Source organism: Nyctereutes procyonoides, unplaced genomic scaffold (genome assembly GCF_905146905.1).
Source record: "Nyctereutes procyonoides isolate TBG_1078 unplaced genomic scaffold, NYPRO_anot_genome, whole genome shotgun sequence".
NCBI lineage: Eukaryota > Metazoa > Chordata > Mammalia > Carnivora > Canidae > Nyctereutes > Nyctereutes procyonoides.
Window position 1 is genome coordinate 2,991,972 of NW_026575045.1, and position 144,179 is coordinate 3,136,150.

The window sequence follows — 144,179 nt, forward strand, 5'->3', positions numbered from 1 at the left end:
GGCCAAGATCAGTGTTTAATGGTGATGGTTTTGACTTCAGTGAAAAATTCATAAGAGTCCTTGCCTCCTTCTCTACCTACCCCAGAGCTCTTCATCCCCCCAAAAGGGAGGTTCAGCTCTCTGATGAGCCAGCAGTTGGTCCAGACCAAGCCTGACTGCAACTTCTTAGCTACCCTGTGAACACGCCCCACGTTGCATGACCACACTGTCGCTGCCAGCCCATATTTAACGCTGTTGGCTCTTTGAATCACTTCCTCTTCACTATCAAAGGGGACAACACATGTCACTGGACCAAATATCTCTTCCTTCATGCAGCAAGATTCATCCTTAATGTGTGTTATCACTGTGGGAAGCATAAAGTATCCTCCTTGATTCTTGGCGGGGAGACTCAATGTATCCACCCCCTCACCACACAGAATTCGGGCCCCTTCCGAACGGGCTTTCTTGATGTAACTTCTGACCTGGGTGGGGGAAAAACCCTGATTAGCAACATTTAACCATTTGAATTGACACAAAGCAGCAGAAAATACAGTATTTTTGAATCATCTAGGAAAGGTCATTGCTGAGAAATATAAAGTTGATTATCTTATTGCTCAGCTGCTAACCCTGAGGACTGACCATCATTTGGGCATTCAGCCTTCAAACGTAAGAAGAGGGGACTAATTTATTTACTGTCTAAGTCCCAGACATGTACATAAATGCTTTTCATACATTCTCATTTAAGTCTCTCAAAACTCTATTACTTATGTGTTATTATCTCTTATTTACTGATGATAAAATTGAGCCTCAGAAAGGATAGATGGTTCATACAACTAATAAACAGGAAAGCTAGAATTCACACTCAGGTTTATTCAGTCATTAAATACACAAAAGAACAGTTACTCACTTGGGGTAAGAGGGAGCTTTGTCCATTGCAGAATATGGGAAGTTGAATGATGTATAGATTTTATGAAAAACCAAGATGCTCTTCAAAAGTTAGGCTTCCAGAACAAATAATCTCTAACTTCTGGTCTCATTTTTGATTATATTCTGAAAATACATCTAGGTAATATAGTATAGCTGACTATAATGGGAAATAAACTATGTAATAAGTAAACCCGGTGACTTGAAGACAATGGCAGATATTAATTAACAATGGTTGTAGGCAGCCCGGGTGGCTCAGCGGTTTAGCGCCACCTTTGGCCCAGGGCGTGATCCTGGAGACCTGGGATCAAGTCCCACATGGGGCTCCCTGCATGGAGCCTGCTTCTCTCTCTGCCTGTGTCTCTGCCTCTCTCTCTCCGTGTGTCTCTCATAAATAAATAAAATCTTTAAAAAAAAATGAAACATTCAGCTATGTTTATCTTTAAAAAAACACAATGGTTGTAGAAATGACTAATTATAAAATAATATGTAATGTTTACATACCGAAATTTCATTGCAGTCACAATGATACATTATCCTATCCCCGAGGGGTATTATAAACATGGGAAAAGTAGAAAAGTAATCCCCCAAATTAAAAGTATAGGACAACAGTTAAGCAGTACACCAAAGGCAGGGTAAACTTTTGAAGTCATACTTTGGATTCCTACTTATCACATATTTATCTGAGCATCCTGCTCCAGTGTTAGATTATTACTCTATTGTACAACTATATTCAGTGTAGAGCTATGTGTTTGCCATGTAAAAATTAAAAAGTAATGTTGTTTTATTATTAATTTTGCTCTAGTTTATAGAAGTTAATAAGCCATGAAGTCAAAGACTTTTAAAAAATAGAATACTTGGAACAGCTCTGTATTCCTCTCTGCTACCCATTTCCCCCCAACACACGCAATGACCTCAAACGTCTCCCAGAAAAGCCGTAGTTTAGTTTGTGGGTAGAGATGAAATTAGGTCTGGACTTCTCTTTCCCCAATTCTCTTGATCCTCTTGAAACAACCCACTCATATTAATTAAAAGAGAGATGCCAAAGGCAGCATAATGCGTAAACAGGGGAAGTCGAGGCAAAGACTCCAGGGGCACCTGCTGCACAGAGGACCAGAACTTATTTCCATGATTCAAACATGGAGCAGCTTTAGATCATCTCATCTACATAGAATTTCATAATCCTCTCTTAGAGGCTCTTGGATAATAAAATATGGAGGAAAGTATTAGTTTTCAAATTGTGAACTTTTCAAAATTTTTCATATATAAGATGATTCACACTAAAATTTATTTCCTGGAGAAAGTATCACTGGATGATAGAATGATATCTACACTAGTGGCTCAAGAACTGAGATTTTCAGGAAAATCTAAACAAAGAAAATGTTGTGACTGGTAATATGCCATAAAATGTCATAAATTATTATTATAAAACTTTTTTTTTGAGAGCATAAAGGAGTTAGCACTTGGTAGCTTTGCACATAAAATCAGAGGATGGAGTTCAGATGGATGGGCTGGGGAGTGCAAGTGTTCAAATCCCAGGGCCTCTTCTTTCCTGTTGAAGATTTTTAAATGCTCAGTTTCCCCTCTGAAAAATGGTATTAACGTCCCCACCTATTCATAAGATTAGATAAAATTTATGTAAAATATTTAGCATAATGCCTGGAATGCAGTAAGTCTTCTGAATGCCTGTCACTACTGGTGCTATTGGTGAAGGAGGTAATGGTATAATAAACCATAGATCTGATGCTTCCCAGCTAGGAGACTGCTCCTACCCTACACATCAAGGTTTTTTTTAAACTGACAAAAGAAGACAGCAAACTGCAAAAGTGAACCTTTGTTAGGCCTGAGGCCTGGCCCTATTGGGGAATGCACCTGTGAATTTCCCCATTGCTTCCGCCAGCCTCACTGTCCACACTCAAGATTTCCATCTCCAATTACCTGTGTCTTTGGGCAGGCTGGCATATAGCCAGATTCTCCAGACAGCAAGTGGAAAAAAAATGTGAGAGGGTAAAAATAAAAACAAGAATAAAACCAAAAAACAACCCTGTGAAACAGGGAGAGAGCCTTTTCTTCACTCCTTGAGGACAGTCGCCTACATCACTGGGAGGCAGACAAGTCACACATCCACTTAGGAGCATGCTGCATGTCCATGAGTTTCTGAGCGCTTTGCCATTACAGAACAGCTTCTACATATTCCAATTGGATTCTTCTGTTACTGCATCACTATCTATTGTGACAACCACACAGAAGTAAGATGGACACAGAGTAAGTAAGAAGTAGGATGGACTCTACAGGGCTAATTTGATTCAGAGAAGACATAGACAAATGGCAGAAGAGAAGTGGAATACAAAGATGGCAGCCAGACCCCCCTTGGTTCGCACCCCCAAAACTTTCTGTTTTAGGCAAGGAAAGATGACCACCAGTGGACCCTGTCCACTCCTTTGATCCCAGAGGGTTTGGCATACCAAACTGAAAAGAATTCCACTGAAAAGGCCACATTTGCACTTCCCTTGCTGCTTCCATTAGCTCTCTCTCAAGGGCAGAGACACCCCAGGCCTTCTCACAAGCATTGATCTGAAAGGCCCCCATTGTGGGTCCACCTGATGGGAGATGTTGCTGGGGGGAGCCGTGACTCCTTACATCTAGGCACACATGCTCAGGATGGAGCAATGAGGATGGCAGATGTTGAGGAACCCTTTGAACCTCAGCAGGATTACCCTGTGGCTTCACACAAGAGAGGAAACGGAAGTCTGCCTGAGAGGTACTCTATTCTATTCTAGGTAGGAGGGGTCCATATGTAGAACCAAAAACAAGAGAGCTCCATACATCACAGCAGATGTATCTGTGGTGAAGAAATGGGAATACCATTGTTAGTGCTCTTCCCTAGAAAACTAAAAATAAAATAAATTGGCCAATGATAGAAAACTATTTCTAAATGTTTAACTGTGTGTACAAAATCTTTCTTCTTAAAAGCAGTAGAGCCATGGAGCTTTCTGAGATGAGTGCAGAGTAATTAATTGTAATTTATTTTAATAAGGAAGTGGCTGAAAAGATTATTTTCTATAAGGATCAAGTAGAAAGTCACGAGAAGTTGATTGAAAAGTCTACAGTTTGGTTCATAGTAATGTGCTAATGTGGGTTTCTTACTGTGGACAATTGTATTGTGGACATGGAAGATGTTAACAAAAGGGAAAGCTGCATGAGTGGATATAGAAACTCTCTGCCTTTTCTTTGAGATTTTTCTATTCATCTTAAGTTATTCCAAAATAGAAATTTTATTTCTTTTCTTAGTTATTTGACTGAGATAGAAAACATATGATGGTAAAAATATATGGGAGTTTTAAAAACTTCTGTTTGGAAGATAAATATGGGCTTATGTTTGAATGTGGTCAGAAAAAAACTAGTAACTGTAAGCTTCATCCATTTCAGAATTATTCACGGCACCTAAGTATACTACACTGAAATGATATAGTAAGAAAACAAAGTCCAACCAATGTGTTAAATAAATGCTTGTCCTTCCAGCAAAATGTAGTTTCATAGAAGATGGCAGTTCTGGACTAAGATATGTGAGGGGGAGGTTGACACCAGGCCTAAAACTTCATCAATGATTCAACTCTTAAAAAAAAAAAGAAAGAAATATCATTTGTGTTTTAGATCTATTAGGATTCTTGGCTTTTGTCCACAGCTTCTGTGGCTACAATGCTAGAAATGTGAGAATCCCTCCCGATGTCCTACAGGACTGTTTCACACCCTCCCCTCCCTTCTGAACCCTCAGCATCTTCTCCCCTCCTCACCCTGCTTCCTAGTTCACTGAGAAAACAGAAGGAATAAGAAGAAACCATCAAGCTACTACTCCCACCGCTAAGAGCATCTATGTTCCACAATGTTGTAAAGGTCAAAGTTAAAATGTGCTAATCTGCTAAATGTGTGCAGTATCAATGATGTCTAGAGACTTTAGTCAAGGCTCTGTCCCTCACTGGCTGACTGGCAGGAGCATATTTTCCTTGGTGGTCTCAGTTACCACAGCTGAAGACAAGGTCCTCCAGCTCCAAAATCCTATGACTTATTTTGAGAGTCACATCAGGTGATATATTAAAATGACCTTAAAGACCTAATTTCCATAAATCACCCAGAGACCATCAACAACTTCTCCCATGTAGACTATCACTAGCCCCACCCACCTAAGGACCACATAATATAGATTATGCATCCTGGCATGTCCAGAATTCTAACTTCTGTAAGCCACGGGCAGAACCCTTTCCACTGGGAACCTTTATCTATGGAAATTCCTGCCACCTTGAGTTCACATCATTCTTATTAGCTGATCCTTATGTTTTGAAATTTATCTTCCTCACTCTCAATGGCATCTCCATGCTGACTTCTCAAATTCATTCATTCCATGTAGATGCTGTTTTAACCTGAACTACATTTGTGTATTCATATCGAACATTTGTAGACTCTGTATCCAGAGACCTATAGGTCAGAATTTTTTTAAGAATAGGGTCGTAATTCTTACAACCCAGAAACTGCACTACTGGGTATTTACCCCAAAGATACAGATGGCAGTGAAACGCCAGGACACCTGCACCCCAATGTTCATATCAGCAATATCCACAATAGCCAAACTGTGGAAGGAGCCTCGATGTCCTTCAACAGATGAATGGATAAAAAAGATGTGGTCTATATATACAATGGAATATTACTCAGTCATCAGAAAGGATGAATACCCACCATTTGCTTCAAGGTGGATGGAACTGAAGGGTATTATGCTGAGTGACGTAAGTCAATTGGAGAAGGACAAACATCATATGGTTTTGCTCATACGGGGAATATAAAAAATAGTGAAAGGGATTATAAGGAAAGAAGGGGAACTGAGTGGGAAAAATTAGAGAGGGAGACAACCATGAGAGACTCCTAACTCTGGGAAAGGAAAACAGGTTGCAGAAGGGGGGATGGGTGGGGGGATGGGGTGACTGGGTGATGGGCACTGAGAAGGGCACTTGATGCGATGAGCACTGGGTGTCATACTATATGTTGGCCAATCAAACTTCAATTAAAAAAAATAGGGTCATAATTAACAACATTTCAAAGCACAGAGTATGCTATGTTCTGCACTGAGCCTCTCCCCAGACTTCTATTGCAGAGATTTACTTACTTTCTCCAAATGAGCTTTACTTATCAGAGCTCCCATGCTGGCCAGTGGATCGGAGGGAATGCCAACTTTCCACCTTCTGGTAGCTTCTACAAACTTCTCCAAAAATTCCCTATAGATGCTCCTCTGAACAAAGATTCTGCTGGTACAGAGGCAGATTTCACCCTGCCAAACAAGAATGATACATGAGGACAATGACGAGACACAGTCCCTCATGGATAGGTCACTCTGCATTTCTGAGCACCTGCCAGTTACCAAGCTCCTGGCTAGGCAATGGGAGACACAGATAAACAAGACAAAGTCCCACCACAAGGAACACATAGTCCTGTGGGGAAGTCAGGCAATAGCATAAGTACATGAGCTCAATCGATAATATAATTTCAGGTCATGACCAAAGCAATAGAAGAAAAATGAAGCAGAGGATGAGAATAGATATCAATGGAAAAGTGCCACTTTTACTCCTTTTTAGTAAAAGGAGTCCTGGAAGGCTCTTGTGAAGAGGGGGTATTTGAATTGACACTCGATTGACGTGAAGGAGCTAGTTGGGCTAGACGTGGAGGAAGGCAGTTCTCAGCAGGCGGGGTAGAGGGGCTGCTTGCTGCAGGGGTGAGCCTGCAGTGGTGCAGTGTATGAGGCAAGGCAGGAGGCAAGCAGGGCTGAGGCCAGGAGTGGAGGCAGGAATGGTGGTAGGCAGTGTAGGAAATGAGGGCCGGGGGTGAGGAGCAAGGCAGTCCATGCCGAGTCCCAGAGGCTCACAAGGAGTTTGCATCTTGCTCCCAGTATCATGAAAAGACCACGGAAGGCTTCAAGCAGCTGGATGATAGGATGGGGTTTACATTGTTAAATGATCGCTCTGGCAGCTGTGTAGAGAGTAGAAAGGAGAGGAACAAGAGTGGGATCAGAGTAAAGAGAGTATTCCAGAAGTCCAGATAAGTGGAGGTAGCTTGGACCAGGGTGGGAACAACAGAGATGAACAACATGATAGGCATCTACTGACATCACCAGATTCGTAAAGGAACGTGTGACCCTAAGGTGCAAGAGAACTGGTATTGATGCTCTGTTAAAATTTGAGTTCCAGGATATATTTTAATAATTGAGCCAACAGGAGTGATTGATGGATTAGTGAGATATAAGGAAAAGGGAAGGTAAGAACAAGGGTGAGTCCCAAGTTTTTGATGGAGCCTCAGAGCAGGTGGCAGCCTTCTTCCCCAGAAAGGCAAGGCCAAGGCAGGGAGAGGAAAGGTATTGTACAGAAAGGAAAGGGAGAGAAATCAAGAGTTCTGCTTTGCACAGGTCAAGATTCAGATGCCTAATAGAGATATTGGATGTTCTGGGCAGAGGTGCTAACAGGTGCCTGAGTGAAAAATGATCTTCACTATCATTTGAATATAGCATGCCATCATTTACAAACCACAGTCTAGACATCTCAGAGCATTATGTATGTATGATAAGTATCTATCTGCATAAATAATATTTTTACCACATGAATATTTGATCTCCACAATAATCCTAAGGATAGAATATTTCTAATTATTTTGATAGTTGTGCAAAGGTGTATTGTCCAAATTAAATAGTCACTGTTCTGAAACAAAGAATTCTCTCTGCAACCAGGATCACCATTAGAATCATCAGCATATCTGGCTTGGGAAATCTGCAAACACAAGTGCCCTCTGCCATGTGGGGAGGGAGGGTGTGGTAAAGAGAGTTGAGGGGTTAACCAATCAGGGTTTTCCCGATTACTTAGTGCCAGGAAAACATAGGTAATACTAGGATCTCTAGTGGCATGACTTTAGAGGAAATGAGAAAAGGGAAATGTTGTTATTGAGTGCCTATTGTGTGCCAGGCACCATGAATTATTATGAGTTATCTTACAATATTATCTTATAACTCATAATAATTCTGTGGTGTATTACTTTTCCCAGTTTACAGTTAGAAAATGGAGCTTTGAATAAACATAAGCCCGAGGCCACCAGGCGTGAGAAGTTTCAACTTCAGTCTGAGTGATGTTGAAGTCCACATTCATTTCCTCTGTGTCGCTCAGCGTGTCTAAGTCTGTGTGTGCCCTGAGCCAAAGGAGACCACGCACGATAGAGATGTTTCAAAAGAGCCCGTTATATTCAACTGAGGAAGAAGAACTCACCATGTGGGACTCATCTCTGCATTAAGGAAAAAGAAAACAGCCCCTCTGTTTTGCCTAAAATCTGTGATCTTGAATTAGGCAGTAGGGCTCCACTGACATTTAAAATACCCCTCAAGAGGAAGGCTCTCAGCAATGTCGTGTTCTTGCACAATTCTGGCAGCCAAGAAGCTACAATCCATTTTGGCAATCAGAGTGCGTTTACTTTCATGCAGTTTTCATGTAATGCCCTCTCAGCTGTTTCTCAGTCCACAGCTTGTCCCTCCCCTTGTTATCACTAAGTCACCAAAATGCTTGGTTTAATTGTTTGTTTTGATACTTGTTTATTTTATTTTTTAAAGATTTTATTTATTTATTTGAGAGAGAGTACAAGCAGGGGAGGGGAGATGGGCAGAGGGAGAGGGAGAAGCAGGCTCCTCACTGAGCGGAGATCCCGAGGGACTCTGGGATCATGACCTGAGCCAAAGGCAGATGCTTAACTGACTGAGACACCTAGGAACCACAGATACTTGTTTATTTTAATGATTAAAATAGCTGTATCATAGAATTGCAAGTCTATTTTCTAAAATACAGAATGTAAGTCTATTGATCCAGAAGTATATAGAGGTATATAGAGAGATACAGAATGAAGCCACTTTCTCTAAGAATTACTGTGAGAGAAATAATTACAATTATAACGATCACGAAAATAACCACTGTCAAGAACGGTGTTCATTCTACACTCACAAAATTGCTACTGGAAGGCATCATTATCGCTTCCATGATTTTATAGGTAAAGAAATGAAAGTTCAAAAGGTTACAACAACTTAAGCAAGTTAAATAAAAATATCTCATTTCACTTATCTTTCTTTCTATAGCAATTCTAGCTCTTTAGTTAATTCTTTGTTCACTGCTAAAATTTTTAAAGAGCAGATCCTTTGGAGAAAATCATTCAGTGTTTGTGCACTCCTGCTCTACCCTAGGCCTAGTCCTGGTGTTGAAGGTCAAATGTGGCCCCAAAGCAGACACAGAGGGCCTCTTTGTGATGCTTACAGTCTGGTCTATCTGGGTCAGCATTCCTAAGCCTTTGGATGCCATGGCCTCCAAGAATCTGCTGAGTACTGTGGCCTCCAAAAAAATATCTACTACACAGTTTGAGGAGATGCAAAGTTGCCCATGACTCCAACATAAGAAACATGCCCTAGACTGGTTCAGGCATTTATTTCTAAGTGTGTGCTGCATTTGGGATGCTCCTGGGGGAACACAAGATTTATTGGAGATAAAACATTTAGACAGCAAGAAGAGAATGGGGGTAACTCTATGTGTAAAGGGATGAAAAAGCTTGGAGAAGCAAAAATTCAATCATTTTGCCCATGGCTGGTACCTGATAAAAGCTGTGTAACTCAAGAAGAGGAGCTTGCTGAACAGGAGCTGTGATTCTACAAGACCACAGATTGGCACTGAGATAAAACAGATAGTCAACAGAATAACACAACTTAATAATCTCCTTTCACTGAAATAGCACCTACTATTGACTACTAGTTGACCTACTAACTCCTGGCTTTGCACTGTGATGAAACAGATCCAGTCTGACAGGGTCACAGAGTTTAAAAATAAACTAAAAACAAAACAAGCAAACCCAAAGGACACACCTGGTTGGCAAAGCTGGACTTGACAGTCGTCGGAATACACTCCTCCAGGTTGGCGTCATCAAAGATGATGGCAGGGTTCTTGCCCCCCAGCTCCAGGGAGAGCTTCTTGCAGTGAGGAGCACTCAGATGTATGATCCGCTCAGCTGTGGGCTGACTCCCCGTGAAGGAAATGAGGGGTACCTCTGGATGGGCCACCAGGGCCTCGCCTACCCTGGGCCCCGTTCCAAACACAATATTCACCACACCTGGTGGAACACCTGGCCAGGAAACAGAACAGTATCCAGGTCTGTATCTGGTTAAGATACAGAAACAGTAACAGAAATTATAATAGTAATTCTCCGTGTGTTGAGAACTTCCGGTTACACACAGGTTCTCCTTGAAAATCCAGTAGCTTGCATGGGCGGGAGTAGACTTCTATGGCTGTCTCTAGTTGAATAGCAGAGCAAAGACTATAGCGCCACCTCCACCTACAATGCACCCTAGGTGGGATTTCTCCAGGTGCTTTGTCTTAGAAAAATTAAGAGGAGAATATTCTAATTAATCCATTCCATAATATTGACTAGGCATCAGGGGCTGAGGACACAGAGATATCCTCAGGCAAGTCAAGCCCCATAGGGTAGGAGGGCCCTGCCCTAAGTTGGTGTTCAGGAGTCACAATTCAGTGTGAAAAGGTTAAGTGGAGGGAAGAAGAGATTGACTGTCTTTCTTGGCCCAGGGAAGTGAGGGACGGCTTCCCCAGGAAGGTGAGCTTCAGTTAAGGGTCTTCTGTCCCATGATATGGATGTATCATTACACTCTAGGACTACCTTAAAGTATTAAGAACACCCAAAAACAGATGCTCCAGATTTTCTAGCACAAGACCCTACTGCCCTACATTTGTATTTTTTATTTTAATGTGTTTATGGCTGTACCTATTTATTGCCTAGCCATCACCGGGAGGTGCACCATCGCAGGGCAGAAATGTCCTGTCTGTGTTTTGCTCCTCACAGCCTTCCCTGTGCCATGGCCTAGTTTGCCAGACAGATTAATACCCATAAGAGCTTACATTCACTGTGGGACCATCTTTGCAGGAAGTGATTTAGATCTCCCAGCAACTGGATGAGGCAGGTCAGATTGATATCCTCATCTCAACCAAACCAAGGCAAAGTAAGGTTAAGTAGCAACCCCTAGGAAGCAAAACTGGGTGTAGATGGTTAACAAATACTTAGGTGAATGAATGAATGAATGAATGAATGAATGAATGAATGAGTGCTTCATGTACATTATCCAATTCAGAAATGGTCCTTGACTCTGGAAAGCTTTATAAGTACAGAAAGAAAATCTATGTGCAAATATGTTGTGTCCGGGAAGCTCTTAGGGTTTGTCTGGAGGTAGCTCAGTTTATTCTCCATGTTTCTTCAGCCTGGAAGTACAGAAGATGCAGAAAAGCTCCAATGTGGAAGGCTTCTGAACTGCTTCCCCGCCCCTCATATCTTTCCCTGTCCAGGTTAGACAGTCTCTCCTTAATAGAAACACACTCCGCTGGATTAAAACCATCTCTTCCAGAATATGCTTTTAAAATATAAATAAGAAGTTCTCCTTGAAGATCCATTACCACCCAGAACACCCTCCCACAGAACCAGAGCCTTAGCCTGATCACTTGAGGGGACAAACGAGATCCCATTCAGGTTAGCCTCAGAGACAGGTATGAAGAATCAATGGCTCCTGGTGGCAGAGCTTCACCTCTAGTGGCCCCACCTTTACACACAGGTGCACACTTACTGAATACACCCAACCCCAGCGTGGGCCGATCCTGGACCACGGGGTCACTGCCATGGAAGACACCCCCGGGGCCAGGCACCATGTGAGAGCAGCTGAGCCCTGTGTTGGGGCAAAGAGGAGGCTCAGGAGGGGGCCCCTCACAGCAGTTATGGGAGAGAAACAAGGACCAGTTTCTCAGCATTTGCAGGCTGGGGTCTTGCAAGTGGGCCTGTAAATACTTGCCTGATATTTTCAGATTGGGATTTGGGGGCAAGAGAAGGTGGACTACTGGGCTTTATAAATCCTGAAGGCAAAAATGGGTCAAATCATTTCTAATGTATACAACAGCACTTTAAAGAAGAGTGAAGAAAACTTAGAAACACCACACACTTATCACGCAGGAAAATGAGTTCATTTCACCAACTGCCTTCTACGACTGCATCAGCGCTTCACATTTCCTTGAACTTTGGTGTTAATATGTGTAGAGCTACCTACTGGCCATTATTTTCAGGACCACTTTGCAATTTGATCAAGACAGGAATGAAATTTTTCTAGAGATATCTGCCCCCTATTCTTAAGATGTACCGGTTATCAAAGAAAAAGAAGGCACTATATTGGCAAAGGGTAATTCATTACAACTCAGACTAGGTGGCCAATGGACAAAAAGGGCCATAACATTCCTCCAGCGCTAGGATGTGCCAGGGTGGCAACAAGCTTCAATGGGGCAGAACAAAAATAGGAGAGGCCAGAAATCTACTTTCAGTGGACACTCCAGGAAGGAGGGCAGACATTTGTTGCCCCTCAAGAAGAAATGAATATTCTAGAACGTTACAGACGTACTCACTATATACTTTTTTTAAATGATTCTACTTCACAGGAAGTCTGGATGCTCAGGACTCAAAGACTGGCCCTTTAAATACCCAGAATGCACCAACAAATCATTTTAGCTTTCTTTTTCTTACAATATTAAAAGAGTCTCTTACAGATTCTCATTCAAATGGAGAAACTGAGGGCTCGAGCCATCCACTCTCCATGTCGGCCAGAGGAAGAAAGTTTAGCAAAGCCAAGCAGAGGCAGGGAAGGAGAGAAGAACCGTCTTGACATAACAAGCTTATTCATTCACAAGAAATAAGATTAATGCTGTGCAAATACATGGAAACATAAAACTCTCACACAGATCAGGTTCTAGGTGTATGGAAGGGAAGAGTGCTTAGGGATGAGAAATCATCATAGGTCAAGAAGTGGTTGACTTCAAGAGAGAGTGGTTCTGGGAACACAGCTCTGTGGCACCACCCTACCTGTATGTGTGCCCTCCCCCAACGTGGATCACAGCTGAGCATCGGCCCCACTTATATCCACTCAAGGGAACCAACAGTCAACAGATAGGGAAGAAAGGCCCTGGAACTCTGTAGACATAAGGCACTTAATTTTGCAAAGAATGGCATTAGAACACTGGCCCTCGTTTAAGGAAGGAATGACATGTGGAGCATGGGAAAGGTAGGCACATTTCTACCATACACCCAACCCCCCAGAAGCCTACGGCATGCATAAATGTCATCCCAAAGACTGAAGCTGGGAGGCCTCATTCCTCTCAATATAATACAAGGGAAATGGGCAGCTAGACTAGATCATCAGGCCACACAGTTCAACCTGCCATCTAAATCCTGGAGTAAAGAACTGGCCCAACTTTCTTGGAAACCAATACGTATATGTTTTTGCTTAGAGAGATAAGGTATCCAGGAGAGGGAAGTACCACCTACTTTATGGATATGGGTGAGCTCAGCATTACCTTCTCCATGGGCTTGAAGGAGGTATGCACAAGCAGAGGCTGATAAGCAGGAAGACACCCAACAGGCTGTCCCACCACCACCTGTCATCCCACCCCAGGGTGTGTACAAGACCTGAGCTGAGGGACCTACTAATAGCGAGGGGCTTTCTTGTCCCAAGCTAGGGTCTTCTGACACCCTCAGGTCCTGGTGCAGTGGCCAGCTGTGCAGAGTTATACCCCAGAACGTAACTAGGAACATACCTTGAATGTGACCATCATGCTGCTGACACAAAGAGAACAAAGAGCCAGATCATATCAGCTTCCACAGGGTGGCTCCAAATGAAGGGAAATCTAAGGAAGGTGTATTCAACCCTCTTGAAAATGGTGATATCCAGTGAGTATTGTACAACCAAACAAACCAGAGAAGTACCTAACAGTAGTCTTGTTTTCATCAAGATTATCATGTGGTTCAAATATAAAATTGAAATTGACCATTGGAAAAAAAAAAGAAAGAAATTGACCATTGAAGACAATCTCTGGAGCAGGCTAGTGTCTGATTTGATTGGGTTCTTTAAACCTGCTGTCATTTCAAACTGTGCTATGAACAAACAAACAAACAAACAAACGACTGTGCTATGGTCTTACTGCCTGCCAACCACCCGCTGGGGGAGCTGCTCCTGCAGTAGACATACAGGGGTGAAGACAGGAAAAACTGTGAGCTAATCCTGTACATGAAGGGGATTTCTTAGAAAAGAATCAGCGAGAGGAAAACCAAAGATGTCAATGGAATCAATTTTGCTCTATGCAGATTCTATTCAAAACAAGATTTCAGTGACACCGAGGTGGCTAAAGCCCACAACACTTGCAGCCCCAAAGCCAATCCTGTGCCTCTCCAGACCCACAGCTAATTTACCTGCTTTCTCCAGGAGCTTGCACATCATCCACGCAGTCACCGAAGTCAGCTCGCTGGGTTTGGCTATCACGGTATTGCCAGCGGCGATGGCTGGTGCCACCTTCCAGGTCAGCAAGTAGAGTGGCAGGTTCCAGGGGCTGATCAGACCAGCTACAAGGGCAGGACAGAAACACTGCCACCAGTGGCATGCCTCCCAAACCTGACTGGCCAAAACTGGGTTTATTAATGTGGAATTCCTTCACCCTGCATAAAACTTAGGCTTACTCTTCTAAAGCCCCAAACTTGGGCAGCCCAGGGGGCTCAGCAGTTTAGTGCCGCCTTCGACCTAGGGCATGGTCCTGGAGACCTGGGATCGAGTCCTGCGTCGGGTCCCTGCATGGGGCCTGCTTCTCTCTCTGCCTCTCTCTCTCTCTCTCTCTCTCTCTCTCTCTCTCTCTCTGTGTGTGTGTGTGTGTGTGTCTGTCATGAATAAATAAATAAGATCTTAAAAAATAATAATAAAGCCCCAAACTTTGCTTACTTGTAGCCAACTGCAGGGAAATAACTCCAAAACGTATTGCAAGCAACTGTGCCTTTTAACACTATAAATCAATAGTTTACTCTGAGTTCTGAAATTTCTAGGCTTTTACCTTCTTTTTAAACTTCTCTCTCCTTCATCATCAAACTGTCTAGCTACTATTTCTTGTAAGTTCTTTTAAAAATCACTGTTTCTAATCCATTGTGGATTAAAACATAAAATCTCAAGTTTTTTAGAATTATTGGTAAAATAAGAGCAAATGGGTTCTGAGTCTGCCCTGTGGGGACCGTCCTGTTAGTAAAGCCAGTGAATTTTGATGTATGGACTACAAAATCCATTTTGGTTAGCCAGAGGATTTTTTTTTTTTAAAGATTGTATGTATTTATTTGAGAGAGAGACAGAGAGAATATGAGTAGGGGACAGAGAAAGAGGGAGAAACAGACTCCCTGCTGAGCAAGCAGCCCAGTGCAGGGCTCAGTCCCTGGACCCTGAGATCATGACCTGAGTGAAAGGCAGACACCTAACTGACTGAGCCACCCAGGTGTCCCTAGCCAGAGGGACTTTTTAATAAAGAATTCTCTCTAGGTTCTCACTTGTATCATGACCAGATAGGGTCGCTAAATAAGTAACAGAAACAGCATCTGGAGCTTGTCTCCATGCAATATTCCGAAACCATCCAGGTTTCCAACCATAACACACACACACACACACACACACACACAAAATCTACCTTATGAATAGGTAACTGGATTCATCTTATTATATACTCTTCCCTTAAACCTATGCTGTGAAAGTAAACATTTATTTTATATGATTGCATTTCTCACTAGAAAATCTTTTCTTTAGAGGATAAGAGGATATTTTTCAGCATTGCATATGACCATAGTTCTCAGAAGGAGGTCTGAGCTTTTCCTAATTCCTTCAAAATATTGTTTCCAAAGGATTCAAACGACCAAAGTGGTAATATGACCCGTTTTCTTTCCTTTTCATTTATTCTCTTCTATCCTGTCCTAAAACGTAACCAAGGAACATGGGTGTTTGGTGGTTGGAGGAACAGTGACATCTCGTGGTGTCTGGGTCATTGCTCCCGCCTCCAGAAGAAGCGGCAGGGAGCGAGTTCAGTCAAGACCAATCGACTGCTCTATTCAATCCACATCAAGATACATCAAGAATCTGACATCAGACTGTTCTCCCGGGCTTTCAGATAAGACTCCCGAAGAATACGAAGGAAGGTCAAGAAGCCGGCCCTGCGCATCCCCCAAAGCCGAGCTCAACTACCAGCCGCCGAGGTCCGCGGCGAGTTCACTTTCAGCCCGGGGGGGGGGGGGGGGGGGGGGGGCGTCCGCCGTCGGGCTCGGCGGGGCGGGCGCAGCGCCCCCGCGCGGCGGCCCGGGCCCGGCACCCACCGATGCCCACGGGCGCCCGCACGGTGTAGTGCACACAGCCCGCGGGGTCCGCCTGCGTGCACGCCGACGTGTGGTGCAGGACCGACGACGCGAAGAACCGGAAGTTCTGCACCGCCCGGGGGATGTCCACGCCTCTCGCCAGCGCGACGGTTTTCCCTGCAACGAGCCGGGGCGGGAGCCTGGTGAGCGCGCCCGCAGCGGCCGCGGCGGCCGGCAGTCGGCGACCACGCGGGCGGGCGGCGGAGCGCGCGTTCGTGGAACTGGGCGACACGCGCGCAGACGGCTACAAGACGGGGTGGGGGCGTTCAGATCGGGTGAGGCCATCTCTGCTTCGTAGACTGGACGATTGGCGCCACCGTGAATCGGCCAGACGCCAGCCCCGCTGCTCACAGCCGCTCGTGCGACCCCGATCGCCGAGCTTCGCGCACGCTCGGAGGCGCTGCCGCGACCGGGGCTGGGACAGCGACACCGCGCGGCCAGACCCGCGGCGCGCGCCGAATGTGCCCCCGCGCAGCGTGGAGCCCCTGAGGGCACCCTCGCTCCCCGCGTGCCCCATCCGAGTCCTGGCTCCTGGAATGAGCACAAAGAGAAACATGGCTTTCTGGACTGTTCCTTCGCTGCCTTTGGTGACCTAGGGCCCTCCCTGAGGCCAGCAGCACCAGCAGGAAACACCTTCTTCCTAAGGGCTTGGACTCAGGCTGCTTCCCGACTTTAAGCTGATTTACGACATCCATGTGATCCTAAAAGATCTCCGGTTTTCCTAACAGACATTACTGCGAGGACTTGTGGACATTTACCCCCTCACCCAGGCCTTTGGGAAGGAGTTAAGAATTGGGAAGTTGTGGGCTCCTGGGCGGATAAGTTGGTTAAGTATCTGCTTTCAGCTCGGGTCACGATCCTGGGGTCCTGGGGTGGAGCCCTGCCTCGGGCTTCCTGCCTCTGCTGCCCCCCCCCCCCCCCCCGCCTGTGTTCTCTCTCTCTTTCTCCCTCCCTCCCTCCCTCCCTCCCTCCCTCCCTCCCTCCCTCCCTCCCTCTCTCTCTCATATATATATATTTAGAAGTGGTGTTGGGAGTGCAATACTGACAAATTGGATTCTTTCTAAATAACCCGACTCTAACTGTTCTTCAGTTACTTTCGCTTTGAAATGGTCTACCTAGAATTGGTGGGGAATTGCATGCTCATCTCCCTTCTTCCTCTCTCCCCATATCCACGCCCTTTGCCAAAAGCCTTTGCAGTGCCTTCCACCAAATGGACAAAGCGTATTTATTGCCTTGGCCCCGGGAACTTGGGCTCAGCCATGCCTGCTCAGGCCATCAGAATGGGACAGAAGTGAGCCAATTGCAAGCCTCCTGGGTGTTTTTTCTGTCCACCTCCACCTCTTCCACGAGGGGCACAGGTGTGGGCTAGCCTGATGGGCCCAGGAGGGCCACTGTGGAAGTGCCCTGAGTCCCCAGCCATTGTGGTTAAGAGGCACCAGGTCACCCGACAACTGGAATGAGGGTATGAATCGCCAGCATCCGAGTAATCATACTGCACTTTCCATAAAGCACAGCCCTCACCTTGGTCTCTGGACTCCGCCTGGGCCAGCTCCTCCAGGGACTGCTCCAACAGGTCGGCCAGCCGGTACAGCACCTTCGAGCGCTCCTGGGGGCTCCGGGCAGACCAGCCAGGAAAGGCTGCCCGGGCAGCCTCCACCGCCGCTTCAATCTTTGAGGTTGCAAAAAGGAGAGGGTCGCCTTTAGACTATTGCTCCTGAGGTTGGACGAATCCAGAATCCACAGGTCCACACACACCTAATTTTTTTCTGCCACATTTCAAATATTCAATGCTTCCTAGCGCTGAGTTACCTGCAAAGTGGTATTTCCGTGATGATGCGGCAATCAGAACGAGGCTACTTGAATTCTAATAGATGCATGTTTTCAATCATGTCAAAATATAGAATTTTTTTTGGAATATCATATGAAAGAGAAAACTTCATCTAGGTGCGTGGAATTTCTAAGTCTTTTATCCAGCTACAACCTATCTGACAAAATCTAAAATTTCATTTGAAATCATATCCTCAGATCGTCATTTCCACTTGCAATGACTAATCATAATAGTCATTAACCTTTATAAATAAAAGAGTATGCTAAACATACAAATTATTTCAAGTAACCTGTTTTAAAATTCTGTACCATGACTATGGCTATGCCTATTTTGCAGATGAGGAAATCAAGGCACAGAGAACTGAAGTAATTTGGCAGAGGTCACACAGCTAACAAGTGGCAGCGTCAGGATTCAGACCCAGATCTCTGTGGCTCCCAAGGCCAGAGCTGGCTTGCTGTGGCATAGCCATGGTCCCTGCGCCCTGCCTGGCTCAGTCCAGTGAAAGATGCCTCTGTGGGAAGAGAGGGCAACTGTGTTTGGACAGATTGGAAACCTGGTTTTAGAGCAAATCCAAAAGGAAACAATATATGGAAAGGTTCGAGCAAGGCCAATTCTTTCAAGGCAAGATAAGTCTCTGGCGAAGTCTAAGGAACATCTTTACGAGAGATGGCAAATCCATAGCCTGTGTCTCAACCCTTTTGCCTCTCACATGCAGAACAAGACTTTATAATCACTCACGGCTTTCTCCCACCCCTGGGCCCAGGTCCAGCCTCACAGCCCTTTTCCACAGGCTTCTGGACCCTGAGCAGCTTTCTCGAATCACGTGATCTGACAATTCAGCCGTCCTCTCCCACAAAATCTGATCGACACTCCTCCTTTGTTTTCTTTGTAAACAGAATCACTTCCAGCTGAGCTGAATAAAGGATAAAATGATTCTCATCTTAATTATTAACTTCTGGAAAAGTGGTATTTTTGGTTCCAAAGATGGGTGTCTCTACTGCAGACTTGCAGACAGGATGAAGGAATAACATGGGCTGTGGTGCTCTTCCACCAGGAACTGCAGCCTCCTCGAGGCCTGCTGGCAGCCAACAAGAGCAGGGCTCTTTCCTACCAGGGTCGGTGTAAAATCTAATCTTCCTGATGTTGTCCATGTAAAATCTGAGCTTTTTGCTATACAGAAAAATCAAGTCTAGTCATATTTTGGAAGTTGCCCTATGTCTGTGTAATACAGAATACATGTTAATGTAACATGAGCAAAAGCTAATACCTAGAAAGCATTTACTAAATACTAAACACAAAGGGCTTTACATATATCACTCTGTTTAAGCCTCAGAATAACACTATAAGGTAGGTATTATTGTTATCCACATTTTACAGGTAAGGAGACTGAGGTGGAAGGAAATTCAGCTCTAAAGTCAAGACCATAGGTACTAAGTGGTGCAGTTTGTCTTTGAAGCCAGGCAGTCTGACTCTGGCCTGTGCTTATGACTGCGAAGCTACGATATAAATGCCACCACGAACGTGTGTGTGTCCATGTGTGTGTGTGTGTGTGCGCGCACGCGGGGTGTGTGTGGTGTGTGTGGCCACTGATATAAGCATCCGAGATGAGAATGTTAGCTCACTGTCGTCTGTGGAATAAGGATGATGATGGAGTTTTATTTGCAGGTTGTTACGATTCATATTAGAGGTGATCTGTGTTAGAAGGCTTAGTAATGTGGAGCACAGGGAAAAACCTGTTAGCAGCACCAGCAGCACTTTTTTTGAGAGACTTTCTGAAGAATTGGGCACATCGTTTGTATGTGGATGATATTTTTCAAGCCAGAAAAAAGTGGGACTTAGGGGATCATCAGAGAGGATATTTGCAAGTTGAATTGCTGGGAAATCCAAAATATTTATTCCTCTGCTAGCAGATGCATCCATCATTCTATCTTCTGAAAAGCCATGAACCATTAGCCGTAGAAAATATTTCAGGTGCATTCATCATATTTGTCATTTTTAACTTCAGTTTGTAAAACACTCTGAGACCAGGAGGGCTATTAAACAGAAAGATGGATTTCCCACATCCCTCCCCGACATTCGAAACAAAACTGAGTTACAGTGTAACCAACAGATTAGCCAATGTTTGCTTTTACCCACAAGTCTAAAGGTTTTTTTTTTTTAATGCAAGACAGGCTTAAATTATTAACAAAAGAGAAATAATAGCTTAGTATATATGAAGGCTTATTTATATATGAATATTTGTATATGAAGGCTACAATTATCTTTTAAATAATCTTGCTCTGTGTGCCTTAAAAAATAATATGTGGGGGTGACTGGGTGACACATTTACACTGTCAGTGCAATCATTGATAACTAATCACATATATCACCAACATTTTATAAAATTCTCAGATAAAATTAATTCCACATCACTTAAACAATTTTAATGTTTGTGCCATTAAGCACTTTGATTAAGAAAAAGGATGGGATGGTGTTAAGTTTAAAAGCAAATATATATGGGAATTTGATTTTGTATTTCATCATTCAAATGATCACTTTTACTTTACTAGATATTTTAAAGACATAAGGAATTATTAGAGGATAATCTAAAATAAACCCCTGGGTTTTTCACTTTTGCTTGTTTTAGTGAAGTAACAAGTTGTTGTTGTTGTTGTTTTAAAGAAATCCATGAATATAGTGTCAACGTTAGGTAACACTTGATAACGAAAAGAAAGCAGAAACACTGACCAGTCTTAACAAATAATACTTTTTACTAGACCCCCTAATAAGGAATGTCTGAGAAATGCATGGTGTGTCAGGCTGCCTAAATTAAATCACTTGCTTCTGCTCACAGCCATCTGGGTTTTGCCCCAGGTGTAAATATCAAAGTTCATGTGTGGCCACTTTGCTTTCACATCAGCACCTATTTTGCTAACAACAACAAAAATACAAAGAGGATTTTCACTTTTATGAAAAAAGCCATTACCACTCTTACGTACTTCTTTCCCAAAAGCAAGGTGGCATAACAGGAACTTTCTGAAAATGGAGGATACTCTTCACTTTATGCAAACACTCCCCCTTTGGATAATGAGGGGAAACCTGCATCCTAAAAGTCCCATTACAAAGCAAACCTTCCTAGAACTCAGATCTTCCTTCTGCTAGTGTTTAACAATTCTACACCTTTTCCCAACTCCCTTGCTCCCAGACAAGTAAGAGACGCGTAATTCATCAACACATGAAATACATTTCAGTCTTCCCTAAGTGGATATACTCACCTCTCTCTCTCTCTCTCTCTCTCTCTCTCTCTCTCCTCCCCCCTCTATTTTGAAAAGATTTATTTCATTGTGAGAAAGAGAGGGAGTGGGGGAGAAAGAGGCTTTGAGCATATTCGGCACTGAGCACAGCCCGCTGCGGGGCTCGAGCCATGACCCCGAGATCACACAGGACCTGAGCCGAAACCAAGGGGTGCTCAGCCGACTGCACCACCCAGGCGCTCCACTCACCTCTTCTTTTCCACTGTTTGGCACTCGGCAGTACACTTCTCCCGTAGACGGATCATAAGAATCAATGTATGAGTTACAAGGTACAAACTTCCCATTAATGAAGTTCTCCAGTGTCATAAGTGCATTTGTTCCCGCCATGGCGGAGGCCACTCCTGTCTTTCTCCTTGGCAGTTCTTCTGTTAGGTTCCCCCTGAACCCTTCTCCACCCTGAGTTAGCCCAACCTCACCTCCAGCCCCAACGTCCTCATTTGCCAGTCAGTGAAAGTGGGAGGTGGCCTGACACTCAGGAGTGCTCCAGTCTCCAAACGGTGAGGGAAGAGGATTCTGGAACATTTCACAGACTTCCAGTACAGGATCAGAAAGGGATAGTACTATGGTAAATTAATTCAGCTTATGTGTCTGTGGCCCTTTGAAATGTCAGAAGGCATCTGAGTTATCTCCTTTTGTTAGGTTCACACTATAAACTGTGTATTGCTCAAACAGACCCTGAAGCAAGTCCTTGACATGGGTTTACTCATTTATTCCTACACAACAATCCTATATAAAGTAAATGTCATTAAATCCTCTGTATTGTAGGAGAAACTGAGCCTCCAAGAAGTTAATTTGTCCAAAGTTGCAGTTAGTAAGGGATGAACATTAATCCGTTTATCTCCAAATCACGTGTTTTCCTCAACACATCACTGCCCTGACCCCACAGAGGGGATGAAGACTTACTCCCTCTTTCCATCTGTTGCCTCTTTCTCCTTATCGTGGCTGCCTTCTCTGTGAGCAGTCCTCCCTCCGGAAACCAGCAGCTCATCTCTCCCAGCTATGCCACAGCAGTAAGGGTACAAGCCACATTTATGCTTGCATACAAGTAATACACAGGGATTCATATCCATGATGCATGCGGGAATTTCTATAAACTAGAAAGGGAAATGAACAATCCAATTAAAAAAAATAAGCAAAGGCTATAAAAAAGCAATTCATAGCAAAAGGGATGCAGTTGGCTAATGAAAGTATGAAAGGTACTCTGCCTCACTGTTAATCAAGGGAGTGTGAAATACAAAGAGGTGCCCCGGTTCCCCAGCCAGACTAGAAGACACTTTAAAAGGCCTGTAATGCCTGCCCTGTGCGAGGATGCGGAAAAGCACGGACTCTCCTCCTCCACAGACACTGGTGAGGGCAATCTGGCAGTGTCAGCGTTTTAAGTGTGCCCACCTCGAGGCTAGTAATTCCCTTTCCCCAAATCTCTCCCATAGAATTTCTTGCTCAGGTACAAGTAGGTAAGGAACAGGGCATCGTTTTTATGGTAATTTCAAAATAGAAAATAAAAATGCCAACCAACTGGCAATGATTATAATGAGTTGTGTCACCCAGAACAAGGAATGTTATTTAGCCACTGAAAGGATGTACTGTTAAGTAAAAAAACAAAGCTAGTGTATAATATATGCAATAGGATCTCCTTGGATGCCTGCTTGAGGGGGATGTGCAGGGGGTGAGGGTTTCTTCCTCTTTTTGCTCCATATAGTTTTAGATTTCTTGAATATGTATGATGAACCTATATCAATATGCAATTTTGTAGTTAAAATTTAGTCAAATGTGAGATACCAATATTTTAAATTCATTGGTCATTTGGCATATTTGCAGGCTACACATGTCCTCAGGCCCTCTCTGCTCCTGCCTTAATTGGTCTTTCTCTAAGTAATCGCCAAAATTCTTGCTGATTACGGTTGCAAAGCAAGAGGCTCTCCATTCCCTGTGCAAACTAAACTTGAGGCCTTTCTGCAAATCTAAAACTGCCCTATGATGGTCTGCTGAACAAAGGACCAGCCCCCCTGGTCTTTTCTCCTTTGCAGCTCAAAGGCTCTGCAGAAACTTTGGAATTTTAACTCATTTTATTTAAATTAATTAATTTAATCCGCTAAATTCTTGAGACTACTTCTCCCTACCCAGTAAGAAGCTGGGAACAAGTTTAAAGACGAATTTTTTTTTTCTCAGCCTAAAACTCTTAACATTTCCTTTTCTTTTTCCTTTATCTGTGTTAATGATTTTGGGTCATTTTGATGTGTGTCTGTTGGATACCTGGTTACACATAAATAGGAATATATATACATGGACAAATACTACATACAGCCAGGGGCTGTTCCAGAACACAGAAACTATGTAGGCGTTTCCAAATGTAATAGGAGGAAACGGTTACACTGTGTTAGAGGGCTGAGAGAGGAGCCAGTCCTGTTGAGGTACCCGGACAATAGTAACATGTAGTACCATGGAAGAGAGGCCACCACGGCTGAGACTGGGGACAGGAGGGAGAGGCGGGTAGCAGGGGATGCGGCTGACCTGCAGTGTGGCTGCAGCTGGCAGAGCCGTGGGCCGGGAAGGCTGCGGTGGTAGCTGTTGGCCCTGGCTGCAGACATGCTGACAGGGACTGGAGACAGAAGGTAGCATCTTCTCCCTCCCCTTCCTCCCAGGCCTAGTCAGCGAAAGCCAGCTGGCAAGAGCCAAGAACCGTAAGCAACATGGTTTGCAGACACCAGCACTGGCCCCACACAACGAAGTAGCAAGGAGCCTAGGGCAGAGACACTAGGGGCAGGTGTGGGGGGTTACCCAGGCCAGATGGACACACTTTTCCTAGCCTGTGTCTCTGATTCTCCCACTCTCAGCTTCTAGTGTCTTCTTTGCTCATTTTTTTTAAAGATTTTACTCATTTGAGAGAGAGAGAGAGAGAGCACGCGTGAGCATGAGTGGTGGGGAGAGGCAGAGAGAGGAGGAGAAGCAGCCCCCCCACTGAGCAGGGAGCCTGACACAGGGCTCAGTCCCAGGACTCTGGGATCATCACCGCAGCCGAAGGGAGATGCTTAACTGACTGAGCCACCCAGGTGCCCCTTCTTTGCTCCTTCTGAACCTTCTAGAAGCCCACCCAAGCACTTCCTACTTGAAAATATGCATCACCCTCCCATTCCCTCACCCATTCAACTGAAATTTCTCTCACCCGAGCTATTGAGAAAAAAACAAAAAACAAAAAACAAAAAAGCAACAACAACAACAAAAAACCTGATTATGTGCCAGAAGCAACGGAGACTAACGTGGATCGATTAATCAGATTTTTTTTCTTTTTGTGTGGTTCATAATAATCCCAAAGAGGCCAACTAGAGGACTACCTAAGGGAGAGCTTTATAAAGAAAGGGACTTTCCAAGGACACCGCAGGGATGGAATTTTCTGCCACATAATAGCAGAATAATGTGCAAAACTGGACTCAGTACTTCTAAAAAGTGCTTAGTGCTTCTCAGAACTTCCCCACACAGAAAGAGGCCCAGCCTCTAGCAGACATGGGCACATGGGTACTACTCACAGTTGTGTCTTTGCACCACTTGCTGCCCAACTTGACCTGGTGCATTTGGCGTGATGCAATGGCCCTTCGCTGCCTTCTCCCTCCGTCCTACCAGCCCCTTTCTGCTCAGACTATAACCATTGATCCCTGCGTGCAGGTCAACCACATACCTAACTCTGGAACCAGAGCTTCCTGAGGACACGGCATCCGGCCTCACTTCAACCCAAGCCCTAACCTGCCTTCATGCCCTTCCCTCAAAAAGTGGGACCAGTCATCTCTTGCCAGGCTTCCCTTAAGACTTAAAATCCTATATCCAGGTCTAGGAATAGATCCCACTCCCTTGCAGTTCCACCTGCATCACTGTGCCCCTGGATGTGACCTGCTCCTGAATCCCCTGGACTGGTCCCCCTGCTCTTGAGTGTGTGTTCTGCTGAGCGCTGAGCCATTCAGATCATGCCCCTGGAGGAGCATTCAAGTGTATTCCCATTAGCAGAGACCAGATCTGCCCCCGCTGCAGCCCAGCGGATGATCAGTGCCAGGTCCTGCACAGTGAGAATACAAGACTCAAGACTGTCAGCTCAATGGACAAAAATTATAAACATGGTATATGGAGCATATTAATATTCTGAAGAATGGTTCTAGAATATTTCAGATGAGGATAAGGTGTTTTCACCTCATAGACAAAAGTTATTCCTTTTCAAAAGGATAGGTATTCCCTGATTTAGAGAGCTCTCAAGTGTTTTTGGAGCTCTGAATTACCCAGGTAGCTGCAGTACCAGGAAGTACTACAGGGTGTATTTGCCAGAAGCCATAGGGAGACATCTGGATACTTGGTGCTAGGGGAAGTCACCTTCAACCAGGGGAGACAGCGCTAAACAAGCCACAGTGTAATAGGATGTGGGCATCCCAGACGTATGCATTATGCTCAGCAGAAACCCAGGCAGGGGATGGAGAGCTCCCCTTTCAATAAAGGGACCAGAGGATGGAACTTGGAGATGGTAAGGAAGGATGGGGAGGACGTTAACAGGCAGACAGGAAGTAAGTGATGCCAGGCAGAGAAAGTTCCTATTCAGGACTCCACCTCCCTCTGTCTCCACAAGAACCTCGACCAGCAGACAGCTCTTTCCTGAGCCTTCGTTCTTCCCCCTCCTGCTTTTCCAGCCTTTCAGGGAGCTCAGGTCATCTCCACTGTAGCGTCATATCATGAGACCAGTGTGGGGAACACAGGAGCCTGGCAAAGTGAAAGTGTGCACCTTCCCCAGCAGGAGAACACTGCTCTGAGAATCACAAAATTAAGTCCAGGTAATGGGGTACTGAATTGATATTACAAAGGCCACAAGCTATTTGGTGTCCCTATATTTCGGTATAATTTAATTGACCTATTTATGTTGTTTTGCACTATTATTTCTACCTATTTAAGTGATTTCCATGTGAGGAAAAGTTGCTTCTGGGAGCTAAAAGCCAGCCTGGCCCTCGCATGTAGGCCATGGTGTTCTTCTATCAAACATTAACAATTCCTAATTCTCTGACATCACACAAGGTCACTCTGTGATCCCAATGAAGTGAGATCTGCTAATCACACATAGCGAAAATCCAAGTACTGTGCAAATCTTAAGAATGATTAAGCACCCCCCTCTTGTATTTAACTGGAGTGACTGCCACCACCTTACCTTCTTGCATCACCCCTACATCTTAGATAAAATTGGGTTCCCCAGATACAGAATTCTTCCCTCTCTGACAGCACCCAATCCAGAAGAAATCCTTGCTCACTTGAGCTTTCCTCAGAATTACCTACTTACATGTGCCAAATACTTTGACAAGCCCCCCCTTAAACCTGACTTCTGAGAAGGACCTCATCATCCTCTATGGTGTGTGGTCTCTGTTGCTACAGCAAGGATCAATGGAAATAATTCTGACTAGCTGTGCCCTGGTGATCTTTGACCAATGACATCCACAAATGATGGGCACCAACATATGCTTGCCGCAGAATATTCTATCATGACCTCCCTGATAAAGTTCTGAACTACCTCCATGATCTGAACATTTTACATCCTGCCTCCCCACTTCCTTCACCCCTCTTCCACAAGGACAACTTACCCTCACCTGTAAACACCACACAGCTGAATAATGAGTTAGTGGGTTGCAATCTCCCTAACTTGAAGTTTTATATGTTCAGCTCCTGTGTTGCTTTGACTTTTGAAATTTAATGCTACAGAAAAGACTGGGGTTAGTTACTATTTAATTTCTCTGAAGATGACTTTTTTGGGAGCTTTGCTTTGTTCCCAAGATTTTTAATTTTAGAAATGTAAAAGTTTTAACAGAAAAAATGTGGCTGTAATCCCTTTGTAATATTTTGCATAAAAACGGTATACTCTCTTCATGTGCGACCTTGGGGTCTGTTTATCGCTTTCATCTATCCATGTACTCTATACTCTAGGGGTGGTTTCCAAGGACAACTTCTAGATCATCAATTCCCTTTCTGTAATTAGTATCTATTTTACAGGCTTTGGTATTTGGATGTTGCTATTATGATTAGGTTCCCATGCCATCTCTTCTAACCTATCCTGATTGTCTTCTCAACCCACCAATCTTCATCTCACAGACACCATGAGGCAGTTAAAGAAAACTTTTGTTACCTACAACACACCAGAAAGGTTTTTGCCTCCACCTGCTCAGAACCCTACACATACTTCTGATTTTTCTGCAGGCCTGTTACTGTGCTTCATAATCATCTTTAGAAGAATCTTATCCAAGCCCAATGTTGGCAAGCTCAAATGCATCAAGTTCCCTCAGCCACCGGAATCCCTGGCAGCCAGGTGCCTTCTTGTCCTGATTCTGAGATACAAGCACATATGAATCTCCCAGGCTCACCTCAGCACAGGAGACTCCAAAGCAGGGCTGTGGCTTAACAGATAGACAGAAGCAGTGCTAAAGTTTGCTTCAGTAAGTTTTCTTTTTCCTTCACTATAAAAATAGCCCCTGTACACACAGCATTCAAATAGAAATAAAAGCTTGTGATTTTCAGACAACATAGACCTAAGGAAATTAAAATCATTCATATTGCTACCACCAGCGTGAATTATTTCAGTCATTTAACACTTGTATGTGCTAGGGTCTATACCAATAATTAAATAATAAACAGAAAAAGGTCTCTTTCCTCTTGAGACTTAATTTCAGTAGGAAAAAAAATAGTGAATTACATAAGTAAATATGAAATTCCAGCCATGAACGTATTCCAAGGAGAGGAACTAGGTCTTATGAAAGCCACAGTAACCCAGCTTCTGTTACTGGAAGCAGAGTCCAAGGTTCCCTGAGAAAGCGATGATGATACACAAGAGCTGAACCTCATGTTACACTTCCCATTCCAATTAATCTTTATCATGTAGTCTTCTACCTCATCTCAATCCTGTTTTGTTTTTTTTTTTTTTAAATCTTGACTAGGTTTGGCATTTTCAAAGAAACGGATTGTTCATTATACATCCATTCTACTTTTCATAAGCCCTTTGATACAGAAAGCCTTTCAATAGCTCAAACAAGGGTTACCATTGGGCTCATCCTGCCACTTGCATCTGTCCCTCACCTCAGTGTGAGATTCTGCTGGCTTGTGCCAGCTCTGGTCCTAATGTTAAGATTCTCATTGATGTGGCTCTTCTTACTGGAGGTGGATGAGTTCTAAAGAATGGTTTTCACTGTTGGTGGGATTTTAAATGTTGCTGTTTTGAAGACTGCCCTCTTGGATGATTTTGTCAAAGCAAAATGTGTGTCTCTCTCTCTACCTCCACTAATTTCTAAATTGGTGGGAGGGAGATTATGATTTACAGGCTAAATTACTTTGACTCATAAGAATCTTTTGTGTAAGTAAAATTTGACTTCAGCATTAATGGCTCCCCCTCCTTACTTAGACCTGTGTTGTCCTTAGGGTACATTCTTGCTGGATGCTTTCATACTGTTACTTCGCCTTTGTAGTATGTGGTACCTAGAGCACCCCCCCACCCCACCCCCCCGCCGCGCCTGGCTGAGCTGTCAGCCCAATGAAGACCTGCACTCCAGAACTCTCTCCTGTGCCTAGAGTATGGCAGGTGCCTGTTGAGAAAGGAAGGAATGTTTTTCCAATCATCTATCTCTATGAACATTTTAGAGGAAAACTAGAAAAGTGATGACCCAGTAATTTTTATCGGGTCATCTTCTGTAAGGGGTGTGTGTGTGTGTGTGTGTGTGTGTGTGTGTGTGTGTGTGTGTGGTGTGTTTCAGCTGCACAATCTTGATGAACTCCTACAGATCAGGAATGTTGCTAGGGACATTTAAATAATTTTGTATTTTCACATCATTTTTAAAAAGCTAATATATATATTTTTTGAAAAATATTGTTACATCACAAAATAAAAAGATCACAGAGAGGCTCCAATACTGTCATAAATAATGAACATGTGATGGGATCCCTGGGTGGCGCAGCGGTTTGGCGCCTGCCTTTGGCCCAGGGCGCGATCCTGGAGACCCGGGATCGAATCCCACATCGGGCTTCCGGTGCATGGAGCCTGCTTCTCCCTCTGCCTGTGTCTCTGCCTCTCTCTCTCTCTGTGACTATCATAAATAAAAAAAAAATTCTTAAAAATTAAAAAAAAAAATAATGAACATGTGAAAAAACAGTAACAAATCAAAACATGGATCTATGTTTTTTAAGCCTAGTTACTCCAGAGGCCAATTGAGCAGTAGAGACTCACAGAGTTGAGATCAGAGAACAAAGCCACTCCTGTGAAGAAACAGTAAAACCACATATAGGAATAAGAAACACAGTATGGGAAGCAAAGTAACCCCAATGAATATACTATGACTAGTATTCATAGAAGTTTCAGGGGGAGGATTTCCACCAAAGCCAACCTTGGGCATGCTTGCTGTATGTCTTGTCTCTTAACCCCAACTTTCCACTGTCGGCACATGTGTCCCACAGGTGGTCCCCTTAATGTCACCACTCCCTAAAGCAACAATCAGCTATAAACATAATGTAAATAAAAAGACTGCACTTGATCACAATTTAAGAAGGAAGAAATAAACTCATTTCTACTACTGCTACCATTTGTTTTAAATAAGAATAAATTCATCTTTACAGTTAATTCCATCATGTCCTTTTCTTTTTATTATTGATATTTATTTATTTATTTATTTATTTATTTATTTATTTATTTATTTATGATAGACAGAGAGAGAGAGAGAGAGAGGCAGAGACACAGGAGGAGGGAGAAGCAGGCTCCATGCTGGGAGCCTGACGTGGGACTCGATCCTGAGACTCCAGGATCGCGCCCTGGGCCAAAGGCAGGTGCCAAACTGCTAAGCAACCCAGGAATTCCCCATCATGGCCTTTTCTAACACAGCAGAATATGCTTCCTGTTCTTGTCCTTGGTCCTACCAGGTATGAATTCATTTCCCTCTCCTAAAAGCACCCTGAATTTCCTTCCAACCCTCCCATGAATCTCAGCTATGTGCTGTGGGTGATTAATTTCATACTCAAATACAAGGATGCCCCAAGCAAAGAAATTAAATGCAGTTATAGTCAATGATGAGATGTTTCTAGAAATTCTGGAAAACACATGCTCTTTAAACCTGCCCTTGGCCCTGATGAAGGCTTTGAAGATCTAGGTGTGGGATTTTTTTTTTTTTTTTATTCATGAGAGACACACAGAAAGAGGGGCAGAGACACAGGCAGAGGAGGAAGCAGGCTCCATGCAGGGAGCCTGACGTGGGACTTGATCCCAGGACTCCAGGATTACCCCTGAGCCAAAGGCAGACGTTCAACCCCTAAGCCACCCAAGGGTCCCAGGTATGGGATTATAGGGGGTTCTGTATGGAGTCTGAGGGCAAAACCCACACTGGAGAAGGCAGAGCATAAATGAGTCTTTGCTAACACTGGGAGCTGCTCGATCTGGGTGGAGTCAAATCAAGTCTACTGCTAGTCTTCTTTTTTGCTTAAGTCACTTTTAATTGTGTCAGATTTACCAGTTAAATTCCTGATTAGCATAATACATAAATAAGACATCTTCTTACCTTAGCAAGTAAACTCTGAAGTAACAAATATTCAAATACTTTTCAGGAAAGAAATGTATTATATGGGTGTGTTCACTATGTGATCATTCACCAAGAATTTATGCTTTGTGCATTTTAGCATATGGATGTCATTCTTCCATAGAATAAAAGAAATGCCCATGTATATGGTAAGTCATCAACATACAAGTCACACCATTTCCCAATAAAAAAAGCTTATCATATAATCCATCAGATCAGAGTCTGAGGCTCAGCTGAGCACAAATTCTCCTCTAAAGCAACTTATGCTCAGGAAGCCACTCAACAAATACTCAACTAAATATACATTGGAATTTGCCGTGAAAACTTCAAAGAAAAACATGACTTTTATTCACAGGGGACTTGCAGTCTATAAAATATGCAAGGTAAAGATGTGGTAGAGAATCTCATAAACAGAATCTAAGAAACAAAACACAGTCTGCAGGTATGCTCAAACTAAGACATTTTATTAGCTCACTTTACACCTTAAATAATATCTTGGTTATCAAAGGGACAGTTTCCACTAATTCCAAACTAAGCTTTCAAAAGTTCACTTGTTGGAAGAAGAATATTCTTATGTTCAACATAAAATACCTTTTCTATAACCTTCAGCAAATCTTTTCTTAGAGTTAACTAAAAAAAAAAAAAAAATTTGCTCAGGTTGAATATTAACTGCCTAAACAACCCAGTTTGGTTACTTTTCCTTAAAATGTGTGTGGTAGAGTCAAAAATCAAGAGAACACTGTAAATATTTTGAGGTTTGGCTGGAAGTAGAGTTAATTTCATGATGTCTTCTAATACATATTTCAGATAGTTCCCATAAACCTCAGCAAAGTAAATCCATTCACTAACATTTCAAGGGAAAATCTTTTTTCTTTTTTTTTAAATGAAAGTGCAATATTAGCCTTTCTTTGTCATTTGGCAACTTGAAATTTTTGCAGGAGCGATGATTAATACTTCTTTGCAGCTGATTATATCGTTTTAAGTTTCTCATTTAAAAAAAAATACCAATTACACATTGTTCCTTTAACTGAACAAATGAATTCTTTAAAAACAAAGCTTAGCTATTTCATTGCGCATTTGGAAACATGGTAGAAATTCTGACTCATCATTCTTTTATCTGTAAAAGAAAAAAAAAAGTGCTATAATTTAATCAATTGCATTTAAAGAACAACAGCAAAAGGAAAATGGCAACAATATAATCATTATATCAAGATGAAACTTTTCTTTTTTCATGCAACATTTCCCCTTCTCCAGTCATGCTATTTCTGAGATTTGCTACAATTTCTCCATTATTTTCTATAAGAAACTGTATCTTCTAGAATGCTCTTTTAGAAAGAATGCTTTGGCAGATTGTGATGTTGATGATAGGTAACATTTGCGGAATGCCAACGACTATGCCACATGCTTTGTGAGAGCCTTTCACTCATATCTCTGGGAGGTTGGTTATACTACCCTGTTTCTACAGGTAAATGAACTGAAGGAGAAAATGTGCTTGTGCTGCTATGAATCAGAGGGGCAGAAACAAACGTGGGCAGCTGAACTCTAAAGCCTTTTGCAGGATGCACGTATAACTGAATTTTGATGCAACATAAAACCCTACATTCAAAGTAGACATCCTATTAAATGAACTGAATAATTTTTATGCAGAAAACAATTATATGAAGTAACGAAGCCCCCTTTAAATATACAGTATTTCTAAGATTTATATTACTCATGATTATGTGAAAGAATGTTTAAATCACTGAAGTGCTGATTCACCTCTGGCTATTTTCTCCAAAATTCAACTGCACCTTACATGATACAATAGGTCCCTTTCAGAAACATTAATTGAACCTTCTGAATGAATCACTTCAAATGCACTCAGAACCAGTTCTTTAAAGAAAAAAAAAAAAGCAATGAAATTATTAAGAGAAATCACTTCCCCCAATTCATTTGACTCTTAAAGTATGCATTCTCTTAATCTGGGTTGCCTACTTACAAATCTCTTTTTCAATAAACTTAAATTTTGAGAAACATTATGCATGAAGAAGAGTTTGGAAGCCTCACTATGAAAAGTTCTAAAACCAAACATCTTCTTGCCATCTTTTAAAAATTTATTTTACTATAAATTTAAAAATCTTATTCTAATATCCTAACTGTGCTCCCCTTAAGCCATGAATGCTCAGCAATTATTCTTACAAAATAGGTAAAGACATGTAGACAAAGAAGCGACCACCCCCTTTGCAATACCTCCGTGACCACGCCTGCCGCAATCGTAGAACCACTGTAGCGCAGCATGAACCTCCCCAGCTCTTTGAAGTCTTTGTACAGCTCCAGAGCAACTGGCCTTTGTGTCTGCAGCTCCACCAAGGCATTCTGGCCTTTGGTCAATAATCTGTCAAGTAAAAAGTGGGTGAGGAACAGGGATATCCCATACAGGTAAAGAAAGGCAATAAACTGAAAAATAAAGATTTCACATTCACAAATCAACTTTCAAAAACTTAAGAAGAAAGAAGTTTTTAAAAATGAAAATATGTGCCTGAATTTTCTGGGTTAGTTGAAAGAAATGAGAGGAATAATTTTAGATATAATAAATATTAGCTGGTTCATTTTTTATATATATATATATATATATGAATAAATAGATAAATATATATTTTATATATTTCTAAACCAATCTTCCAAATACAACTCTTGAAGGACCCGATACTCTAAAATGCTCAAGGACCCTCTACCAAAGCCTTCCCTTTCATTCCTCATGCAATTGAAAGACTCAATAAAGTAAAGAATTTTCATTGTAAAAGAGGAATACAATGTAAAATTCTAACTGGTGGATTAATGCTGGGAAGTTATCTATGAAGAGGACAATCTCCTAGTGCCAACAGACTACTATAAATCTCTCTTTCCCTCCTTTCCCTCTCTTTTCTCACACAGGAATAGTGCATCTTTAACAGGGGTTCAGAATAAAATCACATACGATTTTTCCACAATATGGTGTTTGTAGAAAATGGGAGGGAGGCATGAGCCTGATTGTACAAAATCCTTGTACATGGGCTCACCCAAACTTACTGGAAGAGTAGAGACCAAAAGGGGGCACTTTGAAAAGGTTCTCTAATTTAATTTTGATGTGCTCTAGAAAGACAGAAGATAGCAAACCCTCCTTCTGAAAGATAAGTTCAGGGACAGACAAATTAGAATAAACTAAACAAGTTTCTAAAAAAGAATTCCAAAATTTCCAAATATTGGTTTTGGACAATTTCAATCCAAAGTCCTATTCCTAAGAAAGGAGATCATCTAATATATTCATTATTTGCACTTAATTTTGTTTCCAAAAAGCGCAATTCCATTCCATATAAAGCAATCGAGTCTACAATATACCTGAAGTGGAAATGAACAAGAAAGACCAAATGGTGTTGGTGCAAAATAAGAGAGAAGCTACAAATAAAGGGCCAAGGAAAATTAATATGAGAATATATTAAAACCTAGCATCATAGAGCAAGGACTTTGTAGCAGAAGCAGGGAGGGGAAAATTCAGGATTAGGTAAGTCAATTTTTAGATTGAGAATTCTCCAAGTCACTTGGGTGGGTCAAACAACCTGGCTCCTGCCAAAAATAATATAACTTATGTGAACCAACTGACTAGGTTAAAACCCTGACTCTGCCCCTTGCTAGCTCTGTGAACCTGAATATGTTATATCACCTCTCTAAACCTTAGTTTCCTTATCTGAAAAGTGGAGGAAACAGTGCAGCTTCATATAATTGCTGAGAATATAAGCCATGTGAAAATAGAGCCTAGGAAATAGTGGTCCCCAAGAAATTTTAGCCATTATATTTATTATATAATTATATTTCTCAGAACATAATGGCAGATACTAAAGTCATGCCAGAAGCTAAGGACTCAAGTTAAGAATGAAGAACTATCAATGACTACACCTACTGTGGTGAGCACTGAAAAATGCACATAACTGTCAAATCACCATGCTGCACACCTGAAACCAATAGAACATTGCCAATTATTTTCAATAAGTTTTAAAAATTTATCTTAAAAATAAAATAAAAAGAACTATTAAAGAACTATCTTTGAGAGATTAAGTAGCCCTTTCTTCCTAATGGGAGAAACAGACATAAATGGGTTCAGAGCAGTGTGAAGACTCTCTCTTCCACTCAGAGCCAACCTATTAACCCACTAACCACCTCTGGCCTCTTACACAGGTACAAATGAGGAGGAACACCCAAAGACTGAAAAAGGGGGGGATTCCCCATAGGGCTGACGTGAGGAAAACCCCAAAGCTGAAGCAGCCAAGCCAAACTATGGTTAGCCTTTATTGAATTAGGTAAGAAACTTAAGTTCTCAGGAAGCACGTCCTTTGAAAAATCCCAACCTTGTCCCAGCCAAAGGAAACTGTCCACTAAGGCCTGTATATTAATGGTAATCAGAGGGAAACAACATGGTGGTGATTGCCTCAGCTTAAAGCTCCAAGTGGATTCTAAACAGAAATAATTTCTGGGTGGGGAAAAAAAAACAGATGCCATAGAGTATATAATTCACTTTCTTCCTAGAGTGTTCTTAGCATAGAGAATGATTCTTATTAAGGAAGTGACAAGAACACTCAGCTGGAATTTGGGACTAGTGGCTTGGCCTAATTCAAATTCATTCTCTAAAATGCAGAACTGATTTTTTTTAGTGCCCATTACTTTTACAACATTAGTATCTAGAACTTGACACATATATGTAAATTTATACTTACATTTTTATACACAATTCACACCCCACTGCCAGCATTCAAAATAGAAATTATATCTACCATTCATACCTAGATAGGAGCTTAAATAAGCTTTTTGTTTCTTTTAATCTAGTCTTTGAGAAGGAAACAAAGATTTCTGAAGCAAGTAAAAACAGATTTCACTTATCACAAAGAGAAACACTATAAAAATGAATTAATCAGTAAAAAAAAAACCTACTAAATTGCTTGTGTTCACTATTTGTGCATTAAAATACTCACTTTGGCTTCTTCTTTGTCACTTCACCTGTGCTTTTGTTTAAGACACTAATCAATCGTTTAATAACAGCAGGTTCACTGACAGTCTGGTAGTGTAACAGCACCTAAAACAAAAACTTGTCACATCAAAAAACACTTTACCGTACATCTGTGGCTTTTGTTCTGACAGTCACATCTTGTCATATTATTATACCCAGCACTCCTGCCTGAACCTTCCAGGGTCTCCAGCTGCTTCCTCTAAACCCAGCACTGTGATCAGGGTGCTCCCTATTACTAAGGGAAACAGGTCACAGGAGCCAGTTCAAATTTCTCCTCCACCACCTTACTATCTGAACCTTAGCAGATCACGCAACCTTCCTTACAGGATCATGTAGAGAACTGAAGAGGATCAGGGACAGTGCCCAGTATAGTAGATGCTCAACAGATGTGAACTGTTTCATCATAAAAATGAGGGAAGGGGGAGCATATGAGATTTGCCAGTACTTAATGTATTCATTGTTGGATAATGAGAATAAAATATTATGTGGGAATTTAGACAGGCTTTGAAGTCAGGCCTGATTCTACATTTTCCAGGTGTATGATCTGGGCCAAGTTCTTTAAAAGCCCTTTTCCCCTAAACACCTGCAGCCTCAGGTTCCTTATCACCAAGGAAAATCAATGTTATTTTGAAGTGGTGCCTAGCACATGGTAAACATTCAGTTAATTGATGACCTTGGATATTAGCTATTATGTTCATGTTTTACATGTAAGGAAGTTTAATATCAAAAAGGTTAAGTAACTTACTGTGGCCACAGTGATGTTTCAGAGGTGAACTTTATGCTGAGGTCAACTGGAGTTATTTAGCAACCTGTCTACAGTGGGGTATAGTGGGAAGACCAGACACTAAGGACGCAGCAAAGCTAAAGTTTAACTGCTTAGAAGTACCATCTCATGCCTGAAGAAACACTGACACTTCTAAGATGAAACTTCCTGGCTGAAATAGTTCACACATTCAGAAAAGAGAAATACAAGGGGGACTTATGGATGCAAAATCCTGGACTCTGTAACTTTCTAAAAACAGAGTCTCTCAGGGAGTACTTTGTTAATTCTGTCTCCTCCTCTCTCCAGGACAATGCTGTCGTCAATCCAGGACCATCCTCTCTCATGAGAGTTAAAACGCACACTCCTCCCTGGTCTGTCTCTGCCACGCTTGTCCCTCTCTCATCCATTCTTCATTACGTCTACCAGACTGATTTTCTAAAAGACAAATTTAATGGTACATCTTTGCTTTTTAAAACCACAGAAGGCACTGAAGGTCTTCTCAACCTGACCCTCACTTATTTCTCCAGCCTAGCATCTCTCCATCTTCTCTCACCTTCTCCACTCCAGACGCACTAAGCTTCCACTCCCTACATGAACCAAGCCCTTTCTAACTTTCAGGTTTTCACATCTATCATGCCTTTGGCTGGAACACATCAGCTTCAGCTGGCTAACTCACTCATCCTACTGTACCACCTCTCTCAGAGAAAAGCATCACTTCTTGCAAGAAGCCTGAACCCCTAGTCTGAGCTAGATGCTTTCCTCTGTGTTCCATAATCCCATAACATAACATCTCATCTTTACTGTAACTGCTGTTTTAAGTGCCTGTCCTCCCATGTAAATATAAACTCACCGAGACTAGGAACTATGTACACCAGTGCCAGATATTTAATCAGCACTCAGTAAATATTTGTGAAATAAATATAAGAATGAAGGAATAAGAACACCTAAAACACATGGAGGAAATCAGTCATACGGTGTTTCTTTTTTTAAGGCACAACTGAACTTCCATTTCTCTGCAAAGGCAAATTAGTTTTGAGTTTTTTGGAGGTTTTTTCGTTTGTTTGTTTGTTTTGGAGGTTTTTTTTTTTTGTTTGTTTGTTTTTAATCAATGGCATTTGACCATTATAAACTAGAAACATTCTAGAAAAATTTAATGACCAATTCTTAGGGGGAAAAAAAGCCTTCCATAACGTGTGGTAAAGACACATTTGTGCATCCAATGGATTCAGGGGTCAAAGAGCACCAATGAATAACATAAATATGGGTCTACATATCTAAGAAACATTTCTTTTGCAACAAACAGGTAAACAAGCAGAAATCACCTTACTTGGCTCAGGTGTGACTATGAAATCGGTACTGGTCTCCAACCATGGCTTACCAAATTTGAAAAAGTAGAGGCATATGAACCTAGTTAAGTTTCTTCTAACCTATTTGTGAGCTATATGTGGTGGGTTCCATCCAATGAGGTGGATGAAGAACAGGTTGTGGCAGTATGGGGGTAAGTTTAATTTGTTTTTTTATCTCCATACCACCTTCCAAATACTACCTCAAAAACAAAACAAACAAGCAAAAAAAAAAAAAAAAAAAAAAAAAAACCCTTATGGAACACATAAGTGAAAAAAATCTATATGCCAATAAGTGGAAAATAATTATATGTTAACATTTAACTCATATTCTATATAATCAAAGTCATCTATAATTCAAAGCAGTCTGAAGCATAATGTAAAAGAAAAAGAAAGTACTGCACTTCAAAGTGAAAAGTGCTGAGAATGAGTCCTGGCTTAATCACTTATTATTCAGATAGTCACCACTCCCAAGTCTCCAATTCCTCATTCTTAAAGTGCAGACAACACTAACATAAGTCCACAATCTTATCTGTAATTCCAAAATCTGAAAGACTGAAAACCTAATTTTTTTCCTAATTCTGCTATAAACTCATTTAAGTAGCAAACAGCATTTGAAGTAAGGCAATTTCCAGTCCTTACTTATTTTACTTAGCATTAATATTAATAAGTTGTGGTAGAGAATGATTACTATGTTTAATTACAGGATGTTGCCCTGTTCTTTGTTAAGGGTTTTATGGAAAATGCATGCATCACATCATCTTTCTATAATCTGAATATTTCTGCATTCTAAAACACACTAGCTTGAAGAGTTGCAAATAATGGTTAGCACTGTAATTCATGTGCAGTTGTGAAAATAAAATTATCTAGTGTCTTATAAACTACAAGGAGCTACATAATCTGTTAGGTGGCAAAATAAGCCAAATTATTATTTTCCTTACACCTCTGAGTAACCCATCATCAATGCTTATATGGTCAATTAGTTTGCAACAAGGATGCCAAGACCATTCAAATAGAGACAGGATAGTCTACAACAAATGGTGTTGGCAAAATGGAATATCAACATGCAAAAGAATGAAGATAAAGCCTTACTTTATCCATGTACAAAATTAATTCAAAATGGATCAAAGATCCAAACAAAAGAACTAAAACTATGAAACTCGTAGAAGAAAACAGAGGGAGAAGTTTCCTTGATGTTGAAGCTGGCAATGATTTCTTATATATGACATCAAAAGTATAAGCAATGAAACAAAGCTAAAGGGGACCTCATCAAAATTTAAAACTTTTGTGCATCATGGGCAGCCCAGGTGGCTCAGCGGCTTAGCACCATCTTCAGCCCAGGGCCTGATCCTGGAGACCCCGGATCGAGTCCCACATCAGGCTCCCTGCATAGAGCTGCTTCTCCCTCTGCCTCTCTCTCTCGCTCTCTGTATCTCTTATGAATAAATAAATAAAATCTTTTCTTTTTAATTTTTATTTATTTATGATAGTCACACACAGAGAGAGAGAGAGAGAGAGAGAGGCAGAGACACAGGCAGAGGGAGAAGCAGGCTCCATGCACCGGGAGCCCGACGTGGGATTCGATCCCAGTTCTCCAGGATTGCGCCCTGGGCCAAAGGCAGGCGCCAAACCGCTGCACCACCCAGGGATCCCAAATAAATAAAATCTTTAAAAATAAATAAATAGGGATCCCTGCGTGGCGCAGCGGTTTGGCGCCTGCCTTTGGTCCAGGGTGCGATCCTGGAGACCCGGGATCGAGTCCCACATCAGGCTCCTGGTGCATGGAGCCTGCTTCTCCCTCTGCCTGTGTCTCTGCCTCTCTCTCTCTCTGTATGACTATCGTAAATAAATTAAAAAAAATTAAAAATAAATAAATAAATAAATAAATACACTTTTGTGTATCAAACAGTACTATTAAAAGATCAAAAGGACAAACCACAGAATAAAGAATATATCTGCAAATCATGTATCTGACAAGGGATTAATAGCTAAAATATATAAAGAAGTAAAAAGATACTCAGCATCACTAGCCAATAGGGAAGTACAAATCAAAAGCACGAGATACCACTTCATACCCATTAGTTTGCCTATTATAAACAAACAACAAATACCACACACCACCCCCGATATGCACACACATTAACAAGGGTTGATGACAAAGTGGAGAGATTAGAATCCTTGTGTACCGCTGGCAGGAATGTAAAATGGTGCAGCTATGGAAAGCAGTTTGGTGGGCAGCCCAGGTGGCTGAGCAGTTTAGCACCGCCTTCAGCCCAGGACCTAATCTTGGAGACCTGGGATGGAGTCCCATGTCAGGCTCCTTGCATGGACCCTGCTTCTCCCTCTGCCTGTGTCTCTGCTTTTCTCTCTCTCTCTCATGAATAAATAAATAAAATCTTTAAAAAAAAAAAAAGAAAATAGTTTGGTGATTCCTCAAAAGGTTAAACATAGAATGATCATAGGATCCAGCAATTCCACTCCTGGGTATACGCCCAAAAGAACTGAAAGCAGGGGCTCAAACAGATACTTGTATGCCAATGTTCAATTGTTGAAAGATGGAAACAAGGCAAACGACCATCAACAGATGAATGGATAAACAATACGTATGCATATACATACAATAGAATAACATTCAATCTCAAAAAGAAATGAAAGTCTGAAACATGTTACAACATTGATGAACTCTGAAAACATTATGCTATGCTAAGTGAAGTAAGTCTGACACAAAAGGATAAATTGTATGATTCCACTTATATGAGGCATCTGGAATAGGCAAATTCATAGAGAAAGCAGAATAGAGGTTACCAGGGGAAAAAGGGAAAGAATAATAAGGAGTTATTATTTAATGAGTCCAGAGTTTCAGTAAGGGGATGAGGAAAAATTCGGCGAGATGGGATAGTGCAGATGGCCATACAATGAATGATGTAAGTGTACTAAATGCCACTGAACTGTACATTTAAAAATGATTAAAATGGTAAATTTTATGTTATGAAATATTCTACCACAATAAAAAGTATGAATTTAGTTAAAATCTAACCCATTCTCCTACTTTTTCTTCTTAAATAGAGTTTACCATATAAACCAAGAGACACAAATTTACTTATGTAGCATTAAGAAATTATTCCCTAAATAGTAAATTTTAATTGCTTAGGAAGCCTTTTCTTGGTTTTAAAACAAAACAAAACAAACACTGAAGGTTTCTTCCCACAAGAGGTAGATTAAGTGACAAAACCTGACTGTTTTTTTCTGAAACAAATTTCGTCTGGGTATTCATGAATCAATATACACAGGTGGAATCTCATAAAACAGCACTGACAAACTTTCAATTCATACTTATTTTTTAGAAACTACAGTAGACAGGAAGACAGTATTACTACTGAAAGTAACTACTGACCTCTTGACCTCTCTGCCTCTCCAATGGCAAAAAATTACTGCTGCATGAGTAAAAACATACAGTAACCAACCTATCTTCTCCCCATTGGACATACTGCTTTCTAAGAACGAGTATCATTCATTCATAGCAAATAAGCTGTAGTTTCTTGCCTATCAAACATAAATTCTAAATATTTAAAAATTAAATGTTTTCAACTGTAAATTTTTTTTTTTTTGGAGAGAAACTTTATTCCTTTTTTTAGCATATGAGAGAAATGGAATATGTTCATAAAACTAAAATACTTAAAAATAGTATCTTATAATTTTTATCTGATCAAATTTACATAGAAATAATTACAAAGAACTCTAATCAAAGCACATGGTTGGGCAGCCCGGATGGCTCAGCGGGTTTAGCGCCACCTTCGGCCCAGGGCCTGATTCTGGAGATCTGGGATGGAGTCCCATGTCAGGCTCCCTGCATGGAGCCTGCTTCTCCCTCTGCCTGTGTGTCTGCCTCTCTCTCTCTCTCTCTCTCTCTCTCTCATGAATAAATAAAATCCTTAAAAAAAAAAGCACATGGCTATCTCAAATAAAGGTATATTAAGTATAAAATGAATTTAAATGAGCTAAATAAATTTATTTCCAACCTCAAAAACCTTATCACTAACCAAATTAAGTTTAAAGGTCAACTACTGTCTTATTATTATTTCAAGATGTATCAAATGGTAAAAACAATCTGTTTGTATTTTCAAAGGCAAGCCATTGAATTCCACTGAGAAATACTTTTGATTATCATACAAATCTGTACTATATAAGATGATAAAAAAAAAAAAGCCTAATGGTAAAAACTTTATCTGTTAAGTGGCAAAAGCAAAGTATCAATCTATAAACAGAGCATGACCCCCAAATATCTGAAAAAAAATTACACATAAAAGAAGGAACTCATACAATTCACTAGTAATATGTCTTCTGGCTAAGTAACATTATAGTATAAAATCCCCCTCCTTTCCATAAATATTCAAATGATGCTGGGAAATGATAACCTACAAAATGAACATCACAGCTTGTTAAGTTTGAATGTGCTGCTTCAATTCTTAAATTAGTTAATCCTATGGCAAGCAACCCTAGAATATGCCCATAAATACTGATGGGTGAACAACATACACACATAAAAAAAATCATTAAAATGTAAAGTGTAGAGATAGTTATGTATTATGCAATTATAGCCTATCCTTATCTTTTGTGTTTTCCAAAGTTTCATGTAATAATGTATTACTCTTACAATAATAAAATATGAATAAGCATGTTAAAACAAGAATAGAAAAACACAATCTAATATTAGTCAAATAACCTCTAGAACACAGTAAAAAATATCTACCATTTTCCCTAGATGAATTTTACTATTATCATTAGTTTATATCCTATTTATAATATTTCTTCTTAATTCCTCTTTGAAAAAACCTCCAGGTTCAAGGACCAAAATAAAAAAATAAAAATGACTTTCAAAATCTAATATATTTTTCTGGATTAGAGTATTAAGATGTTAGTTGAAAATAACTGTAGCATTCTTGCTTATAAAATAAGTTACTACTTTTTAGGATGAAGTTACTTCGAAGTTATCTTTAAAGTTACAATAACAAACATTTTGAAACTTACAGGAAATCCTTTAGTAATAGGAATTTCAATATTAAAGATGAGGATTCGAGCTCTGAAACGAGTGCAAGATTTAATGGGCTCTTTGGGGCCACAAAATATGCAGCCAACACTGTAATGAGACAAAATAAAAAAAAAAGAAGGTAGTTGAAGGATAAATAAATATACATCCAATAGGAATACCTCTAAAATCATTTACAAAGTGAAACAATCAAGTAAGTTGGGAACTTTTTATAAATACCCCTTTGGGCTAAAGCATAGCTTTATAACCATTATTAACATTGTAACATTTTCATACCTAATAGTTTTCATTCAAAGAACATGACAAGTACATATGCCGTTATGTATTAATTTCAGTTTTAAGTAGGTTTTGTTCATCATTCTTACACTTCTGCAAGTGCCTATGTTTGGCCAAATGAAATCTGAAATTAATACTCCTTCTTTCAGTTTAGCAGGTGAATAGCAAAACCTATGTTTTGAGGTCCCATATCCAAAACAATGGTCACTTAAACTCATTTTCTCACTCACTTGATCTTGATGATATCCATCCCAACTAACGTAAGACTAACATGATCACCTGCTGCCGCCCAGTCGACCGGTTCATCGTGCAGAGTGATTCCTGGAAATGAGTAAAAACCAAAGCATACAGTGACACACCTCAATATCAAACCATAACCAAGAGAGCTTAGCTGATTTATGCCTCATCAGTCACTACTCATCATTTTCAATATGAATGGATTGAGAATGAGAAGTGTAACTGTGAGCGTTGAGGAAAACACACTTCCTCTAGACTTGACTCTTCTAGAACACTACCCTAAACATAAAGTGACTTGTTTTTGTCAAAAAAGGCCTATATCTGCTTAATTAATAAAGATTTTAAAACTCATTTATAAAACCTGTATATTCATTAAACATACCCCAAACAGTTCTCTTATAACTGCATGAATAATGCAGCTCAAATGACTTGATAACATAAAATAGGGGACTAAAGAAGGTGCCCACTTATATTTTATTCTCTTGAACTCTGCTTTCTGCTTTTAATTAGACAACCACCTAAACAATCACCTGAGTTCTCTGAGTAATCCTTTGGGCATCACTGCTCAGATTGTGCTCTTGACAGGCCCCTTCACTACTCCTGGCTTGAAAGAAATACTTTCCAGAGAGAGAGATATACAATGATAACTGGTTATATGAAAAGTGCAGGAAATTTAATTTAAAAATAATCTCAGGTGTTGTTATATACTTTTATTACCTAGAGATAATCTTGGAGAACAATTACAAAGGGTACTACTCAGCTACCTTATTCAAAAGCTTTTAAAAGGTATCTCACATTTCCTGATTCTGAGAGGCAATTGATGGGATAAGTTTCTTTCCACTAGAACTTGAAGTTTTGTTTTATTGTTTTTTGTTTTTTAAAGATTTTATTTATTTATTCATGGGAGATACAGAGATAAAGAGAGAGAGAGACAGAGGCAGAGGGAGAAGCAGGCTCCTTGCAGGGAGCCCAATGCGGGACTTGATCCCGGGTCTCCAGGGTCACGCCCTGGGCTGACGGCGGTGCTAAGCAGCTGAGCCACCCAGACTGCCAGAACTCGAATGTTTTGATGAAGACAGTACATGCATGGGCCAACCACTGAGAAACAGTTCTTAACTGACATGATTTTAGTAAACTATAATTCATCCTTACCTTTCTCAAAATACTTATTTTTCCCATGTAGCATGCTCTTAAGAAACTCTTAAATAAGTTTCTTTCAGACTTTTTATGAGTTCAGGGAGAACTCTGAAGAGCTCTGAGACAATCTACAGTTTTATGTAAAATTTTATTTATGTACACATTTGCACTAATCCTAGGAGGGCCATAACTTTCATCAAGGCATCAAAGAGGTTCTTGATTCCAAAAAATGTTAACAATTATGATATCAAGAAGTACTTGTTAAATTTTCAACTAATGAAATTTAGGTTTAAAATGTAAACTTAAAGTGACCACATCTGATTTTTGCTACGAAATGTGGAACTGAAGACAGAGGCTAGCTACTTACATTTAACAGAGATTGCCTTTAGCTTAGGATTCTGAAGAGTTTTCATACTAGATGTTCAACGAGCAATATAAAATTTTTTTAGGGGAAATCTATAATCTGATTTTCTCTCTTTAAATATGTTAGACTGTCCTATATATAATATTCATCTTCTTAAGGACCCTCTTCCTTGGACAGACATCACACAAAGAAGTTCTTTTTTAACAGTCCATAAACCTGATACATTAATAAAATGAAAACTTAATTTAGAATTTACATTTATTGGTAGCAGATTTAGTCCTTTCTCTCTTTTAGCATACTACTGGTTAGTGACAGAATTGTTGAGATAGAAGGGTGCATTGAACAATCAAGTAAATTAAGCAAAAGCAAGAGTTAGAAATTAAGGACTGAGAACCTCCAAAGCTGGGTTACAAGAGTGGCCGTCAAGGAGTGGAGTATGATCTCAGGGGCTTCTGATACAGCTTCTCCTTAAGACTAAAGATAAATGGTTAGAGTTTTCCTAATGGGTAAGGGACAGGAAGGAGAGAGAGAAAGAATGTGGTACTTTCAGAGGTAAAGTATGATTTTGGAGGTCACAAAAGAGCCAATCTGTAAAGTCTATGATAATTTTAGGATCATGGTTTTAATTCATGGCTATCGATTATTTTAAAAATTCCTGTTCTCAAAAGACCTCATTAACAAAGAAATTAGTATGTCAAAAGTGTTGTAGTTCTTGATCACTTTAAAAAACAAAAGCAGAGATCTGAACTTGCAAACAATAGGTTGATGGAAAATGATTCTTGTATAAAAAGCATGCATTATTGGGGTGCCTGGTGGCTCAGTGGGTTGAGCGTCTGACTCTTGGTTTCGGCTCAGGTTATGATCTCAGGGTTGTGAGATCGAGCCTTGGGCTCTGCGCTCAGTGAGGAGTCTGCTTGAAATTCTCTCTCCCTCTATCCTTCCCTCCACTCATGCTCTTGTGCTCTCTCTCTCAAATAAATAAATAAATAAATCTTTTTTTAAATGTGTGCATTACTCTTTATCTAAACAGAATTTTCACAATCCCTAGGCAAGCAGAAAGCAAAAACTAAAATGGAAGTAACTTTGGTTTTCATTCCCTTATTCTTTAAATTGTTACCTAAAAAGATATTAATTTCTTATAATCTTTAAGAAATCAACTTTTAAAGTAAGCAAAATAATTCAAACAAAATGTACATTCAAATTTATAAACCAGTCAGGTACAACTCTGCATATAAACTATAAATAAGTGTAACAGAGGAAAGGTGTCTGAGTGGCTCAGTCGTTAAGTACTTGACTCTTGATTTCAGCTCAGGTTGTGATCACAGGGTCCTGAGACAGAGACCTGTGCTGGGCTCCAGGCGCAGCGGGGAATCTGCTTGGGATTCTCTCTCCCTGTCCTCTGCCCCTCCCACTCATCCTCTCCAAAATAAATAAATAAATCTTTAAAAAAAAAGAGAGAGAGGAAAAGCACTGAAATCTAAAATTTTTTAACATTCCCACTATATTTTAGCTTAAAATTGCTATAAATTATTATATTACTACTATAGTATAAAACATATCATCAGTTTTATGTTGAAGTTGGAGGCTTAGCTGGAAGCTAGATTAAGATAAATACAGAATTATAAACTTTCAAGCAGAATTCAGAAAGAATAACACATACACTTGTAAGAGCAAAGGATTCAAAGAAATGTTATTGTTCATTATGAAAGGTCATATATTACATGTGGGAAAGCAGTAACTGGCACATTAGCTCAATTTCTCTTTTCAACATTAAGATTCTTTGCATTTGCATCTTATTTCCTTAGGTCTTAGTGCAAAAAATATTTTTTTGGTATAAACACGATCAAAGCTGTTACCTTATAGTAATTCTGAAATAAACGTTTTAAAACAACACAGTAGCAAACAGTCTGCTTTGTTACTGACTGTTTAGTGCCAGGATGGGGTTAGATTTAATTTCTGCTACTGAATACTATTTTAAATGTATCTGTCAGGTGTCTATACATCTGGTTAAATCCTAACCAGGCTTTTTGAATTAGTGTCAGAAAAGAAAAGAAGAAATGCCACCACAGTTTGAATGTTCTATGTACATTTATATACACATAGTCACAACAGAAAAAATCGTTTAGTGTTTTCACATTTTTATCTTCAACAGTTAGTATCATTTTGACAGTCAGTTACAATTTCACTAAGAGGTTATTCACTCAGGAGTTAATAACTAAACTACTTTTAAAAATCTGCTGTCTCAACTTGAAGGTTTTTAGCAAAAGAATCTCGCAGAGGAATACCTTTTGCAGTACAAGTTTCGTTAGGAGGCATTGCTAGTAGTCGGTCACCAGTCTGGATATAACCAGCTTCAATTTTACCAGTTACACAAAATCCAGATCCTTGATCTGCAAAACATGCCCAAATCTTACAATTCACATAGCAATGTTACCTGATGATTGCTGTTGGTTACACCTGGGAGTTACATAAAACTAGCAGTGCAATGAACATTAAGCAAAGATCATTTCAGAATTTTTAACATATCTACTAAATATGGCATCCCACATTCTACTCTAGACTTTCTTACAAATCAAAACTTTCATGTTACAAAAAGTGAGATTCATTCTTTTTTTGAATAATTACTGAGCATTTACTCCATACCAAGCCATGTAACCACTAGGGATAAAAAGATGAAAATGTAAGCCACTACCCATAAAGGGTTTACTCTAGTGAAGAGAAAGACAAAAATGATTACACTGTCCAGAGACAAATTTATTTAGAATGTACAATGAGAATAGAAGAAGGTACTCCAAAGAATCCATGAGAGGGAATGACTGTACTAGCTGGGCACTCAGAAGGAGAAAGAACAGGAGTTTAGCATGTGGCTGTACATATAAGGGTAGGGGGAAGGAGGAAACACTGCTGACCCAGGAGACTGTGCACAGGCATAGAGTCATAATCACATGTGACATGTGCTAAGACCCATGTGTCTTTTATGTGAAATGTTTATGGGACCATGTGCAATAAGGAGGAAAAGGCAAGACATGAGGCAACAGGGACAGGCAAGAGACAAACGATAAAGGGGCCTCATAAATCATGCTCAAGGCTGGAATTCCATCCTCAGTTAAAGAACAGGAAGCCAGTGAAGAACTGTGAACAGAGAAGTGATGTGATGGTATTTTTGTGTCAGAAAGGAGGAGAGGTTGATGGGGGAAATGTACACACTGCAGATAGGAAGTAAACTCAAGAGTTTGGGAATAAGGTAGATGATGGATAATGGCAAAAGGAAGAAGTCTATGATGACAGTGGCATTAAATGTGAGATAGGAAATTAAACAACAAAATCCATTTAGCCTCGGTAAACTTGAAGTGTCTACAAGGCATACAGGTGGGAGAAGATGCATTTCAGGGGGCACCAGTCACATCAAATTCCATGAGAATGGAACCCTAGGAGCACACTTTCTGTGGAGATGTCCAGCAATAGCAGAGAGTGAAAAGACACCTGAGTTGGAAATCTGGGAAGCAAAAAAAAAAAAAAAAAAAAGGAAATAAGGAAATCTGGGAAGCATCAAGACACAGGAGGTAGATGAGCCATGGATGTCTGTCTGAAAACACCATCTAGAAGAACAAAAAGACTGAAGCAACAGAACAGAAAAAAGATACAGAGAAGTCAGAGAAACAGGATAGCAGGAGAAAGTGGGTCACAGAAACCAAGGGAGAAAAGTTTCAAGACGGATATGGCCGCCAGCCTCAGAAGTAATGCCAAATTCAACTAAGGTGGAAATAAGATAGAACTGAAAAATGTGTTTTCACTTTGGCAACCAAAGAGTCATTTGGTAACACTTCTGTAAGCAGAAGTCAGGAAGCAGTCTGAAGAGAGAGAACAGAAGGTGAAAAAGCAGAGTCAGCAACTATTGTTAATCCTTTGTATTTTGTATTTTAAATAGATAACAGGCATTTTAAAAAGCATTACCATATTTCTTCTACTAGAATTGGGAAGCCAGTAATAATAATAATAATAATAATAATAATAATAATAATAATTCATTTCAATTTCATTGAAGGATTTTCTGGGAAGCACCTTCACTCATCCATTTATTAAACATTTATTAAACATATATTATGGGTCAGGCACTGAGCTAGATCCTGCAGACAAAGACATAGAGGAGACAGTACTTGCCTTTAAGGATTTCAAAATCTAAGTTAAATAAAAAGCACAGAAACAATTACAATACTGCACGAACAATGCAATGACAGAGGACAGAGAACAAAGAGGTGCGCACCTTAGAGTACATGTGTGGGTGAGCCCATCAGTTACCAATTTATTGCCTCTCAGTTCCAAATCCACTCTGCACTGCCTGCTCCGGGATAATGGGGGATTGGGAGACCACTGATATCTAATTATTTCAACATTTATGTTATACATTTATTTATTTATTTATTTATTTATTTATTTAGATTCCATTTCTATATTATAGTTTTCTAAACAGGGTCTTGTACGCATTAAATTGGATGTACGCTCAGGTATTTTATACACCTTCCCCAACATGGCCTTCTAAGTAGTTTTTCTTTCTTTGCATACTCTTCCTCAGCCCTCCAGTACCAGACAGTTTCCTCTTATCTTACAGCCACTCTTTTATCATATTAATATTTCTTTATATTAAATTTCTCTTTTTACCTATGTATGGTATCTATCTCCCAGACGGACCCAGACCCAGACTCCTGGAGAAGGGCAAGGAAAGAAAAAGAAGAGCAAAACATTGGCTAGCCAGAGTGGCAACAAAGACTCTATGTGGTTAAGAAATTGTAACAGTCCATTTGGCTGAAGGATACAAAAACCAAAGAGATCTAAAGAGAGGGAAAACAAAAAAACAAAAACAAACAGGAGGCTAGGAAGAGAAAGGAAAAGGTGTGTTCTATACCTGGAGGATGAGTATGAGCAGCGGAAATGAAGTAAACGGAAGTAAACTGAAGATTTTTCTGGGCAGGGGAGTTAAGTAACTAAAACTATGCATTTCAAGATTACTTTGGCAACGATCCTTACATTGGCATGGGAAGGGAGAATATGAAGACAGTATAATAATTTTATCTGAGAAAAGAGAAAATGAAAAGCAGGGGCCAGACTGAAGAAGCACTATAGAAGTAGCACTTACCTTTGAAAACATCAGATACACATAATCTAAAAGGCTTATCAATAGATCTCTGAGGAGGCTTGAAGGAATCTGGAAAAATGGCAAAAAACCAAGGTTTAATGTAAAAGTAATTTTTGACTAAGGTCCAATCATCCCATTATAGTCCCATGTCTCCTAGAAAATAATTTTCTTTTTTAATTACAAATAGTAAATTGACTCTCATTCATGTAACTCTGTAGTTTATAAAATGTTTCCATATACATAATCTCATTTAATGTCAACAATAGTCTATGCAGGATACACATGCACCTCATTAACTAAAAGAAAATTGAGTATTAGTTTAAATATTGCAGGTGAAAAAAAAAATTGCAGGTGAGGGACACCTGGGTGGCTCAGTGGTTGAGCTTCTGCCTTCTGCTCAGGTTGTGATCCCTGGGTCCTGGGATCGAGTCCCACATGGGGTTCCCCAGGGGAGCCTGCTTCTCCCTTTGCCTATATCTCTGCCTCTCTCTCTGCCTTTCATGAATATATAAATAAAATATTAAAAAATGATAATAAATATTGCAGGCGATTTCAAAACTACTATACTAGCTTTTCTGACTATAAACTCTATGCTTTTTCATACACATCACCTGTCTCCCATCAAGAACTTTAAATAACAACATCAAGCTTATAATGCATTAAAATCAGTATGGCAGTGTACTTACCAATTTGTTCTAATAAACATAGTCCTTTATACCATTTTGTGAGTTCACCTGATTGAGATCTTGTGATTAGATTTTCACCACTGAGACCACTTGTAGGGATAAAAGCCACATCACTTTCCTATTAAAAAAGATTGAATATACGAAACTTAATACAACATTGCTTTCAAAAAGTTAAAAGGCTATTACCATGCTGCACCAAGTTTGCAAAAGCAATTATGTACTTTTAAAAAAAGTAGTAGAAATCATAGAACTACAGCCTTGAAGTTATCTAATCCAACAAATTTTCAACTAATTTGATTTTGTGGAAAACTTACAAATTTGTTCCAAAACACTCAAGCATTTTTACCTGGTAACATAGACATATTTCATTCACATTTTGCTAGAGAAATTCCTCTCTACTAGTTTCTACTGTAGTGGATGTATAGTATCCATTCCTCTGTGACCTCGCTAAACCTATCCACCTAATTTAATAGCTGGAGAAAAGTCTTTTATTTATGTTAAGTTCAAGCCAATTTATAAAATGTGCAATTTTCCTTGTTGAAGTAAGGAGAAGAACATAAGATATACATGATACCAGGCAGAAATAAAAACAAGGACACCAAACTATCTGTATTAGTATTTTCTCCTATATCAGTAAGATGAGACTTAAAGTAACTAAATAAAATAACTAAATTTAAAATCAAAGTAACTAAATAAATTTAAAATTATCTTACCTTAAAACCTGCTTGCTTAAGAAAGTGCCCAAGTTTTCCAGTAATCTCTTGAAACCTTTCTTGTTGCCAATTAACCTGATAAAGATTCAATTTTTAAAACTATGCTTCAGACCATGCTACATATAAAATATAAATTTCTGCAATAAAACATTAAAAAATGAAGACTATAAAATATATTAAATATGAAATCTATTAAAATTCAAATTTGGAATATCAGATCTTACTATTAATATGATCTAAAAATAAATTTTCCTACAACAGAAAGCCTAGAAACAAACTCCAATACACATAGAACTTTTTGTATATGCTATAAGTCACTTCAAATTTAAGAAGACGGAGTGAATAAAATTATTAAATTGTGCTCAGACCAACTAGTGAAGTAAAATAAAAATATTGATACACCCCTGCCAAGCCAAATAGACTAAAAATGTATATGTGATATGAACTCTGCATGCTGTAGTATTTAGGGGTAAGTATAACAACATATAACTTACTTGGAAATTCTTGTCAAAATAAAATGGATTAATGGATGGACATGGGGCAGACAGACTAAGGAGCAAATAAGTATGTCGGAGAATCTTAAGTAGCGTGTATAATACGGTATTTATTGTAAAATTCTTTCTACTAGTCTTTTTTCTATTCCTTTTATTTGAAATTTTTCATACTAAAATATTAGGGAAAAATAAAAGGTATGTGTAATAATGATACTGTAAAAGAAGTATATCGAAAAAAATGTAGGTAAGTATCTGATCCCAGGATAAGAAAATACCTAAGGATAAAGAAAGAATCAAAAGGAAATACTTCTAAATTTGAATATATGTCAAAAACACACAAAATGAAAAGTAAAATAACAAATTGGGAAAAAGATCTAAGACAAGATAAAGGATTAATATCTTCAATAATTATACTTAAAAATTGGTAAGTTTCAAACACGAGTAGATTATGTAAATAATTCCAAAATTACACAAACTACCAAAACTGGAACAGGAAGAAATAGAAAACCTAAACAGGCCAATAACCAGAGAGCAAATTGAAGCGGTCATCAAAAATCTCCCAAGACACAAAAGTCCAAGGCCAGATGGCTTCCCAGGGGAATTCTATCAAACGTTTAAAGAAGAAACCATACCTATTCTACTAAAGCTGTTTGGAAAGATAGAAAGAGATGGAGTACTTACAAATTCGTTCTATGAGGCCAGCATCACCTTAATTCCAAAACCAGACAAAGACCCCACCAAAAATGAGAATTACAGACCAATATCCCTGATGAACATGGATGCAAAAATTCTCAACAAGATACTAGCCAATAGGATCCAAAGTACATTAAGAAAATTATTCACCATGACCAAGTAGGATTTATCCCTGGGACACAAGGCTGGTTCAACACTCATAAAACAATCAATGTGATTCATCATATCAGCAAGAGAAAAACCAAGAACCATATGATCCTCTCATTAGATGCAGAGAAAGCATTTGACAAAATACAGCATCCATTCCTGATCAAAACTCTTCAGAGTATAGGGATAGAGGGAACATTCCTCAACATCTTAAAAGCCATCTACGAAAAGCCCACAGCAAATATCATTCTCAATGGGGAAACACTGGGAGCCTTTCCCCTAAGATCAGGAACAAGACAGGGGTGTCCACTCTCACCACTGCTATTCAACATAGTACTGGAAGTCCTAGCCTCAGCAATCAGACAACAAAAAGACATTAAAGGCATTCAAATTGGCAAAGAAGTCAAACTCTCCCTCTTCGCCGATGACATGATACTCTACATAGAAAACCCAAAAGCCTCCACCCCAAGATTGCTAGAACTCATACAGCAATTTGGTAACGTGGCAGGATACAAAATCCATGCCCAGAAGTCAGTGGCATTTCTATACACTAACAATGAGACTGAAGAAAGAGAAATTAAGGAGTCAATCCCATTTACAATTGCACCCAAAAGCATAAGATACCTAGGAATAAACCTAACCAAAGAGGTAAAGGATCTATACCCTCAAAACTATAGAACACTTCTGAAAGAAATTGAGGGAGACACAAAGAGATGGAAAAATATTCCATGCTCATGGATTGGCAGAATTAATATTGTGAAAATGTCAATGTTACCCAGGGCAATTTACACGTTTAATGCAATCCCTATCAAAATACCATGGACTTTCTTCAGAGAGTTAGGACAAATTATTTTAAGATTTATGTGGAATCAGAAAAGACCCTGAATAGCCAGGAGAATTTTAAAAAAGAAAACCATAGCTTGGGGCATCACAATGCCAGATTTCAGGCTGTACTACAAGCTGTGGTCATCAAGACAAGTGTGGTACTGGCACAAAAACAGACACATAGATCAATGGAACAGAAGAGAGAACCCAGAAGTGGACCCTGAACTTTATGGTCAACTAATATTCGATAAAGGAGGAAAGACTATCCACTGGAAGAAAGACAGTCTCTTCAATAAATGGTGCTGGGAAAATTGGACATCCACATGCAGAAGAATGAAACTAGACCACTCTCTTGCACCATACACAAAGATAAACTCAAAATGGATGAAAGATCTAAATGTGAGACAAGATTCCATCAAAATCCTAGAGGAGAACACAGGCAACACCCTTTTTGAACTTGGCCACAGTAACTTCTTGCAAGATACATCCACGAAGGCAAAAGAAACAAAAGCAAAAATGAACTATTGGAACTTCATCAAGATAAGAAGCTTTTGCACAGCAAAGGATACAGTCAACAAAACTAAAAGACAACCTACAGAATGGGAGAAGATAGTTGCAAATGACGTATCAGATAAAGGACTAGTTACCAAGATCTATAAAGAACTTCTTAAACTCAACACCAAAGAAACAATCCAATCAGGAAATGGGCAAACACATGAAGAGAAATCTCACAGAGAAAGACATAGACATGGCCAACATGCACATGAGAAAATGTTCTGCATCACTTGCCATCAGGGAAATACAAGTCAAAACAACAATGAGATACCACCTCACACCAGTGAGAATGGGGAAAATTAACAAGGCAGAAAACCACAAATGGTGGAGAGGATGCGGAGAAAAGGGAACCCTCCTGCACTGTTGGTGGGAATGTGAACTGGTGCAGCCACTCTGGAAAACTGTGTGGAGGTTCCTCAAAGAATTAAAAATAGACTGCCCTACGACCCGCAATTGCACTGTTGGGGATTTACCCCAAAGATACAGATGCAATGAAACGCCAGGACACCTGCAACCCAATGTTTATAGCAGCAATGGCCACAATAGCCAAATTGTGGAAGGAGCCTCAGTGTCCATCGAAAGATGAATGGATAAAGAAGATGTGGTCTATGTATACAATGGAATATTCCTCAGCCATTAGAAATGACAAATACCCACCATTTGCTTCGACGTGGATGGAACTGGAGGTTATTATGCTGAGTGAAGTAAGTCAATCGGAGAAGGACAAACACATGTTCTCATTCTTTTGGGGAATATAAATAATAGTGAAAGGGAATATAAGGGAAGGGAGAAGAAATGTGTGGGAAATATCAGAAAGGGAGACAGAACATAAAAACTCCTAACTCTGGGAAACGAACTAGGGGTGGTGGAGGGGGAGGAGGGCGGGAGGTGGGGGTGAATGGGTGACGGGCACTGAGAGGGGCACTTGACGGGATGAGCACTGGGTGTTATTCTGTATGTTGGTAAATTGAACACCAATAAAAAATAAATTTATTTAAAAAAATTAAAAACATAAATGGTTAACAAATATACAAAGTATATTGAAATATTAAGATTCATTGAAAAGTACGTTAACAAAAAAAGAAACATGTTTTGAATATCAAATTGAAAAATAACCATTTAAGAACAGCAGTGTTGATTAAGTGGGAAAGTGCATATACCATATATGCTGAGAGTAAATAACAAGAACTTTTCTTGAAGGAATTTTGATCATATATATAGCAAGTCTAAAAATGCATATGCCCTTAGACCCAGAAATTTCCACAGAATAAACTATGTCCAAATACACACACACACACACACACACACACACACACCTAGAAATATTCAGAAGTAGGGGATTACTTGAATAAGTTACATATATCTTTAAAACGGACTAGAATAAAGCTATAAAAACAATCTGTTCATACAAAAGTTAATTACTTAGAAACATGCACAAGAACATTACCAATTTTTTTTAAAAAGGAGCTAACAGAACAGATCATAACACAATGTTATGAAGAACAATATTTTCATCTATAAAAATAAACCAGGTGGACGCACTAAACAAAAAGTTAAAAGATTTCGTTGGGGATTAGGGGAATTGGATATATTTCCAACCTATATTGGTAATTTCAAGTTTCTTTATACTAAAATTAATTGAGTATTATTTTACAACTAAAAGCAATTTTAAGATTTTAAAATTAATGTTGAAAGTCAGAATACATTTTTGCTTAAAATTTACTTGTATCTCATTTATTTAATATGAGGGTCATGAATTATCTCTTTTAAATATGACCATTAGACTAATAAGATATACACTAGTCATGTCTGAGGTCATCGATAAAGCAGAATAGCATCTTAACTAACATCTGAAATGAAATGAATGCTCATTCGCCTTCAAATACCTGATCCATCTTATTGACCGCAACTGCAAGCTGTGTTACTCCAAGAGAACGAACCAAGAGGCCGTGTTCTCGAGTCTGTCCCCCAGTCTCAAATCCAGCTTCAAACTCTCCCCTGCTGGCGTCTACAACTAAAATGGCTACATCCGCCTGAGAAAGAAGAAATAATCAAAACTAGAAATAACATCACAGTATTTTAATTTGAATTCAAAGGCTGGATTAGTGGATTAATTGTGGTCAATTATTTTTATAAAGATTTTATTTTATTTATTTACTCATGAGAGACACACAGAGAGAGGCAGAGACACAGGCAATGGGAGAAGCAGGCTCCAGGCAGGGAGCCCAAAGTGGGACTCAATCCCAGGACAGGGATCACGCCCTGAGCTGAAAGGCAGATGCTCAACTGCTGAGCCACCAAGGCGTCCTAGTTGTGGTCAGATTTTAAAGGCAGACTCTAACCTGACACTGAACCCCAAGACAAATCAAAAGACTTACACAGATGGATAAAAAAATACTAGCATGTGGCCAAAAATAATGACATAAAGAATTTTTTTAATTCCCATATTTGATTTTATAACAATTAAAATATCTAGGCAAAGGAGGAAAAACATAAACACAGTTAAAACATAAGTAAACAGGGAGAGACATTTGGAAAAGTTATCAACTTATTATGAACTTTACTAAAACAGGGAAGAAAGACACAGCTCTGTAGAAAAATAGTTAAAGGGTACAAGCAAACAATTTGCTAAAGAAATACAAATGGCCAAGAAACATGAAAAAAATTCAAATTCATTAGAAATCCAAAAAAAAGGACATTAAAAATACATGAACATATTCCTTACTTCTCCCACTCCTAGAAGTTACATAAGCAACACTTAAAAGAATGATTTACTACAGGTAAGAGTGCAGTGAGATGGGCATTCTTATGCACCACCTGTTTAAGGAAGCTTTCTGGAGGGCATTTCCAACAGTGAGTTTCAGGAGCCTTAAAATTATACATATTTTGCTTCCTATTACTTCTACTTCCTGGAATTTATCGTAGAAAATGATAAGTCAACAAAAATGTTTATCAGAGTACTATTTATAATGATGAAAAACTTTGAATAAATGAGTTATCCAAAATAAAAAAAAAGGACATTCATTCACTCTCTTCTGCAGAGAAATAGAACCTTGACTTAACGAATTTTGGTAACCTTTCTGGAGCATTTTGAGAATCAGGTGAAAGACATTTTACCTCTCACACTCCATTTACACACAAAAAAAGAAGGAAAAAAACTAACCTTAGCTCTAGTGCCTTTTCCTATTTAAGCTTATTGACACTAGTTTTATGGGTTCCCACTATTCTTTGGTGTTGACGCTTTTTTAAAAAAAAAAAAAGATTTTATTTATTTATTAAGAGAACAGAGAGAGCACGAGCAGGGGGAGAAGCAGACTCCCCACTGAGTAGGAAGCCAGATGAGGAGCTTGATCCCGGCACCCCCAGATCATGACCTGAGCCAAAGGCCAACATTAGCCAACTGAGCCACCCAGGTGCCCATGTTGATACTACTTTGTGTGACTTAATTTGCATTATGTGGATGCAGTCTTTGAAAATCTGCAGAGAACTGTTAGTGCAATCATAGGTTTCCCTCTACTTTCATTCTCAAGTATTTCTGGTGATACAGTGTCAGGACGTTCTTTAAAGGAGCATTCTTTTTCCCTTCTGTGGTTTTTGCCCTGCAGGCCAGCCTATTCTAATAGAAATGTGGTTTTCTCTAATCCAGGTTATAATGACTAACTCTAACAGTGCCCTCCTGTGCCACCTCAGACCAGTACTGGACAATTGCTCTCTTACATTCCATCCACGTGAAGCGCTCTGGCCTTTTGGTTTGAACAGAGTCCATAATAGCTTTCCTCTTTGTGGTTTCCTCAATGACATTTTATGTTCATGTTATCCAATTTTTAAAGAATTTCACATACACTGCCATATAATCTTCACCATTATGAGAAATAAAATGGTCATAAAGTAAGTATTTATCAGATACTTTGCTCTGAGCAGAACTTTATAATTTAAATTAGAAGCATCATCCACATACTTTGGTGGGGGCAATTTACACTCTGAACAGAACTTTATAATTTAAATTAGAAGCATCATCCACATACTTTGGTGGGGGCAATTTACACTATGATTTCTGTTCTTTTTCCATTTATCCTTACCCAAATATTCCTGCCTTTCTTCTCCTCTTAAGTTCAGCATTCAGTCCCATTCCTTCATGACTTAAAACGTTGAACCCTAATTTCTTCAATAAGATCTAGTTCTTTGAACAAGAATTCTTGGTTAAGAGCACAAGTTGGAGCAATCCACTTGAAAGCTGACTCTCTTATGTACTAACAGGTCTCACACTTCAGACAAATTGTTTAATCTTGCTGGGTATCATTGACTTGTACCGAAGTGCTGAATCGTTAAATTGTACACCTGAAACTAATATTACACTGCATGTTAATTAACTGGAATTTAAATAAATACTTAAAAAAAGAAGTGCACTTGGTTGTGAGGAGTAACAGGTGTTTTATGGAAATGTGGAATGATAATATTGTACACCTGAATATAATATTACATCATATGTTACTAACTGGAATTGAAAACTTAAAAAAAGAAAAAAACATTTACTCACTTCACAGAAACAGTAAAGAGTAAGTGTAGTTTATAGAAAAAAGCACCCAGGCCTGACCTTCCAAATCCTAGACTCAATAACTGTAAATCTCCTTCCATTCAGGTTTTGCTAATAACTATCAAATTGTATTTATTTCTTTAGGTTAAAATTTGAAATTCATTGGATTGGCATTAAGATATCTAAGGCAGTAAGTACTCTTCCTAATTCTCCTTCTCATTACCATCTCCAAAAAATTTCAGGGCAATTTCTCTATTCTTTCATGCAGCAGCTTGTTTTTGGGAGCTCAAATGCCTACATATTATCAAGGAAGACTTTTCGACACTACCAGATATCTTTCCCTATGTATACTGTGTATACTCTTCTTGTAGTACATTTGTGTTAGCCTTTCCTCTTTACATGTTTTATATGATTTCCTTGAGGAGAAGCAGCATACCCTGCACTCTTCTTTGTAACCCTAACAGCCTACCCCAGTACTTTGTACACTAAGCTCTCTAATATTTTGAGCCTATTTTCTTCATTTGTCATATAACAGAATTCAATTAGATAATTACTGAAATTCTTTCCTATCCTAATTCCATTAGAAGTTTAGAATAAACGATCTTTATGATTATTCTGGATTCTGAGATTCTAGGAGTCAAAGACATTTCATTTTAACTGCTTATTTCAATGTTTGCCTCTCCCATTAAACTATCAAAATGTGCTTCTTAGTTATCATATCCCTACACTGCCTACCATAGCGCTCGGCACACAGCAGGCCAAGTAAATTTATCAAATGAAAATACACACACACACACATACACCACAGAAACAAAGAGAAAAATATATTGTGTTCTTTGGTAAATTCAATGAGAAGTACACTAACTTAAAATAGGAATGGGGCACCTGGATGGCTCAGTAGACAGAACATGCAATTCTTGGTCTCAGGGTTGTAGGTTCAAGACCCACTGTAGATGTAGACATTACTTAAAATAAAATCTTTAAAAAAATAAAATAAAATAGGGATAATATGCACCTTCATCATAAGGATTAAACTAAATGCATACAAAACACCTAACAGAGTGTCTAGCCCATATGTGGCACTCAACCAAGAGTGATTATTATTATTTTTCAATCTTCATTAATTGTTCAGTCCATGGACCTTAAATTAATATTCTGATATATAATAAGTTATATATCAACTTCCTAAAATAGAATATTTTGTCATTTATCTTTAATATAGTCTAATTTATTTGTATATCCTTTTTAGGTTGACAAATGTTTATATTAACATTCCTTTTAAATAGATGTTAAGAACTCAGAAAACAGCCAATTGCTTAAGTCACATTTTTTTTAAGTTTTTTTTTTTTTATTTATTTATTCATGAGAGATCCAGAGAGAAAGAGGCAGAGACACAGGCAGAGGGAGAAGCAGGCTCCGTGCAGGGAGCTTGATGTGGGACTCGATCCCGGGTCTCCAGAATCATGCCCTGGGCTGAAGGCAAGCGCTAAACCGCTAAGCCACCCCAGCTGCCCAAGTCACACTTTTTGCCAATAATTGACACAGGCAAACTTTTGAACTCTTTATATTTTCCAATAATCTTTTATTCATCATCTTTTATTTTTTAAAAATCCATGTCCTCTAGGTGCAGTGCTATTTTCTTTCATTGCTTTAATTATTTTAAAGTTATTATCTTTGATTTCAGTATCCTTAAGAATCATGTAATTCTATAAATTGCAAGTGTTTTTTTAATCCTATAAAGAAAGTAAACCCCAAGGGCAAAACTCCCAAGCTTCACTACTTCTGCATAAATCAGCACTTTTAAAAGATATAGGCCTTGGATATAAATACAGTAAAAAGGCAGATACTGAAATATTCACTCCAACTTATTAATAAGAAATATAAAGCTATACTTCATCATGAACTTTACCATTATTTTTATTATAAGAAATTCAAGCTTTTATAAATCTGCATCTATATAATAATTAGAAAAGGTTTTATATAGTACCAATGAAATCATAAAAATACACTTTTTTTTCAAAAGTTAAATTTTTTAATTTCAAAATACTTTAAAAGTTACAATCCCAGAATTATAAGCTCAGCATCAGGAAATTGTATGTACAATCAGTGTACTATAATTCAGGAAATATCTGGTACCTGGGCTGCTCCTGTAATCATATTTGGAATGAAATCCTTATGGCCTGGAGCATCCATTAATGTAATAACTTTGGTTGTGGTCTCAAACTTTGTCATACCAACATCCATTGTTACTCCCCTTAAAGAAAACATAAAATGGTTAGAAAATACTATAGAAATAATCAGTGCCATGGATTAAGTCATTTAATAATATAGGCTAATTGACAGTGACTTCTTAAGAAATAATGGGAATTTTATTACACAGTCTACTGTTTTGACTAAGCTATCACTTGGGAGCTAGAATTTCTGCAATTAACAGAATTACATGTGTATGCCTTTAAAATAAGATTTTGGACACAGCAAGAGCTTAACAAAAATGCTGGATGTTTCCCATTAACTTTTTTGGGGGTAAGAGGCTATGTAGACTATGAACAAAAAAATATATGGAGACACCTCTGGAAGAGAAAACAGAAAATACTGCCCATGAGAGAAGGTAAAGTGGATGGAGACAGTTTTCCTTATCTTCATATGTAGATACTTCACTAATGATAAAAATAAACTTCTAAACTTTCATTTGTAAGGTAGGTCAGAATGTTCCACATTTAGAAAAAATGAAATATCAAAGGAGATACCAAAACTTTTAAAAGTCGAGAAAACTAAACAATAGTTTGTTTTACATCCCATTTCGTCCTTCTTGAAGACCAACACAGTGCCTCTTCTTAGCCAAAAAAAATGTAGGTTTGGATTATAAGAAAGCCCAGGGAGGGTCTACAAAGGTACTGAATCTTTCTAGACATCAGGAAAAGGAAATTGGGTGGGCAATAAACTGGGTAATCATTCATCCTGGCTTGCCCCAAACAGTCCAGAGTAATGAATGGGCACTCCCTTTTACTACCAACTGTTCTGATAATACCCTAGCAGAGCAATGAAATAACACATGGGTCTCCTTGCTCAAGTCATTCTAACTTAATCTGAAACCATGGGCCATTTGACCTGGTGAAAATGATGTTTAATTCTAATAATCCTCAAATAATTGTCTAGAATACTGATGAACCAAGACTCATTCTGAGCTTCTCCATAGACTGCTTTGACCAAAACACACTCTTTGGAGCCAGGTCTGGTCTGCATTTGTAACCCTAGGGATATAAATATCCCTCATTATACTAATTTCTGTTCAACATATGAGCAGAACAATTTATAAATGTTTAATATGGTAGGTAGGATATAACACACTGTATTTTTGAAATACTACTGAAATACTATTACTGGTGAGTTAAAATTCTTATTATGTAACTAGAAGCAACTGCTATCTACAGAACCAAAAAATATTCTAAAATTGCATCATTCTGAGCAATAGAAAACTACTAGCAGCAAAAATATAACAGCCAACCAGTAGATATAGTATCAAAAAGAATAAAAACCCCACTAAAATTATTGACTATTCCAGAAATTAAATAATTAGCTCACCTGTCAGCTCAACTCACATATTAAGTAAATCCAAACAAGTCATTCTAACTTAAATTATACCATTCTCAATCTCTTTACCTATTTAACAGATGACACAAATGTAACTAAGGAGCCATGTATTTTAATAATCCGTTTGGTAAGCTGATAGGTGGAAATTATTTGTTCTTCTAACATTGACATCATACAAAAATTCCACTGTTTTCCAATATTCATTTTCCAAAAATTTGCCACCAACTAATTTTCCTTACTGGGTTGGAAAACAAGCATGTGAGGCTATAAAGAATAAATAAGACACCTACAAAAATTAAAAAAAAAAAAAACCCACCCTGATATACAATTCTGTTTATCACAAGAGCTGAGGAATACTGTGACCCCCTTTATTGAGATTACCTTATATATTTTAATGTAGACTATTCAAGACTCCAAGAAAGTAAATACACACCTTTTTTAAAGTATGAAAATCCAAATATATTCTCTAATCATACTCAGAAGGAAGATAAGGAACACAGAATACTTCCTTTGTTGATTTAGGACTTTCAGAGGACTTCAGAGTCCTTAATTATTATTTTGACACAGTTGATACACCTGCCAATTCACTTATTTAGGTGCCTTCTTTCTTTCCTGACAAAGGTGCCATTGGCTCTCTGATCCCTGACAATTCTAACATGATACATATGATCACTCTAAAAAGACTTCAAGGAAATACTTTGGCCAGAGGTCTATGAGTAGCTGTTCTCTCCTGCAGAGTTAGCATTGGGCACAGTAATAGATACAGGAGTAACAGACTAGATTAAATCTCCATGGTAGGAGGTAGGTTTAATTACTTGTTTGTTGACTCTATCTTATAAAAACATCCTACAGAAAGTATAAAAAATGAATTAAGTGTGATAATTTAAATTTACTGGTCATTTTAATTCCAGACAGAAAAGAGTTTACTGCAAAAAGTTACCTTCCCTTAAAGTTACCTTCTATAAAATTTAGTCTCATTCGTAATTTTAATTCAAAATCAAGTCAATTTGACATATTTCGGGAAGGGACAACTGAAACTTCTCCCACAGAATAATTAAAGAAGGGTTTTTACTGCCTTTTACTGTGTGCGTGTTTTAATTTTTTTTTGATAAACATTCAACTATTCTCATAGAATTTGGAATAGTAAATGTATACAGATTCAATGGAAACTATAATAAAAATATTTCCCCAATAATTGAAAGCTTTCCTCTAAAAGAAGTTTCTAAAATATTTCATGGCATGTTTCATATATATTCAACACATATTACATACTTATTTAAAAGATTATATATCATTGCAAACTGAAAATTTTGAAATATAGTGACTACCTTTCCCTTTCTTCGCCAGTCTCATCCAAGACCCATGCATATGCAAACGAAGCTTTGCCAGCCTTTTTAGACTCTTGTTCATACTTATGCATAGTTCTTTTGTTTACATTACCCAGAAGATAAAGCATATGGCCCATCAGAGTACTTTTCCCAGCATCAACATGACCTAAGGAAAATTGATTCAGGATTAATACTAGGTACATTTTCCAGACGTTGTTCACATCGAGGCATTGCATGCATATGTAATCCAATAATTCATGTCAGTGTTTCGAGTAATAAATACCAATTTTTATCGAAAGATAGTTAAAGTAAATGGAGAAAAAAAAAGAGTATCTCTTTAGAGAGGGGGGAAGTTTCCTTGACTTTTGGAAATTAAAACTGTCAGTAAGATATGGCGTTTTCAAAATATTCACAAAATGAAAATGCCACAAGTCTAATAACTCCTTGATAACTTGGCATCATTCCCCCCAAAGTGACTAGAAAGCATCATGATGCAATGCCTCCTTGCTTGTGTCCATTTACACCCACACAGAAACTCAAGAGTGGGAACAAGTGTCCACGCTGCCACTAGGAGGTTGCTAGGCTAAAGCAGAGGTGAGTGACCATCCAGAGGACTAAAGGGCATTACCAATGACCACCAAGTTGAGGAGCTGCTTCCCTCCTTGCCGCTTCTCCAGTTCCACTTTGACATCTATTTGCTGCCTCAGCTTGCCAGATTTCTTCACCGGTACTGATGGTGAATTCTGCTCTTCTGATGTTTGAATGGTGTGGGATGGGAGAACTGATTTAGAAACAGTGTCAAGAACATCAGAAGAAGCAATGCTGGTTTCTTCACTAAGATGTCCTTTTTGAAGTGTGTGGAAACTATGACCATTTTCTTCAGTTACTCTATAGAAAGCAGAGATAGGAAAAAAGTGTTTAAACCAACTCAACTGACATCCTCTTGTTAATGTCAGAAGGGCAGAGAAATTGTCTCTTCTAATTCCTTACACTTGCAGACCAAAAATGATCTCTGCTAAGTGGCTAGCCTATTAAGGTGGAAATTTTAAGTAGCTAGACACAAACCACACAAATACAGACTTAGAAGATCCCAGGAGAAAAACAGTCTACCAAATGCTGAGATAAGAAGAAAATATCCCATAAAATAACTGAATTCAAGGCCATAGCCTTAGCCATATGATCCTATCAAAACATGGCATAAAGAAGAGATTTTGTAAAACTTGGCACTAAAAGGGATCCCTGGGTGGCTCAGCGGTTTAGCGTCGCCTTCAGCCCAGGGCGCGATCCTGGAGTCCCGGGATTGAGTCCCACGTCAGGCTCCGGGCATGGAGCCTGCTTCTCCCTCCTCCTGTGTCTCTGCCTCTCTCTCTCTCTCTCATAAATAAATAAATAAATCTTTGAAAAACAAAACAAAATTTGGCACTAAAAGTGTTCCCAGAGGTAAAGTAGTATTTTTTAAAAAAAATTTTATCCCAAACTCATTCTTCCAACAGGACAGAGACTTTAATCTTTTTTGCTCAAACACTATCCTTAAGGGAGATAGATATCTTATCTGTCTACATTTTCTCAATACTTTCAGCAAAGAAATTTTTAATTCATTAACTAAACAAATACTTGATTTTCTAAAAATTACAACTTATACTAGACATTGATGTTGAGAAGAAAAGATGCAGATGAGAAATTTATCTACTAATCCCAAAAGCATATAATGTAGTGAGGGACTCAATACATAAAGTAGAAACAAGACCATCTAGCATAATTTATTCTCTCTGACCTTAGTTCATTAAGCTCTTTGACCATTACCTACAGAAACTGTATCAGTGCTATCCTATGGATGGCTAGCAGTGATGTGATCTAATCAATCAGACTACAATATACCTTACATTCCTTTCAGTGATACAGATAAAACAGAATTTGGACAAATAACAGGTTAAATTACAAGTTATTAAGAATGAAACCAATTCTATCCAACTCCATTTGAGACTGGCAAAGAATCACATACAAAAAGCAGTTTATATGAGAACAGTACATTATTTTCCTCTTGTCTACTATAACAAAAAGCAGACTCCTTTTTCCCCTCTCGGGGCATTTTTATGTCTCAACTCAGACCCTTCATCCTAGGCCTCAGGAAAGGGTCACATTAGTTATATTTGCAACTTCATTAAAGACCTCATATTCACTCTCCCCTTTTCTCTTGCTTTTGCAAATCGCTACTAACAATTTTGGCATTCATTCATTAACACCACTTACATTAGCTTCATCTAGAACCACAGGGAACAAACTTAAGTGTGTGAAGAAGGTTCCAGTTCTTTTGAACGATTCTAAAGGCTAAATTAAGTGAAATCTTAGACTGTAATTTGCAAATATTTGAATGACCACAGCTAGTTCTAAAACCAAAACATGACAAATCTGCATTTAGGCAAGTCAAAACAAACAAACAAACAAATCTCTACAAATTCTCATAAAAGTGTTCAACCAAAATAACTAGGGCTCTGGTTCTGATCAGACCTGGGAGAAATCACAATTTCTGGTTTCAAATCTGTTTTTAGTTATAGAAGATTTTCCTCAAAGGAAAGCATTTAACTCCAGTATGGAGAAGAGATACAAGCAGGACAACTATGGTTGGGACGCCTGGGTGGCTCAGCAGTTGATTCAGCTCAGGGCGTGACCTCGGGTCTGGGGATCCAGTCCCACATCAGGCTCCCTGCGAGGAGCCTGCTTCTCTCTCTGCCTGTGTCTCTCCCTCTCTCTCTAATGAATAAATAAATAAGTCTTTAAAAAAAAAAAAAAAAAGGAAAGAACAACTATGGTTGACAGAGTGGATAGAGACCTGAAGCTCAGCTGGCCCAGCATTGGAAGGGCTTGGGTCTGACTTGATCATTTCTTTTGCAATTCAGTAACACGAAAGGGTTGCCTTTCTTTTGGTTTCATGAAAACATTCAAGTAATTTCTAGGTAAAATATAAATTAGTTCACTAAACTGTATAGTGTTGGAAGGAAATAACTAAAGTAATTAGAAAAGCATCATATGTAAGTCTGTGCTTAGTAAAAACTTATACATATTACAAAATAAAATTCAGTATTTTAAGGTTTTGAAAAATGTCTAAGATGAGGCCTAGAAAGGCTGTAATTACTGACTGACATGAAAAAAAGACTAGGGGCATTTGGGTGGCTCAGTGGTTGAGCATCTGCCTTTGGCTCCCCGGGTCCTGGGATCCAATCCCACTTCAAGCTCCCTATAGGTAGCCTGCTTCTCCTTCTGCCTATGTCTCTGCCTCGCTTGGTCTCTCATCATTATATAAATTAAATCTAAAAAATAAAAAATAAGAAAGGAAAGAAAGAAAGAAGAAAGAAAGAAAGAAAGAAAGAAAGAAAGAAAGAAAAAGAAAAAGAAAGAAAAAGAAAAAAGACTAAGTTGGTTGAATGTTTTTTTCAGGTGCTGATATAATTTTGTAAACTTATCTATTATTATAAAATAACTACTCTAGTTTTTTTCCTAAATCATCTTTCCAAAAGTGGAAATATTTCTACATGAATCTAGAGGCTTAATTTTTCTTGTTGAGTTATTTAAATGAGATGGGAAAGCTAATAATTTAGATTTAAGAGTATCTGTTCTCTATGCAAGGTTCTAATCATTATACTTAAATAAGCTTTTTCTAGAGAAGCATTTATCTTTAAATATTAGTGGAGAAAAACCTTGCTGTTTTAATTTCTTCTTAGTAGTGCATTACCCTTTTTTAAGGAGCTGCCACTGGGAATCACACTATGTAGGTATTTACAATGCTGAAATCTTGACTCAGAAGTGTTTCATTATGTTTCTCTGTGCTTTTCCAAGATCAAATCAGAATAACAGCTTAAGTATTATCCTAGTATACATAACCTTCCTAAAAAACCCTATATAAGTATTTGACACAAATATAGCTTGGTCCTTGAGCAATATTATTATACATTTCTGATTATCCTGACTTATACCTACAGACCTCTAATGTTCTAATGAGTTCTTCTCTAGAGCTATATCAAAATATTGACTCACAGGCTGTTTTTTTCACCTTTACATACTTCCAAGTTTATTTTTAAGATAAAAAATATTTCCCCAATAACTTTGATCAATAAATGTTTAAACAACTGTTCTATGAAACAAATACATTGATTAAAATTAATGGTTCCTGTCCTCATGAAGCATATAGTCTTGTAAGATTCTGAAAGGCTTGCATTATACTTGTGAAGTATAGAGTTAGGTTGTCAAGAATTATTTACTTGGAACTACTATCTTTTTTTCTTGATCATTTTTTTTCCCAAAGATTTTACCCATTCATTCATGAGAAACACAGAGAGAAAGGCAGAGACATAGGCAGAGAGAGAAGCAGGCTCCTCGCAGGGAGCCTGATGCAGGACTCAATTCCTGGGCCCCACCATCACACCCAGAGCTGAAATGCTTAACCACTGAGCCACCCAGGCATCCCTCTTGATAATTTATTGTCTATTATCTTTTATAGTTATTCCCATAGACAACTATGATTTACTTCTAACATGATACATTAATTTGGGCTTATTTGCATGTTGCTTTCTAAGACTTTCAAAACCTTTTGCAATAAGATTATAAAATCCTTAGAATAAGGAATTGTATATTTATTTAGTTATTTCCTCTCAATGGAAATAATCTAAGAACAATAAAGGAATTTACGATTCTGACAATCCAACCCCAATTCAGAGAGAAAAGACTACATTAAGTTTTTGGTACATAAATCAGACTCAAAATTATTTTAATGGGCTAAAGTTACCCAAATTAAAATGCCACTCATTTTAATTCATTAAATGTCACTCACTAAAATTTCATTCATCCATTCAACATACACTGAATACCTACTATGTCCTGATTATGGAGTTCTTTCCTTCATTGAATTGGAATCTAGTAAAGTGTTGCTTTTATAAAATAAAAAAATTAAACTAAGTGATCATTAAGATTCTTCACAACCAAGACTCATGAAATTTAATAGATAAAACAAAGTTGTAAGGGAGAAAAAAATAAAGCTGCTTGGTTTAAATTTCTTGAATTTTTTTAAATCCTCTATTTTTTGTTTGTATTTGATAATAATGATTATCTTTCTAAATGACAGACAAAATACATGCAATCTATAAGTAACTGATTTAACAAATGATTATACAATCTGAAAATTTTTAAAGCAGTTTAAAGTTAATGTTTTTAAACTGTGCTGTTAAGCCTCAAGCAACCAACTTCCTTTGCCTACACAAACTCCTGGGAAAATCCTCAAGATTGTGAAAAGAATAAATGAATGCTACTAATGTAGGGATCTATCATTTCTCAGCATATTTGAAATTCTAGATATGTTTCATTTTGTATTTTATGCCTTTGTTCTAGTGATCCATTTCATTCAACCTGAAAATCTTAAAGAGTTTAAAGAGTACAGTTAGAACTTTTAATTAATGATTACGATTCACCAACCACATTTAATTCCCAAACACTGCTTACCTACGCCATCTAGTGGTACAAGGATTACCTAGCTCAGAGTGCTAGATTACACAAAATAGAGGGTTTTTGCTAAGTTATTTAATTCATATGAGAAAACTGACAGTGAGATAGATTAAGTAACATGCATTACTTGGTATCAAGCCTAATTTATCATCCCCTTTTCTTTGTATCATGTCGCACTGATGGCCCATGATACTTTAACATCACCAACATAGCAAAATTTATTAAAATAGGTTCTCTTTTCTGACAGTCGAGTGGAAGACAATACCAATTTCCAAAAAAAGTGGGGGAAGGCTTAAAAACTTACCCAGGCACTTCGAATCCCATAGTTTGCTTCTTTCCAGACACAGTCATTTTGGCAACTTTGGGCACAATTTCAGATTCACTTCGAGATGACTGAGAATCTATTGATTTTCCTAATTAGAGAGCAAAATATAAAAGGCTAATTGAAGCTGATTTCTAGAAACATTTGCTACACATTATATAGTACATAAATATATAGCATGGTAATTAAGTTTTATAGAATTTATATTTTTATACATATTCTTTTCTCTAAAAACATTCAGTGAACATTAAAATGCTGAAATTCTTTTGTCACTCTATATTCTGGGAAACCCCCTACTATTGGGACTCTGCTATGCTTAACTTCCACCAAATCTCTTCCTAATTTTGAACTGACTCTTAAGTTTCAGTATTAAGAGGTCACAAGGTGGTTTCTGCAGAGCCTCACTCTGACAGAATACCTAGGCCCTAGATCCGTCTCCCCCACCACGCCCTTTCACACTACTAAAATTGTTTGGTCAGTTAGCAGATGGCTAAACTATTTTTAATCTCGTGATATCTATAAACTGATGAACAAGGTAAGCATCTGCTGAACTGTGCTGGACACTGCATATATTTTACTTGCATACAATCCTAGGTTTAGTAAGATATTTGATATCTAACAAGAATATGGGGGGAATCAACTTAGAAAAAGTGAATTAAGAACAAGATCAATTATGAGCTAGACCAAAGATGTTTATGCATTTGATCCTTTAAAAAATATACCTGTAATTCATGGAATTCTTTAGAGAGTATCTTTATAATTTTCAGTAATATTACCATCAGGATTGGGTCCACTTAGAAATGGAAACTACACATGCTACACTGGTAAATATATAAATATATATATATATATATATATATATATGTTACTTTTTAAATTAGAATAAATTAATGTATATAATGCATACAAAACATTTACTATTTGCCTATTATATGCCAAGCACTATGCTGGAGATCTAACAGTAAACAAAACCAAACATAATCCTTGTGCTGAGGAGCTTACATCTCATGGAGGAAGTGCACTAACTAATCAAAAATAAAATTCTTGGGACACCTGGGTGGCTCAGCAGTTAAGTGTCTGCCTTCAGCCGAGGGCATGATGCTGGAGTCCCGGGATTGAGTCCCACATCAGGCTCCCTGCATGGAGCCTGCTTCTCCCTCTGCCTGGGTCTCTGCCTCTCTCTCTTCCTCTGTGTCTCTCATGTATAAATAAATAAAATCTTTAAAAAATAAATAAAATTCTTATTAGTGTTAGAATATGTACATAGCGTCATAAGATTTGGTGACATGACACACAAATTAGAGCTTCCACAGAAAGTTAAAGAGTTAAGCAATGATGCAAATATGAGTAGGAATGACCTCCACAGAAAGGAAGAGCACTGTGAACAGAGAGTAGTATGTAGTGGGAGGTGGTGTGGGACCTCAGAGGAAGTAAAAGTGGAAGGGAAAGGGAACAGAGCTAACTTAATGTAGCTGAAGTGGGGGCAGTGGCCAGGCCGCGCATGGCCCTTTAGGCCATGTCAAAGATCTAACATTTGTTCTGACAAAATTGGAAGCCACCAAAATGGTTGCAAGTGATAGGAGGAAAAAAAAGAGAGAGAGGAGAGGACAGAGTCAAGCTCAAGGAGAAGTGAGGGCTGGAGTGTTTTATTTGTGATTCATCAGCACATAATTAGTAGTTGAAGGCACAGACATAAGTGATATCACAAAGCAAGTGAATATAGAATAAGAACAGAAGTGGTCCTAGGACAGGGCCTTGAAACAAATCTAGACTTAAATCATAAGATGGAAGATGCTGAGCCTGAGGAGGTCCAAGGTAGGGGGGTGGGGGGAGGGGGTGCCAAGAAGCCAAGGGAAGAGTATTTGATGGAGCTGGCATCACCAGTCTGGGGAAGTGAAACAAGAAGCCAGAATGGGTTAAAAAAAGAAAAAAAAAAAGTGAAACAGAGGCCGTACCCGGCCATAATCTCTAATCCATAATTCTAACACCTGAAAGCTCTGGAAAATTAAGGTTTTTGTTTTATTTCAATTTGGAAGCAAAACCTGACCTGGACTGACATGAAGGCTATTTATAGCCCTTATTTATTCCACGTAAAGTGACAAGCCATCCATTTCAAGCTCGGAAATTACAATGTGATGTTTATAGGGTGCTTTCCCCCATTCCAATGAGGTTATCACACCATAGACAAGTAGGACGTACATGGTTAATGTTTTTCTAAATCCCAAAACTTCTGATTTCTGAGTCAAATCTGGTCCCAAGGGCTTTAGATGAGTGATTATAGATATGTCATTTGCACATATCTTAACTTGAAAACTTAAGAAGTTTGGCTGGAAAGGGAGGAGGGCTATGGTAGAATGGTAGCAAAAGGGTCAGCTGATAGAAAAGACAGAATTGAGAGGGACTGGTTAAGAATATTAGGAAGAGAAAAGGTCACATTAGATATTTTAGAATTCCTGAGAAGGCAGAAAGAGCTGAGATATGAAGGTCAGGCTGATCTAAACTAAAGCAGGCAAAATGCTCTTTTTGCTGTAATAGGAGGAAGGTTTGTATGAAGAGCTAGATGATGAAAATTTCTAATGGTTAGCTTCTATTTTCTCCATAACGAGGAGCCTGGTGAGACTGAGGGTAAACAAGGAAAGTAAAAAAAGGCTGGTGAAACAAATAGTTTTCAATAATTGTTGCACAAAGGAGAACTGCCAGACAGTATTGAAGGCCCACCTAAAATTAGTGATAATAACATTTGAAACTAATATAACATCGTGGGTCAACTATACTCAAATAAAAACACCTTTTTGAAAAAATCTGTGGTAATACCTTTATAAGGGAATCAATCTGCCTTTTTTGTGACTTTTTCTAGCAACATTCACCCATTTAGGAACAGGCACACAGAAGACATTAACTGCTTCATTCAGGATTATGTTTCTACCCAACCGGTGCAAGGAGAAAGCAGAGAAATAAGGCAGTTAAAGGTACTGGCAAAATGGGAGGAAAAGTTACTCAAATTATAAATCATGAATGCTAAGTGGGATTAAACAAATAAAATGACAAAGGAAAAGCACTGATGCAATGGGATAAGGAAGAGAGGTCTATAGGTCAAGGAAAGGTAATGCTATGAGAAGCACAACTAGGTGGTGGTGGTCAGAACAGGACTGTGAATTCATGATTCGGGAGGAGGGAGGATTATAGTGAATTGCTGAGAAGGTGAAGGTCACTGGAAATCAAGTTGTCAAGGAATTCAGGTCCAGGTGCAGCATTTGTTGGTGTTTTTCCACACTGATGCATCAAGAGCTGAGGATGAAGAAGAACACTGTAAGCCAACTGCCAGTATTCAATGAACAAGGAAGAGTGGACTTGAAGTTGTTCAGTAAATAATAGCAGTGAGGACCAACAAACAGGTGGTTTAGACAAAAGACAGGAATTTCAAAGGAGCAGAGATTTCAGAGGAAAAAAAAAGGATGGATGAATAATGATGTTGGAAAAGGCAGCAAAGAGAACAAAGCTGACTTTTCAGACCCCAAGACTGGAGGGAGTATAAGTGAAGTAAGGCAAGGATTGGAAAAACCACTAAGAAAACAGATTGAGAATTACAGAGGGGTTTAATTTTTATGAAAAAAGCAGTTCCAGAGTTATGGCAAAAATAGAGATGAGAGAGGAATGAGAAAGGGATAAAAAAGGAGAACACACAGCACTGATGAAGATGGTGGTGGTGGTGGTGGTGGTGGCAGTGTATGGTGGATTTGGACATCTGTGGAGAGAAGACCCATAAAGCACAGAAATGTCTCAATCTGGGCTCTCCAAGACTAATTCCCACTTCCTACATTTAGTACATTGAAAAACTGTAATTTTGATTTTTTTTTAAAGTAGGTGGGTCATAAAATGACACAGAAGGTCTAAAGCACAAAAATCACAATATGAGGGATGCCTGCATGGCTCAATGGTTGAGCATCTGCCTTCGGCTCAGGGCATGATCCCAGGGTCTTGGGATCAAGCCACCTCCCTCTGCCTATGTCTCTGCCTCTATCTCTGTGTCTCTAAATAAAATCTTTTTTAAAAAATCACAAAATGATTCTACAGTATTTCTAGCAGATGCAATAAATATATATATTACTTTCATTTCTAGTGATTCTTATCTAGAAGACATCAAACACAAGATGTAGTATTTCAAAAATTCAGTTAAGTGAAAGTCCTTTTTTTTTTCATAGTAAAATAAGTCTAGTATTATAGATCTGAATATAGCCTCTTAAAGCAATAGTTCTCAAATCTTTTTATTTGGGTCACACACTCCTTTAGAAAAGCTCATGAAAACAACGGGGCACGCTTGCCAGAAAAATGCACCTACCATACACACAAAATTTTGCATACTATTTCAAAGGGTTCAATAATTCTCCCCTTGAGAGGTAAGCTTGACTTGGGCTATTTTGGAAATATGCGCATTTCAATCTGATGTTATCCAAAGTCAAAGAAAAAAGATACATTCAGTAAACTTTCCACTGAGCTATTGTCAATAGCAATGTGAGACACTTCCACTTATCCAACCACATTATGAAGTTCCTCTCATAATTACCATCACCCTGATGGCAGGCAAAAATCTGATAGGTTAGAAATAAACTAATAACTAAAATAACCAGTCATGAATCACTAAGAGATACATATGAGTGTTTGAATTCATCACATAAAAGTATAAAATGTTTACTGTTTTCTCCCATCTTCCCCAACCAACTATTCATTCACTACATAACAACCTCAAAAAAGTGAGCACTGAATTTTCAGAAAGTCAAAACAAGAAATGTCAGCACAGAAGGGGAATTTTCACAGAAAAAAGAAGTGTGGATTCTGGTTCCTGCTCTCCCACTATGTAGCTACTACCTACTTTACAGCTTAAAGCAGTTCCCTTAATTTCACTAGCTTGTTTTCTCATCTACAGATCTTCCTCAACTTACAACAGGTTACATCCCAATAAACCCATCATAAGCTGAAAATATCGTAAGCCGAAAATGAATTTAATACACCTAACCTATAGGACCTCACAGCTTAGCCTAGCCTACTTTAAATATGCTCAGAACACTTACATTAGCCTACAGTTGGGAAAATGCACCTAAGACAAAGCCCATTTTTTAATAAAGTTTTGAGCATCTCATATAATTTATTGAATACTGTACCGAAAATGAAAAACAGAATGGTTGTATGGGTACAGAATAGCATATTGGCTGTTGATACCCCATGATCAGATGACTGATTGGAAGCTGCAACTCCCTGTCACACTGCCCAGCATCATGAGGAAGGATTGTACATTATCACCCAGGTAAAGATCAAAATTCAAGGTATGGTTTCTGCTGAATGCATTATCACTCCAGCACTATTGCAAAGTCCAAAAAATCTAAGTAGAATCATAAGAGGGGGACTGTCTGTTACAATGAAACAAATGATTTCTAGTTTAGTAGATGTCTATGACTCCCAAACCACTAAAATGATTTTAAATCAAATAGCCCATTAGGAGGTAAAAGTAAATGTGCTATTTGAAGGGAAAATAATCCATGTCCTCCCTCAAGTCATGTAAAAACCCTGTCACCAAAAAGATATGCATTCTGAAGAATCACATATTAGTGACTAGTGTTCAGTCTTTAGGAGGATGGAGGAGAATCAATCATTTTGATTTTTCAATTGGATGGAAAGAACAGCTTACCCAGTTGATCAAGCCTAACCTGCTTGTTTTATAGACCACAAAAAGACATAACGAAATTAAGTGACTTCACAGTAAACGGCAGGACCCACACTTAATCATCTCACCCTACCTATCCAATTCACCTTTCTCCTACCCCAGTCATCTTTTGTCCCTGCAGTTATTCCTTAATGGGTTGCTCTCCTCCAGGGCTCCACTGCTTTTTTTCTCAACTAAGATCTAAATAGCGGTGTCTAAGTTTTCTCTTAAATACAAAATGATCTAGGTCTTGGGCAAGCCTGGGTGGCTCAGTGGTTTAGCGCAGCCTAGGGCGTGATCCTGAGGACCTGGATGAAGTCCCAAGTTGGGCTCCCTGCATGGAGCCTGCTTCTCCTTCTGCCTATGTCTCTGCCTCTCTCTCTGTGTCTCTCATGAATAAATAAAATCTTTAAAAAAAAAATTATCTAGGTCTCTTGTCCTGAAGATCTTTTTTAATGTGAATGCCTTTTTAAAGGATACAAAGCTCAATTTCTCCAGCACTACACAACTATCATACTCTTGCTGAATTTACTGAAAACATACACTTGGCATATCCACATGATTTACCTGCCTCTGATTTATTTCTTTGGTCTTTAAAGCACACTCAATATTAGACTACCAGCTCTTGGGAGGATAGAAATGGTCTTATACATACATATATTCATAGTCCACACCACATGACACAGTGCTCTCCCCACAACAAACAGTAAATAGAGTTTAATGATTAATCCCTAAGAGTTTTACATTTTCAAAACATGAAATGATCTGTATTGCTTTTCCAAGTTATCTTTGATCTCTTTGGACAATAACCTCAATTTACTCTCTACCTTTACTTGCACTTAATATGAGCCATCTCCTAATGTTTAGAGACCTTAATTCTAGAAGCCCATCTGGTCCTACTATGGGCACTCTCATATGCTCTCCTGTTAGGTGCTTACGTGCTCTTTTGCCTTCATAACAACCTTGCAGAGTAGGTATAATTATATCTACTTTAGGAGAATGGAGGGCCAAATAGGTTGATTTGAGAAAGGCTATACAACCTTGGCCTGTGATATTACTGGGTTTTAAAAAATATGAATCGCATGGTGGCTATTCTCAATGGGCTTATACACTACCCTGAGATAATTATAATAGTGGTAGAGATGAGTTATAGAAACAATAAGAAAGAGAATTCAAAGTATGTGCCTAATTAGAAAAGTCTTAACAAATAAGATTTGACATGACCCTGGTAAAGAAAGGGGAGGCAAAAACAACTTGAGAAAAAAAGCATACTTAAGGGTCAACCAGGCAAAAATTCTGAAAAAAGACTGGGCCTAGTTATAAACAGACAGTTACACAAAAGTGTACCTTACCTTTAGATTGAGCCCAGTTCTTTTTTTTTTTTTTTAATTTGCTTAAGTGTCATGCAAGTAAGTTTCAAGAGTACATAACAACAACAAAAAGAATGATCCAGTAGTACAAAATCCAAAGGGACTATTTTGGGGACAAACAAGCCAAGTTGATGCTGAAGTTCATCTGGAAGAGTAAATGTGAGAGAAGGACCAATAAAATTTTTAAATTAAGAATAATAATAGGGGACTTGAACTACTAGATATCAAGACCTCCTATAAAGCTTGAGTAAATTAAAATGGGGAATAGCTTGATGAATTAGAATACAGCATCTGCAAATGAACCAATTAATAGGAATATGCTTAATAACATTTGAGTATACAGAAAAATATGTAAGTGTATATATATATATATGTATGTGTATACACACATACACACATAGTTACAAATAGAAATTCACTATATGCAAAGTGATATTTCAAATCAATGGGAAAAGGATGGGTCATTCAATGCTGTATTAGGAATATTAGCCATTCATTTGAAAGAAAGGTTCTATCATATGTCTATGTATCATATGTAAATTCCTTATTGATCAAAGATATGAATAAAAAATACATAAAAATCTATAATCTTCAAGACTGAGAAGTTTTATATAAAAATTTTAAAATTTCTCTCTAATTAAAGATACCACAGGAGAACATAAAGTATATAAGGAAATATATACAAGGTTAATATATATAATAAAGGAGCTCATACAAACCAACAAGAGAAAACAACTCAGAAATAAAAAAGTGAATAAAAAAACCAACCAGGTCAATATACGTAAGTCAAAGAAAGGTGTGGCAAAGGAAAGGGGAGAGAGGAATGGGAGAGGGACTTAGGATAGAGGACTAAAAAAGGGAAGTGGTGGAAGAGGGAGGACAGAGGGAGAGGAATACGTAGAAATATTTCTGCTTTTTTATTAGCATCTAGAGTTGCCAAGGGAAAAGAGTGCTAACAGACACTGCTGACAAGAGCACAGCCTGGTGTACTTGTGGCAGGGAAAAATGTGATAGAATAAAGAAGTCTACTAAGTACATTATACTTTTGGTAGTGTGTTCTGCAAAAATATTAACATTACTGTACAACGCAGTTTACTGTGGTGCTGTCTATAATGGCAAAAAAATGGTGGGTGTACATCAGTAAGATGATGGTCAAACAAATTATGATGCACCCAAACAATGGAATAGTTGGCTTCAGATATAAACATACTAAACCTATATGCACGAAAAGGAAACCATGCACATTAAGTGGAAAAGCAAATGCAATATTATATAGCAAAGACGCTATATCACTATACTCATGACATTAAAACGTCCACAAGAATGGAAGTGAACTTTTAAAAGTAATTACATCTAAAGAGTGATATTTAAAAGGAAATAACTTTCATTTCAAAATTTATACACTTCTGTGATACAACTGTATTATTTTTATAATTAAAAATGTTTAAGTGAAGGGGAGCCTGAGTGGCTCAGTGGGTTAAGCATTTGACTTAGGCTCAAGTCATGATCTCAGAGTCCTGGGATCCAGTCTGCTTTGGGCTCCAAGCTCTGTGCAGAGTCTGTTTCACCAGCTCTTTCTGCCCCACTCCTAGCTTGTGCTCTCTCTCTCAAATAAATAGTTAAAAAAAAAAAATGTTTAAGTGAAATGTGTTCAAATTAAAACACTTCAAAACACTAAAAACTTCTTTCTGTACTATTCTTCAGAGATGCTCTTTATTTTTCTTAGAAGTTAATAAAGTAAAATCCTACTTGACAGTAACACTTAGAATCAGCATATCACATCCCAAAATCCATCAATGATCCTGAATATCATGTATCACTGAAAAGTTCTGTTTGGAAATAAAAGTTTAGGCAATCATTCAATGACAATTATATTTCAGAATGCTCTACCAAGCTGAAAGTAACACTCTACACAGTTTGTCTTTTGTGTTAAGCAATCCCCTTGTTTAGACTCTGAAGCTCCTTGACAGCGACGGCTGAAAATTTTGTTATTTCTCTATTTTCTGCAATGTAAATATTCTATGTTTTGTACATCATTTATACATGTTTGCTGATTGCTGAATTGAACAAAAGAAATCATTTCCTGGTAGCTCTTTCAATGCTCTGACATATTTCTAAAGGAATAAGGGTGAAAACAAAAAGGGAATTATCAATGTGACTTCTTTGAACAATGTCACGGTAAAATCTATCCTGCAGGCCTCACATTCTCTAGAACAGGATTTCTCAGCCTTGGTACTACTAATATTTTGGACAGGATTTTCTGTTTCGGGAGCTGGCCTCCCCATCACAGGATGTTTAGCAGCATCCCCAAAGTGTCTATAGATACAGACAAGTGTCCCCTTGTGGCCTCAAATCACTTCCAGTTAAGCACTGCTTAACTTAATAATAGTTATTAGATAAAGCACTAAATACATATTCTACACCCTATAATCACCACCTCAAATGTATAGATCATCTCCTAACTCATCCTCTTGCCCATAAAATGATCAACTGCCTTTTCTTGTCCAGTCAAGCTTGAAACCCCATAGTTGTTGACTTCTGATTCCCTCTTTTCTCAAAACCTCTATATCCAATTAATACTAATTCTATTTACTTTTTCCTCATAAACATTTCTCAGGACGCCTAGGTGGCTCAGTGGTCGAGTCTGCCTTCGGCTCAGGGCGTGATCCTGGAGTCCCAGGATGGAGTCCCACCATCAGCTCTCCATGAGGAGCCTGCTTCTCCCTCTGCGTGTCTCTCATGAAAAATAAATAAAATCTTTTTAAAAAAATTTTTTTTTAATTCTCAAATTTGTCCTTTTCTTTCCTTCCCTATCTACTTAGATCAGGCCCTTGGGATCTCACGGCTGATTTACTGTATAAGACTAACGTCTGCCCTACTACTCCCATAAGCAGACTGGAATTTTCTGGGCATACACAACTCGTTTTCTCACATCCATGGCCAAAGCCCATGCTATTTTCATGTTCATACAAATGCCATTAATTTCATGAAAACTATCAATACAAGGAAGCCAAGGCTTCTTGATAATGCATGAATCACAGAGGCCAACTTTAGCACTGTATGATCAAAGACTCTTAGATTCTTACTACAAAGATTTGTTGAGAGCCTATGAAGTACAAACACTTCTCCACTGTGTAACTGGCAACAGAATAAAGTACCTAGATATACATGTGCACTCTCATGTTCCCACAGGAGAACTCCCATAACCATTCCATGTCAAAATCCTCCAATTTACTACTCAGAGTTTGGTAAAGTAGGTAAGACATGGGACTCTGCTGCAAGATAACCCAGGTGGAATCCAGGCTCTGCTACTATGTGACTTCAGGTGAGTTATAGTTATTTAACTTCTTTCTGTGCCTAGGTTCCTCATCTATAAAATAACAGTAAGAGAATCTACCTGATAGGGATGTTATAAGATTTAAACACATCAACACAGCCCTTTACAGGGCTTAGAACAACGCCTGACATATATTAAGTACTCAGTACTTCACAGTAATGTCAGAAAGCAGCAGTCTGTGAGACTCTGCTATCACCAAAATACCAACTTCCTTTTCCTCATTTGACACCACGGAATCCAGACACAAATTACTCTCTGGCAATCACATATTAATTCATGATGGGGAAGAGAAAAATGCCAACAGTGTAACACTGTGCTAGATACTAGGATAAACAGATGAAATACTACATGATTTCTATCCTCACGAAACAGAAGTCTACTTGAGATAACACACATATTGCCACGTGAACTGTGATAATGCAGGCACAGTGAGTGTATAGGAAAGGTACCAACCCACACACACTAAAAGAATTAGGCGAGGTTTCCTTTAAAATATTGCTAATGAATCTTGGAGGACAAAATAAAGAAAAAAGTACTGGGACACAAGACACAATGCCTGAAACAATATGACTGCCTGTAGATCAGCATGGCTGGAACATAGGGGAAGAGGTTAAGTGGGTAAGACATAAGAACAGAAAAAGAGGTAACACACTTATGGCCATGTATATAACATATAGGCCATAATTTTTGAAATATAAGATCCACACAGAATTAAAGCACTGAAGTAAAATATCAGAGCTTTTAAAACTTACTCTCACCACAGCACAGAAAATGTATTAAGACAAGACTGGAGGGAGAACAGTTAGAAGACTGTTGTAAGAAATTCTATGCACTGAGTAAGATGAGGATGACAAAGAAAGGGATATCCAAGCTGTTATAGGGTAAAATTAGGACTAGTTGGTGCCTGTATGTATGTAGGCAGGTGAGAGAAATAACAGTTTCCAAATTTTCCAGCAAAGAAGAAAAAGCAGCTGGTTATGTCATTACCAAATAGAAAACACATTCTTGAGAACTAGGAGAAATCTGCTAGTCAGAGTTTTGCTTCTCTTGATTGGTTCTTTCATCAAGTGCAAAATTACAGCAGTCCACACAGACTGCTTCTCCTCCTAAATAGATGGGGATTGCCACCAAGTTATTTTTTTTAAACACTGCTTAGATACTATCTCAGGTCTTTAGAGTTTTGCAAGTTAAATTGTAACATGTTCTTGGCACTGAGGACACAAATATGAGTAATAGTCTCTGTTTTCAACTAGCTTTCATTCTAAATGTGATGGACATGCAGACAGATAGGACTGAAATACAGACAAGGAAATGATGAGAATTTTGCAGGAGACAAATGCTATGATTACAGCTGAGCACGTACCATGGCATACAGAACAAGTGAGAGTAAACAGGCAGGAGAGGAAAATACATTCGTACATTGTGATGATGAATTGTTAGGGAGACAAAAAATTGAGGTCTTAATCCCTAGGACTCTAAATTAGTTATGAATACAGAACACACTAGGCCTGAGATTCTTTTAAGGCATAGAGAAATTGGATAGAAACCTGGATAATCATGTTTGCAGAGCAGAAGAAAGGAGAGCCCCATTACAACACATGAAGCAACTTATGACCTGGGAAAAGAAAGAGAAGGTTGAGAAGGCAGGCAATAGAGGAACTCAGACTAATAAAGGGGCAGGCAGAAAGTATTTGTATTCCTTGTAGAATTCCTACATGGAATTTAGATTCATGGAGTCACGCAATTTTGTGGGCTATATTCTTAGAAGTCATGTGGTCCAGTCGCTCTTTTTTACACATGAAAATTTAAGTAGAGTATTCTAAAGATCACATGCCTAATTAGTGGAAATCGTGCTTCTTTTCTCCAGGCTGCTTCCAAGGCAGGTTCTCTTTTCCTCTCTGGTTGTGGTTACACCTCCTCCAGACTTCATGTGATTCTCCCAAGGTTATTGAACTAGGTTTATTTTGAAGTTAAATGTATACAAAAACTACTTAGTTTTTGTCTTAGTCAACTGTCTCTATCTGAACTGTTAATGCTTTGTCAAGATGATTTTGTGATTCTAGTGAGGCTAATCATTAGTATCTACTCAGATGCTTCTGGTCAGTTGTTAAAACCAGTAATTCTGATTTCCTTTAATGTTTGCGTTTCAAAATCTCCCAAGAATCTGTTTGGTTAATCTTAGTAGCCAAATCATTCTCTGCTTACCAAAGAAGTTTCTGTTTGATATAATTTTAATTTTCAATGGGAAACTGGAAGGATAGGATAGTCTTCCCCTAATAACAAATACAAATACACACATACTAACCCCTTAACCTCTTGCTGATGCTGATTTTAGGAGGGGAAAGTGACATTTAGCCTCTAAAGCATATATCCAAGCTAAAGGCTATCAATTTTAAGTCACACATGATATTCCCAAGTTCTTACCAATGATAACTCCAGACCAAAATGATATGACTTGAAGTCAAAAATCCTTATTGTAGGGCAGCCCGGGTGGCTCAACGGTTTAGTGCTGCCTTCGGCCCGGGACGCGACCCTGGAGACCCGGGATTGAGTCCCACATCGGGTTCCCTGCATTGAGCCTGCTTCTCCCTCTGCCTGTGTCTCTGCCTCTCTTTCTCTCTGTATCTCCCATGAATAAATAAATAAAATCTTTTAAAAAAAATCCTTATTGAATATTCTCATATAGAATATATTATTTTCCGATTATACTGTAAAATATCAATATAAAGTATGTGTCTTACCTCTCCAACTAACCTATGAGCTCCAGAAGGGTACTTTTTGATGTTTTCCACAACATCCAGTCCAATGTCTGGTACATACAGACTAGGCACTTAAATGCTTAAGATTATATAATTTTGCATATGGAAAAAACTAATATATTCTCTAAGCCAGTGATTCTCAGCCTGGGAAGAGAAGGTGGATGGAAAGAACAAGGCCATCCTTGCCCCTCTTCCATGGAAAAGCCTTGTCACTGGAAGATACTGATGCTGACAAAGTGTTGTTTCTCTCAGATGGCTGAGATAGAAAAATAACTCAGAATAACTTATCTGATATAAAAATAATTTTAGAGATGAAGGAGTGAAGTTTATGTAAGTTATACAATTTGACCAATCCAGATTGACATTCTTTGCAAATTATAACCACCTACCTCTTGTTGACTGGTTTCAGGTTCATAACTAAAAAGATGTTTGAAGATCTGCCTCAAGTCAGGAAATTAGTTCAGATGACCTTTTAAGGTTCCTGCCCTCATAATCCTATTTTTAAAAATAACTAGTTAGCCTATTCAGTGAGAATCTCTCCCCCAAATATGTATCATTAATCTTTAAATAACCCCAACTGTGAAAGTTTTTAACATTTTACTACTACCAGGCACATCAAATAGGGTACTAGTTAATGAAAACTGCTATCTAGGAAATAATATTCTTAAATCCAATAAAAAAATGCAAGATATGTTTGATTTTTTCCATGTAAAATCCATAACTAAACATGAGAAATATTATAAGGGACATGTTCAAAGCATAGGCTTGTTTGCCTGATGGTATTAAGTAATTTCAAATTTGAATATTACCTAAAAGATGTAAAAATACTAACAAAGAACACTAGTTTTTGTTTTATATTAAAAATGCTTTTCATAATTTTTTAATCAATGTTTTTCAAGTATTCTCTGAATCAAACTGGGATGTAAAAAAATTGATTCTACATTTAAAAATGTGTGTGCACAGATATAAAATGTAAAGAAAGAACATAGAGGATACAAAATTGTATGTATAATAACTGTGTTAAAAACTTTAATAAAATAAAGGGTAAATATGCATAGGAAAAATTTTTTTTAAATGTGGCCAAACATACAACTATTGTCTTTGGGTAAGAAAATCATAAGTGACTTCTTTCCTTTTTCTAAATTAAGGATATATTATTTTGATACTGAGGAAAATAGGAGATGAATAGGTGATTTGAAAGACTTCAAAAGGAGAAAATAATTCTTTGTATTTATAAGGTTAAGATAGAAACATTAAAAATAAATTTATAACAGACTCTTAAGGTAAGACAAATTTACAATTTAAAGTCATTTGGATTAAAACATCTTGAGTTTAAAAAGCATTTAAGATTGCTTAGAAAGAAAAGGAGGGGGGAGTTCCAGGTAAGTATACTTTTTGCCATCAATCATTATTGTCCCTAAAAATGTTTCAAATACACCAGAGTACATACAGGTACTCACACACAAAAATAAGATTTTCAAGATTTCAAAGAAACCATTGTTAAACTTTCAGTGAAAAACAACTACTTCAAATATAAATGATTTCATTTCAGTGAATCTGACTACATATTTAAGTTCTAGTTACTAGATGTACATTCAAAAAGTACACCAGCTAGGTTACAGAGAATAAACCACTTCCTTCAATATTTTAGCTGCACTAACTGTGATTTATTCAGTATGAATTATTTTTTCACTTTAAAACATCCTTCATATAGCAAAATTTGCCTCATCAAATCCACCATGCACCACTACCTGCTATCACACAGAAGAGAGCATTTTACCCCAAAATATTCACTGGGATCAGATTTTAATATAAATATTGCTGAGCCAGCAATCTTTAAAAATTAAAATCTTTAGATGAACAGGTTTCAACTATATTACATTAAATTATATACCTTCAAGCAGTATCCACAAAATTTAAAATCTAATATATGTAGCAAATTTAAATTATAGTACTTTAACCATTCCACAGCAACAAAAATTCTTGCTACTTTAAGAAATAAGGAATAAAGACAATACTACGTTACTAATAATCTTCCTTTCAAAAAAGCCATTTACATTTTGTTAATATTGTTGTGATAAAAAAAAATTGTTAGACCAGACTTAGGAACAAAGCCTCTTTCTTTTATAAAATGAAATTACATATTTCAAAAAACATATATATCAGTGTCTCTTACCCTTCTTTCTTAGACCTTCTGTTTCATTTATTCTAAACTCTCCCTGATAAATCTCATCTATATTCCTATTCCTGGGATTATCTACCCTTAAGACCCTCCCTAACAAATCTTGTTAATACATCATGTCTTAAATTTAGGCATGAATGTATATTTGAGAAACACCTCTTCAACAATGTAGAATAACTAAATTTAATGAGTTTCCTAATATGTGCCAAGAAATCTATAATGGTTTAATACAGGACTTCATTTAACATTGTAACTATCCTAAAAAATAAGAACTATTATCCTACTTTTACAAATGAGGAACTTGTGACACACATTAAGTAATTCACTAAAGGCACACAGCTAATAAGTGATTCAAATGGAACATACATTACCCATATACAGAAATAACTCCCTGATAACAAATGTAATAAATTTTAAAGCAATTAATAAAGGGAAGAAGATAAGGGAAACCAGCATTGTTTTAAGAGATTATATGGTAGAAGCTAGGTTAAATAAATCAAACTACATTTGAAGTAGATAACATTATTATTGCCATTTTAAAGAAAGTCTTAGCTGATGTATTGGAAATCTAGAAGAAAATAAAGTTTACCCTTCTTTACATACGCACAAAAATAAACTTTAGAAGAATCAGAAGTCAGACATAAAAAAAAAGTCAAAAACATTCACATAATTCTCTCAAAAGAAAATTTAGAATATAACCTACAGATTGAGGTTTTTGGAGGTTTTTTTTTTTAAATCCAAGACTAGAACCCAGTAAGTTAAAAAGACAGATATAGTGACATAAAGTTTTTAAATTTTTAAAAAAATTTTTTATAGAAAAAGAGATCACAAATAAAAATAAAGACTGGGAAAATTACTTACAATGCATAGGACTAAAAAAAAAAATTCTCTCCGACACTGGCCTTAGCCACATATTTCTGGAAATGGCTACTTAGGCAAGGGAAACAAAAACAGTGGGGACTACACCAAAGTAACAGTGAAGGAAACCATTAACAAAATGAAAACGCAACTTACTGAATGGGAGAAGGTATTTATAAATGATGATAACCCATAAGGAGTTACTATCCAAAATATAAAAAGAACTCACATAGCACCAAAAAAATCTGATTTTAAAAAAGGCAGAAGATGTGTATAGACATTTTTCCAAAGAAGACCTACAAAAAGCCAACAGACACATGAAAAGATGCTCAATGTCACTCATGATCAGGGAAATGCAAATCAAAAACACAATAAGGCATCACCTCACACCTGTCAGAATGGCTAGTATTCAAAAGACAAGACGTAACAACTGCTGGCAAGGATGTGAAGAAAAGGGAACCCTTGTGCACAGCTGGGAATGTAAAAACTGGTACAATCACTGCAGAAAACAGTACGGAGGCTCCTCAAAAAGTTAAAAGTAGAAATACCATATGATACAGCAATTCTACTACTGGGTATTTCCTCAAAGGAAATAAATACATTAATTTGAAAAGATTTGTGCACCACAATGTTTACTGCAGCATTATTTACGATAGCCAAGACAAGGAAACAACCCAAGTATCCATCAATAGATGAATGGCTAAAGATGTGAAACACACCCACCACATACACACACACAATGGAATATTAACCATAATAAATGAAATCTTGCTATCTGCAACAACATGGATAGACCTAGAGAATGTTATACTAAGTGAACTAAGTCAGAGAAAAGACAAATACCACATGATTTCACTTATATGTGGAATCTAAAAAACAAATGAACAAAAAAACCTCTAAAAAAAAAATGAACAAAAAAACCTCTTAAATACAGACTGCCAGAGGGGAGGTGGGTGGGGAAGATAGGAGAAGGAGATTAAGAGATACAAACTTCCAGTTATAAAATACATAGCCATGGAGGTGAAAATTACAGCACAGGGAATAAAGTCAGTAATAATGTCACATGGTGACAGATGTTGATTACACTTACTGTGGCGAGCCCAGAGTAATGTATAGTTGAATCATTATGTTATACACTTGAAACTAATACAACATTGTATGTCAACTATTCTTCAATAATAATTTTTTTAAAAATTAGTATCCATAACATAAAGACTTCAAATAAGGAAAGGACAACCTAATTAAAAATGGGCAAAAGATACAATTAGTAATCCACAGAATAAGTTCACATGGCAAATGAATATATGAACATACTTGACTTCATTAATGATCACAGAAATGCAAATTAAAGTAGCAGTGATACATTAACTTCTCACTTGTCAGGCTGTCCAAAAATCAAGAAAAGAACTAATACCTATTGCTGGAAAAGGCATGAACCATAATAACTTTCGTAAAGCAATGGCCATACCTATTTAAAGCAAACAATATACCTTTCAACACAGCAATCCCACTAACAGGAGATCTCATAAAACAAGGCTTTTGCCTTGTTTTGTAAAGATAAGTTCGCAGATGTTCTACAAACAGCGTCGATCATAGAAACAAATAGTAGAAATAAAATGAATGTCCTTTTATATGGTAAATCTTTAATAAATTGTAGTACAGACACATCATGGAATATTATAAAATCACCAAAAAGAGTTGGAAATACTCTAATTGACAATGTATTACAAGGAAAATGAAATTATAGTACTTTTTAATAAAACATTAATGAAAAAAAGTCAGTCGCTGGAGGGCACTTGATGTTGAACACCGGGTATTACATGCAACTGATGAATCCCTACCTAAACTCTACTTCTGAAACTAATATGCTATACATTAATTAACTGATTTTTCCAAAAATGTCAGCAAAAGTCATTTAAGCACCCCAATGCATTAGACTTGAATATAATCACCTTTTAACTGCACTTGTTCCTTAGTTGGTAGTAAAAGAGCACTTTATTTCTTTGAATTAAGTCAATTATCACTTCCTGAGCATTTCCCATGTGCCACACACTGTGCCAACAGCACCACATGGGTTACTTTACTTCTCATAGAAACTTCTAAGTTAGGTACTGTTTCTCAAGAATAAGTGGTATTTTACACAATGCTAACCTATGTAACGGCATGCATAATGCAGCACAGACAAAATTTTCAGGAACACACACACAGGTGGCCATCATCAGAGCAAGCCTCCCAGAAATGGCATTAAAAAGTCACCACCTTTGACTTTTATCCACTCTATTAATGAAAGAAAACTTTGATGCAAATATATAATCCATCAGTGAAAAATAATTATCCTTTATAAAATAACATTATGCTATTATGATTAAAAACTAAATACAAGTAGTAAATCAGTACAATCATTATGAAAGGTAAACTTCACCATATATAGCAAAAGCATTAAAAATGCCCATATCTTTTTAACCAGCTATTCTATCCAATGCTACTCTAACAAATATCTTTTACAACATTATCAAAAAAACAAATGTCCAAAATATCTCTGAAGAAGTTTTTGTAATAATAAATAGAAAAACTGAAGTTTCTAGAGCAAGTAATTAAGTAACGGAATACTATGAAAACCTAAATTATGCTGGCATACAAATAAGTCTATGTTGCTAGAGGCAGGCAGAGGGGAAAATGAAGAGCTAATGAAAAAGTTCTGGAGATTGGTTGTAAAACACTGTGAATATACTTAGCACTACTGAACTGTACACTTGAAAATGGTTAACTTAGGTAGCCCCGGTGGCCCAGCGGTTTGGCGCCACCTTTGGCCTGGGGTGTGATCCTGGAGACCCAGGATCGAGTCCTGTGTCGGGCTCCCTGCATGGAGCCTGCTTCTCTCCCTCTCCCTCTGCCTGTGTCTCTGCATCCCTCTCTCTCTGTCAGGAATAAATAAATAAAATCTTAAAAAAAAAATGATTAACTTAGTTGCCTCCACATCTTGGCTATTGTGGATAATGCTGCAATAAATACGGAATTGCATATAAAAAAGTTAATGTTATATATATTTTACCACAAAAACAAAATTGAACAGATTTTTTAAAACTTAAGTATATAGGGATCCCTGGGTGGCGCAGCGGTTTAGCGCCTGCCTTTGGCCCAGGGCACGATCCTGGAGACCCGGGATCGAATCCCACGTCGGGCTCCCGGTGCATGGAGCCTGCTTCTCCCTCTGCCTATGTCTCTGCCTCTCTCTCTCTCTCTCTCTCTCTCTCTCTGTGTGTGTGACTATCATAAAAAAAAAAAACAAAAAAACTTAAGTATATAGTGCATGATTAAGTTAAAATGTATTTAAAAAGTGACATGTGATCCCATTTAAAAATAAACTAATATTCTTTATATCTAGAAAGAGGTAACCAATATATAAAACAGGACATCTGTATCAGAAGCATCTTACTCTGAGTGTAGGTTTCATCATGTACTACTAGTTTTGTGGCCTACGGCAAGACATTTAGTCTTTTTTTAGCTTTAGAACCTTCAGCTATAAAACTAGGATAAAAATAATCCCTGCTCTATATAACTATTGTGAATATTAAAAGAGATAAAAAGTTTAGTACAATATTTGCCTGTAAGTGTTCATTAATATTGCCTACTGTTATCACTTAAATGCATAAAAATGCTAATAACTCTAGGGACACCTGGGTAGCTCAGCAGTTGAGCACCTGCCTTTGGCTCAAGTCCCAATCCCAGGGTCCTGGGATTGAATCTCCTATTGGGCTCCCCACAGGGGGCCTGCTTCTCCTTCTGCCTATGTCTTTACCACTCTCTCTCTGGCTCTCATGAATAAATAATTTTTTTTAAATGCTAATAACTCTAAATTCTGGAAAATGGGATTAGGGACATGTTTTTTCTTTCATTGGGTCATTTGAATGTTTTAGTTTTACTCAATAAACACTATTATTTATTTAAACTTTTACCTTAAAATGGCACCAAGCTAGCAACTGTAAAATTTTTTTTCAAGATTTTAAATCAAACAGAAGAATCATTGCTCAAAAAATGGAAGACCACAAAGTGATTTAAAATTAAATACATGAGAAAAGGGCTTCACTTTTTAGGACTGCTCATTTGCAAGGATTTAGAAATTGATACCAATTATCTATACATGAATGCCACGTCTCTTAGTTAAGTCATACTAGCAGAAAATAATTCTTAAAAGTAATTTTGGAATATCTCACTAATGGTAAAACTCGTTTCCCTAACAAGAGATTTAATTATATCCTTAAGATAATTATCAACAAACACCAAACAAGGTTAAATTATTACAGTATAAAAGTTTATTGCAAATACCATGTAACCATGAAAAAGGGACTGGAGTTCAAAAGAACTCAGAGTTAAAATTTGCCTCTCAATATCCATGTGAAATTATGTCAAATTATTTATTTTATTTGAGCCTCAGTTTTTTTCTACCTAACTCACAGATTCTCCTGATGAGCAGAATACCCACGCTACTATAAAGCTCCATGGGAGAATCTGTGACCTAGATTTGTCTTCAGTGGCTATCACATGCTTTTCTGATAAAAAGTGACATGAAAATTAAATACTAGCTAAAAAGAATTTTGTCATTTGCTTCCATTCAACTCCTTGCTGAAGTACTTAGCAATGTTTAGTATATACATACATTAAGCACTCAAAAATATACTAAAAAAATTATAGCTTAGGAATGAAACATGAAAATATATACCTGGAATTGGATTATGATTTCTAGGGTTTAAAAAAAAAAAAGGTAATTAGGCCTAAGAGAAAACTCTGTATTTAGCATCCATGCAATTCTTATATGGTACTGGCTCTATCAAGAAGATAAGCTGTTTTGAGAGTCTAAAGCAAATTATTTTTAAATTAAGCAATTAGTGTTTAAGTTTTTCCAGTGTAGGTGTACATACAAAGAGAATTTTTTTTTTCAAAGAGAATCTTAAGACCTATCTGAAAACATTCTGAACCAGATGAGTTTCTTCAGTGAAATAAACCACTTCCTTTCAAAAGCCCACATACTTTTAAAGCAGAAAGTCAATTAATTCTGAAGTTTTCTGTACAAGTATAAAATTCTTCTGTACATGCTTAAATAAAATTACTTAGTGATAAACTAATGAAAACATTCTTTCAAGAAAAAAATATTTTAAAGGCAGCATCAGAAATACTGTAAATTAAATATGCCAATTTTAAACTCCTTACAAAAAAGTAAAATGAAAAATGCATTTTAAGCACATTACTAAAAGTTCATATAAAAGTGTTCATAACATCTCACATTAATAAGTTTTCTTTGTAATACAGATTTTTCAAATTAAAACTGGGATCTGTTTTCAGGACGAGGATAAAAATCTCACAATATACTCTACCTAAGAAGAGGAAACTACATCTCCTAAAAATCTAATGTCACTTTCTCTTCCATTTAGTCAGGTCATGTTGAAGAGACAAATACAGCACAATAAAGAAGTAGAAAAAAATGATCCTGTGGCAAGCACATTTACAACCCTAATTTTATCTTTTAATTCCTTGCACACTCTCTAGTGAAAAACCTACCATTAACACTCAAGAATATGAAAATCATTGGGTATAAATAATATTTTACAGGCATTCAACAACAGAATACAGCTACACTCTATAAGACTGTTTTAATAGAGTATTAACACTGCAAAACTAGCAAAGCAAAGGAAAGCTAGATAATACAACCTCACTATGTAAAACTAGGGTTTATTTTCCAAATGAAGGGAAAACAAGATGAAGTTCAAAGGGAAAGGAAAATGAATATTCTAAACAGTATGGACAAGCCAATATTACTTAAGACCAACCTTATCAAAAACAGTAGCTCAACTGTAAAGTACACTATTGAAATATATTTCTCCAAAGCCTCCAACACTTTTTAAACAATCAATTCTTTTCATGATCTAATTAATTTGCATAATTATTGGCTACTTTATTTGCAAGGCAATGGAAATATTCATCTTAGGAACTATAAAAAAATGTTAAATTTAAATTACATACAATTCCTTTACCAGATTTGCAGACCAATTATTTTTCTTAATGTTTACATTTTTTAGGTCAACTATTTTTCTAAAAGAACCAAAATAAACCCAATGTTAGAAAAAGCCTCATTAGCCATCAAACAGTTAAACCTCACCTCTCACAAAAATATCCATTGTGTAGAAAGCTATTTTTCTTCCAAGTTAGGTTGATTAATTATACAACTCTAAAGATAAATAAGATTTTTCTGCCATGAATTTTCCTTTCAAACAATACTATGTGTATTTCAATTTGGATGTTCTGTTAAAAAAAAAAAAAAGGAGTCTGTTACTCGGTTTTGGAGAGTGTTTTCTCCCTTGGTAGATCTAAGGTAACAAGGAAAACCCTATCAAAAACCAGAAAATTGTCCCAAGATTTTACTCCCTAAATATATGCTCTTTTCGCAGTCTACCCACATGAATGTATGACAAAATTAGACAATAACTCATTTGAAGCTTATTTATATTTGCTATTGATTTTCTATATTATGTATGTTAATAAAATGAACTAAAATGTTATCTGAATTAAGGAGACACATCGACATTTAATGCATTATTTTAGACATCAAAATTCTAATTTATTGCACTATAATAAAAGGCTAATTTTCACACAGGTTTTAAGTTCTTGTTCCAAAATTCTAAAAGTACAGAAACATTGAAAATTTCTCTAAATAAGAAACAGATTTCCCTCTACGCTGATCAGTGGTATGTCATGATCAAGTCAGGGTGATACAGATAGTGCAATCATTACACCTAAGCATTTAAATCTTTGGTACAAGGTCTGTTTTATTCATGAGTCTATCAAATCAGTCTAGTTTTACATTTGAAAAAGGGGTAGTTTAATCTGATAAAGTGCTCTAAGGAAAAATATCTAGTTTTGAAATATCCCATACCCCCACCTCCCCACCCAGACACATATTTCGGGATGGGGAGAAGATGATAAAAACAACAGGAGAAAAAGTTGGAAAGCAAGCATGCAGAACTCAGAAATACAGAGGGAGGGAAAATACTAGAGAAATAAAAGCCAAACTAAAAGCAGCAGAATCAGACTAGCTAGCAACATACTGTACCAGAAAATGGTGCAGCAATGTCTGAAAAGCCCTCCACAAAAGAAAGAGGGACCCAAAACCATCATTTGTCGATTTGTCATGTAAATATAGGCCACAGAATCACTTTCAAATATTCAAAAATTTGGGAAATATTTCACATACATATATTTTTGCAAGGAAGGGAAGGTGAGCTGTTAAACCCAATGTCAAAGTCATAGGAGACAAAAATAGGAACTTAATCATGAGAAATCTATTTTAAAATAATTATGGTTGGTTTGAAACTAAGGAAGCTTTGAATACAGAATAAAACAAAAATACTATAAATCTTGGCAATATATAATATGACTAAAAATACACGACTAAAAGAGAAAAGGGGGCAAATATGAGAAAGTGTAACTTTGTTGAGATGAACTTTTAAATCCAGGACTCCTTAAATAATTGTTTAAAGTTAACAATACAGTTAACAGACATTTAAAGATAGTATAAAAGGTATAAATAAGAATTTTAAATATCAACAAAATTTATGAGAAATAGAAGGTGAAATATAAATTAATTTCTTAACTTTCATAATGAGATCAACACATACCTTTTAGGGCTGGCAAATTAAATTTTACTTTAAAAAGTTAAAGTGTGTTATGTTACAATGATAGGACAAATCTTCAAGTTATCAAAGAGTACATGCCAAGTCAAAATATACACTGCCTATCACGGAAGGCATTCTATCTATCCTATCATTCCCAAAAATGAAAAAAACTAATCTATTAAAACAGCTGCTGACAAACACAATTCTACACATCTACAGGAGGCACAAGTAAACCAAAGTGATTTAAAACAATGAAAGCAAAAGGATGGACAAATAAAACTTAGAGCAGCAAGCATGATATTGAGCAAATTGAATTTAAGTCAAAAAGCATAAAACAAATCATAGAGGAACTTTAAAGAAAACTTTAAATCCACAGAAAGATCATATATCTTTACCAAACAAAAGGTAAAACCTGTAAGTAGTAAGATGAAATAAAATGCAAGACTATTATTATATTTTAACTTACCTCTCTCAGCCTATAACCAACAATTAAGGAAACAGAATTTAAGTAAGAATACCAAACCCGTAACAATTTAAAAAGTAACCAAAAAGGGGCGCCTGGGTGGTTCAGTTAAGTGTCTGCCTTTGGCTCAGGTCCTGACCTCAGGATACTGAGATGGAGCCTCTCCTAGGGCTCCCTGCTTGGTGAGGTATCTGGTTCTCCCTTTACATCTCCCTCTGCCCCTTCTCCCCATTCCTGCTCTCTCTCCCAAATAAATAAATAAAATCTTTTTAAAAAATAAATAAAATAAAATAAAATAAAATGTAACCCAAAAAAGTAACCAACAGAAACATATCACATTTTGTATTCTTCAGACAGAAGAATTCATACTCTTGACAAGTGCCTATGAAACCATTCTAAAACTACACTGAGACTCAAAGAAAAACCTCAATAAATTTCAGTAAGTAAGGGCACAGACCACATTCTTTGGTAACAATGAAACCAGTAATCATAATAAAAATAACAAACTCCCATAATAACCTGGAGATTTTAAAATTCTTTCAGGTTCTTGTTTTAAAAAGGAAATCAAAATCAAAACTCTGAATTATCCAGAAAATAACAGTAACTCTAAAAGAACCCAGAAAGTAACAATAATTCTAAAAGAACCTATGAGCCATAGTAAATGCAGTATCCACAGGAAAAAAATAACTACAGAGACCTAAGAAAAAGAGACAGAATGTTAATAATGCATACCTACTACAAGGTAGTAGGGAGGTCTGAGGAAAGGGTGGAGCTAGGGCTCCTATCTAATAATGTATTTCTTAAAACAGAGAGAGATCTGTGAATCCATGAGTGACTGTTATATATTTTCTGAATTTTTCTGTGTTCACGATCTCATAAATTAAAATTAACTTCTAAGGTAAAGAAATAAAAATGCATTTAAGTTCCATTCACAAAGGTAGGAAAAAGAATGGAAAACAGATTAGGTAATAAAGAGATAAACTCGCAAACCAATGAAAACACACTAATAGAGTAAATTTTTAATCTAGGAGCCAATCTTTGGGGACTAAAACAAAGATAATTAAAAGAAACCACGTGAAAAAAAAACTGGCAGAGGGGGAGAAGAAAGTAGGAGGGAGAAAACAATATTTATAATAATAAGAATAGAGATTGGGATACCTCACTGGCTCAGTCGGAAAAGCATGCAACTCAATCTTGAGGACATAAATTTGGGCCCTATGTGGGGTGTAGAGACTACTTAAATAAATAAAACTACCAAAAATAAATAAATAAGAATGGAGATGTAACTGCATATAAAAGAATTTTTTTTAAAAAAAGACGTTTGCTATAATGCTAAACAAATACATTTGTCAGTCTGAATGAAGATGGTTTTCTAAGAAAAAACATTCAAACTGACCCTAGAATATTGAGAAAGATAAATCCTCTGATGAAAGGAATAATTTCAATGCTCTTTAAATTACTCAAGGATAAAGAAAAACTCTAAATTCTCTAGAAAACCATCATAAAAAGAAATCCAAAACCCAAATGAACACACATACACACAACTGTAGGTTAAACTTATGACTAGCAAGCATAATCCTGAATAAAATATTAGTGAATAAAATCCATAATATTAAAAGAACAAGCTACCATGACTAACTAGGATGGTTTCAATATTACAAGTGTACTAGAAAATCTATTAAAATTTAATGTTTAATAATGTAATGTTTAAAGTATTTTGCCATCTATAAAGACAGAATATTTTCTCCAAAAAGATTGTAACATTAAATATCTCAATTAAAATTATAACTGGATTTTCAGAAAATTTGACAAGCTGTTTCCAAGTGGGATAACTCACAAAAAATTATGAAAAAGGAAAGAAAAAATAAGATATCCTACCAAACATAATTAAAATTGTGTAATAATTGCTACAGTAATTAAAAATTTGGTACTGGCACAAAACAAGACAAAGAAAGGGAACAATACAGAGTCCCAAAATTAAGACATAGAGAAGACCTTAGTGCATGTCAGACAGCAGTTCAAATCAGGTTAAAAAAGAAAAGGGATATGTAATTCAACAAAAGGTACCATTACAAATCCAGCTGTTGGAAAAACAAAAGATGGGGAAGAAACTGGATTTCCATCTTGGAAATGGCAGCTGGATCAAAGATTCAAAGGTGTTTAAAAAAAAAAAAAAAAGAAAGAAAAAGAAAAAGAAAAATCTGTCAAATGTATTAGAAAAAATGAATAATTTTTTGTAACTTGTAGCCAAACAGAACTTTCCAACAAAAACCTTTAAAAGATTGATATATTTGAATGCATTAAAATTAAATTTTGTCTTATAAAAACAAGTTGGGAATCACAAGTATTTGAAAGATAACCAGCAGAAAAATGGGCAAAGATTAAGAATAGATAGCTCCAAAAAAAAAAAAGAAAGAAAGAAATACAGATAGATTTAAATATATGAGAAAGCAGTTAGCTTCACTCTATTAAAGACACAAATAAATGAAAAAAAATATTTTCTAATTATCAGGTTGGTGTAATACCAAAAATGAGTAATAACTGTATCTATAAGAATCTGGAAAGAAACACAAACTTTTAAGAAAAAAATAAGTACAACCTCTGTTAAAGACAATAGGTAGTATCTATCAAAAATTTACTTATTTTTTGGCTTAGAAATTCAACGTGTAAAAATGTAGAATGTTCACTTTGGGGTCATTAGTAACAGCAGCTGAAAACACTTAAAATGATTATCGACAAGGGCTATTTAATGTACAATCCTATTATGGAATTCTACACAGCTTTGAAAAGAATGAGATTGACCTCTATGTACATGGTAAGGAAAGATCTGCAAAATGCCTTGGTAAATGACACAAATATAGAAGTGTTATATATCTTCCCATTTGTCTAAAGATATACATGTAGGTTCACATATGTAATATGCCAGTAAAGTTTCTAGAAGAATAATACAAAAGCGATTTGTTTACAGATTTATTTACAGCTTCCTGTAGAGAATAAGAATGTGGGACTGTAGTAAGAGTGAGACTCATCTTCTACTTTAAACCCTTTCCTACATTTATGAGCAAGACATATTCTGAGGAGACAGCAGTAAACACATAAAATCCCTGCACTCATGGAGAATGCATGGGAGGGCGGGGGGAGGGCTTGGGGATCAGTAGAGAGACAGGTAACAACAAAATAACTGTGTTACACACAATGTCAGATGATAAGTGCTATGAAGAACAATAAAACAGCGTTGCAAGGGGAAATGGCTGTATGTGTCGAGGAGGGAGGTTGTAATTTTACATGGAATGGTAATAAAAGGAATACAGTGAACTAGGATGCATATGAAGGTTCCCCTACCCCAGGACTGGGAGTGATATATAAACTACAATCTGAAACAAGATCAGCAGGGGGAGAAACGGGAGTGGTGGTAGGGGCAAAGCGCCAAAAGGAAGCAGAAACAACTCAGGTAGGTTTGTTCTTGGGTGGATTGGGAGGAGGGGTGCACATGAACAGAAACCAGTTCCTAAAAGGAATAAATATATTATTTATATTTACATATATATTATCTATAAATATCTATAATTAAATTATAAAATAATTTAAAATGTTTCTACAGAGGACAGAAAATTAGAGCTAAATTTGAAAAAGTTACTCTGGCTGTAATGTGTAAAGTGTTTTGGGAGAAATAAACCAAGAAGTAAAGTTCCAGTAATTCGGCCCCAAACTAATGGCCTTTAGGAGGTAAAGTATCAAGAAGGATGGAGAACAGTGGGTCAAAAAATGTATAATCCATCTTTATTACTCATGGTTTCCATATATGTAAATTCACCTGTTCATTAAAATTTATTAGTAACCCCAAAATCCTTACTTGTAGCACTTTTGCAATCATTCCCAGACAAGTGCAGAGAAGCAAAAAATTTGAGTCACCCAACATGCATTCCGCACTGAGGTCAAAAGGTGATACTCTGCCTTTGTGTTTCAGCTCTCACACCATAAACAATTACCCTTTTCATGATCTAGTTAGTGTCACATTTTTCACGCTGATTTTAGTTGTTAATTTTGCTGTTTAAAATGGTCCCCCCATGAGCAGGGTATGTTAAGTCCTCCATGGTAAACATATATAAAATTTTGTCTTTTGGAAAGCCAGAATTCTGAGTGACAAATATCTTAGAAGAAATTCTTTACAGCTAGATAGTTCTTTTTTTTTTTTTTAATTTGTTTACAGAAACATAAAAAACAGGTACCTTCAGTATAAATTATTAAAATTCCGTCCTGAAGGATCAAGCTTATCTAAAAAAAATCCCTATGGATAAACTGTGACGTTTTCTTATTTGGTTTAAGAGAATCTCAGAATTATAATTTATTTCAATGTAGCTTTTACAAAAATGTATATACACACTCAAAATGACAAGTCTTTTACATCCTAAAAATTAAAAATACAATGTACAGCTGCATATACTAAGCCTAAAAGAAAACTTCTAAGGAATACTATCAACTATTCCCTATCTGGTCAACATTCTCTTTGTTTATATAAGTAACAAAAAACAATTTTAGGTTACTACAAGAATGACTCTATAACCAAATATAAACTTGTAGGAACACAAAACACTTACTGCTACATAGTTCTTCCTCAGTGTATAACTGTATACTTGTTTACTTGTAATGGTCCATATATAAATTTTGGGTCAACTTAAAAGGTAAATAATCGTGTAAGAACCCATTACTTTTCTCTTAACTGTGTTTATCTTAACAGTGCTTCCTTTTACATACAAAGAAAAGCACTGTACTAGTTTTACCTCTGTTGTGACAATCAGTTGCATGACCTGCCATTGAATACTAACCATAACATGTAACACACTGGGAATATTTATTACTACTTATATGAGAAGGAAAAAGGGTAAAAGAAAAGTTCAGGAAAGGAGGATTCAAAGCCAAAAGGAGGAAAAGAGGTTAGAATGCTAGTTATTAAACTGGAAGTAGGAAAAAAGTAAAACAAAAAAAGAAAGAAAAGTTAAGCAAAGTGTCATGTACCCTAGTTCTGGGCAATTAATGGAAAGAAGAACTACAACCTAAGGACACAACCAAAGACTTTAGAATACAAAAGGACAAAACATCCGTGGACATTAGATCACTTAAAGACCAAAAAAAAAAGTAAGCAAAAATAGTAATTTTAAATGTCTTGTACTTTGTATCACTTAGAATATTATTATAATATCATTTATATTCCTAAAGAAAAATATTAATGTACCTGATCATAATGCAAATAAACATGGCCTTGCATCACAAAACTGATACTGGAATTAGAAAATAAACCAAAACTCTTAGCATACCTTAGCTACCAAGACACACAAAAGTCAATCAAAAACCAGTAGTCAATGCAGAATATGCACTTAGTGCAAACAATCATCACTGGCAGTATATCCATAAACAGGCACTGGTCTTTTTATCAATGGTCAAAGGCCAAAGGTGGGAGGGGCAAGCAGCCTTCTTGGTTCCACTCTCTGAATCTAAGAGACTGTGACACTTCATTAGTCAACAAGGCCATATCATGTATGTACCTGACAGACTAGTAGCCATGACAAGGGAAAGAGGGAAACCTATTTAAAAATTATTGCCTTCCCTATCATTCTGCAATACAGATTTTCCTCCTAAAGAAATAATCTTATAAGTGGTAGTTATAATCCTAATAAGTCAACAAAAGGAGACCTAGTCACTCTACAAGATCTACTATATGGCTTAAAAGTATTCTATTTCCACTTGAAAATCTGTTATAAAAGGTAAAAAATAATAGTACCACTGTTCAACTTCAGTATGGGTTAAATATGTATTTGTGGATTCATGTGCAAAGCAGATCACTTGCGTAACATTTCATCTATCTGCAATTATTGTCAGTTCCAAACAAACTCACAGAATACAATTCACTTCTAAATTGGAGACTGCCCATAAATAAATCCAGTTGAAGAGTCATATACTAATTCAAATTCTAAAACTGGCCATAAAATATAACATGATTTGTATGATCTCCTAAGCATCAGTACACTGTGCATTGAAGCATGCAATTAAAAACAAAACCTGAAGACATCACAAAAAAAGCGTTTGGTCAAGAACAACGACATTAATTCTAGTTTAAGTGTTCCCACCAAAACACTAGATATAAAAAAAATCAAACACAGCTAAAAATATTGGAATGTCATTCTGAGAATAAACTGAAATGAGAAATACAAAAAAAAAAATTATCAAAAGCATAGAGAAATAGCTGTCAGAGAAAAATACTACCTTACTGGGAAAAGGTCAGCTATTTCAATTTCATTAAGAAGTAACATTTTAGATATTATTTTTTTTCCTGCAAGAAATACTACTACTACTAATAATAAAAAGAAATACTAATAATACAGTATCAGCATCCTCTTATGCAAAAGACTATCATTCCTAATGGGCAGCTTTCCTTAGTATTCTTGATTACTAGAAACTATGAAGTATAAATCCACATTGTTAGCATTACTAATTCCTCTCATTCTACTCATTTCTTGCCCTAGAGCAGTGGCTCTCAAGTAAAAGTAGCACACCAAAATCACCTGGGGACTATTTTAAAAATACACAATCCCAAATGTCATCCCTCAGAGACTGATTCATCATGTCTAGAGTGAAGCCACAGTATCTGTGTTTTGAAAAAACTCCCCCAGTGATTCTGTTAGTAGAGGACCACTGCTTTAAGGGATAAATTACATACTTGTTTCTAATGACCAGAAGAGCTCTTATTTGATCTACCATTGCCGAAATTTTGTCAATGTAGCACATACAGCTATCAGTGTCAAAGAGGAAAACTCCACATTTCATTATTTCCAGTAACAAAAAAAGGGTGAGAGATCCGATAAATCTATCTATTCAAACAACATGCAACCATACTTGAAAACACTTTCTATATATTTATTTTAAAGTATGCATTTAGGACAAAGGGTTTTTAAAATGTATAAAAATAATTTATGTATTAATCCAACTTCAGTATGTACATGGCCCCCTAAAGGATTTTCATTTTATTATCATCAAAAGTGTATTTCAACAATCTCCACAGTATTCCTAAAAGTCAGGAATTTTAAAATTTTCTATTAGAAAACTTTTAAGTACCCACCTACAGAAAAATAATGAATGGGAATGATATCACTAATATTTTAAAATAGAATTACATCTCACCTATGCTATGCCACAAATCACAGGAGAAATCTTCATCACTAAACTATAATAATCCCAAGTGGCATTTTCATTTAAGAGCAAAGCACAAAAATACTTTAAAAAGAAAATGTCTCATTGTAAAAACTTATAAAGTTGAATGCTTCAAACAAAAACATCTGAAAGGTCTGATTTCACAACATCAAGTTTCCATACGCACTCTGTAAACATACACCCATTTTAAGCTATCAACTTAAATAAAGCCAATTATCACTAAAAGATACAGTAAAAAAAAAATTCAGTGCAAAAATACATATCAACTGAAGCTATCAACTGACTTAAGACAATTTTAATATAAAAATCACAACTTGAATCCCATAATATAAAGTAACCCTATAAAGATTTTAAATTATTTAAAACAAAAGCTCTACAACAGTGATCAAGTTTTCCTTTTGTTACTATTCTCTAGTGAAAGCTTTCTTTTGACTAGCTTTTACAATGTCATCAGGAGATGCTGATTTGAAGTCAAATGGTGTTATTGCTATAAGAGGACTTATTTCTTTGTCCTTTATGTCTTGAACTTGTCTACTATAAAGAAAAGTCTTATATAGGTCAAGGGTGCGTCGTCTGCAGCTTTTCAATGGATAACGAAGACACAGTGTTGAAGCAAAAGCTGAAGGTCTAGCAGCAAGGGCCTTGGTCCAAGAGAGAGAAAAAGGTGGTTTCCTAGTCAAAGGGCCTTTATTGGTTTTCTTGTAATCCTTAGCAAAATTGAAATTTTTCCCTAACTTTGAACTTAAAACTTTTGTTCCTGATGTTGGAGCAACTGATTGGTCTACCGCATGTTTTGGACCAAAATTAGGGGTTTTTATAAGGACACTAAGATCAATATTTGAATCTATTCCAGGTGACCTCATTTCAGATAAAGTGAGATTAAAGGAATCCTTCTTAATCTGAGAGTTGTCTATTTCAATTGTTTCTGCAATCAAATCAGAAAGTGACAAATCCTCAAGGTCTCTTGTAGGAGAAGCTTTACAAAATGCCAAAGATGACAGAGATCCTGTTAATTCTGATATTCCAGTTGAAGATGGATATCGGTTTCCTAGCTGCGACAGGGGAAAGGATTCTAAACTTAGATCTGTAAAACTAGCAGATGACTGGCTACAAAGATCAGATAACGTAAAGCACTGGCTTGGATTATTTTCTTTGTGTTCCTGAAACAGTTCAGCTAGGGATGGACTTTCAGACTGGGAAAACTGCAAACTGTCATTTTTTAAAAGGTAATTTTTGGCACTTTGTTCAACTGAAGAAATACTTCCAACTTCAGTCATTTCACTAGCATTTAAATGATCATGAGCCATATTTTCCAATGAGCTAGTTAAGAGCAAAGGATTATTTAAATTTCCTATGCTGTTTTGTACTGGAATGTTTTGCAAATCAGGTAGGGAATTATTTTGAATACAAAAAGAGTTATTAGATGTTATGTTCTTTATCATTAAGGATTTTAAATCTGGTATTTCTTTGAATGAAGAATCATCTTTGGAAACATATTCAGATTCATGAGGTCTTAACATATTAGCACCTAGATTCTTTGAAAATAGACTTTCCAGGCCATCTGTGGACGATAATTTGACTGATGGTTGACTTTTACAAGAATCTCTTGGCATATCATCAATTAGGTCAGCTAGTGACAGCTCTTTTGTTAACTTACATGATTCTAGTTTCTTTTCACTTTTAGGTCTGTCAAGTTTCTTTTTTTTATGGAGTAAATAGTGACTTGGTACAACTGAGGAATTATGATATACTCCAGATTTTGCCAATGAGCCAGAAAAATCAAAGGGTTTGCTACTACAATCCAAGTGGTTTGTGGATTGAGGACAAGAGCTTTGAACATTATCAGCTGAGACTTGAGAGGAAGATAATAAGACTCCTTACCTTACAAAAGCCATTAATTTTCAGATGAATAGGTTGACATATGCAGAAGACAGTCACAGCAACCAAAAGGAAACATGAAATGAGGCATTTAATTACTAAATGTTTCTTTTGACTATAACATGAATAAAGTGATCAAATATTTGATCATTACTTGATAAAAAGTGAACACTCTAAAAAAAAACAATTAATAAAGGAATTTTACCTTCCTTTTACAACCTTAGCTTTTTTAAAGTGACCTTCATACTTAGTTCACTGATATATACAAATATAAGTACCAAGTCTAATTTTCACAAATTTTATAATGTAAGGTTTTAACATATTGAAATTATCGTCAGGATTGTCTCAAATTCAAAATGTCTAAAAAACCAATGAAAAGAACTAGTTCATCTTCTCCTGTATTTTTAATGTATTAAAAACAAGCAAATTATATTCTATGATTTCTGGGATAAACTATTATTAGTAAAGATAAAATATTATAGACTCATTTTCATAGGTCAGTTACAAGTGCTTCCCCATCAAAACTCTTATTTATTTATTCATTTTTTCAAAACTTTTAAAATTTAAATAGAACATAAAACACCACCCTTATTTCATGGTAAAAGACTGTGTACAACTTTGTTGTGGTAAAAAAAATCCAGTCCTCAGGTTACAGGAAATAACCCATTTGATAAATCACCATGCTCCTACTGACAGATACCATACCAATTACTATAAAGATACCTCAGTTCCCTTCTTATGTCAATTAAATTCGAAATTTAACCCCAAATTCTATAAATTTAAAATTAAAGATTTGGCTTTGAAATGCAAAAGTAGTGTAATTATGATACTTATGATATTTAAATAAAACTAATACATTTACTATAAATGCTGAAAATATAATGGCATTTTTATAATAAGCTGGGTATTAATTTCCATTTCCTAACCCATTAGGGTAAAAAAAAAAATAATCAAAAAGCTCTCTAAGCTACTGACAAGAAGCAACAAATGTCCTCGTTTTTATCTGACTTTATTTCCCCTATATTCTGCTAGTTACCAAAAAGAGCAGAGAAATAATCAAAAAACAAGCTTTCACAAAGGGAAGAGAACACAGCACTCAGCTTAAAAGTTCACAAATGGGAAAATCAAGTGATGATGATCAGGATTATTTTAACATACACAATTTTCTGCCCATTTTTCTAAACAGCCAAATCAAATCAAAGCCTCTTTTAAAGCATTAACTGTAAAACTAAAAGAGAACAAGTTCTAAAACATACCTTTTGCTATCTTCCCTGAAGATATTTCTCCCTCACTCTTGACCTTCCAATTCTGCATTTTCTCTTGTTCCAGAACCACTGCCAGAGCCTTCTGCACATCAAACTTGTTCTTCAGAACTGCATCAATCAAAGTGTCATCTGGCACAGCATCTCCAAGTACCTCTCTCATGTGATCAAGGCATGAATAAAGACGAGCTAGAACAGAAAATAATTAAAAGCCATACTAAATGGTGCCATGAAAGAACCCTCAATCTTCAAAACAACAACAAAAGATCTGAAACTATATTTAGGATGTTCAACTTTCCTCTTTTCTTGGCAAAAATTATTTATAATGATATTTTTATCCACAATATACCTATCTTTCCCGATTAGAGCTCATGAAACAATGAATATTGCTGAGAGAAAACAAATCACTGAAGTTTCTCTCCTAAGGAGATGAAATAAAGATCTCAGTCAAAAATTCCAGTTACTAAATAATAGCCACACAACCAATTTTTCAACCATACAATTAGCCATACACTACACACAAAATATACTTAATAAAATGTAAATATCTGGGATGCCCGCGTGGCTCAGTGGTTGAGCATCTGCCTTTGGCTCAGGGCATGGTCCCGGAGTCCTGGGATCAAGTCCCACATCAGACTCCTCATAGGGAGCCTGCTTTTCCCTCTGCCCCTCTCTCTCTCTCTCTCTCTCTCTCTCTCTCATGAAAAAACAAATCTTTAAAAATAAATAAATGAAATAAAATAAAATGTAAATTTTCCTTGAGTATACAAGAGACATTTGTACCATTCCTACCCACAATCACTACTATGAACAATTACAATAAATCTGGTAAATTCTAGTATATTAATTATCAATCATTTTCTGACATGAAGCACAGATAAACTACTTTTTACTATACCTTGATCAATTCCACTCAGCTGATGGTTCAAAAGAGAACTGGAGGACTCTTTCAGGCCTTCGTAATCGTATTCTTCTACAGGCTCAACAAGAGAAGGTTTGTCGCGCTGCGAGTAAATAAACTGAGCAGCTAGAAGAGAAAATGATGGAAGAATGCTGTAGCACAGCCACTTCCCAGTAAGTTTTCTTTTTTTCCCCATAAAAATTAAAATAAAAATTAAATATTCTGACCTACCACCTATGGCTATTTACCTATATTCTATAAATGGATAAAAACAAAAACAAACGAAGACAAAACATACCAAACCCTAAATCCTGCCCAGATGCCCTTAGCAATTGCTCAACTGGCCTCTTGCTATCATCATCCTTCGTTCTTCCTATCTCCAAAATCTCCAGAGTTTTCAAACATTGTGTTTCCGAACTCTTCGTCCCTCCCTATTACTCCACCTTCACGCAAAATGTTCTCTTCTTTGGAACAAATATTTCAAACCACAAACCAAACATTATTTGCATAAATTAAGAAAATACTAAAAACAATTTAATTTTCATTTTCCAAGAATTGCTAATTTTATCTGAACTCAACAGTTGACCAAAATCACAGGCCTTAACTTTTGAACAACTCCTACTTTTAAACACTGTCTACACTGTATGCTAGTGTCACATACCTAACTTTGACTTTCAGAGATCAGTCTGTGCCAATCTACAGCACTGAGTGTCATCACTCAATATATATCTGGTATTGTATATTTCATTAAAAGGAGGACAGACAAAATATTGAAGTGCCAATATATGCCTGAATATCATAAACAAAATACAAGCAAGCAAAGGAGAAAATGGACACCACGCCCAAAGTGTGACTCTTTCACCTCAGCTGGATGCTAAATGCACTCAATTCCTAGAGATTATGCTCAGTTGTGGAGAAAGAAAATTAAAGAACAAGAAAGATTGAAATTTTATTACAGTATTCTACAGGCAAGTTGTTACTAGGGATTTTATATTATGTAGCTTTCTAGAAGAGAGCATGCATAGCACTCAAGTCTACTGTTTACTGTTCACACATTTAACTTCTGTTCATGTTTTTAAGGCATAATCTATGAAAGAAAGGGAAACCAACTACAATTCAAGGTTTATAGCTACTGCATATAAATAATGCACATACAGATATTAGATAATACTATGGTTTATATGTAACATCCAGAAGGCTGTAGCATAAGTGCTTCTCTATTCATAGAATAAACCAACGATGGCCTTAGAGATGCATAGGAAAGGCAAAGAAGAAAAATGTAATGATGTATTTTAAAAGCCAAATGAGGGACCCCTGGGTGGCTCAGTTGGTTAAGCATCTGCCTTCTCTCAGGTCATGATCCCAGGGTCCTGGAATTGAGCCTGAGAGAAGGGAGCCTGCTCAGCAGGGAGCCTGCTTCTCCCTCTCCCCCCCCCACCCCACCCCCGCTTGTGCGCACTCTCTTTCTCAAAAAATAAATAAATGAATGAATGAATTTAAATAAAAGCCAAAAAAGTAGTACAAGTGCCACAGAAGCAAAGATTAAGTAATCACTGAAGATTGGCACAGTCATGAAAAGATGAGGTCAAAGCATCAGAAAACCTGAGGAAGTGGAAGACATCTCTGGCAAGGAGAACCAATAAGAGAGATCAACAACAGCCGAGAGAATTCAATCTATTCTGCTATCAGGCATGCTTACTTACCTACTCACACCAAATGATAAAGAGAATGATAAGGGTGTAACAACATTCAAGTTGCTTTGGTTTATGATATTTTCCCCCCAACACTTCAATGTTTGGCATCATCACCTAATAGCAGCAGGGACAAAATAACGCCCACCACAGAATATTACACTGTTACCATAATGGTACTGCACTGCCAGAGAGATCCACAATGCTTCCTCTCTTGGCTCAGGCTGGAGGATGTGTGTCTTGCTTTGTGCATGCTTAGTGCTTGCCACTCCAATATCTGTGAGCATTTTGCCTTTGCAACATCACTCGTTAGTTCAACTCTTTCTCATTAAGCTTTTTAATATATTTTCTAAAGTCCTATATTTACTGGAATATTTATTAGGAAGTTAAGCTATCTTCTTAAATGTGTAAGCATTTTTATTAAGATAATTACTGTTTTTGCTAATACTTTACAGGTTGAGTGATCTGTCATGATCCTATTTTTTACCCAGATGTTCTGTTATTTTCAGTGTACAGTTTTGAAGACCATAAGGTCTTTCAAGGATACACATACTATATTGTATATATATCTTCGTATTTATCCCCCTCTAGTTCAAGGAGAGTATAACACTATTATATAAAGTCAGCATGGCTAAACAGAAGAGACATCTTATTTATAGACTCTAAGATGACCACTATTTTCATGTTAAAATCCCAGAATGAGGACTTGTCTTACAATCAAATGGCACCTCAACATTATGTGATACTTAGATTGACAGATTTACTTTAAGTCGTACATAAAATAACGATATCCCTTACGTTCTGTATTATCTTAAAACATAGTACTAAAAAATGTAAACTGGCCCACTTTGTGCCTGATTTACAAATTCTTTTCCTAGCTAAAATAAACTACCCAGTTTAGCCTAAGAGTAACAAATATACTTTCCTCAACTTCCTCTCATGGCTTTCACCTGTGAGGAAAACCCCAAGAAAAAATCAAAAATTAATTTTTGAGGAAAAAAATCAGATAATATCTCTCAGCAATTTTCACTTAGGATATATTGATAAGGAAAAGAAAGTTGTCACTATTCAGGCTGCTGCTCAACCTCAGAGGAGCTATTTTTTTCTGGGGGGACGGGGGTTCCTTATCAGCAATCCACACACATATCCAACTCAGAAACCTATACTGCTGCCACTATTTTAGAGGCAGTGTTGGCTGGATTTGCTGGGAAGTGGGTCAGGATGGAGGGTAGACAAATTCCCCAGGGAAAGTAACTATTAGTGGGGGAAAAACAGTGCAAATCTTTGAAGCTGAAATGAGAGCCCAAAAGGCAACAAATACAATAAAGAGCAATAAAAAAGCAATGAAGAAAAAAGGATAGATATAAAATGCTATTCTTTTCTAAATTAATTCACAAACTTTAATGGAAATGCTTTCTGAAAAACCGGGACACCCACGGTGACTTTTAAAACTTAAGGCATTTTAACAAATATAAAGTTCAAAGAATTGAAAATCTAACTCCTACAACTGCCCCAAATGTTTTCTAAAAACCTTAAAAATCACGTAAGAGGTACTCATTAATGACACAGCTATCCAGGCTTCTTCCTCTGGAGGTTCTGATTCAGTGATACTGGAAATGGGGCAGGGAATCTATATCTTTAAATGACTCCCAGCTGACCAACATCAGCAGTGAAGATCCAGAAACACTGCCCTCCAAGTCCCTGCTGTGGTCCACTCTGTGCAGTCATCAGCTTCCTTAGGAAAATACTGCCCCTTGACTCACATTCCTCCAACAAGCAGAAAAAACACACCTACAATTAAAAACCACCTCCCAAGTCTGTCCCCTACTTCCTTCCCAGTCCTCATTCCTACTGCAACTGCATTATAGTGTGAGCGTTCTCAAATGAGCCTCACATAAAGGCCACTGCTCAAGCACTACTGTCTTCCTCTATCCAGGATGCCAGTCTTCCTCCCAGATTACCAGTCCAATCCCCCCTCTTCCAAAGTACCTTCCCAGACTCCTTCATCCAGGACTATGGCTTCCCCCACCATACTGCTGTGGCATATCTGAAGAGGACTTTTAACATGCTACCTTATACTAATTTATAAATTTATTAGAGTAGGGTTTTCCTTACACGTTAACTGATGCTCAATAAAAATTCTGAATTGGAATGAACTGAATAAGGATCACTACCATTTAAGTAATCATTGGAGGCCTTTTGACCAAGGTGCCTCCAATGCCTTGATAACATATGGAAAATGAGGCCAAAAAAAAGGAAAATGAGGCCAGAGTCAATTCCTGTAAATGCCTCAGGATTAAGAACAATTAAAAAAAGCCAACTAGGCTTTCCTAAATAATGCAACCTTTAAACTAGAACCAATCAAATAATTTCTCTGCTTTGTTTCCTTTTTTTTAAAAGATTTTATTTATTTATTAGAGACAGAGAGAGAGAGAGAGAGAGAGAGAGAGAGAGAGAGAGGCAGAGGGAGAAGCAGGCTTCATGCAGGGAGCCCGACGTGGGACTTGATCCCGACATGGGACTTGATCCCGGGTCTCCAGGATCATGCCCCCAGCTAAAGGCAGCGCTAAGCCGCTGAGCCCCCAGGGCTGCCCTGTTTCCTGTCGTTTCTATAAAAACCTTATCCCAGGGGCACCTGGGCGGCTCAGTGGTTGATCTTCTGCCTTGGACTCAGGGCATGGTCCCAGAATCCCATCAAGTCCCACATCAGGCTCCTGAGAGGAGCCTGCTTCTCCCTCTGCCTATGTGTCTGCCTCTTTCTGTGTCTCTCATGAATAAATAAAATATTAAAAAAAAAAAAAAAAACAACACCTTGCCCCAGCTCCATTCCAGTGGAACACTCCTAACCACTTCCAGTTTGGAGCCGCCTGACTCAAACTAACATTTGAATTAAAATAAATTAAAAATTTTAATATGCCTCAATTTATCTTTCAACACTTCTAATTATAGTAGGCAAAACAAAACCCGTATCTGTCCAAATAAAGTAATATATGTGTTCTTTTTGCCATCCCCAATTCTTTGACATATGTTCAATATTCAATATCAAAGTCAATTTTTCCAAAGGGAAAAAAGTTGTAACATTTAGAAATCACCTTTCCATCACAAAAACTGTGCTTAGCAGAGTTCAAAAAAATATATGTGCTGATGAATTTTAGAAAAAATTAATACACTGATAAAATCACTCAATTATCAGAATTCATTAGGACCATGAATATGATCATCTTTTCAATGACTTTGGCTGAACAGAGAGAGGGGATCCCTGGGTGGCTCAGCGGTTTCGCGCCTGCCTTTGGCCCAGGGCGCAATCCTGGAGTCCCGGGATCGAGTCCCGGGATCGAGTTCCGCGTCGGGCTCCCGGCATGGAGCCTGTTTCTCCCTCTGCCTGTGTCTCTGCCTCTCTCTCTCTCTCTCTCTCTCTCTCTCTCTCTCATAAATAAATAAAAATAAATCTTAAAAAAAAAAAAGAAAAGAGAGAAGATTCTTCTAAAACTATTCATTTTTTACTGAAAATCACTTGGAAACTATACCACTAAAGAGGAAACATTTCTGATCTAATATCACTACTATTTTATACATGCTTTGAAAACTTAAAAATCCAAAACCACGTGTTTTTGTTAAAAATACAGTTTGTCACAGAAAAAACTCAAAACCATTTAACCATTTATCTCCTGCTTCAATAATGTCATCGATTTCTTGGAGTGTACAAAGAATAAAACTGTACTGAATATGAGCCACCCACAAGACACACATGAAGAGCTATGACAGACACAAGGATAAACTCTGAGCTCAAGAAAGGGAGGCCATGAATGTAAATCTCGGAAAATCTGAGTCCCCATTCACCAGTCCCTCTTCTGAACTTCAGAGGCAAAGCATAATCGTCTTATCACAGGTTTAAGTCCCAGTCCTCCAAGGGTCTAACCTCACCCATATGCTTCTCTAGAACTAGGTATGCTTCCTGAAGTTACCACCTCCTTGATAACCAGTGCAATTTCTATCTCCTAACAGGATCCTGACTGGTAACAGTGTAACACTAGAGCAAGAAAGGAAAGGCCTTGATTACTACGGCTAAATGATGAGAGTACCAATGAAGAGCTAGATGCATTTCAGAGGAACAAGTCACAGGATAAGCAAAGGCAGGAACAGAAGAGGTGCTAAGACAACTTGTGGAACACCTATGCTGTATAAAGAAAAAGGAATTTGTGCTCGCTTCGGCAGCACATATACTAAAAGGAATTCTGTAAAGTCAGAAGGGACATATTTGGTCTTCAAAGACTAAAAGTGAGATTAAAGCAGGCACAGGTCTATAGGACAGCTCCATAAACAATACAGTACTAAAGACAAGGTGGATTTCAATACAAATGTTAATTATATTAAGCCTTTAAACTTGGAGAAAATGAGTTTTGTGAATTATATTTATATTATACCTAACTGAATTTAATTTTACCCCTTCGTGGCATAGTAAAATCCAGCAGGGCATTTTAAGCAACTATTTCTAGAGTAGGCTGAAGTTTGAAGACAAATATATTATTAGGAAAATTATAGAAATGGTCTGGTCAAACACTCTGCTGAAAAGAAGATACAAATGTTCATGTTTTCTTTATATGGTGGCAAAGAAGAACTCTTTCTGCAGGTAAGACAGGAGATGCAGCTCTGATGCAGAGTCCTATAGAAATGTGAACTCTAAATCACTCTGGCTCCAGAGAACTGAACCACACATATTTGATTCATTTAACAAGCTGTTTAATGGTAGATAAACTGAGGTACTGTATGAAGGGAAGTCTATGCATAACATCTCAATGTTTCCAAAATTCAAGAGATTTCCTGAGTATATAACATTAATTGCTACTGGCCTTCAGAAGTCCTAGATTTTTGTTATTGACTAAATTACCATTTCGGTACAATTTAGATTAACTGCATGTTACAAAGAATACTGGAAAAAACATTACAAAGAATATTGGAAAAAACATAGTTTTCAAAGTTTTCTTCAAATTGTTTTAAGCTAAATTATGAAATCAAAACTTTATAATTCTACTCATGGATAAAGAAATGATTTTATATACCTTTAGGAGTTAAAAACGATATCTTTTTAAATGTTACATAATATTATAGTCTTATGGGACACATAAGACTATATGGAACTAATCCTAGAATGACAATAATACTTAACATTTTTTAAGTATCCAAATAATGGAAATCAAAGTATTTTTTAGAAGTCACCTGTTGATGGCGAAATACAATAATCATCCTCGACAGACTGGCCATAGAGATCATCATCTTCAAAATCTAAAATAAAAACACGAGAGATAAATTCTTCACAAGTTCTTTTTATATTCTTAGCTATTAACAAGAAAGCATCTAACTTCTCTCCAAACTAAATTGTACCTCAAAATTAAAGGAAACTTGGAATGTCTACTTTTCCAAAAAATTCTAAAAACTTTACCCACAAAGTAGGTACTTACTTTCTATATTCATCAAGGCATATGTAGTTCTTCAGTTTTTAAGCTAGTTGGGTTTTATTAAAATTGTTCCAAGTTTTTATTGCATGTGATCAAAAAAGGATAGTACCAAAGACCACAAACTTGAATCCTCTCTCCAGTATTAAAATCTGAAATACGTCTTCCATTCATTTTTTTCACCAAGTGCCTTCTGTGACCAAAGCATTTATTTCCCATACAACGGACTAGTACAGGATATACGATCAGATCATGAAAAGTTTTTCTTCAAGCTGAGCTAGTTAATTTCTACAAAAACCATCTTATCGGGGCACCTGGGTGGCTCAGTGGATGAGCGTCTGTCTTTGCTCAGGTCGTGATCCTGAGGTCCTGGGATGGAGTCCTGAATCAGGCTCCCATAAGGAGCCTGCTTCTCTCTCTGCCTATGTCTCTGCCTCTGTGTCTCTCATGAATATATATATATATATATATATTTTTATGATAGTCACACGAGAGAGAGAGAGAGAGAGAGAGAGAGGCAGAGACATAGGCAGAGGGAGAAGCAGGCTCCATGCACCGGGAGCCCGACGTGGGATTCGATCCTGGGTCTCCAGGATCGCGCCCTGGGCCAAAGGCAGGCGCCAAACCGCTGCGCCACCCAGGGATCCCCATGAATAAATTTTTAAAAAACGAAAAGAAAACATCTTATCCTAAATTCTCTTACGCTCTCTGATCATGCTAGCTGGACTTTTTTTCCTACTGACTAGAATATGTAGTTTGCCCATATTTTCCTAAGGCTGTTTTTATTTTCCTCATTAAGGTTCCAACTCTATGTCATCTATTTGCATATGTCTTCCCTGACCACTCTGGTAAAGAGACAAGCCCCGCTGCCACTTTTACTCTCTAGCACACTTCTCCAATTGATTGTCTTCGAAGCACTATATCTGCTTCATTCCATGAGACTATAAGGTCCTTCGGGGAAAGGCTCTGTCTTAGCCAACTACCAGCCATGACTGGAACTAAATTAGTTCTCATTGTAGTATAAATTAATGAATGAGACCATTTAAAATGAAAATGCACAAGAAAGATAAATATATTTACATAAATGTATCTATTCATTTGATAGATTATGCCAGGGATTACTAGATGTATCTGAGGGACAACACTGAATGACAGGTGCATTCCAAGATTTCTATGAATCTAAAATCTAACAGGAAACAAAGACACGAATGCAAGCAATTACAAAATTATATGACAAGTATCTGAGACATGAGAAACAGTGATTTGGGATTACACATATGAACATCAAAAACAGAACAGGGAGTAGAGTGGCTAGGGAAAGATTCTCTGGAATATAGTAGTTAAACAAATTCCAAAGGATAGTTAGTTTCTGAGGGTATTCATATAGCAGGAACAGCATGTGCAAGGGCTGAGACCAAATATTTATGGCAAAGAGAAATTAGATAAATTTTACTACTGGATAAAAACATGTATGAATCGGGGATCCCTGGGTGGCTCAGCGGTTTGGCGCCTTTGGCCGGGGGCACGATCCTGGAGTCCCGGGATCGAGTCCCACGTCGGGCTCCCGGCATGGAGCCTGCTTCTCCCTCCTCCTGTGTCTCTGCCCCTCTCTCTCTCTCTGTCTATCATAAATAAATAAATCTTTTACAAAAAAAAATGTATGAATCAATAAATTATCGGATCACAATCCCAAGTAAACAATATATCAGCAAATAAATGGGGAGCCATTTACAAAATATTATTTTTAGATATTCATATGACAAGAAACATTTTTACTAAGTCAGCTTTTCAACTGAAATTGACCCTAACAGTACTACAGTATAAAAAGATGAAGAGAATTCATTCCTAATATCTTTGTAAAGAGCCTCTTTTCCTCAACAAAATTCCATAGTATTTACTGCACATAAAGCATTGTACCAGCTACTGGAGGAAATGAACAATAGAGTAAAAATAACAATGAAGTATGGACTATGCCATACTTTTAAATTAGAAGCTAATTTAGTATTAGCTAAAGACAGTCATGTAAAGTACTAAAGTACTATCCAAATTACAGAGAACAAAGTGAAAGTTAAAAAGAGGAACCAATAGGTTTAAAGCACATACTCTCTCTAATAACGTCACATTACTTTTGAGAATTTTCAAATTATTATTCGAAAATAATAGAAAGGGGAAATATCAACTGAGAAAAAAAAGAAACTGAATCCTTAAAATGAACAGAACTTCTATAAGCAGGAAATGGGAATGAACCTCCCATGCTATAGGAACAGCTCATTTATGATGTCATCAATTGTTCCAAAGAAACATGAATAAAGACAACCTGAACTGGGGCTGCCCAGTAAGATATTTAGCACTTTCCCCCACTGGCCAAGCACCTCTCCTCTAGGAAGACTTTCCTTCATAAACTCCTCCAACCCACCGTGAATAAGGCTCACTTACATAACTCCCACTGCACCTTGGGAGTACTTTGTGTAGCACGTCATACGTCATACTGGAATCATCTGTCACTTGTATATTTCTCCCTTTAGATTCCCTCAAACATCTTACTATCAGTATCAGTCCCCATAGCTTAGAGCAGTACTCTAAGTCCCCAATTAATGTAGGCTGAGGAAATTATAAGTACTTATTTTAAAAAATGAGTAAGTTGCAATTAGGCCTATTCATATTTTTTGTATCAAAACCTCAAAAATATCTTTCAGGCTAAAGTCATCTCTCAGGTAGCAGTGCTCCACAAGACATGCTTACACAGACTGCAACACTTAAAAGGGCCACCAACGTGAAGTGAACAACAGGAACCTAATGTGCCAGGCCAAGTAGATGACAGTCTCCAAATGTAGCACAGGTTGTTAGCCACTCCCTGCTAAGGTTGGGGTATACTGATGTTCCAGAATAATCGTCTGGCAGTGCCAATAACAACCACCAACATACTAAGCACACTTACACGATCTGCACTTTAAAAAGCAATAGGTCTTTACTCCCTTTTTGCACTCCTTCATTTTTTGTTTGTAATTTTAGTTTGCATGATACTTGGTGATGCCAATTATCTATTGCACAGAGATGATGCACTTCTCCTAAACTAATTCTAACTCCTAGAGAACATTCATATGTACATTTTTTATTTCATTTTTTTAAAAATCAAGATGTTCCAGAGCCCCCTTGCTTCTAGTACTGCTTTTTTCCCCTCCACTCCAAAATACATTTTAATTGAGCATTATCAACCAAGAACTGAGTATACACCTCAAGATCAACTAATCCACTCATTCCCTTGACCTTTTTAATACCTATCCTTCTTATCATCTCCTAAGTCTCCAATTTAACTTGAAATTCGTTGAAAATAAGTTCTCAGCTCAAGTCAGGTTCTGCACTAAGTGTGCATGAACAAGCATAAACTATTTACCATGTATATCTAAGTTACAGCGCAAGAGCTGAAGGTAAGCATGAGGTCAATCCGTCTTTCACAAACAAGCATCGTTTCACGGGCACTTTTGAAAGCGGGGTGGGAAGAGACTACCTACAAGTAGGCAGTCGCCTACCCGACCTGGGAGGAGACGATAGGAGGGAGAGGTGACAATGCTTACGTGCATAAATACCAAGAGATCCCAACCTTCCTAAATGTCTTTCCCATACGACGAGGTACCTCCCCGCCCTAAATAAATAAAATCAATACCAGAGGGCAGACACCACGACTTAACACAGTGCCATCCGCTGGCACTCGGATGTCCTGTTATTTTCTCCAACCGAGCCTACTCTGAATTCCAGCCTGGCACCACTCACCAGAAACTCAACAGATCCAAGCGCAAGCCAACGGGCGGGAGTCCCAGCTGGAACCGCGAAAATGACGTCCCGGCAGGACCCTGCCACTTACCTTCATCGTAGTTATAGCCTCGGACATTCCGATGCCGGGCCATGGCGGCGGAGAGGGCGTTCGCCACAGCTCCTCACAAAACACACGGCTTAAGTACTGATACCGCGCCGGCCGCGACCTGGACAACACACGCGCGCCATCTTGGCTTCCGGCAGGCCTCCGCGCTGAGCGCCTGCGCACGCGCGACGCCTTATCTGCGCACTGCACGGCGGCTCCCTGGGGGCGGGGGCTCGCTTCCGTGGGGCGCATGCGCGCACATGCGCACGGAGACAGTCTTTCGACGAGGGCCTGCCCGCAGATAGGTTGGTTGACTGACAGAAGGTTAAAAGGGGCGGGGTCCCAGCGTCTACCATTTGTCGATTTAGAGCAAGAGCTTGGAGCCGGGAGCCCTTGGCCTACGTCAGCGTCCCAGGTTATTTCCCGAATCTGGTTTCTGACAGTGAAGCGGACTGTGTGCTCCGTAGAAGCAGGAAACTTCTGTAACTTTCATCTTTGAGACGGGCACATAATAGGCGTTCACAGACGTGTACAGATTTGGTTTAAGAATTAATTAGTCCTAGATTCGGGGGGAGATGGGAAAGCCCGTTACGTGGGTATATATGGTTTAACGGAGAACCTGGCTGCGGAAGGTCACTATGCTTCCACGTATATGCTGCATCCTGCGTTACCGTGGCTAGTGAACAGCTGTCTGCCCCTGGGGATACAGACGTTCTCAGCAGCATCTTGAAGCGGCGCCCGAGCGGGGCGCCTGAGCCGCTCGGTCGGTTAAGCCTCTGCCTTGGGCTCAGGTTATAGCCCTAGTGTCCTGCGGTGGAGCCCACGTTGGGCTCGCTGCTTAGGGGGAATCCGCCTCTCCCTCTCCTTCTACTATTCCTGCTGCTTGTGCTCTCTATGTCAAATAAATAAAATCTTTAAAAAAAAAATTCTATGCGTATTCATTGAACATTCATTCATGGAACATTGAAGCATGCGTAACATGCTTACAGTATTAAATACAGCTTTTGTTAAACATAGTACTGGCTTTAGCTACCCTCATTTCTTAGAACACAAGTGGGGGAAAAATACGAAGTGAATGATGCCATGTGAAAATCCAACATCATTATTATACCGAACAAATTACATTTCAGTTTTAGCCTGTGTTCTCGAAATGGTGATACTTTACATCAAATTCTAGAAATGAATTGAAAGCTTACTCAACTTTGTTATGCATAATAAAAAGATAATAATGATGCAAATGCAGTTCATATTTGTAAATGACTTGAAATATAATTTACACATGCATCTGACTGTGTCTGCCTACCAGGTGATTGTTCTTGACTATTACTGATGTTTAATGTAGTTCCAAGACAAAATTATACACAAAAATAGTTGCTAATTTTATATAGCTCAACGGTTTTCTTTATTTTACACTTTTAGATAATTTTTATGTTGTAGCCTGTTTCTTTGTAAAACGGAGATGGTAATAGTATCTAACTCACAGAGTGGTAAATGATGAATTATCCTTTTAAGAGGATGCTTTAAAATATTAGGCATTATCAAACTACAAATGGCAGCTTCCAGCCCACTGTAATTGTCAATTACAAGCTTCAGTGTAACTCACTGAGGCATGAGGTGGATGAGTTCTAAATTGACCACATAAAGGATACTACAAAGCAATGAAGAAGAAAATATTGCTTCTGCCTGAGGAATAGTATATAATTTGCCTCTGGTTCATCAACAATGCACTTTTTTTTTTTAGCATACTAAATATTTTTTAGAGCCATGACTGCATCTCAGTAGCAGAGCCTTCACTGACTTTCTCAGAAAGTTAGGGATTTTATTCTTTGCTCCCAGAACACTTTACTTGTGATTTTTATATTGTGGTTTGATGGAAAGTACCATAACTTTGGAGTCAGACAAACCTGGATTTCAGTGCCAGTTCTGACACTTTCTGTTAACTTCTTTGGGCTCAATTTATCTGTAAAATGGGTATATAAATATGTCTTCTGTTTTGTAAAAAATAAATGAAGTGAGGGATGTAAAAACAGTAGTTGTTATGTAATAAATTCTGTAAGAAGAGAAAAATTCCCTACCTTCTTTGGGTCTCTAACTCTAAGAGTTAAGCTGGCATAAGAGAGATTAACAGGAGATAAGTGTACAAGTTCAAATTTTTACACATACGTGGGAGCTTTCCCAAGAGAATGAAGATCAAAAGAAGTGACCAGAACAGGGAGCTTTTACACCTTTTAAGCAAAGAATCAACTTGTCAAGAATTGATAACGGGGTATGAGCTATGGGTAGTAAATTGTGGGGAAGTAACTAGGAAATGTAGGGACAAGGGGATATAAAACAAGTGGAAGATAAAGGCTATTTCAGTAAGTTTGTGCAGATCCATTTCAGTATCAATTCAGTAAGTTTGTACAGTATCAATTCTCATAGGAAATTTTATGGCCTGTTTTAGATAAAAAAGAATAGGTCTGCTATTTCTGAAGTTCCTTCAGCTCAAAATAATCAGTATGCCAAAGTGGCATATTTTGGGGGTGAAAGACTGAACTCCTTCAATACTCAATAAACGCTAGTTCTCTACCCAACTAATTTGAAAGCTTTTTGTTCCTGCAGCACTCTGAATGTTTGCTGAATGAACTAATGAATTAAAAAAATAGAGACTCTAAGAAAGACAAATACCCACATGATTTCACTCATATATGGAATATTAAAAAAAAACAAAGCAAATGTAATAAACAAAAAGCAGAATCAGACCTGTAAATAGGGAGAACAATCTGATAGGTGCCAGAGGGGAATGGAGGATGTGGGTGGTGAAATGGAATGGAACATCCAGACTTCCAATTATGGATGAAAAGGTCACAAAAATAAATGATACAGCATAGGGAATATAGTTAGTGAGATTGTAATAGCATTGTATGGTGACAAATGGTAGCTACACTTATTGGGAGCACAGGATAAAGTATACAAGTTGAATCATTGTGTTGTACACCTGAAACTAATGCAATATAGTATGTCAACTACACTCAAAATAATTTCTTAAAAATGATACAATCTCTTGGTATATTTAACAAATGCCATAAATAACTATACAAACAACTCATTTTTATATCAACTCGTAAAAAAGTTATAAATGAAAGTAGCATAAATACATTACTGAAAAGCTTTTAACACCTTTATTGAGGAATCCTTGACAATAATCTACACATAAGTATACAATTTGATACATTTTGACATATGTATTTACCAATAAACCCATTATCCAAACAAGATAATAAACATGTACAGATTCCCATTTATAACCTCTCCCCTGCCACTCTCTGCTTCCTTACCTTGGTCCTGCGGCAACAGATCACCTCTATGTCATTATTAGTTTGTAGTTTCTAACATTTTATACAGAGGAGATCACATAGTATGTATTCTTTTTTTATAGGTCTTTTATAGGTCACTCAGCATAGTAATTTTGAGATTCATCAGTATAGGTGCTTTAATCAATAGTTCAGTCCTTTTTATTGCAAAGGGGGATTCCATTGTATAGGTAGACAATTTGTTTTTCCACTCACCTACTGATAGCTATTTGGGTCATTGTCAATTTCGGCTACTATGAATAGGGCTACTAATATTATCCATGCACAACTCTTTGTATGGACAAAAACTGGTTTCTCCTAGATAAATACCTCGGAGTAGAATGGCTGGCTGATATGACAGGTTATCTCTAGCTTTTTAAGAAACTGCCAAACTGTTTTCTCAAGTGGTTGTAACATTTTATGTTCCCACCATCTGTGCAGCTCCATTTTCTCCACATCCTAGCCATCACTTGTTATGGTCTGAAGATGTTGGGCTTGACATTTCTATATTCTCTTTGGTGAAGTGCCTGTTTGAATGTTTTTGTCCATTTTTTAAAGATTTTATTTATTTATTCATGAGACACAGAGATAGAGGCAGAGACATAGGGAGAGGGAGAAGCAGGCTCCCTGCAGGGAGCCTGATGAGGGACTCCATCTCAGGACTCTGGACTCCGGGATCACACTCTGAGCCCAAGGCAGACGCTCAACCGCTGAGCCACCCAGGCGTCCCTCTTTTTGTCTATTTTTAATGAGGTGTTTGTTTTCTTATTTTCTACTTAAGAAAGTTGTTTGTATATTCTGGATACAATTACTTTATCTGATGTAATTCGTGAATATTTCTCCCAGGGTGTAACTGGTCTTATCAGTCTCTTAATGGTGTCTTTTTTTTTTAATATTTTTTTTAATTTTTCTTTATTTATGATACGCACACAGTGAGAGAGAGAGAGAGAGGCAGAGACACAGGCAGAGGGAGAAGCAGGCTCCATGCACCGGGAGCCCGACGTGGGATTCGATCCCGGGTCTCCAGGATCGCGTCCTGGGCCAAAGGCAGGCGCCAAACCACTGCGCCACCCAGGGATCCCCAATGGTGTCTTTTAAATAGCAGAAGTTTTTAGGTTTGATTCAATTCTTCATTTTTTTCAAATAATAGATTATTTTAAAATATGGATAATGTATCCAAGAAATGTTTGCCTAAACCAAAGTCACAGAAATCTCTTAATTTTTAAAAAAGTTTAACAGTATGGGGTTCTACATTTAGATTTTTTATCCATTTTCAGCTGATTTTTATTTATGGTGTAAGGTTTGAATCAAAGTTCATTTTTACATATGTATTCAACTGTTCCAGCACAATTATTGAAAAGAAGGTCCTTTTTACACTTAACTTCACCTGCATCTTTGTCAAAAGTCAGTAGTCCATATATGTGTGATCTATTTCTAGATTCTACACTCAATTGATCTAGCTTGACACCAATACCATGTTGTCATGATTATTGGATCTTCAAAAATCTTACAATGAAGTGATGTTAATCCTCCAACTTTCTTCTTCTTTTTCAAAGTTTTCTTAACTAGTCTAGGTCATTGGCATTTCTGTAGGAGTTTTTTTTTTTTTTTTTTAAGATTTTATTTATTGGGATCCCTGGGTGGTGCAGCGGTTTGGCGCCTGCCTTTGGCCCAGGGCGCGATCCTGGAGACCCTGGATCGAATCCCACGTCGGGCTCCCGGTGCATGGAGTCTGCTTCTCCCTCTGCCTGTGTCTCTGCCTCTCTCTCTGTGTGTGTGTGCCTATCATAAATAAAAATTTAAAAAAAATTAAAAAAAAGATTTTATTTATTTATTCATGAGAGACAGAGAGAGAGGCAGAGACACAGGCAGAGGGAGAAGCAGGCTCCATGCAGGGAGCCCAATGTGGGACTTGATCCCGGGACTCTAGGATCACGCCCTGGGTCAAAGACAGGAGCCCAACCGCTGAGCCACCTAGGGGTCCCCTCTATATGAGTTTTTAAATGAGGTAATCAGTTACTACAAACATTTCTGCTGAGAGTTTGACTGGTATTTTACTGAATCTACAGATAAATTTGGGGAAAATTGTTATTAACATTACTACACATACATACTCTTTCAACACATGACATCAGATGTCTCTCCACTTACATAAGATGTTTAATTTCCCTAAATAATGCTTGCCAGCATGTAGTGACTAGTCTTACACAACTTTTGATAATTTAATACTAATTATTCCACGTATTTTTATTTTATTGTACATAATAATTTTTAAATTTTCAAGGTAAAGGTACATAATTACATTATTTCAAATTAGTAAGTTAATTAGTGCTATAGACACTCCAAAAAGTGTACTTGTATATGATAGGAACAAAGTAAAAAAATAAAAATTAAAAATAAATTACATTAGCATAGAAAATATCATCAAATACCTATGTTAAGTACAAAGAAATATGTAGAAAGCCTAAACTGAAACTAGAAAACATTGCTCAGAATAATAAAGAAAATCACATTAGATGGAGAAATATACCATGTCATGTTAACTGAGAGAGATGTCAAATCCCCCCAAGTGAATTTATATCCAGTATTACACTGGTTGGAACCTAGCAGTTCTTTGGTGGAAATTGACAATCAGTTTCTGTAATTTAAGCAGAGCTGCAAAGATTCTGGAATCGTCAAGACAATCTCAAAAAAGAATGTCCTTCTAGGGGCATCTGGATGGTCTGATCAGGTAAGCATCTGACTGAGTTCCTGATCAGATCATGAGATCAAGCCCCTTGCCCTGAGTTGGGCTCCACGCTCAGCATGGAGGCTTCTTGAGATTCTCTTTCCTCCTCCTTCTTCACCTCCCACTCATGCTCTGTCTCTCTAAAATAAATAAATCTTTAAATAAAATTTTTTAAAAAATCTAAAATAAATTAAAAAAAAAAAAAAAGGTGGGCAGCCCGGGTGGCTCAGCGGTTTAGAGCCACCTTCAGCCCAAGGTGTCATCCTGGAGACCAGGGATAGAGTCCCACATCAGGCTCCCTGCATGGAGCCTGCTTCTCCCTCTGCCTGTGTCTCTGCCTCTGTATGTGTGTGTGTGTGTGTGTGTGTCTCATGAATAAATAAATAAATGAATCTTTAAAAAAAAATGTCCTTCTCAAGGTGAAGGACTTATATTATCACTAAGACTTGCTTTAATGGTAATAGTAAGGAAGATACTGTAATATTAGTACGAAGATAGGCAAATATACCACCATGGACAGTCCAGAAATAGGTTCACACACATCCAATTTACGACCAAAGCACCACTGTAGCTCAGGATGAGAGAGAATGGTCTTGTCAATAAATAGTTTGATCACAATCCTAGAGGGAAAAAAAAGAGGAAAATATCTATATGACCATGACATGGACAAATTTTTTTAAAGATTTTATTTAAGATTTTATTATCCCAGGATCTCAGGACACTGGGATCATGCCCTGAAACAAAGGCAGACACTGAGCCACCCAGGCGTTCCTGGACAAAGATTTTTAGTCAGGGTGCAGGAAACACTAACCTACTCATAAATTCAACTTTATTAAAATTAAGAACTTCTGTTCATCAAAAGACATTAAGAAAGTAAAAAGGTAGATTGCAGTCTAGGAGGAAATATTTACAACACATGTATCTCACAAAGAACTCATATTTAGAACATAAAGAGAAACCTATGCACCCCCTTCAAAATATTTACCCCAACCCTAAATTAAAAATGTGTAAAACTCCCAAATAGGTACTTTTCAAAAAAGAATAACCACATGGGCATTGAACATTTGAAAAGGTCTCCAACAATCATCAAAAATAAATGCAAATAAAATCATAATGGATATATACCTACCAAAATGACTAAACTTAATAGTCAGGGTTAACTTAATAATAACTAAACTTAATAGTAAGGGTTGGCAAGGATGTGGAGCAACTGGAAGTCTCATAAGTAACTAGTGCATGTGCAAATTGGTACAACCACTTTGAAAAACTTTTGACAGCATCACTAAGTACTAAACATATATATGCCCTATAACCCAGATATGCTACTCCTAAGTATAGACTCAACAAAAATTAGTGCTTGTGTATAAGAATGTTTGTAGTAGGGATCCCTGAGTGGCTCAGCAGGTTTAGTGTCTGCCTTCGGCCCAGGGCGTGGTCCTGGAGTCCCGGGAGGTCCTTGCATGGAGCCTGCTTCTCCCTCAGCCTGTGTCTCTGCCTCTCTCGCTCTCTCTCTGTGTCTCTCATGAATGAATAAATAAATAAAATCTTTTAAAAAAAAAAGAATGTAGTAATTATACTCAAAATAGTTCAAAAATGAAAACAATAATAGTCTGAAAATGTAAATAAACCAAATATTTATGAACAGTGGGATACCACTATGATATATCCATTTAATTGGAAACTATACAATATTGAAAAACAGCAAAGAGGTTTTAATCATATATAAATGTTTTGTGCTGTATATTTAAGATTTATGCAACTTGTAATACATAAGCTATACCTAAATAAAAATAAATAAAAAGAAAAATGGGAGGAAAAATCATGGAATTTCCAAGATTATCTTTTTTAAAGATTTATTTATTTATTTATTTAAGAGAGAACAAGCATGAGTGGGGGGAGGGGCAGAGGTGTAGAGAGAGTCTCAAGTAGACTCCCCTCTGAGCACAGAGCCCAACTCAGAGCTCAATTTCAGGACCCTGAGATCATGACCTGAGCTGAAATCAAGAGTCAGGAGCTCAAGCAACTGAGCCACCAGGCACCCCTCAAGATTGCCTTTGATACAGAATTAAAAAATATAGTTTCCAAATGTTTCCTTTATGCTCTCATATTTTCCTGTTTTAGGAATATGAATTAGAACTAAGAACTTTTATGTTTCTGAGTTAGAATTCACTCAGTGATACATCAATATTTCCTGGAGTGTATTCTGTTTCCCATTTTCTGTTCTAAATTGGACAATTACTGATCCATTTGGACTTTGATTAAAATTTTTGTTGCTGCTGAAACAGCACTACTCTTGTTGGCAGCTACTTAACTTCTCAGGAGTTTTGGTAAATAAATTATGGTGACTTCTGTAGTCCATAATTCTTTTTTTTAAAGGATTTTATTTGTTTACTTATTTAGAATGAGAGAATGTGCATGGGCTTGAAGGTAGGAGGAGCGAGAGAGAGAATCTTACGTGGAGCCTGTCTCAGGGCTTGTCCCAGCTGAAATCAAGAGTGGGACACTTAGGGGTACGTGGGTGGCTCAGTGGTTGACTGTCTGCCTTCAGCTCAGGTCATGATCCCGGGGTCCTGAGAGCAAGTCCCACATCAGGCTCCCTGTGTGGAGCCTGCTTCTCCCTCTGCCTATGTCTCTGCCTCTCTCTGTGTATCTCATGAATAAATAAATAAAATATTTTTTTATAAAAAAGAGTGGGATGCCTAACTGATGGAGCTACCCAGGTGCCCCTGTGGTCCATAATTCTTAAAAAGAAATGAAGGAATTGGTCATAATCATTAAGAAAGGAAAGGGGGAGGGGAATAGTTGTAACTGTGACATTAGACACAGTATATATGAAGAGTTCTGGAATTTTCTAGTTAAATGCCTAGGAAAATGTGCCTGTACTACAAACTATAAAATGACATTGATATCTAGAAGGATTCCTTTGGGGTCCTTTGCAGTTCTATAATTGTGATTATACACTAATAACATAAATTTATTCATCTTGGTTATTCTTACCAAATATCTGTAATATCTATAAAGAGATGACTTAATTTTCCTCCTGACTTTCTAAATTAGCTCTAAAACCCTCTGTCTGACTCAATGGTATTCTCACCCTCCTTAATGGAATTTCCCTTGACTTCTGGCACATATTATTTTTTTCTTTTTTTTCTTCTTTTATTTTTGAGGCATAAACTTAGTTGAGTGAAAACTGGCAAGATCCAGTGAACAGGTACATCATCAGGACAAAGCTTTGCCCCCAAAGGGCTTGAGGCCATCCAGGGATTCTATGTTTGACAGAAGCATTGACAGCATAACTAAGCAAACAAGAAGGTATTAAGAAAAGCTGAAACAGATCTTCAAAGAAGAATTAGTACCACCAATTTCTGTGTGGTATTATAGAGCTTAGTGTAGAACATATCAAAACTTTGGAAAGGCAATGATGAGGTCATGAACTTCATAAGGCAGAATAATTCCCTACAAGAACAAAATAGAAATCAAATAATTCTATTTTTTGATATAAACTACTAAACAGTGAATGCCAGCAAAACAATAATACCTGGGAAAAACTACCTTCTTCCAGAGGTAGGTTCTTTCAATCACCAATTCTGGGCTGTCTGGCTGTCAAGCACTTTATCATGAAATATAATAATAAATGCAGTTCAGAGTTCTTTATAAGATTCACTTTTTCCAAAGTTCATTTTGTTTTAAATATTCTAGTAATAATTAATCCTCCAGTTCAAAAATCTTGGACTTTAAAATCAATGGATCCATATTATTTAGAAAACAGGCCCAGATCCTTAGAAAGCTATAGGAGTCCATTCTGATTTCCCTGCTGCCTGGTTTCCCACCTACCTGCCACCACTCCACCACCTTACCTGAGGTACTCGGGACCACAGCTCCTACTGTTAGGGTTTCAAGTCCAGCCATGCTCTTCCTGCCCTAGGGCATTCACATATTCTATTCCTCCGCCTAGAATACCCTTAGGTTTTCATCCCCTTGAATGTTGTTCAGGGAATCCTCGATAACATCACACATTCTGTGACATCTTCCTTGGCTCTAACAGAATAAGCACCCCTACTGTGTGCTCTTTGTCTCAGCTATAAAACATATTAATAGTATTCTTATTGTTTATCTTTGCTTCTAACCTTCTCCACCTCCCTAACCAGATATAAATTCCTTAAAGCAGGACTCTTTAGCTTATCTTGCATCTTCAGCATCCAAAATAGTAACTAGTACAAAGCTGGAATAAATAAAATATATTTTGTTGAGTGATTGTTGAATAAATTTGTAACATGTAAGACATATTTGTAAGGCAGAAGAATTTCTTGACTTTGTAGACCTCAATATCAACTGGATTCTGAAGAAATTGTTTGCAAGGAATGAGAGAGAGTGGGTAACATGGAAAGAGAAGCTATGAGTAGAAACTGCTAGACTGTAAGAATCTTTTTCATATAGCCCAAAGAAATGAAACATAGGTTCACGCAAATATTTGTACACAAAGGTTCATGACAGCATTATTCACGACAGTCAAAAGAGAGGACCAACTGAAATGTCCATTACCTGATAAATATATCAAATGTGCTATATCCATAAAATGGAACATTATTTGACAATAAAAAGGAATGAAGTACTGATAGTATGCTATGACATGGATGAATCTTGAAAACACTACATTAACTAAAACAAGCCAGTCACCAAAAAAATATATATTGCATGATTCCATTTATAACATGCCAGCTTGGCAAATCTATAGAGACAGAAAGGAGATTAGTGATTGCCTAGGGCTAAGGAAGCAAGAGGCAGAGTAGGGGCAGCTGCTAATGGTCAGGGGAGTTCTTCAGAGGGTGATGGAAATGTTCTAAAATTTATGTGGTAGTGGTTACACAACTGAAAATATACCAAAACCGCTTTTTAAATTATATACTTTATTTGTGTGAATTGTATAAGTTAATTGTGTATCAATAAGGCTGTTATTTTAAGGTCTCTTTTAGTGAAATGCTATTTATTCACTCATCCTCCTGTGACACAGAGTGAGAAGTTTCTACACCTTCACAGCAGAGAAGGAGAAATACCTATGGCAGTGGCAGCTTACTATAATGTTGTGAGCCACCTGGGCAAAAAAAGTCTTGTTCTACAACTTACTAACTATGTAATCGTGGGCCAATTGCTCATTTTCTGGCTCTTCAGTTACCATGCTGCAAAATGGTGAATAAAAATTGAACTGCCTTAAACAATAGTACGGATTTGAAGGTCTCCATTCATGAAGCATCTAAAACAGTTTCTGGCACATAAAAGCACTCCAGCAATTCTCTTTGGGCCTCACTAACACTGACGTGGGACAGAACCCATCTGGCCCTTGAATGCTATCTTGATCCCCACGGAATTGGGAGATGGAGATGATCTGGTTTTGTGTCTTGGTGCTGACATCCACCACTGACATTCCTGAACTTGACCATTGCCTCCCCTGCAAGGCCTTCCCATCTTTACTTCAGGGGTCTTGGTCCATTAGAACTTTTCACACTTTCTGGTTCCTTGGCATAGCTGGTTTTCAAGTGTTTTCTCAGCTCTGTGCTGCAGCAGGTGAGACTCAGTAAATTCATCCTCATCAGAGCTCTCAGCCCATCAAGGTAATACCGTGCCATCCCCTAACCAACCTTCAACATTAGATTCCACACAGTGTCTAGGAGGCTTTCCTGAGGGACTTTCAGCCTTTTCCAGTTATCTTAAAATATCAAAGCACAGCTCTCAATATTCCTGACTTTATCCAATCCATCTGGAAATCTTGAATGTAACAGCTTCCACACAGGTTGTAGAGAAAAATCCTTTTGAATATAGATTTCTGGTTTTAAATTTACATTCATTGTTCTCCTAAACTTGTCATATGAAAAATTTTGTGAAGATTACTATAATAATATTTAGATTATGTATGGTAGGAGCTTGAAAGAACATATGAGAACATAGAGTAAGAAAGCTGGAAGTAGTCTAGAGTATATTCCCAATTCAATGTGTTCTTGTTATGTGATAGAATTATTGTTTTAATCAATAATTTACGTCAATTCAATAATTCAATCAATAATTATGTTATTTAATCAATAAATAAACATCAATAATTTAACGTTTATTTAGCACCTGCCATATATTTGGCATTGCAATATGTGCCTAAAAGAACTGCTTACCTAAAAGAAAACATAGTCATTAAGCTCCTTGACATCAGCCTTAGTGATGCTTTTGGATTTGACACCAAAAGGAAAGGCGGCATAAGCAAAAATGTTAAAAGTGGGACTACATCAAACTGAAAACCTTCTGCGCAGCAAACCACCAACAAAATTAAAAGGCAACCTATCAAACTGGAGAAAATATTGGCAAATTATATACCGTTTTCCTCCACTATCCATGATAGAGAGCGTTCCTATGAAAGCTTTCATAAGCCAAAATGGCACTAATTTATACAGAAAAACTTTTGAAAAATTTCAGACCCCAAAAAACCTCTCTTAGGCTTTGCTGATACCTTAGAACACATCTTGCTAATGGATGCCCAAAATAAATTAAGATAAAGCACAGATGTTCACATAGTTCAAAGCTATGGCAACTTGGTGCTAAAGATGCTGAGTGTAGTTCCTGGGGAAGCAGCTTGGTGGTGCCACTCTGGCTGCAAGGGATGTACTCTGCCTCTCTAGTGGCTTGCTGCAAAACAAATGCTGAACACCATTTTTGCTTTACACCTTTTTTCATGAAAATGTAAATTCTCTTCTGATTCCTTTCAGTTAATGAAGCAGGTACTAATGCAGGTCTTTTGTAAGAAAGTGGCATAGTAAGAACTTCCAAAAAGTGGAGGTATCTGTATCTGATAGTACTATAATATCCAGAATCTATAAAGAACTCATGTAACTCAATAACCAAAAAAATAAAAATAAAAATAGGCAGAGGATATGCATAGACATTTTTCCAAACAAGACATAGAGGTGGTACATGAAAAGCTACTCAACACCACTAATCAGCATGGAAATGCAAATCAACAGCACAATGAGGTATTACCTCACGCCTGTTAGAATGGATGTTATCAAAAAGACAAGACATAACAAGTGTTGTTGAGAATGTTGAAAATGTTGCACTGTTGGCAAGAAGGTAAATTGGAAAACAGCATGAAGGTTCTTCAAAACCTTTAAGATGGAATTACTATATGATCCAGCAATTCCACTTCTGGGGGTTTACCTAGAGGAAATGAAATTACAAACTCAAATAGATATATGCAGTCCCATGTTCATTGCAGCATTATTTACAATAGTCACGACATGGAAGCAACCTAAGTGTTCCTCAATAAATGAATGGTTCAGGGATGCCTGGGTGGCTTAGCGGTTAAGCATCTGCCTTCAGCCCAGAGTGTGATCCTGGAGTCCCCAGATCGAGTCCCACATCAGGCTCCTTGCATGGAGCCTGCTTCTCCCTCTGCCTGTGTCTCTGCCTCTCTCTCTCTCTCTCTCTCTCTCTGTCTCTCATGAATAAATAAATAAAATCTTAGAAAAAGAATCATTAAAATAAAAACAAAAATAAAAAAACAACCAAGCTCATAGACACAGAGAACAGATTGTTGGTTGTAGAGTGAAATAAGGGTAGAATGAGTAAAGGTGGTCCAAATGTACAAACTACCAGTTATAAAATAAATGTCCTGAGGATGTAATGTGTAGCATGGTGACTATAGTTAATAATACTGTATTGCATATTTGAAAGTTGCTAAAAGAAAAGATATTAAAAGTTCCCATCACAAGAACAAAATTTTGTAACTATGTGTGGTAACAGATGTTAGCTAGATTATTGTGGTGATCATTTCACAATATGCACAAATTTGAATTATATTGTACACCTGAAAATAATATACAATTGACCCTCAAACAACACAAGCTTGAACTTCACAGGTCCACTTAAATGTGGATTTTTTTTTCAATAAATACAGTACAGCACTATAAATGTACTTTTCTTATGATTTTCTTAATAACATTTTCTTTTCTCTAGCTTACTTTATGGTAAGCATACAGTATACAATATATATAAATATACAGATGTGTTAATCACCTGTTTATGTTACTAGCAAGCCTTCCAGTCAACAACAGGCTATTTGGGGAGTCAAAAGTTGTACATGGATTTTCAACTGCATGGGGTGTCAGCACTCCTAACCCCCATGTTGTTCAAGGATCAACTGTAATGTTGTATCAGTTATACTTCAAAAATAGTAGCTCATTTACCTGCCTTCTATCTACTGGCTTTCCATACAATCAATGTCATTGGTTTAGCTAGTGTTCAGATTTAATAAACCACATTAGAGACACTTAAAAACACATGGTAACACACTGCTGAAAGTTGTTCATTCTCTAGTAGATAGGCTCTTGAGCAAGTAACTTGATTTCTCAGGACTTCAATTTCCTTTTTTTTTTTTTTTTAATTTACTTATTCATGAGAAAACCAGAGAGAGGCAGAGGGAGAAGCAGGCTCCTTGCAGGGAGCCCGATGCAGGACTTGATTCCTGATCCCAGGGTCACACCCTGCGCGGAAAGCCAAAGTTCAACCACTGAGCCAGCCAGGTGTCCCAGAACTTCAATTTCCTAAATGCATAGTAAAAGGCTTTGACAAATTTATCTCTGTAGTATCTTGTTTGTTTCTTTATTTTCCATCATTCTCACCCTTTTCTTCATTCCATGCCTGTAGCTTCCTTTAGAACAACTCCAAGGCTTTCTTCCTATATAAATTCATTCCACAATAATCATTCACTTAGTACTTAAACACATTTTATACAAAATTATTTTGTACTTGTATTCAATAGTTAATACATGTATTTCACTGCCTTATGACAGGGGAATGCTTTTAATTAAACTTGTATAATTCTACCATGAAGCATAAATGCATTTGAAAGACACATGTTGGAAGCATGCTGAAAATGCCAACAAATCAAAATTTAAAGTAGGTTTTCAAGAAATCTGAACTCACCCAAACTATAAATTCATATTTGTATTCCGTGATGCTGAACACCTAACAGACTTTCCAAAACATTTACTGAAAAAAATCTACAAATGTCAGAAGAGAAACAGATGTGGGTTTACCATTGAAACTAAGAAGTTGAAGCTTCAGAAGCCCCAACCTCCATGAACTACCCCTAGAGGCCTTGGGAGGGGCCCTATGAATTCATTCACACAGTCATGGAGTTCTGCAAAATTTCAAAACTAAAGTGTATATTCATGCATGATGAAGACCTCAGCATCTTTCCACTTCAGCTTTCCCTCCAACATAATTCCTCTCATATTGGGTGTCAATGATGTGGCCACATGGATTTTTAGGTTCTGGCTAAGGGAAAGTTGAATGGGGATAGCTCAACTTGAGTTTAGTGAAATATATTTCTTTCGTTCACACTCACCCCTGCTTTCTGAGCAGGACATCAACAACAAGGTAATTAATTGCATCATCCGTTAAAGGATATTGAAGATTAGTCAAGAAGTCACAAAATGCACTGAAACCTTTTAGCCAATACATGAAAAAAACTGAGTTAGATTTTCCCAAATTGTAGTCAGTCCTAAACTCTATGTGACATTACCCGTGTCACGTAACATTATGTGACACTGCCACTATGCATTGTGAAACTGAAAGAAACTTTTCTAGACCTTTAACAATGAAAAAAACCTAAGAAAGAAATTTCAATTTATGCTGATTCAATTATCTTTCTATTCCTTCTACAGAAAATATTACAAAATCACTGTCTGGATAGAAGAGACCAAATTATAGGCAAGCAAAAATGTGGGAAAAAAGTATCACAGAGGTGTAATAGACAGTTAATTCCTAAATGTATTATGTTATTTTTATGGATTTTAATTACATTTGTGGTATTTGTCAGCTTTTAAAATAAATTTATAATTTTTTGCAATTCTCTTTTTCAGTCTAAATGATACTTTTTTAATTTTTATTTATTTATGATAGTCACAGAGAGAGAGAGAGAGAGAGGCAGAGACACAGGCAGAGGGAGAAGCAGGCTCCACGCACCGGGAGCCCGACGTGGGACTCGATCCCGGGTCCTCAGGATCGCGCCCGGGGCCAAAGGCAGGCGCCAAACCGCTGCGCCACCCGGATCCCCTAAATGATACTTTTTGAAATAATTTTGTAATGATTTCATATTTCTTTTATTAAAGAAGTACCCCTTAATTTCTTTTTAAAGAAACTTTAAAAAGTACAGACTCCACCACGCTGAATCTACTTTGATTAAGAAAAAAAAGTCACAGAGTGGTGCCTGCGTGGCTCAATCTGTTAAGGATCTGAGTCTTGAATTCTGCTGAGGTCCATGATCTCAGAATCATGAGAATGAGCCCTACTCTAGACTCTGAGCTCTGTGAGGAATATGCTTGTCCCTCTCCCTCCCTGTCTGCTTCTCCCCTTCCTTAAGTGCACTCTCTCAAATAAATAAATAAAATATTTTTAAAAAGTCACAGATAACTAATCTGAAAAAGCATGGCAGCTTCCTCCACTTTATTTCTGTTTTTCAAGAAGCAATCAGCAGCTGCAGTTTAAAAGTGTAGTTTCTTACACAAGGAACAATGCAGAGGTAGTAGAGAAGCTTCCAAAAAGGGGGAGGAGGGAGGAAAGTGGGGATGGATTGTTATGTTGTTAGAAAAAGCAAGACCAAGGAAAATGTATTTTTTTGGATTGAAGGGTTGAAGAAAGTTGGGTGGGAATATTTCAGTGAAAAGGTGAAATGTGGATTTGTACATCCTGGTTTGAATCCTAGGCTTGCTGGATCAACATTGTTAGTGTACTCACAACTTCCCCTAGGATCTATGCACCGTCCCTTTCTGTGTATCGTCTTGAGTGCTACCTGTCTTTATTTAACATAGAGATACACACAGCTCCTTAGCCATGAGAAAGAGATATATCCACCATATGAAATGCTCCAAGGCACCAACGGAATATTAATAATAAATCAAAGGGCAAAGCATTTTTAAATGCCCAGGGAAAATTCAAAGCAAAGAAAATTTGCAAATCAAATTTAAAAGATAAAAAAGCATAAACATAAAAGGTAGGGTTTGAAAAGGTAAAATAGGCTCTCATTAGAAGTCATTGAGAACAGAGATTTGTTTGAGGAATTTCCCTTCCTTGTCTTGTCATGCTATGTTTTCTTTGAAAAGGCAGTAGAGGGGCTATAGTGTCAATGTATTGTTTAAGAACCTAAATCTGGGAAAACTTGAGAAGAGTAAAATATATAAATCAAAACCATTTAAGCTACTTGAAATAGTTCTCTTAGAATTCCTTCAGAGGGGAAAGTTGGAAAATGAGTAAAACTGAAGAGAAGCTTTTCTTTCTTCCTCATCTCAATATGTATGTAGGCCTGGAGGTGGTGGTCATCTTAGAAAATTAGGATATGGAGGGATGCCTGTGTGGTTCAGTGGTTGAGCATATGCCTTTGGCTCAGGTAGTGATCCCGGGGTCCTGGGATCGAGTTCCACATCAGGCTTCCTCTGGGGAGCCTGTTTCTCCCTCTGCCTACATCTCTACCTCTCTCTGTGTGTTTCATGAATAAATAAATATTTTTTAAAAAAAGAAAATTAGGATATGGAGCAGTCACACAACAGTGTTGCCTGCATTTAGGACCACAAATCTTGTAGACAATCCCATAAAATCTGTTAGCAGCTCTGAAAAAAAAAAATCACACCGAGAGAGGCTCCTTGATACTGATTAAGTTTGTGTAACTTGACCAAAGGTCATTTAAAAGACTTTTGGCTCCTAAGGAAGACATTTAATGTGATTAGTCATTTTTTCAAACTTTTCTTATATACTGACTTGTGATTCTCAAATATGGTTTAAATAAGCAAGAGTTACTTTGGTTGAGATATACACAATCACATTGATATCGTTAGAAGGCTTGTAGTCATGGTTGCATTTAGGTAAATAGAATAAGCTATAGTTCTTTTCATGTAGAACACTGAATAACAATTAGTACTAATGATTTCCCATCACCATTGTGGTAGGTTATATTTCCCTAAGATGTCCACATCAGTATTCCACATCTAACCTGCTTTACTTACAATGTGATGCTGGCACTCCTGCATTGAAAGATGAGGGTCTATATTTCCTTGCTTAAAACTGGATGGATCCGTGACTACAGTGGAAGCAACATTATGTGTCTTTCAAAGCTAAGCCATAAAAGGTGATATGTCTTCCACATAATCCTCGTGACATGCTCACCCAGGGAGCCCAGCCAACATATTGTAAAGAAGTCAAACAGCCATATGAAAAACCAAGTGTAGATGTTCCATCATTTGCCTTAGCTAAGATTCCAGAAGGCAGCCAGCATCCACAACCGTGAGGCTTCAGATGATCCCAGTTCCCAGATTTCCGAATACTCCAGCTAATGCTGAATGAAACAGAGAAAATCTGTCCTCTCTAATCCTACACTCATTGCAGATTTATGAACAAAAATAAATGTCTTTGTTTAAGCCAATGAGTTTTGGAGTGATTTGTTATGTAGCAATAGATAGCCAGAATAATTAATTACCAACCCAAAAATATTTCAGGTAGAGACAGCAATAAATATCTCCAAGTTAAAAAAAATGCCTGTGGACTCTCCTAATTTATAAAAATATTAATGGTATTGGGGCACCTGGGTGGGTGGCATAGTTGTTAAAGCATCTGACTGTTGGTTTCTGCTCAGATGGTGATCTCAGGGGAATGAGATCAAGCCCTTTGTAGGGCTTTGCACTCAGTGTGGAGTCTGCTTGAGACTCCCCCTCTTCTGCTTCATCCCCCCCCCCACCAAGGGCTCACACAAGCACAAGCTCTCTCTTTCTAAATAAATAAATAAACCTTTTTAGAAATGCTAATGGTAGTTAAATAAAATTAATGATGAACACTGTTGACTATGGTCATCTCTATGACACAGAATAAAAGTTTAGAAAGTCTGCTTCAAGTGAGATATCTTTTATTTTTGTCACGTCACAATTCTGAAAACTACCTCCTAGGTATACCATGAATAATCACAAAAGATCTTTTTATTCCCTTCTGTTGATAATTCATACTAAAATTACTCAGGAAGGCTAGTGTAACAAGGCCTTGATTTTTTAACTGGAAAATGTATGTTATGAAATTCTGTCATTTCCACTCTTTCACATGTTACCCAACACAGTAATTGCCTGAAAAGTTTTAAGAAATATTTTATTCAAAGGTTTATAGTTTTTTTAAAAAAAAACCACAGCTCAACAAAGAAACTTTTGACAAAATGTCTAATGTGGGTCATTCATGATTTAAAAAAAAAAATTACTATAGTGTCATTACATGTTGTTTGTGCAGATAACTGACTCAGATTTATCACAAGTAACTGTTCCTTAAGTCATTTTTTGATGAGTGAATGAAAAAGAGGACAAGAAATTCAGGAGCCTGCAACCAAACACATCAGCAAGATAGTCTTAATAAAATTCAATAAACACAAAATTGTCTATAAAAATATTTTTCAACTTTCAGTAAGATGCTTAAGTGTTACTTGTTCTCTTTCAGGTGTTTTAAACCAGGCAGAAAGTGAGACAATGTTGTTCCCATGCTCAGAAAATATTCATGTACATACATCTGCTTTAATGTCTAGGTAAGCAGAGGTAACTCATAGCCTGTTGACAGTCAGTGAAGAAGAAGAAAGAGCAATAAAAAGTTTGAGAGGAAAATGATATTGAAAATATCCTCAAATTTTAAGCTAACTTTTTTCTAAGCCAAACTTCAAATTTCTTTCTTTTAATATTCATATTTGCTATAAAGAAAATGGAAGTTGTTCTTTAAAATGCTTTACAGGAATCTGACCACCTACATCTAAAAATCTTCCCCCAAAGTATTTAGATCCAGTCCCAATGTCCATCACTGAGAGTACTTTTAGTATTTCTTCATACAGTATTCCCTAAGCAGACATTTATTGCATGCAAATCTCCTTGATATTTCTCTTCTATCATTTTGGTATGTGTGAGAATGTGAAAGAGCAACTCAAGGCCTAAAAACTCCCACTGTGCCCTGAAAAGTGTCTAATTTATTTATTTATTTATTTTATTTTTTTATTTATTTATTTTTAATTTTTATTTATTTATGATAGTCACAGAGAGAGAAAGAGAGAGAGGCAGAGACATAGGCAGAGGGAGAAGCAGGCTCCATGCACCGGGAGCCCGACGTGGGATTCGATCCCGGGTCTCCAGGATCGCGCCCTGGGCCAAAGGCAGGCGCCAAACCGCTGCGCCACCCAGGGATCCCTATTTTATTTTTTTTAATAAATTAATTTTTATTGGTGTTCAATTTACCAACATACAGAATAACACCCAGTGCCCATCCCGTCAAGTGTCCCCCTCAGTGCCCGTCACCCATTTACCCCCGCCCCCCGCGAAAAGTGTCTAATTTATGGATAAAGGAGCCTAGTTATTGAGGTTGGGAGGTGCCTGTGTTGTCTTTTCCTTTCTTTTCACATATAAATTATGTTGAGGAACCGTATCTGTCTCTTAATATATGCTATACAAATGAAATGTAAGAAACAACATAGTCCCTGTTCTAAAATTGTTTATAGGCAATATGCACAAACTTGAACATTGGTCAAATACAAAAAAAAAACATGTTAAACAACCAAATAAATATTAATATTGAAATAAATGCTTTCTGGCAAGTTGATGAAAGGGAAACATGGAAATCAGATGATTATAGACAGAGGCAATGAAGACTGAAAGAGACTCAGGGATTAAATGTAAGAGGGTGAATGCTATGTTTTGGAAAATATTTTTTGAATGGCTTGGAGCTATTTGGTCTAGAGAAAGGATACCAAAGAAAGATATGACTGCTGTTGTGTTGAGAACTGCCTATAGGTTATAGATCAATTTATTTTGTGTTGCCCACAATTTAAAGTTTCAGTTGAGGGATCCCTGGGTGGCACAGCGGTTTGGCACCTGCCTTTGGCCCAGGGCGCAATCCTAGAGACCCGGGATCGAATCCCACGTCGGGCTCCCAGTGCATGGAGCCTGCTTCTCCCTCTGCCTGTGTCTTTGCCTCTCTCTCCCTCTCTGTGTGTGACTATCATAAATAAATAAAAATTAAAAAAAATAAAGTTTCAGTTGAATATAAGGACAACTTAAAGTTTTTTTTAAAATAAATTTATTTTTTATTGGTGTTCAATTTACCAACATATAGAATAACACCCAGTGCTCATCCCGTCAAGTGCCCCCCTCAGTGCCTGTCACCCATTCCTGCCAGATTTCATGTTGTACTACAAAGCTGTGGTCATCAAGACAGTGTGGTACTGGCACAAAAACAGACACATAGATCAATGGAACAGAATAGAGAACCCAGAAGTGGACCCTCAACTTTATGGTCAACTAATATTCGATAAAGGAGGAAAGACTATCCACTGGAAGAAAGACAGTCTCTTCAATAAATGGTGCTGGGAAAATTGGACATCCACATGCAGAAGAATGAAACTAGACCACTCTCTTGCACCAGACACCAAACTCAAAATGGATGAAAGATCTAAATGTGACACAAGATTCCATCAAAATCCTAGAGGAGAACACAAGCAACACCCTTTTTGAACTCGGCCACAGTAACTTCTTGCAAGATACATCCAGGAAGGCAAAAGAAACAAAAGCAAAAATGAACTATTGGGACTTCATCAAGATAAAAAGCTTTTGCACAGCAAAGGATACAGTCAACAAAACTAAAAGACAACCTACAGAATGGGAGAAGATATTTGCAAATGACGTATCAGATAAAGGGCTAGTTTCCAAGATCTATAAAGAACTTATTAAACTCAACATCAAAGAAGCAAATAATCCAATCATGAAATGGGCAAAAGACATGAAGAGAAATCTCACAGAGGAAGACATCTTAAAGTTTTCAAAAACGGAATGGTGTGTCTTCAGAGACAGTGAATTTCCCATTAAGGAAAATACCTTGTTGAGAAATTTTTAAGAAAATTTCTTCATTTGGGAAGAGACTGGAATACATGTCCTTTTACGAGCTCATGAATCTCTGGTCTGTGATTCTATCTTTAATTAAATAGTAAGCAAAGGCAAGAAAACATTTTCAGCAAAAAAAGAGAGAGACTGAAAAAAAGTTCAGCCTTGGGAAACTAATAGGTTTCTAAATAGAGAATTATGCAGAAAAGGAAGTATAGAATGATAAAAGACAAGATGAATAAACACATTTAGACAGGCATAACGTTGACCTTCAAGGTGAGGGTTGAGGCCTTGCTCCAAAAGGTAACCAGAAGTTGGCAGAGTAACAAGAAGGGAAAGGAAACAAATCAGAAAGTGGATGTGATGCCATAGAAGGGTGTAGATAACAACTGTTAAGACATGCCCAATGCTAGGGATCCCTGGGTGGCGCAGCGGTTTGGTGCCTGCCTTTGGCCCAGGGCGCGATCCTGGAGATCCCGGGATCGAGTCCCACGTCGGGCTCCCAGTGCATGGAGCCTGCTTCTCCCTCTGCCTGTGTCTCTGCCTCTCTCTCTCTCTCTCTCTCTGTGACTATCATAAATAAAAAAAAAAAAAAAAAAAAAAGACATGCCCAATGCTAAAGGTAAATCAGGCATCCAATGACTTTGAGACTGTTGCAATTTAGGTCGGAAAAGGACATAGGCTAAATCTTTGGCCATATATTTTTCTGTGATTTATGCTAATGAGTTATGGTAGAGGAGGAACAAGTAGAAGAGAAGTTGGGAACAATAGATGGAAAGGGAGGTGTGAGGTTAGCCTGCCTGAAGGTTAGGGAGAGACCTTTCCAAAGGACCTACAGAATTTACACTTTTGTTTTTAAACATTATTTCTCCATCAAGCAAAAAGGAATTCTTTTCTGGAAAATAAATAATAGCTGAGCCTTTTGTACATTTGTATTCATTTAAGATTACACACTTCTTCAAGAAGAAGGTATGCTAATATTCCGACATCCTGATCAAATTCCAAGTCAAATAATTTCATTCTTCCTACCTAAATCCTTTGCTGTTTGAGGGAAGTCGTACTTCATTTTACTTCCTAAAAAGCTAATAAAACATGTCTGGAACTGTTCACACAATCGTACTATGTGGTATAATGGCATTCTTAGACTTTTTTAAAGTCCATGAACTCTTTATATCCTTCAAAAAAGACTCTTTAAATACAAGTTTCTATCATTTGGCCAAACAGTAACATTTTGGATCTTTACTATGTTATTAATATGTTTATAGAGCATAATGATTAGAGAATATAATTTAATATGATGATTTTTTTATAGAGCAATGTGGCATTTTTCCTAAAATTACAGGATAGGAAGCAACTTCTAACTTTTCTTGTATTTTACACAGTTCTCGTTGGAATGCTTTTAGGACTTACTGTAGAAATCCAAGAAACCATCAACTTCTGCTTGCTTCTTTACTTTCCCTCTCAGCTGTCGGGTTTTTCTGCATTCTTCTTTATATTAAGGCAAGATGTAACTTGGCTTGGTTGTTGGAAAATCCTGGCATCATAGGAGGGTGGAAACTTGGCCCTAATCCAATAAACTTTCATGATAACACTCCTTTCAGCTTCATTTTGGTGGTTTAATCTGATAATCAGAAAGAAAGGAACTACTTAACGATATGTCAGTTTACTATCCAGTTTGCTTTACAGGTCTGAAGTATGAAATTCTATTACCCAGTGCTGGAATAAATGTCATATCTTGCAAAGACTAATCTAGTTCAATTAATGCACTTTTAAAATGTATAAATCTACTCGAAAACCAATCTGGTAACAAGGACATGCCTGCAGAAGGATGATTCAGTTGTATCAAGGTACTTGTCACTCAGACTTTAACCAAAAAAATAAAATAAAATAAAATAATAATAATAATAATAATGTGATGGGGCTGGGTGAGTGTTAGAAGCATGTAAAGTCTTGATAATAGGAAAACATTAGCCACAGATGAAAAGAAGAAACTTTTTTTTAAAGTTCGAGGCAAAATACTGTCTAATAAGTTTTTAAGACTTTATTACATGAGTATAAGGAGAGGAAATGTCAACTTGCCTGAAAAATTAGTAAATCTTAAAAGAGATTTCATTTACTTTGGCCATTATCATTATTTTAAAATAGAAATTATGTATATTGTTCTAACTCATTCTCAAATGGTATGTGTGAAATTGGGAATATAATTCTTTTATGCTTCAAACAATGTATCTAATTTTGTATACCAATGGGGAGGAAGAGCTTTCTCTTAACTTCAGTTGCAGAAAGTGTTCTAACTTCCCACCATTTCTCATTTTCTCGCCCCAGAGTCTTCTTTTAGTTATTTGTGAATATACTGTAAAATGGTTTTGCTTGTAGGAAATATTGGCCAAGTCCAACCACCTATAACTGAAAAGGAAGATTGTTCTCTGTGTATTCTTTAATACTTTAATAGAGCACTTTAATTAATTAATTTTTTAAAAAGATTTTATTTATCTTACTTATTTGACAGAAAGCACAAGCAGGAGGAGTGGCAGGCAGAGGGAGAGGGAGAAGCAAGCTCACTGCTGAGCAGGGAGCCCGATGACGTAGGGCTCCATCCCAGGACCCTGGGATCATGATCCAAAGCGAAGGCAGACACTTAACTGAGCCACCCTAGTGCCCCACAGCACTTTAATTTAACTATGTCCAATTTCACATGAGAATATGTTTCTCTATTTTTTTAATGTTTGCAAAGTCCAGCTCTAAAAAGCTGCATTTTCCTAATTATTTCAATCAGCCCTTCCCTACCACAGAAACCAGATCCATAAGTACATAGTCACATAAAAATATTATTTGATATATTGATCAGGGTAACCTAGTATTCCCAGGGACTTACATTGTTTTTTAATTATAGTAAATTAGGATCTCTATCCTTACTTTGTAGATGGATAATTCATTTTCCTTACCTGACTTTTCTCACTTCAACTTGACCTTGACTTGACTTTACTATTTTATTATGACTAGGTGTCAGGAATAGAAGTTATTCTTCCCTTTCCTTCCTTTCTATCTCTCTCCCTCCTTCCCTTCTTCCTTTCCTTCCTCCTTTTCTTCTTGTTACTTATGCTATTTAAGAGATTAGGAATTTAACTAAACCACTTGTTTTGGTTCACTTTTTAATTTTTTTTATTTGGTTATTGCATATTTGTGCTTTTTTGTTTAGTAAGAAATTTGATTATATAGGCCTGTGAGAGAACTCATGTCATTTTTATTATTATATTCATAGAATATTTCACTTCTTATGTATTTTTTTATAAAGATTTCATTTATTTATTCATGAGAGTCACAGATAGAGAGGTAGAGACATAGGCAGAGTAAGAAGCAGGCTCTTAATCCTGGAACCCTGGAATCATGACCTGAGCCAAAGGCAGATGCTCAACCACTGAGCCAGCCAGGCATCCCTACTTCTCACATCTTTAATAATTTTATCAGAAAAATTCACTTACAGAGTACTAAATAGCTTTCCATTCCTATGGCCATTTAAAATACAAACATAAAAAATATGAGGGGTGCCTGATTGGCTCAGCCAGTTAAGTGTATGCCTTCAGCTCATGTCTTGATCTCAGGGTCCTGGGATTGAGCCCCACGTTGGGCTCCCTGCTCAGCAGGGGGTCTGCTTCTCCCTCTCCCTCTGCCCCTTCCCATTTTGTGCTCTCTCTCTGTAACAAATAAGTAAAATCTTTTTAAAAATATATTAAATGAATTAGATGCAATGTTTTCTAATTCTATTTTAAAGAACTGTGCAAATAATATTGATATTTTATATCAGAGTGTTTTAGGCAAAGCTAAAATATGACAATATCTGATTTCCTCTTTGAGGTCCTGAACCTCAACCTCTACTGCCTCTTGAACTTTCAAATGCTAGTATCATTTCCAAATGTTCTATTATTGAATATGACCCAATGTATCATTTCTTCTAAAGGGGTAGGATCTTTGAACTTATAACTGGACTTCCTAAAACCAAAATGCCTAAACCTAAATGTATGTTGGCATTTTGGTCACAGGAAAATCAGTGAGGTTCTATACTTTGGAAAGGGAAAACACATTCGTGCATACATTTTTTGGAAAAGATTTTATTTATTTATTCATGAGAGACTGAGAGAGAGGCAGGGAGACATAGGCAGAGGGAGAAGCAGGCTCCCTGCGGGAAGCCTAATGTGGAATTCAATCCTGGAACCCCAGGATCTCGATCTGCACCAAAGGCAGACGCTCAACCACTGAGCCACCCAGGTGCCCATTTTTCAAGTATTTATTGAACCCTTACTATATGGCAAGCCTTTTGTTAGAAACCAGAGATACAAACTGGAAAAAGTAATGTAACACTGTAAGGAGGATACATCTGAAGAAAACAACATTGTCATTGAATACCAACTGTTCACCCAGAATACTCTCTCCTGCCTTACTCTTGACTCCTTCCCAGTGTGACTTCACTTGTGCTGTCCTCCATTCTTCCTTCACCTCCTCACTCTCCATCACCTGTTCAACTTCTATTCCTTCTTTATTTTTTTAAAAGATTTTATTTATTTATTCATGAGACACACACAGAGAGAGGCAGACACACAGGCAGAGTGAGAAGCAGGCTCCATGCAGGGAGCCCGACATGGGACTTGATCTCTGGTCTCCAGGATCCCTCCCTGGGCAGAAAGCGGCACTAAACTGCTGAGCCACCAGGACTACACCCTTATTCCTTCTTTAGATTTCAACCTCAATGTCACTCCTTTAGGAAGATCTCCAACTCCATAGACTTGGTGAGGTACACCAGCTATGAACTTGCAATTTTCCTTATAATAAATTCCAACCATTTTATTATATTACTCACTTCATGCCTATCTTTGGAAATTTTAACACAGAAAGATGTTTATTTGTTGTTATTGTTTGCTACTATATTCCTTATATCTTGCACATTTCCAGGCTTATAGTAGAGGCTCAACAAATACTTTCTGAATTAACAAATGAATAAATAGATGCAGTTCGATATTTATAAATAAAAAGCTATATTTACTTAATAAATAGGGTGAGTAAAATAGAAAACATTTTTTAAAGTAAAGATAAAAGCATGATAGGATCATGACTCCAGGGTTCTAACTTGCTCCCTGATGCTTGGACTCCACATGCACCCTTGCATCTTTCTACAGTGTGTTATTACAACTAAGTTTTACAACTCCCTCCTTGTTACTTTCTGATTTCCTAGTTTTAGATTATAGTACTATCAAATTATCTTGGAACGCATGGGCACATACTTCTCTCTTTTTTTTTTAACTAAATGGAAGTTGTTAGTAATGAAATAACAATGTACATCTCTGTTTATTTAAGACAAAAAAGAATTAGTTCTGTATATATTGTGGAATGCCTCTCTTCCTCATGCCTTAACACAGTACATTGATTCCCTAAGACTCGTCAGAAGTGCAGAGGAGACCATTAATATTTAAAAGCAATGGTCCGGGATCCCTGAGTGGCTAAGCGGTTTAGCTCCTGCGTTGGTTTGGCCCAGGGCATGATCCGGGAGACCCGGAATCAAGTCCCACATCAGGCTCCCTTGCATGGAGCCTGCTTCTCCCTCTGCCTGTGTCTCTGCCTTTCTCTGTGTGTGTGTGTGTGTGTGTCTCTCATGAATAAATAAATAAAATCTTTAAAAAATAAAAAAATAAAAACAATGGTCAAAACTACGAGTACTGATTATTACGTGACTATCTCACCTCTACACCCTGTTTTGTGATGCTGGGGCTGAGACTGCAAAGCACATCTCTCCTTTGCCATCTGACTCCCAGTTAGATTCAGCCAATAACAGATACTAGAGGGAGGCACGGAGACTGGAGAAAGGACTGGCTTCTTATGTTTGCTTTCTGTTGTGTTGGTGTTCTCTCAGCAAAGATCTCTCACTCTGGCAGAGGCAAAGGATTCTGTGTCCTGTCAGCCTCATCATGCCACCCCCTTCCCCCGCCCTCTTAACCACCAGCATCTAGTCAGAAAAACAGAAACTACACCAGGTTAAT

The 144,179-nt window shown here is 37.4% G+C and overlaps 2 protein-coding genes across 5 annotated transcripts in view; both read right to left on the reverse strand.

Moving 5' to 3' along the window:
* Positions 1-21,740, reverse strand: part of ALDH8A1 (aldehyde dehydrogenase 8 family member A1) — a 22,366-nt gene extending 626 nt beyond the window's left edge. The window contains exons 1-7 of the mRNA XM_055324707.1: positions 21,517-21,740; positions 17,728-17,875; positions 16,168-16,323; positions 14,245-14,394; positions 9,824-10,080; positions 6,059-6,220; positions 1-461 (exon numbers count right to left, since the gene is read on the reverse strand). The exon at positions 1-461 is cut by the window's left edge and continues 626 nt beyond it. Of these exons, the coding sequence (XP_055180682.1) occupies positions 9-461; positions 6,059-6,220; positions 9,824-10,080; positions 14,245-14,394; positions 16,168-16,323; positions 17,728-17,875; positions 21,517-21,654 (1,464 nt within the window). The 5' untranslated portion in view covers positions 21,655-21,740 and the 3' untranslated portion in view covers positions 1-8. The remainder of the gene's footprint in view (positions 462-6,058; positions 6,221-9,823; positions 10,081-14,244; positions 14,395-16,167; positions 16,324-17,727; positions 17,876-21,516) is intronic.
* Positions 21,741-31,330: 9,590 nt separating this feature from the next.
* HBS1L (HBS1 like translational GTPase) lies at positions 31,331-116,345 on the reverse strand. 4 transcript variants are annotated; one of them, XM_055324655.1, is made up of 18 exons: positions 116,174-116,345; positions 112,076-112,141; positions 105,165-105,293; positions 104,261-104,455; positions 69,569-69,677; positions 64,400-64,659; positions 63,772-63,937; positions 60,989-61,106; positions 56,205-56,351; positions 51,605-51,679; positions 50,892-51,009; positions 50,206-50,274; positions 47,357-47,461; positions 43,564-43,654; positions 43,039-43,147; positions 35,870-35,970; positions 33,117-33,261; positions 31,331-32,004 (listed from the first exon to the last, which is right to left on the reverse strand). In XM_055324655.1, exons 1-18 carry the CDS (start codon positions 116,214-116,216, stop codon positions 31,993-31,995), a joined length of 2,058 nt encoding a protein of 685 aa, XP_055180630.1. In that variant the 5' UTR covers positions 116,217-116,345; the 3' UTR covers positions 31,331-31,992. The 4 variants fall into 4 exon arrangements, with proteins under 4 accessions (XP_055180630.1, XP_055180633.1, XP_055180634.1 ...); XM_055324658.1 differs by lacking the exons at positions 104,261-104,455; positions 105,165-105,293; XM_055324659.1 differs by lacking the exons at positions 104,261-104,455; positions 105,165-105,293; positions 112,076-112,141; positions 116,174-116,345 and adding an exon at positions 102,784-102,804.
* Positions 116,346-144,179: the final 27,834 nt, after the last annotated feature.

Excerpts from the sequence above, each read along its gene's own strand:
- HBS1L (XM_055324655.1), bottom strand. The coding sequence starts at position 116,216 with ATGGCCCGGCATCGGAATGTCCGAGGCTATAACTACGATGAAG. Across the intron at positions 50,275-50,891 it reads ATGTTTATTAGAACAAATTG|ATTCCTTCAAGCCTCCTCAG; the intron begins GTAAGTACACTG and ends CCATTTTTCCAG. Across the intron at positions 35,971-43,038 it reads CTATTACTAAAGGATTTCCT|GTGCTGTTACACTACCAGAC; the intron begins GTAAGTTTCAAA and ends TTTTTGTTTTAG.